Genomic DNA, 123501 nt, shown 5'->3' with positions numbered 1-123501 from the left:
ACCACAGTAAAATGCATTTGAAAATAGTTCTAGCAGTGGTCTAAATTATACCTCTTTTGGTTGGCATCTATGGGAAAAAAATAGATATTTTCTGACAATTTTGTTTAAAAAATGATTGTCTAGTTACTTAACAAAGTAACACCATTGGGTGGGGACACAGATTTCAAGATAAAACATTTACAGAGTTTCCCCTATAATAACTCTTTAGTGCCAGGTATTTTGGTGCAAACATTGCCAGCAATGAACCTGCACCAGTAGTCTTAACTCAAGCACAGACAGAGAACATTCAAGCAATGTCACCCTTCAAGTGATGTCACAGTTTGTTTGCCTAGAAAATTCAAAATTATGTTTAACACATATTCAACTTAAACCCATCAAGGCAGACGGTTTTTTACATTACCAAAAGTTAGTGTGCCTTATTTTGACATCCAGAACTCGGGAGATTGCTCTGATATGTCTAAACTATAATCCTACAACCACCTGAAACATCCTCCCTACCCAACGACTTCAATTGTCCAAATATCTCTTCATCAGACCATGCTAAGGAGACAAAATAATGGGAGATTAGGTGTGTGGTGTTAAGGAGGATTGACCAACAATAACATATAAAGGCATTTGATGATTTTATTATGCAGAAGAGATTGCACCACTTCTACTGTGCCTCATGGGATAAAGTAGTGGTAACATAACCATTAAAAGATACTAGTCATTTGCACAAGAGTTCAAAAAGTAGACAGACTAGTGGGCAAAACATGCCATAGGTTCTGTGCACCCTTAGGCTGCACTAGGGAAGGAATTTCAAATAAAGTGCCTTTTCTACCTTTACAAAAAACTAAAACCTTGAACAAGTAAACCTACAGAATAGAAAAGGCAACAAGTGAGATAAGGAGTTACCTTTATTCTGATTTTTTAAAACCAGTTAAGAGCAGTAGGGCAATGAGATATTTTTGCTATGTTTTAGATGAAGGATTATAGTTCCTTCACGGATGACCTACATTAGGACAGCCACAGATGCCCGTGAAAGTGATAAATAGCAGGGGCCCAAAATGAAAGGTTTCTTTATGCCAATCCAAAAGCAAACAAAACATGATACAGAAATCACCTTAGTAGGAAATCTAACACTCAGATTTATTTTAAAATAAATACTTTTAGTTTTCTAATAAGTCACATAAGTGCTTTCATCAAAACAGTTATTCCTTTAAAAACCATTTTCTAAATTATTTATAAATACTATTTTGATTGTCTCAGTGCAGCACCTCTCAGTGTTTGCTGGTGGGTAAGGGTTTCTTAAGTAATATTTTCTTTACAGATAATATTTTATTTCACTAAGGAACATCAGACTGGGGAAACCCAGGCAATTAACAAAGCATAAAGCACTGAAAACATTACAGAACCTTTAAATTACTATTTTATTTAAGAAAAATAAGGAATGTAGTGTTAAGTTAGGACATGAAAAAACTTCCAAAATTCTTATGCACAAGTTTTAAATTTTTTTTAATGTCCAAGTTTGTTTGATTCATTTCTTCTGAATTAGTCAACATTCAGTTTCTAACATCTTGCATTAATAACCATGTCAATACATTTCAGTTGTCTCCATTTTTCCAAAGGAGACAATTCATGTAAGATTAAATGACAGATTTTTCTCAATCTTGTCCAAAGCAGCCATTTCCCCAGGTGTTCTAGTACAGAATTGTTTTAAGAACAGTTTAAATGAGACACAAAAATGGCCTGCCAACACTGTAGGACACAATATTTAAAACATTCAGAACAATTTGGTTTGCTTCTTAAAACTTATATTCTAGGATTTGCTACTACCAATTCATTGAACATTAGGTCTATACCCCTACTCAGAAGGAAATTTTTCTAGACCTCTGAAAACTAAACAGGCTCATTGGTCTTTTTTTTTTTTTGGTGGCCACACAAAAGGCAAGACAGGTTTAAGAAAATCTCTAAATTGAACTATTCACCTACAAACAATTCCTTCAACATTTAAAAAACAAAAACAGAGCAAGTGGTTTTTGACACTTTAAAATCACTCCCATAAAACCCAAGGTTTACGGGGTCTAAATGCTTAGACCAGAAATGTTTCACTTTATTATTCAAACGGTGATTTGGGGGCCCTTTGGGAATAATATCTGTAAATGATAAACTGTCAAAATGAATAATTGCAATAAAGTGCTCATGATATATCCAGATGATGTTTTTAGACGGTACTAGACTTGAGTTTTTAAAGGGTTTGTTATTATTCCACATGTAAAAGGATCCCCAGGCATGAGAAATTGGTTCTCACCTGTCCCAAAAAGCAGCAATACTATCTTTTGGTAAGCTGACAGTAGGCACATTACCTATTACAGATGGGGAAACACTAAGCGCTATGGCAAAAGTAAACTAGATTAAAGTGGAAGGCATGTGAAGGGCTCCTACTTAACTTTTACAGTTATATACAAATATATATATTAAATATGCTATAAAAATATTTATATTTCTTTTCTTTTGCAATGACTTTAGGAGCTCAGTTCAGAAAGTTCTTACCCAATTCAAACAAACCAAAAAAAAAACCGCACATCTTCATCTAATCTTCCTTAAAATGGATAAGTGCCTTTGTGCAATTTCTTTTCCACAATTCTAGCTTCCTTGTCAGACTCACTTCAGCAATGTTAATATCCAGTGTTTGTACCTTCCAACATTATTACTCCCATGGGACTGATAAACAGGGTCATAGACATTGGAGAGGCTATATATTTGAATGAGTTTGACACAAGCAAAATATGCTTACCCATACATTCAAAGTCACTAATGAAAGTGTAGGACAAAAAAAAAGTAGGTAGAAAACGGGTTTCAGGTAGAATGCTATATGCCTTCTATTCTTTAAAAAAAAGTTTGCCTAGATATGGCAGAAGTGTTTTAAATGTCTTGAATAATTTTCCAGTTACATGGAACCTTTCTCCGTAAGTAATTAGCAGGGGAAGCAATCCCACTTTAAGTGTTCTTCCCTAAGGCTTTTTGTTTAAGACCTCCCTGAATCACAGAGCCCTTATATATAGCTAATTCAGTAGCTCATAGGACAACAGATTCCTTTTAAGGCAATGCCTACAATACCATACAAGAGATCCAAATATCATTTTTAATACATTCTGCTCCAACTTTCTATATCTAAAACCAGTAGATTGCCTTGGTTTCCTATCCTTACCAGTACTTTCTTGTACATAGCAGGTTTACACAAGAATTATCTTCATCAAATAAAGTGGTAAAGAGTATCAATCCTGAATCATCTTGCTTATGACTATATAATCTCATTTTTCCCTTCAGATTTTTGGCTCTGAAACAGAAGAATGGGCCTCAGGGTTCCAATGGGCCACCACTTTCCACAATGTTGATTAGTCTCTGAAATTCTCTCCCCATGTGCTAATGCACAAAAAAGCTAGAGCTTCTAACATTTTCCTTTCATCCTCTCTTTGAAAGTGCCGCTTAGTGTCCAAAGCTTCTTACAGATATGTTTATGAGGGAGGACTTAGTGGAAGAAAGGATTTTCTAAATTCTAAAAGGTAGCGTTTTAATTTGTGATCTTTCCTTTTAAGGGACAGATTGAGTTTAAGAACTAGGCAGCTGCTACCATAGCTCCCCCTGACACCTTCAGCCTCCATGAAATTGAAAGTACTTTGAGAACTTGTCTACCTACCAGGGGTGAGAAACCTGCGGACTCAAGGCCGCACGTGGCTCTCTAGGTCCTTGGGGTTGAATCCAAACTTCACAGAATATATCCCCTTATTAAAGGGATTTGATTCTGTGAAGTTTGGATTCATTCAAAGGACTACACTTGAGGACCTAGGGGGCCATGTGTGGCCTCGAGGCCACAGGTTCCCCACCCCATCCTAGACCAAGGGAGATAGGTGGGAGAGAGAGTGACAGGCATAAATAAGGGGACGGGTGAAGAGTAAGTGGAAGCTGGATGGAGACTAGCTTTCTTACACCACCCTGGTCAATGGAAAGTGGCCAGGTATTTCATTTCAGTGGCTGCTATTTCAAAGCAAGAGAGTTTGGAGCAGGGGAGTGGGAATTATGCATTGAAATAATTTCTCTTGATTTTCTATTCAAAATATGTATTGGGTAGGAGCTATTTAAGGCAGGGTAACAGGGAGAACATGAGTAAATACTTAGATTTACTAACTCCTTGGCTAAGAGTGGAACCTCCTGCTTCACTTTGGTTGTATCAACCTGAGTGCAGGACTTGGAGGTCACCCTGTTTTTCCTTTAATGTGAGTTACCAGGTGTGCCTTAAATAGGTCTATGTATTTGTCTCATCTTTATCAGCACACACCTCTAACAGATAAAGCCTGATTTCAGATAAACGTATGTGGAATGGCATAACAATTTTAACAAGGCAATCTTAGGTGAGGGAGAAATAATATTTCATTTTGAACATTCTAAACCACCAGTTTGCTTTTGTGTGTGTGTGTGTGTGTGTGTGTGTGTGTGTGTGTGTGTGTGTGTGTCTGTGTGTATAAGAGGGGGGAAGGGAGAGAGAGAGAGAGAGAGAGAGAGAGAGAGTGTTATATTCAGATACAGACACCAGGGTGAAAACTGGTTTTCTTTCATTCACAGGAATGACAAATCTCTTCTGAAAGATTACACAGCTTGAAAAGGGATTCTTGATATGTTAAATACTGGTATCTGATCCTGCTCCTTTTTACAGAGGCAGGTCCTACCTTTCTTTGGTTCTTTGTTTTTCATTTCTATTTTCTGTTTCCATTGTGGTTTTTAAGTACCAGTTGCTTGTTGGATGCAAGTCAATGAAAAGCTAAAGTATAACCCTTAAGAACAATAACAATGTTTCAGCCACAGTGTATCTTAAAAAGCCTTAGGGTTCAATTTGAATCTTAGTTATCTAGCATTCTATGTTCAGTTATTTTCATGAAAAAATAAAACTGTTTACCAGTAACTGCTGTGTTAAACATTCTTTGGGGGGGGGCAATTTCAAATATCCTAGTAAGATTTCCTTTACATTATTTTTTTTTCTCTGTAGACGTGGACTTAATTACAAGTACCATAAAAAATCTCTTCTATAGAGCATTTTTTAAAGTACATCTTTTCTGTTGGAATTTTTTTATTATCTTTGTAACATGAAGTTTGTTGCCTTCTTAAGTCTTAGTTCATGTTAGAAACCATGCTGAACACATTATTTTAATTTCTGAGTATCCAACTAATCCAAATCTTGCCTCCTAATTTTTTCTATTAATCTATATGAATATCAAGTCAATTTACAACTCAATTCTTAAGTAAATATTTTGGTCTGAATGCAGCTAAGCCTACATTTAAGAAAACTCTGAATTCCTGGATAATATTAATGACTGAAAACAAAGAGATGGCACTTTTTTTCAAATTATGCATGATCTCCAGTTGAAATAAAGTAGTCTTCCCTGGGAGAAAAATAACAATATTAGTCAACATTCTAATTTTGTTAAAACTGTACTAAGACTTCAAAACTGTAATATTGCTACAGAATCAAGACGACAAAGTTCAAACAATGGTCAGCATTATCACCTGAATCAAAATCAAGGCACTATGGGGCTTTTTTTTTTTAAACAACCCTGAATCATTTCTGACTAAAAGAAACACTGAAGTTGTAAAAGACAATAAAAAGATTTCCAACACATTTTAACAAGTTACAGTTCCCACCACAGAGAAAGTTAAAAAGTGCCTAAAATGTAAATATATTTTGTGCAAATTACTCCTATAGCTGAAATATTTTTGAAATTATTTTTTAAAACTTTTACATAAATATTTCCAACTATGAACTATATCAAAAGATGTGATCACTCCAGGGAGTAAAATTCCCAACCATCTACATACATAAAACAGTGCAAATCCTATTTTCAAACATAATTGAATAATTATGAAACAAGGGATATTTCTGAACATCCTGAAAACCCTGTTGCACGATCATCAGTTCCGACAATTGCATCAATAATTTAACCTGAAAAAAATCCACTCCCAGCAGCACATCATACCTCATTGAACAAACTGTGACATCACAGATAAAATACAAATAGACTTGTGCCCCAGAAAAGAGTGAAAAGAACGATGTATCGTGTTGTAAACAAAAGGGAAAAAAAGGGATGTATTAGTCTGAATGTGGTGCAAGAATTTAAGGAAATGTATTCAAACCTACAAAGAAGAGAGTATGCTTCCATGCAGCATATAAAATATTTTGCGCGCTCTCTTTTTATCCAGACATATACACAATATTTTACAGCATCTGTACAACAGAAAATTTGATTCCACACAACATTCTGAAAATATTTACTGTCCCATAATCACCTGACAAAGGACAAAGTCTTCTGGACTGTCTTCATGGCATTTTTTTTTTAAGCAAAATTCAAACCACTTGTGTGGCAACAGTATGTCCACTGTAACAAATGCACAGAATTACTAGAAATGAAGCCCTTCTGGTTCACTTTAGATTGGGCTCCACTGGGCAAATTAACATTTGGCATGATGCTCTTTTCTTATTTAAAAAAAAAAAAGTCTGGGCAACTAAAACACTGTCAGAATTGGCCACATCCCTATGATCATCTTCCTGCTGGCTAGTACTTAACATGTACTTCCAGATAGCACTCCCGACAGACTTCCAATACTGCATCTTATATAGTCTAAATTTTTCCTACCATCATTGGGTCATCAGTGCAACTCTTTATGAAATAGCCACTCTCTCCCCTTCAATGTCAGAAAAGGGGCAAATGCGCTACTGTGGTTGAACTTTGGAAGGATCGGTCAAACCATCAGTTCTATGCCGGGTAAGTTGCTGTTGCTGTTGCTGCTGGTGATGGGCCTGAGTCAAAGCGCCCTGTTGTAGTGGAAAAGCAGCAGAGAGGATAAGCTGAGTTGAAGGATTTCCATGAAGCAGCCTGGAAGTCTAAAAACAAATGATATAAAATTATTTAGCCCCTGCTCCTTTATCCAGGGAACAGAGATTTGCTCAAGTGCACCTATTTTTTTCTTCCTTAAAGACTGAGTTTTCCCTATCTTACCCAGACAGGAGGTGCAGCAGCTACCACTAGACTGCTCCCAGCACTTGTCAGCCTGGAAGCTCTTAGCTGCCACTTTGCCTTTTCTGAGACAACCTGGTGGCCTCCTGCTCCCACAGTGGTGTGGGATTTAGTGTGGACACCTGAATGGCATTGGCTCGATTTCAGTTATGAACATCCATGGTCAAGCAATTCCCCCAAACGCAGGAAGTACAGGCAGCATGGCCACAGCTGGCTAGCAGGATGGAAGAGGTTTTTAGCAAGGTAGCACTGAAGAAGAGACAGCATTGGCATATTTTTCCAACCATCGCACCTGGCTCAAGTTCACTTTCTATAAGGGCCATAAAATGTAAAGTTGGAAAAGACCTTAGAGAAATCTGGCTCAACCCCATGATTTTATGGATCATCAAACAGGTTCAGATAGGAGAAAGGAGTAGCCTCAGGTCACCACTGCTAAGTGGGAAAACTGTTCTGTGAACCCATTTTCTGTCTCCAAAGCCTGTCTTTTTCCTACTATTTTAGACTTGTTCAGATCTGTATCATCTTTGCTAATTTTTAAGCCATATATATGCTGAGAAAAAAATAAGGCCTGTTCCCCCATCAAATACAACATGAGATTCAGCTCTTCAACAATCTGAAAGTTAAAATTTTGGAGACATTTCCTGATATTTCTGGTATCAGGCTGAAAACATAAAAATCCCTTTTCCTTGAGTCTAACCACAAACTGCTCTATTTTATGAGAAATAAGCACACTATGAACACACTTTAAAAATAAAATTTAGGTGTTATTGTAATGGTTGAACTTGGAACACTTCCTTGTGGCAGAGGGGCTTGCACAGCTTAATGAAACTATGATCTATGCTGTGTAGGGTTACCCAAGGTGGACAGGTCATAGTGGAGAATTCTGACAAAAAGTGATGCCCTGGAGAAGGAAATGGCAAACCACTCCAGTATCTTTGCCAAGAAAACCCCATGAACAGCATTAAAATGATAATAGATTTGACACCAGAAGATGAGCCCCTCAAATCAGAAGGCATTTAATACATTCCTGGAGAAGAGCAGAGGACAAGTAGCTCCAGAAAGAATGAAGCGGCTGGCCAAAGCTGAAAGGAAGCTCAGCTGTGAATCTGTCTAATGATGAGAAGAAAGCCCAGTGCTGTAAAGATCAACATTGCATAGGAACCTGAAGTATAAGAGCTATGAACCAAGGCAAGCTAGATGTGGTCACAGAGGAAACAGGAAGATTAAACAATCAATATCTTAGGTGTCAGTGAACTCAAATAGATGGAAATGGGTGAATTTGATTTGGGTGATCGTTACATATACTACTGTGAACAAGAATCCCTTAGAAGAAATGGAGTAGCCCTGATAGTCAACAAAAGGATGAGAAAAGCAGTACTGGGTATAATGTCAAAGATGAAAGAATATCTTTTCAAATCCAAGGCAAGCTGTTCGATGTCACAGTAATACAAGTCTATGCACCAACCACTGATGCCCAAGAGCCCAAAGTTGTGCAGTTCTATGAAGACCTACAACATATTCTAGAAATAATACAAAAAGGGGCAGCTAGGTGGCAGAGTGAGTAGAGCACCAGCCCTGGAGTCAGGAGGACCTGAGTTCAAATCTGGCCTCAGACACTAGACACATGTATTAGCTGTGTGACCTTGGGCAAATCATTTAACCCCAACTGCCCTGCCAAAAAGCCAAAAAAAAAAAAACCAAAAAATTGATGTTACATTCATCACAGAGGATTCAAATGTTAAAGTAGGAAATCAAAAGATAAGTGGAATAACAGGCAAGTTTGGCTTTGGAGTACAAAATGAAGCAGGGCAGAGGCTAATACAGTTCTGTCAAGATAACTTGCACGTCACAGCAAATACTCTTTTTCAACAACCCAAAAGGCAACATGTGGATATCACCAGATGGTCAACACAGAAATTAGACTGATTACATACTTTGCAACCCAAGATGGAGACGCTCTATACAGTCAGTTAAAAGAAGACCTGGAGTTGACTGTGGCTGAGAACATCAGCTTGTTGCAAAATTCATACTTAAACTGAAGAAAGTAGCGAAAATCATCAGATCATATTTAAATAACATCCCTTATGAATATGAAATGATGAATGATTTAAGGGATTAGATTTGGTAGAATGCCTGAAGAACTATGGGCACAGGTTCAAAATACTGTACAGGAGGCAGCAGCAAAAAACATTCCAAAGAAAAAGAAGAGCAAGAATGCAAAATGATTTTCTGATGAGGCTTGGCAAACAGCTGAGGAAAGAAGGAATGCAAAAGGGAAATGAGAAAGGGAAAGATATACTCAACTGAATACAGAATTGCAGAGAATAGCAAGGAGAGATAAGAAGGTTTTCATTTAAATGAGTAATGCAAAGTAAAAAGAACAGGAAAGAAAAAAGATCTCTTCAACAAAATTAGAGATCAAGGGATTGTTTCAGGCAAAAATTGGCATGATGAAAGACAAAAATGGTAGGGATTTAAGAGAAGCAGAAGAAATGGCAAGAATATACAGAAGAACTATACAACAAAGATCTTAACATCACTGTTAACCACGATGGTTTAGAGACAGACATCCTGGAGAATAAAGTGGGCCTTAGGAAGCACTGCTAACAATGAGGCTAAGCTATTTAAAATCCTTCTGTTGAAGTGCCCACTCACTATGCCAGCAGATTTGGAAAACTCAACAGTGGCCACTAGATTAGAAGAGATTACAGATTATAGAAAAGATGCCAATCCTAAAGAGCAATGCCAAAGAATATTCAAATTACTAAACATTTGTGTTCATTTCACATGCCAGCAAAGTTATGCTTAAGATTCTACAAGATAGACTTCGACAATATGTGAACCAAGAATAACCAGAATAGGAGGCTGGTTATTTGCGGGATTATGGAGAAAGCAAGGGAGTCCCAGAAAAATATCTACATCTGTTTCAATGACTACATTAAAGCTTTTCACTGTATGAATCAGAACAAAATGTGGCCAGTCCTCAAAGAGATGGGAGTACCAGATCATCTTACTTGGCTCCTGAGGAACTTGTTATGCAGATCAAGAAGCAACAGTTAGAACTGAACAACTTTTTAGTTTAAGACTGGGAAACGAGTATGACAAAGCTGCATATTGTCACCTTGTTTATTTACTTATATGCAGAGTACCCCATGCAAAATACTAGACTGTATGAATCAAAAGCTGGAATTAAGGCTGCCAGGAGAAATATCAACAATCTCAGTTATGCAGATGAAAGCACTCTGATGGCAGAAAGTGAAGAAGAATTAAGAAGCCTCTTGATGACAATGAAAGAGGAAAGTGTAAAAGCTAAACTAAGATTTAAAAAAATAACAACCACCTAGTATCTTGACAACTGGTCCCATCATTTCCCGGCAAATAGGGGAAGAAGAAATGGAAACAGTGTCAGATTTTATATTCTTGGGCTCAATGCAGACAGCAACTGCAGCCATGAAATTAAAAGACATTTGTTGGGGCGGAGCCAAGATGGCAGCTGGAAAGCAGGGACTTGCTTAAGCTCTCCCCCAAATCCCTTCAAACACCTGTAAAAAATGGCTCTGAACAAATTCTAGAGCTGCAGAAGCCACGATATAGTAGAGGGAAACAGGTCTCCGGCCCAGGAGAGGCTGGATGGTCGCCAGGAAGGGTCTATTGCATGGAGCTGGGAGGGGAGCGAGGACAGACCAGATCCGGAGTCAGCCAGCCAGAACAGGTCTTGGGGCCATGAATCAGTGAGCTGTGGCAGTAACCAGACTTCTCAATCCACAAATGCCAAATAGCAGGTAAGAGTGAAACTGTGGAATCGAGTTCAGAGTGCTCTGGCCATCAGACCTGGGGGTGGAGGAGGTCGTGCAGTGGTGGTGGTGACAGCAGCAGGAAACACTTGAGGCTGCTTCCAGAGCTACAGCATCAGCTGCTTCCTGAGTCCCTGGCTCACACGGTGGGAGGAATCTAGCAGCGGATCAGAGTGGGAGTGCAAGGAGCGCTTTGTGGGCACCAAGGCAGATTCTCTTGCTGTGCCCTGCTTGGATCTGTATTGCAGTCCTGGTTGGCAGTTCTTGGGGGAGGAGGAGCAATGCAGTGACAGAGTGGATGATGGTGGAGCAGAAGTAGCTCTGAAAACAGCAGTGCTTGGACCCTAAAGCTTGGCACAAAGTACTCTGTGCTCTATAAGCAGTCGTAAACTGACAAAAAGCTCGAAGGTCAAGTAGTTGGCTGGGAAAATGAACAGGCATCAAAAACGAACTTAGACTCAAATGCAGACTCAAACTCAAATGCTAGATTACTTTTTTGGTGACAAAGCAGATCTAAACATACAGCCAGAAGAAGTCAACAAAGTCAAAGAGCCTCAAAAGAAAAGCCTCCAAGAAAAATATGAATTGGTCTCAGGCCACGGAAGAACTCAAAAAGGATTTGGAAAAGCAAGTAAGAGACGCAGAGGAAAAATTGGGAAGAGAAATGAAAGTGATGTAAGAAAACCATTTGACTATTGTGGAAACACAATCAGGATAACACAAGATCTAGCAGCTTCTACATTAAGGGATCGAAGGGCTTGGAATATGATATTCTGGAGGCCAATGGAGCTAGGATTAAAACCAAGAATCACTTACCCAGCAAAACTGAGTATGATGTGCCAAGGCAAAATATGGATTTTCAATAAAATAGAGGACTTTCAAGCACTCTGAATGAAAAGACCAGAGCTGAACAGAAAATCTGACTTTCAAATGCCAGAATCAAGAGAAGTATGAAAAGGTAAACAAGAAAGAGAAAGCATAAGGGACTTACTGAAGTTAAACTGTCTTGTTTACATTCCTACATGGAAAGATGATATGTGTAATTCATGAGACCTTTCTCAGTATTTTTTTGAGGTTAAAGGACTTTTTTCTTTTTTTACTCATTCATTCATTCACTTATTTAATATTTTTAGTTTTAGTTTTCAGCAAGATAGATTTCTATGCCCTATTGCCTGTATGTCTTATTTCCTAGTTACATGCAAAAACTTTTTTCTGAACATCTGCCTTTAAAACTTTGAGTTCCAAATTCTCCCCCCACTTTCCTCCCCACTCACCTTTCCACAATACTCATGTTGTAAAAGACTAACTATATTTTCCTCCTTCCTATCCTAATCCCCTTTGTTCAATTTTCTCCCTTGAACCTGTCCCTTTTCAAAAGTGTTTGCTTTTGATTACCTCCTCCCCCTATCTGTCCTCGCTTCTATCATCCCCCCTTTTTTATCTCCTTCCTCCCTCTTTCCTGTGGGGTAAGATACCCAATTGAGGGTGTATGGTATTCCCTCCTCAGGTCAAATCTGATGAAAGCAAGATTCGCTCATTCCCCCTCAACTGGCCCCTCTTCCCTTCCTACAGAATCGCTTTTTCTTATCACTTTTATGCAAGACAATTTACCCCATTCTATCTCTCCCTTTCTCCCTCTCTTAATGTATTCCTCTCTCATCCCTTAATTTGATTTTATTTTTTTAGATATCATCCCTTCAACTCACCCTGTGCCCTCTGTGTGTGTGTGTGTGTGTGTGTGTGTGTATGTGTATATTCCTTTCAGCTACCCTAATACTGAGAAAGGTCTCATGAAGTATACACATCATCTTTTCATGTAGGAATGTAAACATAACAGTGCAACTTAGGAAGTCCCTTACGCATTTTCTTTTTTGTTTACCTTTTCATGCTTCTCTTGATTCTTGTGTTTGAAAGTCAAATTTCCTATTCATCTCTGGTCTTTTCACTGAGGTAGCTTGAAAGTCCTCCATTTTATTGAAAATCCGTATTTTTCCTTGGAGCATCATACTCAGTTCTTCTGGGTAGGTGATTCTTGGTTTTAATCCTAGCTTCTTGGACCTGCAGAATATCATATTCCAAGCCCTTCAATCCCTTAATGTAGAAGCTGCTAGGTCTTGCTTGTGTTTCCACAATACTCAAATTGCTTCTTTCTGACTGCTTGCAGTATTTTCTCCTTGATCTGTGAAGCTCTGGAATTTGGCGACAATATTCCTAGGAGTTTTCTTTTTGGGATCTTTTTCAGGAGGCAATCGGTGGATTCTTTCAATTTCTATTTTACCCTCTGGCTCTAGAATATCAGGGCAGTTTTCCTTGATAATTTCTTGAAAGATGATACCTAAGTTCTTTTTTTGATCATGGCTTTCAGGTAGTCCAATAATTTTTAAATTCTCTCTCCTGGATCTATTTTCCAGGTCAGTAGTTTTTCCAATGAGATAGTTCACACTGTCTTCCATTTTTCGCATTCCTTTAGTTCTGTTTTATATTATCTTGATTTCTCATAAAGTTACTAGCTTCCACTTGCTCCAATCTCATTTTTAAGGTAGTATTTTCTTCAGTGGTCTTTCAGACCTTCTTTCTCATTTGGCTAATTTTGCCTTTCAAGGCATTCTTCTCCTCATTGGCTTTTTGGAGCTCTTTTGACATTTGAGTTAGTCTATTTTTTAAGGTGTTATTTTCTTCAGTATTTTTTTGGGTCTCCTTTAGCAAGTTGTTGACTTGTTTTTCATGGTTTCTTGCATCACTCTCATTTCTCTTCCCAATTTTTCCTCTACTTCTCTAACTTGCTTTTCCAAATCTTTTTTGAGCTCTTCCATGGTCTCAGACCAGTTCATGTTTTTCTTGGAGGCTTCTGATGTGGGCTCTTTGACTTTGTTCACTTCTTCTGGTTGTATGTTTTGGTCTTTTTTGTCACTAAAGAAAGATTCCAAAGTCTGAGTCTGAATCTGAGTCCGTTTTTGCTGCCTGGCCATGTTCCCAGCCAACTACTTGACCCTTGAGTTTTTCGTTGGGGTATGAGTGCTTGTAGAGTAGAGAATACTTTGTTCCAAGCTTGAGAGGCTGCACTGTTGTTTTCAGAGCTATTTCTACACAGTAAGCTCTGCCACACCAGCGCTCCTCCTCCCCGAAGAACCGCCAACCCGGACCAAGACTCAGATCTGAGCAGGCTCTGCACTCCCGTTTGGATCCACCACTTATTTCCTCCCACCAGGTGGGCCTGGGGTCAGAAACAACTTCAGCTGTAGTTCTGCAGTTGTACCACCTCCACTGCCCCCAGGGCTAGGGCCGACTGCATACTCCTTTCACTCTGTCCCCACAGTTTTTTCCCACTAACCTTCTCTGTTGTCTTTGGTGTTTGTGGGTTAAGAAGTCTGGTAACTGCCACAGCTCACTGATTCAGGGCTCTAAGGCCTGTTCCACCCAGCTCCCAATCTGGTTTGTCCACATGGCCCACACTGGGCTCTGCTCTGCTCCACTCCCAGCTCCGTGTGATAGACCTTACCCAGCGACCATTGAGGCTGTCCTGGGCTGGAGCCCTGCTTCCCTCTGCTATTTTGTGGGTTCTGCAGTTCTAGAATTTGTTCAGAGCCATTTTTTATAGGTGTATGGAGGGTCCTGGTGGAGAGCTTTAGGCACATCCCTGCTTTCCAGCTGCCATCTTGGCTCCACCCCCCCAACCTTTCTCAGTATTAGGGGAGTTGAAGGGAATATAGACAGAGAGCACAGGATGAGCTGAATATGAAGGGATGATATCTAAAAATATGAAATAAATTTAAGGGGTGAGAGAGGAATATATTGAGAGAAGGAGAAAGGGAGAGATAGAATGGGGTAAATTATCTCACATAAAAGTGGCAAGAAAAAGCAGTTCTGTTGGAAGGGATGAGGGGGCAGATGAAGGGGAATGAGTGAATCTTACTCTCATCGGATTCAACTTGAGGAGGGAATAACATACACACTCAACTTCGTATCTTATCCCATGGGAAAGTAGGGGGAAGGGGATAAAAAAAGGGGGGATGATAGAAGTGAGGGTAGATGGGGGAGGAGGTAATCAAAAGCAAACACTTTTGAAAAGGGACAGAATCAAGGGAGAAATCTGAATAAAGGGGGACAGGATAGGATGGAGGGAAATAGTTAATCTCTCACACCATGAGTATTGTGGAAGTGTTTTACATGGAACATGTATGATCTATGTTGAAGTGCTTGCCTTCCTAGGAAGGGTGGGTGGGAAGATAAGAGAGAATTTGGAATTCAAAGTTTTAAAAGCAGATGCTTAAAAAAAAAGTTGTTTTTTGCACACAGCTGGGAAACAAGATATACAGGGAATGGGGCATAGAAATCTACCCTGCCCTACAAGAAAGTAAGGGGAAAGGGGATGGGGGGGGAGTGGGGTGAAAAAAAAGGAGGGCTGACTGGGGAACAAGGCAATCAGAATATATGCCATCTTGGAATGGGAGGGAGGGTAGAAATGGGGAAAAAATTCATAACTCAAAATCTTGTGGAAATCAATGTTGAAAACTACAATATTAAATAAAAATGATAAGATAAAAAAACAGCCTTTAATTAAATATAAAAAAAAGACATTTGTTCCTTGAAAGGAAAGCTATGGCAAATCTGGACAGCACACTAAAGAGCAGAGAACATCACCTTGCTGACTAAGGTCCATATGGTTAAAGCTATGGCTTTTCCAATACCAATGTATGGCTGTGAGAGTTGGATTATAAGGAAAGCTGAGCACTGTAGAAATGATGCTTTGAATTGTGGTGCTAGAGAAGATTCTTTAGAGTCCCTTAAACAAAAAATTAACTCAGGCGATTCGGTAGATGGTCAAATATGGAAGCTGAAGCTGAATATTCTGGCCACATAATGAGAGACAGGAATCATTGGAAAAGACCCTGATGTTGGGCAAGATTGAAGGAAAATGGAACAGCAAGGGATAAAATGGATAGAGCATCAGCTTGGAGAGACTTTGAAAGACAGTAGAGGATAGAAGGGCCTGATATGCTGTTGTCCTTGGGGCCAGGAAGAGTTGGACATGACAGAATCAATCAACAACAACAAATGGATGTTCCACCTTATATAGCTACATCTGCTTGTCTTAGTTGAAAGTACCATGCTAATGCTGCCAGTGCTGTGATTTTTATTTCTGAATATGCCAGTTGGCTTTGTTCATTCCAAGAGCACAGACTCTGGTCAACCATCTTACCAATCAGGGAGTCCTTGCTCAAAAGGAAAATTAGAGTTAGAATGGGATACACATAAAACTACCACTATTACTAGAAAAACTCAAAGGATTCTTTGAGTGTGTCAGTAGCATTATCTGTACATATGAAGAATAGCAAAAAATTATGAACACAAGAAGAGTAGGTTTATATGGTTAAAGGTCATCAAATAGTATGAAAGACCCCAAGGCACTGTGTGTGTGTGGGTGTACACACACACACACACACACACACACACACCCCACACTCAATATGTACCCATCTTTGTATATCTATTTATCTTTGACTAAAGATATAAGGGCTGTCCCAAAAGTCTCAGTACCATTTGAGCTACTGAACTAAGATTTGGGTCACCCTGTATTTAACTATTTTGCAATTAGCAAGAGTCATTTAATAGGGGGAAAAGGGTCACTATGACAAATAGTACAGTCTAACCATGCCTTAAGGCAAACTAGAGCTGAGACTTTTTAGGGAAAATAAAAAAGTTACATACTGAATCCCTTTTGAAGTCCAGCTTATTTATTTGAAAAAAAAAAAAGTTAATTCTGTTTACCAATAATAATCTATTACCTAAAATTAAATGAGTATTGGGGAAAATTCTACATAGAAGGAATGACCTGTAAGAACTGTTGTGATGGCTGAGTCAGAGGAGCCTGAGATGATTGCTGAATGGTTGTTAGCTGCTGTTCCTGCTGGCTCTGTTGCTGCTGCTGCTGCTGCTGCTGCTGCTGTTGTGTTATTGATAATGTCTGTGGCTGTTGCTGTTGTGCAGCAAAAGTGGGATAGGCTGTTACCACCTGACCCATAAACATAGTACTAGGTACCATAACTGCTCCACAGGCTACTGGAGCAGTAACTAATTTGGTCACCAGTTGTTGACCTTGAGAAAATCTGCAAAAGGAAAGAAAAAGCCCTAGGGTCAAACATATAAAGTACATACTATAAATAAATAAGTTTATTGAACAGAGATATTTATTTAGTTAATAGTGATAATTTAGCAAAATAAAAAAACTGTGACTCCTCGTGGATGCACTTATTTTCCATTTTGGACACAAAATTCCAACTTTGAAAACTTCAGACTAAAATTAACATACACTAAAAACATCAAGGACCTATGCTTTTCTTGGTGCAGCCTAGCCAGTAACTCATCTCTAACACAATAAAAAAGTCTTAGTGAATTGGATGAGGTTCGAGGACGTTATGTGACTTGTCTATGGTCACATATCAGAGGCAGGGATTTGAACTCAGGTTTTCCTCACTCCAATTCAGCACTTTGTCCACTATGCCTCACTGTCTCTCACAACAAAAATATATACAAATAAAGAACAAAAAATACAAATAAGCTTTCCTTTTGGTACCCTGAGTTCAGATTTTTTTTATAGCATCTGGTTCATGGTCAACCATGAAGAAGCTGGATTTTATCAGAGTAAAGGAAAGAAAAGATCTCCATGTTTACAAAGGTATTCCATCTTAATGCTAAGGTTTTAGAAACATAACAATTTAATAATAATAACTGATATTTATGTAGTGCTTTAAGGTTTTTAGAGAACTCTAAGAGGCAGGTACTGTGGATATTATTATCCTCATTTTATGATTAGGAAACAGTGGCCTAGACAAGTGGAGTGACTTATCCAGGTCACAGCTGGTATCATAAGCAATACTTATACCCAAGTCTCTCTCAACTCCAAGCCCTGCCCTCCTGCCACTGTACAGTGCTGCCAATTCTATCAACACAATCTTGATTTATATTTTTGTCTACTCAGCATAATTCTGATTATAATTCAATTTCTTTTTTAAATTATGTTTTTCCTTTTGGGAAAAAGATTCCCATTTGCCTTCTTTGAAAGAAAATTACTTTTCAACAAGACTATATAAAGACTATATTAAATTATAATATTTGAAACTTACTTAAAAATCATGTGCATAACATACTATAATTAAACATTACATTTTTGTTATTGTTTTGAATATATATGTGTGTGTATATACAATATACTGGGTGTCCCTAAAGTTGGGACACATAGGCAAAAAACATGTATTTTGAAATATCTGGAATATTAACAGACCTTAGCCCCCTTGACTTCTTTTTCTGGGGCATGCAACACACTTGGTTGAATGCATAAAGAGTGAATGTGCTAAAATTGACGGCAATGTGAAGTTATTGCATCAAGTTCATGTGACTATTGCAAAGTGCATCAACCTTTGTATCACAAATGACAAAAATCATATTGAAGATGTTATCTGTTAATATTCCAATTAAATAAAGTTTTGAAAATTTCATTCATTTCATTTCTGGAAAATATGCATTTTTGCCTATGTGTCCAGACTTTAGGAACACCCTGCATATACACATAAATAAACAGGCAAATAAATAAATAAACAGAAGCATAAATGTGGGTTGTTGAATTGTTTCAGCCCAGTTCAATTCTTCATGACCCCATTTGGGTTTTTTACTTTTGCAAAGATACTGGAGTGGTTTGCCATTTTCTTCTCCAGCTCATTTCATAGATGAGGAAACTGAGGAAATAGAGTTAAGTGACTTGCCCAGGGTCACACTGCTAGTAAGTGTCTGAGGCCAGATTTAAACTCAGGAAGAGGAATCATCCTATCTCCAGCCCTGGCACTAACTAGCTGCCCAAAATGTTGGTTACTTTTTTACAATTTGCCTATTTCATATTTTAAAACAAATGTATTTTACTTGAAACCCACAAAATCTTGAGTCTTTTACCATTCAGAGTAAAAAGATTATAAAAAACACAAAGAAAGCAGTCATGGTAAAGAAATAGCTTATTCAACAGCAAGACAAAAAAACAGGACAAGAAAATACGTCATTTCTCAAGGAATTAATACAAGAAAATAATGTAAGTGCAGGTATAGATTGCCTTGCTATAGTTTATGATAAACATCATCTTAATCCTCAAAATTAAATTCTTCAATTTATTTTTGTTTGTTGCTCTGTAGGACAAAGATTATTTTCAGATTATTTACTACGTAGTATTGAATCTGTCCAAATTTAAGTCCAACTTTTAAAACTATATTTTTTCTTAGCTTTTAAAACAGACCCTTTCGCCTGTTCTTGGGAACCCATCATCACTGCTGCTTGGCTGTTAGTTAGCTGCAAGAGTTGGAAAGAAACCTAATATACTTTGTAGAAAACAATAGAATATTCAACTACAATGTGAACAAGACACTGTACTAAAGTATAAGCATTATACTCAAATATCATTATGATGCCAATGCGAGTATACAGTATAGTAGTATTACAGTACTATATAGACTACTAATATTATATGAAGTATATAGTTCTGCCATAATATTAGCATTCTACTTAGCATTATATTCGACTGTTACTTCAAATGTATATGATCTCATCATGGTGAGTGCTCCCTTCATTGAAGTTGACCACAACCCTTCCACCAAGTCAGTTAATTACCCTGCAGGCAGCCAGAGGATATTCCTCTCTGACCTTAGCTAGGTTAGTCCTTGGACAATAAAGAGCATCATTTGGCACATATTCAAAGCTTTTTGGGCTTGGGAGGATCTGCCAAAACCTGAGCTCCTCTGGCACAGCCTTCAAGAATCCTGGGTCTTCTATGTCCCGGCAAGACATTATTAATATAGACTTTAGTGAAGTGTACATACATTTTTAAAAGACTTAAAAAAAAAAAGACAGTGTGGTTTTGTAGCTTAAAATAGGTAATTCCAAACTTATGAACAGGCTGTGTTTATAAGCTTATTTGTAATCATTTGCAATTCAAAATATATCTTCTAAAAGAAACAATGTTATAGTATGACAAGGTAATCTCGTAAATATCAGTTGGGTTCCAAGGACAGTCCTTAAAAACTCGTCTAATCGAAAATGTTACTGAATTATAGTGGTAGTTGTAACTAACTACTGCTTGTAAAACATTTTATGTAAAAATTCCGGCACTCCAAGGCACCAAGGAGGGGATAAATTTTTAGTGTTATAATTACTCAATACCTGATGAAAGTGCAAATTTAAAACTGGGATAACAATGCACTGCTGTTTAGGGCCAATATTTGGCAATACAATTATTATTCCTCCAAATTCATTCCCAGCTTTAAACTAAATAACTCTTACTATGGCACCATAGTTATTATTTTTCATTAAGTAAGCTACACTTTGATTTGGTGATGAGCTAAACTCTATGAATGGAATTATAAAATTAATTACATATAATAGTTACCTTATCTGTCTGTCCTGGGTGAAAGTGGTTACTGCAGCATTCTGATTATTGTTTTGTGGCATGCTAGATGGAATCTGGACCACATTTCCTGTTGTTGGCTGAGAAATCACCATAGTGTTGTACAGTGGAGCAGGCAGCGTGCTTTGAGTCTGATTGGAAAGAGAGGTTTGTTGATTGTGCCCACTGAGAATGTTTGGTTGAGTTTGCTAGGAAAGATAATATTTTACAGACTACTTAAAATAAATTAAATGTATTCCAAGGATACTACCATTTAGTTGTTTTGGCCAGTGGGAGTTTCTTACTAAAACTTAAGAGTGACGGGAAGAAATGACTATAAATGTACTTTTGAGGAATGATAGATACAGCAAAGAATAATGGCAGTTAAAGATAGTGTATTTACCTTCTAAATTCACCAGTTACCCTTAACTAAGGGGGACAAAAATGTTAATTCTGGCAGATGAAGGGGACACAGAAAATAGATACTTGTTTGAGAAAGGGCTCAGGGGTAATATTTTGCATATCACCGATTGGGCTTTGAATATATCTAATAAATTTCAAGACATGTCCCAGCACCTAAAACAGTATTTGCTACCAAAATAGTTTTGCATAAAATTATTTCAAAATCACTGGTCTACATTATCCACTGGACTTAATTTCATGAGAATATAAAATATACTTTTTAAAAACAAGTTTTTATTTTATTTCAGAAATTTTACAAGTTCTATCATTCAATGATCATCACAGCTTGAAAGCGCTTTATAGTTTACCTGAGTTGCTGGATTTTGTAACGGCTGTTGTTGCATCATGTGCTGAGAGGAACCAATATGTCCAGTATTTATTCCCCCTTGAATCTGATTAGTCTGAACAACTTGACTTTGCATGTTTATAGGTGTAAGTTGATGCATATTTGACGAATTTCCAGATGAAAGTTGAACAGAACCAAAATTCAATCCAGAGGATGACTGCTGTAAAAACATCTTTAAAAATATTCTAAAATAAGTTGGACTTTAAAAAAATCTAAACAATAACTCAAACTAATTCAATGATGAGAACAGTTTTGGATATTCAAAATGTTATACCTAAATTTTGTTTCATAAAGTGACTTTTCAAATTTTATCAGGTTATTTTAGAATACCCCAGTGTTTTCAAATACTAAAAAAGTATCCCCACAGGACATCAGAAAAGCTAGAAAACAATTTCAATTCATATATACACATATAAATGAATTAAGAAATAAAGATATACATAAAACATAACATTTAAGAATGGGAGAGAATGGAGGGAAGAATGTTACAAAAAAATTCAACAATAGCATGTCACAGTTCCAAAAAGGCTAAGTATCATTTCAGGAATCTCATTTCCACTGTCTACTAAAGCCTAACTCTTAAACTGGATTTTTTTTTTAAGTAAAACTAATTTTATAGTCTCGGGAGAAGACTATAAAACTCTTAAATTGGATTTCTTTAAACAAAACTAATTTTATAGTCTTGGGAGAAGAAAAAAAATTGCCATCATTTATGTTTCAATGTTATTACTTAATTATAGGCTTAAGGGGTATGTTCAAATGCTACTTTCTAAACCAGTTGTTTGAAACTTTGAAATGAATCCAAAATGTATCTGAAGGAGAGTAGAGGTAGGCAGCCAAAATGTAGGAGGAAAAGTTGTGAACTTGTATTTAGATCTGGGGTTGGATTCTAATTAGGAAACTTTCTGTAAGTCATATGTACAAGGGCATGTGACAACTTCTTTGAGCCTCAGTTGCTTCATCTTAGAAGATGGAGAGCGATGAGCGGCTCAGACAGGTCAATCTAAAATTTGGCTGAATGGATGAACAGACCCCAAAGAATGACAATTAATGGACTGATTCATATCAACTCTTAACCTGGCATCCACAGACCTCCCTAACAGATCTACGGGTAGATTTCAAGGAGTTCATAGACTTACATGGGAAATAAATTATATCTTTATTTTCACTAACTTTAGATTTCCTCTGTAAATTTATGTATTTGATTTTTATGCATTTAAAAACATTCTGAGAATGGATCCACAGACTTCACCAGACTGCCCAAGAGATCCATGACACAAAAAACATTAAGAAGATCTGACCTAGAGGGAGGTCTTCCCAATAGAAAGTCCCACGGATTTGCCTATAGTTCTGATTTGTTAAAATGTTTTCAACATTGACTTAAATTTAGAAGGCCAAAATGGCAGATTCTTTGGGTTAATATATAACATGAATCTGGGACAAGGCTAACATAATGAACTCTAGAAACAATGGACCTTTTATGATAGCCCCAACCATTAGTGTTCTACCTCACTGTTTATCTGGTATTTATTCTTAGGCAGCTAGGAGGCACAGTGGATAGAGTGCCCAACTAGAGTCAGGAAGACTCATCTTCAAGGAGTTCAAATCCCGCCTCAGACAGTTACTAGATGTGTGATCTTGGGCAAATCACTTAACCCTGTTTGACTCAGTTTTTCACGTGTAAAATGAGCTAGAAATGGGTAACCACTCCAGTATCCTTGTCAAGAAAACCCCAAATGCAGTCATGAAGAGTCAGACACAACTGAAATGACCAAACAACAAAAACTTATTCTTAGATATATATGTTGTCTCCTCTGATAGAAGATAAGTTCCCGAAGAGTAAAACTGTTCATTTTTTGTCTTTATATCTCCAGTGCCTAGCACAGAGTAGGCTCTTAATAACCGCTCGTTGCATGACTGATTATTGAATTCACTTTAGAAAATGAAGTATTTTACTTGCACCTTATGGTCAATAAGTCTATTTATGCCAAGAGTGTATCTTTTTCTTACACACACACACACACACACACACACACACACACACACACACACACACACAAACACACACACACTCTGTCTCTCTCTCTCTGGCATGTGAATGAAAAGATTCATAAATGCTGGAAGTCAAACTTAACTGTAACTTACTTGTAGCCCTTGACCATGAACCATTTGCAGCTGTTCTTGGATTTTTCTGAGTTCTTCTTGTTGTCGGTGAATATTTGCCTCTATCATCCGGGTCCGTTGCTCCAGCTGATCTTTTAGGTGCTGCATGGCTCCCAACTGAGCTGAAAACTGAAACATGGGCTGAAGTACCATAAAGAAATCAGATATTTCAGAACTACTTAATCCCTACGATTATAGAATAAGTAAATTGTCCCTACCAGTTATGTATGCCAGTGAAAACCAGCTGTTAACTGAAAGCATAACTACTCTTGTCACATAAAATGCTTTAAAAAAGTCCCTATTTAGTTGCTAAAATATTATAATACTAACTCATATTTCTATAGTACTTGAAGGTTTGCAAATGTTTTACATAATTCTTTCATTTCTTTTTGGCGTAAACAAAGCATATGCACCATTTAGAGTCGTGGTAGCAGAGGAATCAAAGCTTAATTTGATAAACTGCTATATTGGGCTGAGTCACTGTTACCAAGACTTTGCTCTCAGATAAGTAATGTTAATAAGAACCAAATGAGGAACTGTAAAACCTTCCAATCATAATAAAAATATAATCAAAGATACATTTCTTCTGACATAACATTATGGAGGGAGGCAGTTCCCATTTGTTGCCATTTCTGATTTTGCTGTTTTGCTTGTTTAATGTTGCCTAAAGGAAAGGTTACTTTATTTCCTCCCACCTTTACCAGCTTCTTCATTGCCTTCTTGCTAAGAGCCAAACAGATGAAGGCAACAGCATCCATAAAGTCAAGAAACATTACACACATGCATTTTAAGATTTTGTCCCAAGGAACACATTGTGCCAAAAAGTGGGGACTACCTTATACAACACTAGAGGTGCAAAAAACCTTAATAGAAACAGAAGGGACTACATCTTCTTTGTAAAAAAAATTACCTTTTTAAAGGAATATTTAGAGAAGCAATGGGATGTATGTTATCTGATGGATAAATATTTTTATAAAAGAATAAAGTAGACTGCCTATTTTTTAAAATTCTGCTTTTATAACTTAGGGGATTTCAATTAAATATTAATAAAAAATGGTAACATCAAGAAGTAAAAGAAAAAAAGAGCCAAAATGGCACATTTTAATCATTGCTTACAGGTAAGGTTTTAGACAAATCATGTAACTTTTGTTTCTACATACAACAGAAATGAGAAGCACCATGAGACAGAGATAGAGAACTGGCCTCCAAGTCACAAAAACCTGAGTGAGACTTCTCAAGTAGGTCACCTCTGACCCATAGTGGCCATGTGACCCTGGGCAAGTCACTTAACGCTTCAGTGCTCTAAGTATAGGAGTTATAGAGAAAGAGGGTATTTGTAGAGGGAGTTTCCTCAGCAGGAGCTCCCTACATCAATAACTTCAAACTCAAAGAGACACAGAACCCTGTAGACTGAATACTGACTTAGAAAAACCACAAATTAGAATTATCTATGTTGTACTGTATGTTTATTTTTTTTTTAAATATCTACCAATTTCATATTAATCTGAGTCATCTCACTTGGGACTTTTTAGGATCTCCTGCACTCACCACCCTTCTCCCCACAACTCCCTCAGCAGCAGGTCATCTTAGCACATGTCCAGTCCCAATCCCTATTCCTATGGTAGAAATAATAGGACATTTTACACCCAAGTAACCTTTTGTTAACAGTTTTAAAAGAGTTAATCAATACATATTAAGCATTCTAAAACTGCACTGAAAAAATATGACTAAATGCTTAAAGAAATCTGTAAAAATTATGTTAAACCCTCAGAATGAGTACTTTATGGACCTGATGCTAATAAAAATTGTAACTAAATTTTTTTAATGACAATATTATTCAAAAATTTATAGTATAATCAATGTATTCATTGGATATTTTAGCTCATGCTAATGAATTATGTGCATTTTATGCTCGTATATGTAATATTAATATAACGAAGCAATGATAAATTTGAAAAGAAACAAAAATCACATTTTGACTATCAAGCAAAACTTCCAAATTGGAGTATATCTGACAGAGTTACAATAAAGAGAGCCAGAAAACTTTCCAGGACTCTGATAATACTCAATAATGTTTTGGACCCAGTTTTGGAGAGTTTTTTGGTGGTAGTTGTTGTTTTAAGAATTATGAGATCCTCTAAGAAGCTTAAAGTGTAAGTCAAATAACATGTCCCTCCTGGGAGTCAGCAATGCCGAGAAGAGGACTGCCAAACAGCTAAATGCTATGTGAAGGGAAAGAGAATGTAGTCACGGAAAGGTGTTCTAGGGCTCACTAGCAGCACAGAGCTCTCTACTAGTGGTGGGATCATAAATCTAGAGGGACCACAGACCCACACAGCACAGCTTCTTCATTTTACAGATGATGAGTCTGAGGCTCAAGGAGTCACACTGGCACTGAGAGCGGGAAAGGTAAGATCTGAACTGAGGATCTCTGACTCCAGAACCCATGCTTTTTTCACATACCACATAAATTAGATAAAAATCTACTTGCAGAATTTTTTAAAATGCCCAGAAGCAGGGGCTGGAAGAGCCACAGGACAAAGCAGCAGGTCTTTACTCAAGAGTTGAATTATAGCCATAAAGAAAAAACACTCTAAGCAAACTTGGCCCAGAATGCTCTCCAGTTCTCAGAAGTGAGCTGAAGTAAGAAAGACTTAATGGTTACTTGACAGTCAGGATGCACAAATCTGTTATTTATTTAAATTTTGCTCTAAAGTATATTCTCTTAATTATTAAATATAACATCAATCAGTAAGGATTCTGTTATTTTTGTGCCAATATAATTCTGATAGCTCTAAAATTCAAATGATTTGCTTAGAAAAAGTGACTAGGCCTAAAAATTATGCTATCTAAGGCAATATTGACTCTTGGAATCAGCTTTCTAGTTAAAGGCCTAAGGCCCCACAATGAAATCACAGAATCAGATGAAAGCTCAGGGGCAAGGTGCAGTGAGTGAGAAACAACTCCTACAACATCCCCATCACATTCAGTTCCCCCATAACCAACTGCCCTCAAGTGTAGGATGAAGCTAGAACTTTCGTGCTTTTTTAATCTAGGGAAAAATAAGGAGCTATGTGGGCTTAGTAGATCTATAACCAGTGACCCTGGCTCCATTAACACTATATTCTAAATATTAAAGATCACTGGTTCAACTGCCCATCAAAATAATGAAGCTTGAATGTCAGGTATCTTTCCTTCTGGGGTTAACACCACTCAGTGGAAATGTGACAGATCAAAAGTAGATGCAGAAGTAGCAAGGGACTATATAATCCAATAACTACTCGATTACAACTAGGCACTTAATAATAATAACTAGCATTTTTAACTAGCTTTATAACTAGCTTTTAACTAGCTTTTTAAAGTTTGCAAAAACACTTGACAACTATTATTTCATTTTATCCTCACAACTCTAGGAGGCAGGTGCTATTACCTCCATTTTACAGATGAGTAAATTAAGGTAGGCAGAAATTAAATGACTTGCCCATAGTTAAACAGTTAGTGTCTGAGACCACATGTATTTGAACTCAGGTCTTCCCAACTCCAAACCCAGCCCTCTATCCACTGAGAAATTAAAGGTGAACTATAACTAGTTCTGTTAACAACTCCAGTATGTACTTCTCTCTCTCCCTGCCAAAAATGTGAATGCAAATTATCATTTCTTTTACATGTTCAGCAGATTGCCTATTGATTATTCATGGTTTGTCACAGAGAAATGGATGTAAAAAACAACTGGAGTTTTGTCTTTCAAATCTTCAGAATGTCTTGAAAATTCAAGCTATTTCAGAGACAGTAAATATAAAATTGGAAATGAGGATCATTTATTCAGTTACATAATGAACATTTACGATGTGTAAGGCAACACGTAGTATTTTTTAACTATTTCACTAGTCTCAGTATCTTTTCAAACTAAACAGCTATTCAACTGCCTTTTCTAAGCTGGAAGAAGAAAAAACAACTATATTTTTTCCACCTCAACTATGCTTATAAATAAACTAGTTACAAAAACTTTAAATTCCAAAAGTATAATTATTAGCCTGAATACAATTCATTTAAAATAATCAAAGAAAACCAAAAATCATTTTCATACCTGTGACATTCCTTGTTGAATTTGTAAAGTTGTACCTGGAGACATCATTGGCTGTGCTAAAGACTGACCAACAGACTGAGAATTTAGGGACTAGGGAAAAAACAACAACAACGAAAACATTGATTTGGGTTTTTTTTTCACGTCAACACTTCCACCTGAAATAAACATTCCTTTAAAATGAAAGCTACCTAAACTCAGATTTTAAGAACCCTCAGCTTTAAACTGTTTTCTCACAATAAGATAACCTATATTTTTTTACTTAAAATAATTTTAATATTTTTCATGGAAAATATTTCACAAAACATTTGGTCTCCAAGTAAATGAGATGTTAGTAGCTCTATCTTTATGTCTTTTGAAAGAATAGTGAACGAGTACCATGGATCTTCTTGATATTTATCTGTGTGAATGTTTATAAGAAAATTATTCACTAAAAACTTTACCTGACTACTAAATGATGACCTCCTTTGAGTTATTTTTTCATGTCCAGGTAAATGCTGTCGGGGAGGAGTGCTGTTATCCGTTGGAATCTTTGTTGGTGTTGCTGGTATTAAAAAGCAAAAGAATAACATTTCACTAGAATTTACTTTGTAAAAATTTTCAAACATTCATTTCAAAATATCTTTCAGTGAAAAAAGTTTTAATACAAATTAATTTTTGGATACTTAAATTTAAGCATAATAATTATGGAATGCTTTTTTCCCTATCATTTCTATTCTTTTTAAGCAACATATGAAATATTCTAAGAAGAAAAAAAACTTCATTATGAAAACATGTTTGCAGATTCTATGAAACCTATACAGTTGTCTTCTTGTGGTCAATACATTCTAAATGGTATATAAAATTTCTAAGGCTACTGGAGATAAGTTGTAAAAAATAAACATCTAACATTTGTTGTCCCTACCTGTAAGGGAAGCAAACATTTTCTTTTTGGAATGGGTAATGGGAAAAATCAATACTTTAAAAGTATTTAACTGGTGACCTAAGAGATTATTCTTTAAAAAACTGAGAAATTTTCTTCCTATTTAATAGTAAGGTTTATCTATCTATCTATCTATCTATCTATATGAGAAATATAAACATTTGTGATTTTAATTAGGGCAGCTAGGTGGCACAATGGATAGAGGCACTGGGCCTCAAGTCAGGAAGACCAGAGTTCAAATGCAGCTTCAGACACTTGCTAGTTGTGTGAACCTGGACAAGTCACTTAACCCTGTTTGCCACAGTTTCCTCATCTGTAAAGGAAGGAAATGGCAAACCACTTCAGTATCTGTGCCAAGATAATCCCGAATGGGGTCACAAAGAACTGGACACGAATGAACAACATGATTTTATTTATTAGAGACATTTGATTAAAAAACAAATTTAAGTTCTACCTAACTCTTCAAATCCATACATTATCTTCACACAACAATCTTTTAAAATAAAGATAGCTTTACAAATATACCATTGTGAAAAATGAGGTGAGAAGAAAAAATATGTTAATATTCTTTGAAGAAGGGACCTGCTTTTATTTTGCAATACTTACAGGAAGGATCTGACACTGCAGTATGAGATGACTTCCTTGAACTCCTGGATGAAGCAGAAGGAGTTGGGCTGTGATCAAATCTTTCTAACGCTTCTTTGAGACTAACAGTGTTAATACGATTATCAGATCCAGAGTCTTGGCTCTAAAGAGACATACAAAAATTTTCAGAATAAGCACCCTATTGTGATTTGTTTCAAAGGCAAACACAATTCATTCTGAAAAATATATTTTAAAAATTCTGCTACTTTTTCACTCATTAGCAAAGCAGACCTTTCTCCAAAGAATTCAAAACATTAGCTCTCACATATAAAGCAGGGGACAAACATCATTATTACCATTTTATACATCACAGAGAGATTAGTTTAAAAGTCTAAAAGTTTGACAGAGGATAATATCATGGGTGTGAAATGAATCTCATAACTGCTTTCATTTGCACTCTTATAATCAGCAATATTCTGGAGCACTTTTCATATGGCTATGGGCAGTCTGGGTTTCTTGCCTTGAAAACTAATAGTTCACATCCTTAGACCATTTGTCAACTAAATTTGATCAGTTCCTTTTATATCTTGGAAATGTGACCGTTATCAGGGACATTTCACAGTTCACTGCCTCCCTTTTACTCTTAGCTGTACTGGGTTTGTTTCTATAGCAACTTTTTAATCTTCTGGAATCAAAATCATCTATTTTATCTTCTGAGATCTTATCTGTCTCTTGTTTGGTAATGGATTTTTATTTTATCCATCAATCTGAGAGATAATTTTTTTCCACATTTCTCTAATATAGGTCACCAATCCAACTGAAGCTTTTCACGGCATAAAATGTGAAGTCGTGTTGGTCTAAATTTAAGCCTTTCCATATTGCTGTCCAATTTTCCTAGAGGTCTGTGTCAAGTTATTCACTTTCCCAGCAGCCACTGTCTTTGTGTTTAGAAATACTATGGTAGTGGATATATACATACCTAATCTGTTCCACTGATTAGTCTTTATTTTTTAACCAATACAAATTTGTTTTGAAAATCCTATTTTATACAGGGTGTTCACACATAGGCAGTTGGCAGCAATGTGAAGTTACTGCATTGAGATCACATGAATCTGGCAAAGCACTTCAACCCTTTGCATCAGAAATGTTGGAAATCATATTGTAGATGTTATTTGTTAATATTCCAATTAAATGAAATGCTGTTGAAAATTTCATTCATTTCATTTCTTGAAAATATGCATTTTTGCCTATGTGTCCAGACTTTAGATTGACATTTGGTACTGGTAGGCCCTCTTCACTCTCAATTTTTTGATTATTTCTCTGAGATTCTTTTTTGCCACCACACAAATTTCATTAATTTTAAATCTTAATTCTATATTTATTTTTATTTTATTTAGTTCTTTGGTAGCTTGATTGGTATAATACTGAATAAGTAAATGAATTTATGTAGTATTGTCATTTTTACTATTCTGGCTCATCTTATCCATAAACAATTAATATTTCTCCCAATTATTTAGGTCTGTCTTTATTTTTATAATCTATGCTTTGCAGTTATATTTACATAGTTTTCATGTTATCCTGATAGGTAGACCCCTAAATATTTAATACATTCTGTAATTATTCTATTTTCTTTTACTTCTACAATTATTTTAAGTGGAATTTCTGTCTCTTCCTGCTAAGTTTTATTGGCACCATACAGACATGCTGATTATTTGTGTGGACTTATTTTATATCCTGAAAAATCTGCTTAAGTCGCTTATTGCTTCAGTTAATTTTTAGTTGACAATTATGGGGTTCTTTAAGTCATCATCCTATTACCTAAAAAAAGTGAAAATTTTGCTTCTTCTTTACCTATACTTTTCTAAGTACTATGTCAAACAGAAGGGGTAACAATGGACATTTTTGTTCATTCATGATTTTATTGGAAAGTATTCTAGTTTATTTCTGTTATGTATAATGGTAACTCTTGATTTTAGATATATGCTATTTATTATCTTAAGGAATGGTTCATATATTCTTATGTTTCCCTAGTGTTTTAACAGAAATGAGCTTTGTATTTTGTCAAAAGCTTTTTCTGCATCTATTGATATAATAATAAATTCTTAAGTGATTTTGTTATTAATATGGTTAATTAAAATTATAATTTCCTATTATTAAACTAACTCCACATTCCTGTTACAAATCCAAACTGGTCACAGTATATAATCATTCAGATATGTTGCTTTAGCTCCTTTGCCAATATTGTATTTAAAAATTTTCCATCAATATTCATTAGCGATATTAGTCTATAGTTCTCTTTTTCTCTTTTAACAAAGAAGACAAAAAAGGAAGATGGTAAATGTTGGAGGGCTGCAAGTAAACAGGTACAATGATGCACTGCTGGTGGACCTATGACTGGTACGAAAATTCTGAAAAGCAATTTGGAATTAGAAACAAAAAGTTACTAAACAGTGTGTCCTCTTTGGTTCAGTTAGGCCTCTACACAAAAAAAGATTTGTTTTTAAAAAAAGAGGGAAAGGTCCTACACATACAGCATTTTTTACGGTGGCAAAAAACTGGGAACTAAAGAGATCAGTTGAAAAATGGCTGATTAAGTTGTGGTTATGAATGTAATGGAATACTGCTGTGCTGTAAGAAATCAGGAAATAGACCATTTCAAAGATGAAAAACAAAAATGAATTTATACCATGCAGTAAGCAAAACTAGAAGAACAATTTATACTGTAACGTCAATATTACAAAAATGAACAATTCTGAAGTCTTTTATAAGCTGATGATTGAAATAATGAACTAATTAAGGAAAACCAATTTATACAGTAACAATACTGTAAAGACAAACAACTTTGAAAGCTGTAAGAACCATGATCAATACTATATCAGTCAATAATGTCTTAACTATCTGAGTTTCCAGAGGACATAATAAAACATACTAACTACCACCTGACCAAGATGAAACAGATTTAAGGTGCAGAACGAGACATTTATACTTTTGCATACAACCAATGAGAAAATCTACTTTGCATTTTTGTTATTAGGAATTTGTTTTTCTTTTCTCTAAAAAGAGAAAATAGATATCTTGCTGCCTTCAAACATTTGTGGAAATCAAAGATCACTTAGTAGATCCTGAGCAAGTCACTTAACCTCACTAGGCCTCAGTTTTCTCCTTTATATGTGTGGGGAGGGGAGGAGAGGTGATCAGGACACAGCCTATCGATTGCTTTTATTTTTTTTGTAGTATATCTTTTTGAGGGGGGAAGGCAGGGCAGTTGGGGTTAAGTGACTTGCCCAAAGCCACACAGCTAGTGTGTCAAGTGTCTGAGGCTGCATTTGAACTCAGGTCCTCCTGACTCCAGGGCCGGTGCTCTACTCACTGCACCACCTAGCTGCGCCATCAATTGCTTTTCTGACAGTCCAGTTGATATAATCATAGGGCATATTGGGAAGATAACAGAAAATGAAGTGTTCAGTCTTAAATGAAGTGAAAATAAGTGTTTATACTTCATAACTCCTTTCCAAGGTATGAAGATATTCAGTAAAGCTTTAGAAGGAAGCTATCCATTGGCTGGGCAAACAGTTGGCTCACATGCTTGGTAGTCCCTCTCAAAAGCAAAACATATATTCTAAATGAAGAGTCCAGGAAGGAGACAGCCTTGAGAAGTGTAATTCATGACAGCAGAGAGACCATTATAGATTGAAGAAAGAATTAGCTGTGGAAGTCAGAAAGCAAACTCTGGACCAGGGCAGGTGTAGGTCCAGCTGATGACTTCCCCAACAGAGATAATGGGAACAGAACAGACACCAGGAGTAAGGAAAGGACATCAAGGGGCTTACAGTGCCAGAGATATGAGTTACGTGGACATGAACGTTCCCCACATCTGTGCTTCTCTACTAGTGTCATCTAACATATGTTTGCTCTCTGCCTACCGATAATCATGAGAGGTTATCATGTGCATAATCATGTGCATAATCATGAGAGGTTATCTCCAGATTTATGAAGGGAATGTTCTGTCACTGTTGTTTGTACAACCCCATCTCAGCAAAATGCCTATTAAAGGTAAGTATGCTGGCTGATGCTTTTAAGCTATGGCTTTAGGAGTGCAGAACCACAGTGTCTTGAGCTTGAGTTGAGAGGTTGCTCTTGAAACAGAAGATAACATCAAATGAGGGGGCTAGATTAGGTTCCTTTCAGCTCCAAACCTATGATCCTATTACCTGAAAAATTGTTAGGAATTTATCTCATTTGTGATGTTACCAAATTCTTTCCCTTATCCCATTAGTGTTTGTAAACATAATTAACAGTGATGAAGATGATAAAAATCACCCTCCCCTACACACACAAAAAGGCTGACGTTTCCAAGGAGTAACAACACAAAGGGATAAGTAGCATCCAAGGGGAATACAGAAAGCATGAAAAATGAAGTTGGAGAAAGGGAAGTCAAATGGAGGCAATCCTTCTCAGGTATCATAGATATCCCTCACATCCGGAGAAACTTCCATGTCAAGTCTTCTTCTTCTCTGGAAAGATGCATGGACATTTCTAATTGAAAGGACCTTCTTTTTAGCTAATTTTTCCTCTAAGACATGAATGTTTTTATCAAACATTTCAGATGCCCTGCCTTTAAGGAAGGGAAGCAGTGAAAGTGAAGGGAACTACATGAAAGGCTCTGTGCTAAGCACTTTTTAAAGATATCTCACTGGATCCTTTTCCAGGTAGGTGCTGTTATCATCTCCATTTTACAGGTGAGGAAAGTGTGGCAAACAGAGGTTAAGTGACTTGACCAGGGTTACACAGTAGTAAGTGTAGAAGATAATTTAATTAATAATAGTATCTTCTTACACTCCTGACTCCTATCACATTTCACCAAATCTCAACAGGTGGCAGATAACAATAGCCCCACCCTCCCTCAATTCAAGTACTGAATCTCTTCCTAATGAGTTATGATCTAATCATCATTTCCAGCTTTTTGCACTGAGCCATTTTCATTTTATAAACAGGAAAACTGAGGAACATAAAAGTAAAATAATTTTAATATTTCATAATGATTATAATGAGTGAAAAGGCACTGATTTGTTACAAATGTTAAGGAACATACTTTATCAGCTGATATCTCAGGAAGAGACTCCTTAATACCAAGTTCTCGTCGTCTTTCAGCCCTAACTTCTGCATAACTAAAAAGGGAGACAAAAATGTAAGGACATATTATACTGTAGTTCTGATCATTTAAAACATTTACTTTTGGTCTTTGCTTGGTCGCCAGTGAACTATTTCTATGATCTTTTCTTTACAAAATATAACATCAAAACCACATCTATAGTTTTTACTCCCCTTTCAAAAACAGTACTTTTCTTAGATAACCCAAAGTTTACATATTGCTGAAAACTATTACTAATTAAACAGTAGGTAAATGAAGAGAAAGTTATTACTGAAAATTTCCCCAGTTTTAATTCTAAAAGTACATCTAGTTGATTTCTGCATACACATGTTGTACTTTCTGCCATTAGTTGCAAAATGTAATTACAATGACTATACTTTTAAGATATTTTTCATTACTTCTGTAAGTTTGCCAAAACTGGTGATTTTTAAAAATTGGTGATTTAAAAACCATAAAACACATTTTATTTCATTTTAATTAACAGTGTTACTAAAATTATTATTAACTATTATATAGGACTTTCAAAAAGAACTATTACCTCACTACAGTATGCGTACAGACAATAAACTCTGGCCTTGAATTCCACTGATGATAGGTAATATAGTAATGAGTTTGAAGCCAAATCCACTGTTGCCCTTTTGTGAGGAACCTATAATAACAGGACTTGCCTTTCCCATATTGCATTACTAGAGGAGACAAAAAAACACAATTCAATTATTAGGAATAGTTTTTACCCAAAAGCTTATACTTTCTGAAAAGATCTATGCAGAATCAACTTCCACCAACTCTGCCACCTAGAGTGATTCAGTCAAAAACAAACCACTCCCCTGAGGTAATTTAGTGATTCAAGCAATTAACGTACCTTCCAAAGCACTTAACCTATTAATTACCTCAAAATTATATATACATAAAACACATACACATGTGCATACATACACACAGTCAAGAGAGGTCCAGTCTTGTGTGTTTTTTAATAAACAATTGACTTCAAATCAAACAAGCATGCACACTGTGGATTTATGCTAATCAAACTGAACTGGGAAGTTAGACCCATATAGGTTCTCTCCTGCAGGCAGTTCCCTGGCCTAAACTAAACATTCAATAGTAAATAATATTTTCTTTACACCTGAAAGTGCACCACTCAAAATTTTCTATGAGGTCTGGGATAGCAGATGCTATTTAACCTGTTTCATTTAGAGAACTCTATTTAGTCAGGGCAAAGAAATAAAGACTTAAACATCAAATTTAGCTTTTAAAATTAAATATGACATCTCAGTAGATTATATTTTAAAATAAAACAATATTAACACACTATTTTTAAAAATCAGAAGCAAAGAAAATACGTATATTGGTGGATTCTCTCAGTGAATCTTCTATGCCTTCACAAACCGAAATTTCATGACATGGTATTTTACTCAGTGGTACTAATCAGCCTAAAAAGCCATTTCAACTTTCAAAAGAATTTTCTTAACCTCATCCTAAAGGTATAATTTACAAATTATTAGAAAGGTTCTTGTTCATTATATAATATGCATGATATGCTATTCAACATTACAATAACAGAAAATGAACATTATCATTTATGATGGCCCTTATCTACTAACCTCAATGCAAATATAAATATGCAGCAAAATTCTCCATTCCTTTTTATTCAGATATTAAAAACTGTTACATTATAGTAACTTCCTCTTACCCTTTATTATTAAAGCAGGATTTCAACAGTTGAGAAAACAGTTATGAATACAGGAAAATATTAACATCTACTTACAATGTTCATGACATTTTGCCAAATTTTCTAGGTCATCCACATGATAGTAATCATACCCTGATGTCCCCAGAACTTCAAATGGCAAATATCCTATTATGGGAGGTGCCCTAGATTGTACATGTTAAAAAAAAAAAGCAATATTACCTTATTTTGATAAAATCACATAGCTAGTAAAATCTTTTAGCAGATAATTTTTGGAAAATGGGTAAAAATTCCAAAGTCAATTCTGATTAGCTTCAAAAAACATAAATCTGTTGCCCTAAATTCTTTCATAGGCCCTACCTGTGATCTAGGAAGAGAAATTTCCACTCTAAACTATGTCTAGATGTGAACTCTTCATTGGGTTCTTCAACAGTGCACATTTCCTATAAATAAGCAAAAAAAAGTCATAAAATGCATCGTAATTTAGAAATGTTTTTCTGAATAATTCAGGATAATCTTAACTGTGTATATTCTTATAAAAACACACCTGGCATTGTGTGAAAAATGAACATTTCAAAAAATTTTAGGGCAAGGTAAGCCTGGCAGACTGGCGGGAAGAGGGTGGGGTTACAGCACATTTCTAATGCTTATTTGGTTATGAGATATGGATTAAAAGACCTCAGCAAAGGCACGTATTGAGAATAAGAGATAGCAGATGAAATGGTCCGGTGTTATCTCTTAGAGATTAAAGGAATCAGATGAAAGTGAGCACTTGGTGGAATTTCTATGGAGGATTACATTATGATGTAGGAAAGTACATGTTTAGAGGGCAGTACAATTTTGTAGTACATGGAGAAGCAGCACAGTTAGGTTATGAGGCCTAAGTAGGAAAGGCTATCAAATATCACTACCATTAAGCACTAAAGTCCTTTATTCATATATAGGGTTTAGGTTAGGAAAGAGAGTAAGGACAAAACCCAAAAGCCCATGGCCATGGGAAAAGAAAATGAATGGAGGGTTCTTCTGGCAGCAGAACTGCCACCAAACTGCTTTTGGGGGAATGATGGCAAGGTTAGTTATGACTGATGGATACTGATCAACTACTATCCCAATATTTGGGAGAATACAGAGTAAGACGAGGGCTAGATTTAAAACGTTAAGATACCCATTGTAAGAATGAGAGGTAGAAGGAGATAAAAAGTCCTTTTATTGGCAGATTAAGCTATTAGTTTCTGAAGGAAACACTTGTACTCATTAACTGTTCAGTGAGCCGTTAACAAATCACAGGTAGAACAAACTCGATAATCACCATTTAGATATTCTATTGTGAATTATCTCAGACAAACAAGAACTATAATTTTAGGGCTGGAAGGATCTTAAAAGTCATCTAGTCCAATCCCCTCATTTTATACATGAGAAAAATAAGGTCTGAAAAATTATGATTTGACTTGTCCCCAGTCACACAGATACTACATTCCTAAATCTTAAATCTGGAGGCTGGTCCTTCACCTTTCTTCTAGTATATGTCTAGTTCATCTTATTCTCACCTCTAGTTGCTCTATTTCCTATAAGTGCAAGCTCAATTTATTAATAAAATATGAAATAATTCACTAATAAAATGAGAAGGTAAATTTATAGCAAATAAGTTATTGATGGCATTTCAAAGTACGATTAATATTTTAAAAAATCATCTGTTCAAGATTATCTAGACTATGGCTCTGCCTCACTAGGGCTAAGAGCAAACTATACTGTTACAAAAGTATGACGGTATTCAAAAAATGCAGAAACTAATAAACAAATAGCGATATGCAACTAAAGTATACATACAGCTTACCACAATGAATCTAAAGCAACACCTGTGGTACAGTAAAAGGAGGACTAGAGATGGAATTTCACCCAGTAAAGTGTCAGCCCCAGTACCCTTGGACCCAAGCGCAAATCATTTAACCTCTGGGCCTGAGCCTCCTCAGTTGTGAAATGGGATAGTATTTGTACTAACTACCTCACAAGACTGTTGCAAAGATAAAACTTTATAATCATTAAAATACCACATAAATACAAATTAATATAACTTGAAAAATTTTATAATTGGATTATAATGATAGGGTTTAAACAACTAACTGTCTGAGAAATGCTATGATTGTGCATACTCAAAAATTCATGATTTCCACAGATTTCAATGGACTTCTGTCAGTTTTTATTGTTCTAGAAATAGGAAATAATGCAGACAGTTCAAATGATAAGCTGAAATTATATCCTATGTGGGAAGCAAAATTCTAAACATACCTTAATGAACTGAGGTGTAGCTAACCTAACAGTAGCTACAAAACAAATTCTGTCTTCATATGAAGGCCTATGGGATCGTTGTATGGTTCCTTCAAAACCATTATGTGATGAACTGGATACTGAATGAATGACAAAGAAAAAAATATAAGCAGTTATTTCAACTATTTTAAAATTTTTATTCTCTTTGTCAATGCCATTCAATTAAATGTTTATTAGCCACCTGCTGCAAGATGAGTACAGTGGTGGGTGCTAAAGGAAGTAAGAAGTTTATATGCCCTGGCTCCACCTTATTTACAGGAATAATTGATATACAGATAACTATAAACCAAAATAACAACATCAGAATGGCATAAAATATCTCTCTAACACAGAGGTCTGAGGAGGAAAAGGTCATTACCAGATAGGATCAGGGAAGGCTTTATGGAGGAAAAAGTAATTTGAATTGAATTTTAAAAGGCAGGATTTCACCAGGGGAAGGAGAAGGGAAAAATATTCCAGGTGCATGGTTTAGCCTAAACAAAACAATAGAGATGGAGGAATGTGGGGTGGGACACATTAGTCCAATTTACCCGGACATTATTTGGAGGTGAGCACTATAAGGTAAGGATGGAAAGGTAGAGTGACACCTACTTGTGGTGGGCCCTGAATGGTTGGCAAAAGAGGCTAAATTTCATTTCGTAAGCAAAAGGGAAACACCAAAAATTTCTGAGCAAGAATGCTATAACTGTCTAAGAAAGATAAGTCAGGAAGTTATATGAAGAATAGGTTGAAATAGAGAGCATACTAGTGGGGGGAAAATCTAGCAGGAGACAATTCCAATAGCTGAGACAGACAATAACATAGACCTATATATACTAGGGCACTCTGAAACACAAAGGTCTCAAAAACTAGAGTTTGGTGTCACTGTTAAGAAATATATGCATAAGGAGAAGTAGGTTGAGGGGTAAGAGAAATAGTAACTTGATTGATTATAGTACTACTGGTACAATGTAACAGATGCATGCTGTAAGCAGACAGAGATGTAAGTCATGGGGGAAAAGACTGGGGAGTCTTTTAAAAGTGGCTAATAGCTAAAGCCATAAGAATCTAGAAGACTGCCAAGCAAATATGCCAGAGACTGTCAGAAAGAAGAAACAGAGAGGGTAGGGAGAAAAGCCTCGGAGAATATGCTGTATCTGAATCGTGGGAGAAGAGAACATGTACAAGAAAGTAATCGTGAACAATATGAAATGCTGCAGAGGTGAGGAGTGATGAGGAAGGGAAAGAGGCTATTAGACTGGCCAACCAAAAGGTCATTGGTGACCTATGAGAAAGCAATTTGAATAGAATATTTAGGGTGAGGCAAAGATCCAGTTTGGAAGCCAGAATGTAAGAAGCTGAGGATCACAGGACCATACAATTAAAGCTAACAGGAAATTAAAGCTAACTGGGACTTTAGAAGTCACGTCATTTTTCAGATGAGAAGCCCAGAGAAGTTAAATAATTTATGCAAAGCCACAGACTGGGTGAGAAGTGAGGTATAGATAAAATTTTTTTGAAGTTTGGTAGTAGAGAGGAAAAAGATAGGATTTTAGCTGGATGGTATATAAAGGTTAAGAGGACCTGGAGAGTTTACAGAAACCTGAACATACTTGTAGGGAAAGAAAAAGATACCTAAAATGAAGGGAACAATTCCTAGAACAAGGTGGTCCTGGAAGAGGTATATGAAGAAAATAGGACTAAGGTACCAGAATAGCAGTAAGCTTTAATGTGGAATATGTATACCTCTTCCCTCTATCAGAAAGAAATGAAGGGTTGCAGAAGATACTGTGATTTATAGGAAACTGAGAAAAGTCATGTCAGGTAGAATTCTGTATCATCTCTAAGTGTAGCGCTGGGAGTATGGAGAGGAGAGAGGAAAAGATTGAGAACATTCATTGTGGGAAATGAGAATGGCAAGGAAACAAGGGAGTAAAGATTGATGAACAGGCTTAGGCTGAGGTTAGCCACTATAAATTTATGATATATAAGTCTTTTAACTTCAAATTAAATATTCCCATATAAGAAGAATCCTCTAAGAACTTACCACTGTTCAAAGATTTGAAATTTCCTATAAACTTCACAAATTCGTAGGTAGATGGTTCTTTTGGATCTATTGTTCCTCGGAGCATATGGCAACAGAATTCAAGCTGATTTTTTGCTGAAAAGCAGAAAAGATATTACTAATTAAAATATTTTTAAACTTTTCACTTGGCCCTCCTACTCCTTTCTAGCTACCATGCAAGCTTTCCTCCATTTTGATGCCAAATCCCTTGAATGTATCCCTTCCAGTTGCCTTTGCTTCTTTAAAATGTTTTATTTTTTTTTCAATTATATGAAAAGACAATTTTTAACATCCATTCAACTTTATTACAAGTTTAAAAGGAATAGCAAGTTGTATATAATAGATTTGCAATTTTGAGTACAATCATTTTTTTTATCATACTATGTTATGTAAATGCTTGTTTTATTCCATAAATTAAAATAAATAAAAACTATAAATATATAAATTTATAACTAATAATTTATAAATTAATAATAATTTATAATATAAAATAATTTATAATAATTTATAAATTTATAAATAATAAATTTCAAGATAATTGGCTTTCTTTATAACACAATGTAACTAATTTCATGAATTTAACCATATTATTCTGAGGAATCAACAGACTTCCTCACACAGGGAAAAGGGCCCATGGCACAAAATAGATTTAAGAACGCCTGCCTATGAGAAATGTCCCAAAGTTATTAAAAAACTTCAAAGAATCAGGGGTCTTTCTGTTCATCACATTCTTAGACCCTCCAACCTTCTGACACACGTCAGCATTCTCCTCTACCTATATGGATTTTTCAATTCTGGGTTCTCTCATTGGTAGGCAAGGTACATAGTTGGTAAAAAGCTACCCTCAAAGACTTGGTTTTACCATTCATTTTTTACAAAATTCTGAGTTCCAAATTTTTCTCTTCCTCCCTTTCCTCCCCTCTTCCTAAAATAGTAAGCAATTTGATATAGAGTATATTTGTGCAATTATGTAAAACAGATTTCCATATCAGTCACAGTTGTAAAAGAAGAAACAGACTAAAAGGAAAAAAACACAAAAAATATAAAGTGAAAACAGTATGCCTTGATCTGCATTCAGGGTCCATCATTTCTTCTCTGGATGTGGATAGTATTTTCCATCATGAGTACTTTATAATTGTCTTGGATCATTACATTGCTGAGAAGAGCTAAGTCATTCATAGTTGATCAACGTTGCTACTACAGCGTATAATATTCTCCTAGTTCTGCTCATTTCATTCAGCATCAGTTCATGTTGTCTTTCCAGGTTTTTTTAAAATCTGCCTGCTTGTCATTTCTTATTGCACAGTAGTATTCAATCACATTCATATAGCACAGGTTATTCAGTCACTCCCCAACTGACGGGCATCCCCTCAATTTCCAATGTTTTGCTGCTATAAATATTTTTGTGCACATAGGTCCTTTTTCCTTTCTTATGATCTTTTTGAGATACAGCCCTACTAGTTGTTGCTTTCACTCCTTACCCTTCATTCTTCCCTTTACCCTACGTAATTCGATTTCCACACTCACCACGCTACCAAACTGCTCTCCTTAAATGTTCCAGTGACTTCCTTTTTGTCACTTTATATTGTAAATTAGAAAGAAGACAATGTTTCAATAATATTTAAGAAATATAAAATTATCCATATTACAAAAGTGAGAAAATACAAATGTCTATTATACAAATATTATATTTATCTTATTTATCAAGTTAAAAAACCAATTACTATCTATTACATTACCCACTACTTACATTTTAGATACTCTGGTGTTAATGAATCACTTTCCAGCAGATGAGTTGACAATATTTTATAAACTTCTGAATGTTCCCCTTCTGGGATAAAATTAAATATACTTTGATCCACAAGATCAGACTAAAAAAGGGGAATTTAAAACAATTATAATGCATCCAAGTATATTTTTAAAATATCACATAATTTACTAAATAACAAAGAAAAACACATAATTAATTTTTATCTATATAATTTCTGAGTTTCCACCCAACTTGACTACCTGACACCTAGTAATAAGCATTTAATAAATGTTTACTGACTAACTGAAAAGAGGCAGGTTCCCCCACACCTATTCTTTCAAAAGCCTGAAATCCACATCAGACAAAATGATCAAGAAATCCATAAGGATTATATGAATACCTAGAAATAATGAAGGGATTAAAAACAAAATATATATTTTGGAAGAAAGGACTGGAAGGAGAATAAATAGCTTAGAAGAAAAGGCTGTAAACCTCACCCACGAAACAGACTATTTGAAAATTACAGCAGACTAAACAGAAATTGATGATTCCAATAGATACCAAGAAATATAAGAATAAAATCAAAGATTGAAAAACTAAGAAGAAAATTAAGACAGCTGATAAAAAAGACATCGGACTTGGAAAACTGATCATTAAAAAAAAAAAATCACTGGACTTCCTCAAAACTGGGATTAAAAAAAAAAGCCTAAACACTACGTTTCAAAAAATCACAAATGAAACTGAGTATCTAAATCTATTAGAATCAACAGACAAAGAAACATAGAGTCTACCTGTCATTTCCTGAAAGAAAACCCAAAAGGATAAGTCCCAGGAATGTCATAGCCAAAATCTAGAGATTCCAAATCAAAGAAAAAAAGTACTGCAAGTATCCACAAAGAAGTAGTTCAAGTGTTAAGGAACCAGAGCCAGGATTACCCGAAACCTGAAAGTTTTTACTATGAAGAGGAGATCTTAGAATATGATATTCCAAAAGTGAAGAGATAGCCTTACATAACAAAAAATACCTTACAAAGGTGAATATAATCCTGGGGGGAGGTAGAAAAGGGGGAACAGATAATGGATAAAGAACGTTTAAGTATTTCTGATGGAAAGACCAGAGGTGAGCAGGACCTCTGAAATTCAAGCAAAAGAATCCAAAAAAACCTAGAAAGGCCAAGTTATATGAGAATTGCAACTATCCAATAATGCAGTGTTAACATTTTAATAGGAGGAGAAGGAACAAGTCTCCTTTCAGAAACTTACTGCCTTTGAAGGGTACTGAGGGAGTAAAATTAGAAAAACAGAGGATCTGGGGGCATTCTGGTTCTGTTCTGAGGGTTTTAAAAAGATAAAGAGAAAGGACAGTAAAAGAATACATTTAAGTAGAGGGAGGAAGAATGGAATAGTACTTGCTATTCCTCATAATTAAGGTATATGAGAAGATAAAAGGAGAGGCAGGAAAATTTATCAGATGAATCTCATTCTTATCTGAAACAGACAAAAGAGGAATGAACACACACACACACACACACAGCTTCCTTCACGTCATAGCTAAAATCCCACTTTTTTTTTTCCACAAATCTATTTTTTGACTCCTAAGCTCTCTCCTGACCTCTAGTCTCAGATCTCCAAATGCCTATTCAACATCTTGAACTGGATATTTCAGACATCTTAATCTCAACATATCTAAAATTAAACTACCTTCCTGCTAAAATGCTCCCTTCTTCCTTTTCTTTTTAGGTGCTATTATTATCCCCATTTTATTGTTTTTTTTAAAATTAATTCATTTATTTTTAGTTTACCACATTCAGTTCCACAACGTTTTGAGTTCTAAAATTTCTCCTCCTCCTTCACCTCCCCCCGCGCCCCGCCCCCCCGGCCAAGATGGCATGCAATCTGATACAGGCTTTACATATACACTCATATTAAACATTTTCACATTAGTCATGGTGTAAAGAAGAATTATAACCAATGGAATGAACCACGAGAAAGAAGAAACAAAACAAAACAAAGAAGAGAGCAAATAGTATGCTTTGATCTACATTCAGACTCCGTAATTCTTTCTCAGGATGTGGATAGCATTTTCCATCGTGAGCCTTTTGGAGTTGTCTTAGAACCTCGCATTGCTGAGAAGAGCCAAGTCTATCAGAGTTAGTCATCACAGATACAGTGTGTAACTGTGTACAATGTTCTCCTGGTTTTGCTCCCTTCACTCAGCATCAGTTCATAAAAGTCTTTCCAGGTTTTTTTGGAATTCATCTGCTCCTCATTTCTTATAGCACAAGAGTATTCCATTACATTCATATACCAGAACTTGTTTAGCCATACCCCAATTGATGGGCATCCCCTCAATTTTCATTTCTTGGCCACCACAAAAAGAGTTGCTATAAATATTTTTGTATATACTGGTCCATTTCCCACTTGTGTGATCTCTTTGGGATACAGCCCAATAAGTGGTATTGCTGGGTCAAAGGTTATGCACATTTTTATAGCCCTTTGGGCATAGTTCTAAATTGCTCTCTAAAATGGTTGGATAAGTTTACAACTCCACAAACAATGGATCAGCATTCCAATTTTCCCACATCTTCTCCAGAATTTATAATTTTCCTGTTTTGTCATGTTAGCAAATCTGACAGGTGTAATATGGTACCTAAGTGTTGTTTTGATTTGCATTTATCTAGTCAATAAGTGATTTAGAGCATTTTTTCACATGACTATAGCTTTAATTTCTTCCTCTGAGAACTGCCTGCTCATATCGTTTGACCATTTATCAAATGGGGAATGACTAGCAGTCTTATAAATTTGAGCAGTTCTCTATGTATTTTTGGAAATGAGGCCTTTATCAGAGACACTGGTTGTAAAAATTTTTTCCCAATTTTCTGTTTCCCTCTTAATCTTGGTTGTATTGCCTTTGTTTGTACAAAATCTTTTCATTTTAATGTAATCGAAATTATCCATTTTGCATTTCATAATGTTTTCTATCTCTTGTTTGGTCATAAATTCTTCTGTTCTCCATAAATCTGACAGGTAAACTATTCCTTGCTCTCCCAGTTTGCTTATAGTATCAGCCTTTATATCTAAATCACGTGCCCATTTGGACTTTATTTAAGTGTATGGTGTAAGAAATTGGTCTATGCCCAGTTTCTGCCATACTGTTTTCCAGTTTTCCCGGCAGTTTTTGTCAAATAGTGAGTTCTTATCCCAGAAGCTGGACTCTTTGGCTTTATCAAACAGTAGATTACTACAATCATTGACTACTGTATCCTGTATACCTAACCCATTCCACTGATCCACCACTCTATTTCTTGGCCAGTACCAAGTAATTTTGATAACTGCTGCTTTATAATACAATTTAACATATGGTATGTAGCATTTCTTTTCATTAATTCCCTTGATATTCTGAACCTTTTGTTCTTCCAGATGAATTTTGTTATTATAAAATCTTACCTTTTAAAGGAGCTTTTCCCAATCCCCTTTAATACTAGTGCCTTCCTTCAAATGATTATCCTGTATGTATTTTATTCTACCTAGTTTGTTGCGTGTTATCTCCCCCATTAGAATGGGAGCTCCTTAAGAATGGAGACTAATTTTTTTTTTGCCTTTTTTGTAAGCTCAGCACTTAGCACAGTGTCTGATATATAGTAGATGCTTAATGTTGCTGACTGAATGAATGAGTCTGGTATAGAAATATATTAAACTCAACAGGGAATCAAGTGAAGAAGTCGGGAGTTGGGGATAAAACTAAGGAGAGAATAGTCACAAATTTCCTGTACTAAAAGGAAGATTAAAAAGAAAATGAAAGAAAAGAAAAAAAAACCTGGAATTTAATCATCATCAACCATCAAATGGGAAAAGCTGAACAAATTGTGATATCGAGTATAATGGAATATTATTCTACCACAAGAAATGATAAAAGGGATGATTTCAGAGAATCTTGGGAAGTATGAACTATTTCAAAGTCAAATGATTAGAACCAGGAAAACAATTTATACAAAGACAACAACATTGCAAAGAAAACCTTACAACTCTGATCGATGCACAGACCAATCATGTTTCCAGAGGCCTTAGAATGAAACACGTTATCCCCCACCTCATACACAGGTGATCTACTCCAGGTGTAGAAAGAAACATGGGGTTTAAGACAAGACTACCAGGTGGATTTTTTTTTTCTTAACTATCCTTATTTTTTTTTTAATGTGGGCGGAGGGAAGATAAGAATGTGGAAGAGGGGAGATTACCAATATTAATGTAAAAAAAATAAAGGGCAGTTTTACGTGCAATCCATCTTTTTTACTGTCCTATGTTATGGAAATGCTTTTTTGTTCCATAAATCTTAAAAATAATTAATTTAAAAAAAGAAAGAAATGTGTAGACTTTGTTATATACTTGAAACAAGTGATATGAAAGGCAGACTCATGGCTTAATATACAAAATTCTGTTATGGAAATGCTCTTTCTTGATGCCTAAATTTAAAATAATTTTTTAAAAGATTATCTCTATCAACACTGATAACAGGATTCTACTGATAATCAATTCAACTTAGTGAGTGTCCTTTACATCAGAACACAGTTCACAAGAATTTTAATTTTCCTTCCCCAAACCTAAAAATTGTTCCCAAACTGCTTTTCATTTGGAGTCATTTTTGATGTAAAAGCAAATTTTTAAAAATCTGTTGCTAATTTAAGATATAAGTACATAATTCTGTTTACAGGCAAATATATCTACTCCGTATGTGTATGCGTGTACACATGCATGTATGTATATATAATAGTTTAATTCCTACATAACACCTTCTATCTAAACCCAAAGGACTAAAATAATACTAAACGCCTTCAAGAAATAACTATTAAAACCGACACAACCACATCTAGAATAATCTTTGAGAGAAATTTTGAATGAAACTTCAATTAATAACGATGCCTTCAGCTGGTATATTTACAAGACTGTAATATTACAAGAGATCTAGGACTTACATACACTCCCAATCCCACCTCTAACCTCACACAAAAAAAGGAAAAAACATAAAACTTATAATTAAGATCTTTAATAAAAATGTTGAAAAGTATCCAACATGCTTCCCCTCTTGGGGAATGTAGGTATTTATGTGTGTGTCTTGTAGGTATCTATTTATGCATTTGTCTTTCTCATTATAATAGAAGCTCCATGGGAACAGGACCTGATTTTGCCTTTCTTTGTATCCCCAGTACTTAGCACAGTACCTGGTATATTGTAAGCACTTAACAAATGCTTACTGATTGACTGATATATTTTAAATTATGCTAAAGCTGGGTTGATTAGCTAAATCTGTAACCAAGGGCTCTATGTCCACCATGTACCAAAACTTCTAAAGAAGAAAAAATTCATGGCAACATAGACTACTACTAGGGCCACGCTCGGGGAAAATGACTTGTTTTAGGCATCGCCTGTCCTGCCGTTTAGTTGGCAGATATCTCACATCTCAATTTCACTAATATTCAGCCTGTCTCATTCCCACAGGAGCTTGCTTTTAGCTATTAAGAATGGAGAATGGTATGATAAATCACTGCTCAGAGACTATTTTTGTTATGTCATTCCCCAGTCAACAACTTCTGTCCATTTACTACAAAATGTTTCAGTCAGTAAATGTTCTGTGCCCCTCACTTGGTACTTATCATTATCTACCTTGTGTTCTCTCTATGTATCTGTATCTCTATATGGAGGGAGGGAGGGAGGGAAGGAGGGAGGGAGGGAGGGAGGGAGGGAGAGAGAGAGAGAGAGAGAGAGAGAGAGAGAGAGAGAGAGAGAGAGAGAGAGAGATCATTCATAAAACACACACACACAATTTATCTACATTTGACCTAAGAATAAATTAAATGGAAGTAGAGACTATATCTAAAATGATTTCTTGACCATAACAGACACACAACAGATGTTTGCTGAGTACAACATTAAGGCATAAGCAATTAAGGCAGCATTTCCCAAACCACTCTATGCAATGTGAATGGATTTCTTAGCAAGAGAAATTTGATATTGGTAGTACTTTTCTCTCTAAAATATTAAATTAGAAGTAAAGCCAAAACTTGTGATTTCATTGGTATAAGAAACTTCCAGGTGAGGAAATTCCCCCTATCAATGCAGCCTGTCATTGTCTCTGCACTTTATTCAAACTGCTTAGATCAGTGAGAGGCTGTGACTTCCCCAGAGTCACACAACCAGTATGTGTCAGAGGTAGAACTGACATTTCTGCCTTGCTTCCAAGCTAGCTCTCTAGCCATCCACCATGACACATTGCTGATATATAAAAAATACTAGGTGGCAAATTTTCAAAGTAAAAGGAGGAAGAAAAGTAAAAAATAAAGGACAAATTTTCCCTATTGCTTCTACAAATCCCAGTGGGTAACTTTTATGGGTTTGCCAATGTTATATAATAAAAATATACCATGGCCAAATTAGTTTAGGACTTGTTGAGTTGGGTGTTATCTCTCCCAAAGCTACATGAATGTCTAATAAAGGGCTCCTGACTTGAGGACTGATAAGCCTACGAGACACAGAGATTACTTTATGATACTGGAATTTCAGTTACCTTAACAAACCAATACAACATTCATTTACTCATAAGACTGGCCCTAAATATAGGACACAGGACAGTAGCCCAGTAAGGCAGAAATGACGGAGATATGTGGGAGGCAATAATGGAAGCGCTAGACTTACAGTCGGAGATTCTGGGTTAGAATCTTGGCTTTATTACTTAGTTGCCTGTTTACTGAGACAAGTTACTTAATCTCTCAACCTAAATTTCCTAATCTGAAAATGAGGGGGTTTAACTAAATAACTCTCCAAACAAGTTTAAAATCCCATAGGAACAGAGCCTACAAAATAACACTGTCACTGAAATGCTTTGAACTAAACAAGCATTTCCCCTTCGCTCTCAGCAGGACCTTTGTGTCTGTACTTTGAATGGTCACCATAAGATGGCAGAATTCTCCTGTGTGGCTAAAACCTACATTCTCTTCAAAAGCATAAACTGAAGCTCTAGGGATTTACTTTTTCTAGTCAAAATAAACTAGTTAAAAATACCAGCACTGATTCTGACTTACTAGATACCAGTAAAAAGATATATTTAATAAGTACTAATAAAAACAAACCAAAAAAAGCAGGCCTTTTTGAGATAACATTAACTAGTTTTCACTTTTTTTCCTTTCTTTTATCGATGACTGTTATTATTGGTCTCAATCTAGGGGTTACAGCTTAGTCTTACCTTTCCAGACATAGTTATAGCCTCTTGGAGCTGATCATGGCCTAGCCTTACATTCTCTTTGCTTTCATGCAGCTGAGCTACTCTTTTTTTTTTTTAAATTAAGATTTTTATTTTTAGTTTAAATCACTAAGTTCTGCATGATTTTGAGTTCCAGATTTTCTTCCTCCCCTTCCTCTCTCCTCCTCCAGACAGCATGGAATCCAATATATCTTCTACATATAACTTCGCAATAAACTTATTTACACAATAGTCAAGTTGTGAAGAAGAATTATGACCAATGAAATGAATGAGAAAGAAGAAACAAAAACTAAAAAAACAAAAACAAAAGAGGAAAAAAAGGAAAAAAAAGGAGAGCAAACAGTGTGCCTCAATCTGCATTTAGACTCCATAGTTCTTTCTCTGGATGTAGATAGCTCTCTCCATCATGAGCCCTTTGGAGCTGTCTTTGAACCTTGTGTTGCTGAGAAGAGCCAAATCTATCAAGGTTAGTCATCACAGAATCAACATATCTGTGGTTGGGTATAATGTTCTATTTCTGCTCCACTCACTCAGCATTATATCGTGTAGGTTTTTCCAGGCTGTTATGAAGTCCATCTGCTCTTCATTTCTTACAGCACAATAGTATTCCATTACATTCATATACCACAACTTGTTCAGCCATTCCCCAATTGACGGGCATCCCCTTGATTTCCAATTCTTTGCTACTACAAAAAAGAGCCGCTATAAAGATTTTTGTACATACGGGTCCTTTTTCTACTTGTGTGATCTCTCTGGGATACAGCCCTAGAAGTGGTATTGCTGGGTCAAAGGTATGCACATTTTTATAGCCCTTTGGGCATAGTTCCAAATTGCTCTCCAGAATGGCTGGATCAGTTCACAACTCCACCAGCAATGTAACGGTGTTCCAATTTTCCCACATCCTTTCCAGCATTTATCATATTCCTGTTTTATCATTTTAGCCAATCTGACAGGTAAGATGTGGTACCTAAGAGTTGTTTTGATTTGCATTTCCCTAATCAGTAGTGATTTAGAGCATTTTTTCATATGCCTATAGATAGCTTTAATTTCTTCCTCTGAAAACTGCCTGTTCATATCCTTTGACCATTTCTCAATTGGGGAATGACTTGTATTCCTATAAATTTGGCTCAATTTTCTGTATATTTTAGAGATGAGGCCTTTATCAGAGATACTAGTTGTAAAGATTTTCTCCCAATTTTCTGCTTCCCTCCTAATCTTTGTTGCATTGGCTTTTTTATACAAAAACTTATCAATTTAACATAATCAAAATTATCCATTTTGCATTTTGTAATGCTCTCTATCTCTTGTTGTATCATAAATTCTTTCCTTTCCCATAAATCTGATAGATAAACTATTCCTTGCTCTCCCAAACGGCTTATAGTATCAGCCTTTATTCCTACGTCATAAACTTACATTTTGGCTTTGTTTTGGTATACGGTGTAAGATACTGGTCTATGCCCAGTTTCTGCCCTACCATTTTCCAATTTTCCCAGCAGTTTTTGTGAAACAGTGAATTCTTAGCCCAGAAGCTGGATTCTTTGGGTTTATCAAAGAGTAGATTGCTGTAGTCATTGCCTACTGCATCTTGTGTACCTAACCTATTCCACTGATCTACCACTCTGTTTTGATGACTGCTGCTTTATAGTACAGTTTAATATCTGGTATGGCTAGGCCACTATCCGTAGCATTTCTTTTCATTAATTCCATAGATATTCTAGACCTCTTGTTTTTCCAGATGAATTTTGTTATTATTTTACCCAGCTCTGTAAAATAATTTTTTGGTAGTTCGATTGGTATGGCACTGAATAAATAAATTTAGGTAAAATTGTCATTTTTATTATATTAGCTCAGCCTATGAGCAACTGATATTTTTCCATTTATTTAGATCTGACTTTATTTGTGTGAAAAGTGTTTCGTAATTATGTTCATATAGGCCCTGGGTTTGTCTTGGCAGGTAGACTCTGAAATATTTTATAATGTCTACAGTAACTTTAAATGGAATTTCTCTTTCTATCTCTTGCTGTTGGGCTTTGTTAGTAAAGCTGAGTTACTCTTACCACTTAGAGAGGTAACCATGAAATTAGTTAGATATCAACTTTTCAATTAACTTAACTTAAACTTAAGTTAGTTTTTTTAATAAGGCTCATCACACTAAAGAGAGATTTTATTGCCAAACTAGAGATTGCACTTTTCCACTTAGCTTCTGCTTAATATCTAATTCTAACTCAAATACACTAAATTCAGAAAGAAATGAGACAATCCAGGTTTTCTTCTGCCTACTCCAATCCAAAACATTGTCTGCCCAAAGAGTTTAAAGAGTAAACATAAATGACAACATAAAACAACAACATCAAAAAACCCCAGTCATTTTCATGTAACTGTCATAGCATATAACTCTATCCCTTATTAACAGAGTTTTATGGGACTGAAATTTGGTAAGCTAAGATACGACTAGCACTTTTTTTTTAAAAGTCCTCTGTTCAAAGTTCTGCAACCCCTTTTAACAAACTGACAAATACATTAAAATATACCTTTTAGCATTTAAACAACCACTGTTCAAATTTTTCCCTCTCAGAGTAATGGAAGAACTAGGAATCAGGAAAACAGATTTCTGATCTAAAGTCCTACAATGAATCACTGTAACTTTTGACAAAACACAATCTCCTTGAGGCTTTCTTCATCTGTAAACTCAAGGCATTGAACTCAGTGGTCTCTAAGTCACCTTCTAGTTCTAAATTCTGTGACACAAATGAAGTATTAATGAAGTAAATTAATTCAATCATTTCTATTCTCTTTTCTTCTTAAAGACAACAAGCACACTTTCTTCCTTGCCTCTTTCACTCCACACCTTGTATTACAATTTTTTGTGTGTCTCTGCTTTCCTCTCTCCAGTAGAATTTAATATGGTGGGGCAGAGTACTGTTTCATTTTTGTCTTTGTATCTGCAGAGCTTTGTGAAATACCTAACACTTAGCAGTTATTGAATAAATGTTCAGTTAACTGATTTTTCCAAAGTAAATTTAGGTAAAAAGCTTCTATTTTGATTGCATATGAAAATGTATTTGAATTTATTTCACAAACCTAGACTTAATACAAAATCATGTGACTGATTATGGACATTAATAAACTACAATCTCAATTCTTTATTAACTTGCTTCATTTAAATTGCAGAAGTCAAGTATTTCATGCATCATCATCATAATCATCATCAATAAGCATTTATTAATCACTTATTATGTACCAGGCACTGTGTTAAGCTGAGGAAACAAAGAAAGGGGAAAATATGGTACCTGCTCTCACAGACCTCACACTCTAATACTTCTTATCAGGATAGTAGATTTTAATTTTTTTTAAACTGTCATGAAAACAAGCATGCTTCAGAGACATGCTACTTATTCTTCTTGTGTTGTATTACTATATTACCTAGACTAATACCATTAGGGAAAATATACAGGTGAATTAATTTCACAATGGGAAAAAAGGTTAAATTAACATTCTGTAAACTGAAGATGCTGACTAATTATTATCTCTTTAAAAAAAACACATACAAAGAGACCAGTTGAGATGGCAGCATGGCAGGAAGAATCCCTGCCAAGATCTCTCCCACAACTTGTCTGAAAATATATATAAAAAACACACCATATCCAGCTGCAATCATTTACAGAGAAAGTGCCTATAAGCATCCCCTAAGGCTTTCACTATTCACTTCTTTCTCTATTTCTTTATATCTAGTTTTATATCTAGTTTGGCTATTAAGTTTGTAGAAGCTTTCTGATAAAATAGACATCACAACGTTTCTGATGTAAACAATGACACCAAAATCAAAACTGTCTCTGAAATATACAGTTGGAATGCTGGAGAGAGAGTAACACAGTAAGCAATTCTGCTACAGAAGGGGATATGATTAGCAAGGAGCTTCATAAATCAAAAGGCATAGTACTCTCCTATGGTGAAAAATAGCATTTTTTAAAGTCAAGAACCTACTAGCAAAGAAACAGAATTTGGCTGTTGTTACATAATGTCATTTGCAACTGGACTCATCACATGTTTATTAAAGGACTAATTATACAAAAAAAAATAAAAATAAAAATAAAAAACACACCAGCCAAGTCCTGATCAGGAAATTCAAGACAAAGTCACGAGCCATTTTTCCAGCCAAGGTCAGCATAAGGAGACAGAGAAGTCTGGGGACAGAGGCAATAGTGTCTGTCTAGCCAGGAACGTGGGGGCATTCTAATGCAGGGACTAAAAGAGGGTTGAGGCTGTGCACCAGGCATGAAAGAAGTCCCAGACCTACACAGAGGGACCCAAACTTGTTCAGGGAATAGGAACAGGTGCCAGCTGGAAGCTCTGCCATTTACTAATCAGTTCTGGGACACAGATCCAATACATGATTGAGGATGGGACCTGAGCTTAGGGGTGGTGATCCAAAGCAAGGAGCAGTCACTTGCAGACCCTAGGCCATGTACTGAGCTAGGATCAAATTCAGAAGCATGTAGCAGCTAGTTGTGTGCCTGACCATCAGAGCAGAGCTGAGCAGAGCCTCAGTCCTAGCCTCCACACCAGGCTGAAGTCTGTAAGGGAAAAAGCAGGGCAAAAATTCTAGACCAAACTGGAGCACGCAGTTCTGTCACCTTTGAATCTACAGAGCTTGTCAGATAGCTGAAAGTGGTCGAGTCTAGTAGTAGTCCACTGGAACTCCAACCAGGGACAAGTCCAGGAATGTCTTGCTCAGACTCAAACTTAGGTCAAGAATTTGCAGAGTTAAGACCAGAAAGGCAACAATTAAGACTGCCCTGTATCAGATTGCTTTTCAGAGGCAGCTGGTAGTGCAGTGAATACAGCACTAAATTTGGAGTCAGAAAGTCTTGAGTTCTAATGTAGCATCACATACTTACTATGACTCCAGGAAAATCACTTAATCACTGTGCCTCAGTTTCCTCAACTGTAAAATGTGGATAACAGCAATTACCTCATAGGGTTGTTGAAGACTCAAATGAGATAATATTTGTAAACAGAACTTAGCACAATACCTTTAGTAGTCACTATATAAATGCTTATTTCACCTCCTCTCCACCTCCTGTATTGGGAATCAAGATGGGCTCTTAGCACTTATTCAAACAAGTGCCCTTGAAGAGTTTGGCCTTTGTTTCCTTGATTAAATCAGGAGTCTTTGGTGACCTCCTTGCCTCAAGGGAAAGCCTAGTTTACATGGGTTCAAGTGACATGTTTGTGACATTAGAGGCTTTTAGGCCACATGGGTTTAAGTTGCATTTTTGTGACGATTTTAGGTCACGTGGGTGAGTGGCATGTGTGACTCACCTTTGACCCTGAACAAGATACATAAAACCAGGGGCTGGCTTTCCTTTTTTGGAGCTCTGAGCTGCAGCAGTAGTGACGTGTGACTCTGAGCCAGCCTTGTCGAGCTCCCAGCTGAACTCAGATGTTGGTAACTATGAATTGTATTTGGTCTATTTACAAATGTATGTTTGTAATTTGTTTGTATTTGCTCTGAAGTTCAGAGTACTGGCTTTTCCCCCTGAACTAAGTGAATGATATTTGTATGCTGGATTAAAGTAAGACTGTTAACCCCTTAACTTTGCTTTCCTTAGTAAAGCAGATCAAAAGAACCCGGGCTTGCAGCATTCTGTGAGCTGGCTGTTGTCGGTTTTACACCCCCACAGCAGCTGCTAGCTGAATTGTTGAAACACTTCCATAAACACACAACTTGGGATCACTGAAAACATGGGCTGCTGCTGAGATTCTGTAATTATATTCAACATCCCAAGAAAGCAATAGCAAGACCCAAAAAGATAAAAGCTCAGCCCAGAAATTCTCTCTGGAAGTGCCAGTCGGGCCCTAACATAAAATATGAAGTGAGGAAGTAGGGTTAAAAGAAGGAGCAAACAAAAAAAGACTCTCATCACAAAGAGCTATTATGATAAAAGGAAAGCTAAGGACACAATTCCAGAAGGAGAAAATGATGCCAAAATATCTACAAGCAAAGCCACAAAAAAAGACAGCTTGGACACAAGTTCAACTAGAATTCCTGGAAGATATGAAGTAAGAATTTAAGCCGATTTCCTAAGTAAAATTAAAGTGATCGAAGGAAAAAGACAGAAAATAAATGAAAGTTATGAGAGAAAGAATTGGAAAGAAAACTAACACAATACAACACAGCAGGCACAAAACTTTACCTAAAAACTATGCACAAACATATGTTCTATAGGCTGAGTTTTACAAATTAATTTATTCTGGGCAGGAAATACATTGATTTTTTTTCTAAAACAAAGTTCATTTTAGAAATATACTGTTTTGCCAACCTTTCACATGAAGAAAAGACAGGAAAGATACAGTCATATTGCCAGCTAACCAATTGGGTAATGATATAATATGATCAATTTGAATAGTAACCAAAAAAGCTGCATGACAGCAGAAAACAGGTTTTAATAAAATACTATTATAATAACACTTCAGTCAAGCCATATAATGAAATGAGGCAGCCCCACCTTAGGCACAACTGTAACCATCCCCAGAACAGATTGCCTGAAGGATTTTCTATCGGAATTTCTCCTCCCATGCAATCCATCAATAAACAGCAGCTACATGGTCAAAACAGCTAAAGTCTGTTGAGCAGGTCACTAAGTTGGGTAGTGTTCCCATGGGCCTAGCCTCTTGAAAATCCATTTTCTATTACATCTTTCTGACCCTCACTCTTAGGACTTTTCAATGTGCTATTTGCCCCAGCCCTGCTATTCTTGGTCAAGGGAGGCTGATTTTTTTCCCATCTTTTTCTCTAACCTTTTTTTTTTTCTTGGAAAGTTTTAGTTTTTTACCATCTAGGAGACAGTATCAATCCCCTTGGGTTCCATTTATTTTTTCTTTGTCTGTTTCTAGGGAAATACATATGATCGTGTAAAAAGTTATCACCATCTGGTACTATACATATAGCTTTGTGTTATAAAAACCATATTTCAATACTGAATCCTGTCTACAGTATCCCCCTTGAGGGGAGGGATCATGTCTTATTCATCTTTGGATTTCCACCCCACCATAGTGTTTACAAAACTCCTCTTATCAAGCAAGTCTTAAACCTTTGTTAGGATCAATCAACAAGCACATGAATTGGGACGGTCTCAGATTCTGTGGTTTGTTTATTAAACACTATGTGCTAAGTGCTAGGATACAAATAAAAATAAAAACCAGTCCTTGCCCTGAAAGAGATCACATACTAATGGAGAGAGAAAAAAATACATAAATAGACACATAAAAGATACATGAAAACTAGACAGAAAATCACCTTAGAGGGAAGGCATTGGCATCTGGAGGGACTAGGTGAGCCCTCCCACAGAATGGGGCTTTCGATTTCAATCTTAAAGGAAGCCAGAAATTTTAAAAGGGGAAGGTGATGAGGGAGATGATTCCAAGCAAAGTGAACAGACAGTAATTAAAATATTCTATTCTTTGCAGCATACTAACATGTTATGGTATTACTAAAGATGGAAACAAGGAAAAGTAATGGAATATGAACACAAGAGTCCTAGAAGACTACCATCATTCAATTCAATAAACATTACTAAGCACTGTGCAAAACACAATGATAAGCATGGAAAGAAATTAAATGGATATGATACATGCACTAATTGATTTTTTAAAAGCAGAATTCTAACCCCTTTGTGAAACCTAAGTTTATAGTTTGATTCATTAATAACCACTTTTATACTTACTGGTAAATGTTCAAGTAATGGAGTTACACTTTCAGATACATATATTATGCTTCCATCTGTCATGATTGCTAAAAAAAAACCATCAAGAGCCTGAAATTAAACATAATGGTCAGTTAAATGACAAGAAAAAAGTTCATATGATAAATAAAAATATCATTTCGTAGAATGAAAGAAAAGGTATTTATATATAACTGATCTAGATTTAAGAGGGCACTACCAAAGTACTGTGATTATTTCCCCTTCAATTTCTTTGTACAAGTGTGTGAGAAGTTTAGCCTCTTTCCAGGTATCTAGATTAAAAAACAAAAACAAAAAACCCTTCACTCTTTTTTTTTCTGATTATCTATTAGATTGTACACTACCAACGGGCAATGTTATATACAGTGTTCAGTTACACTACAGTGTTCTGTACATATAGGTGTTATAGCTCATTAGAAGGTGTTAAAGTATATAAAATTATCAGGTACCAAAAAGCCCAATTCATATTTGTGATGTGCCAATCCTTTACTATGGATAAAGTCTCTCAGCATTTTTCATAATAAAACTACTACTGAAATGAGAATAGAATATATAAACATGCATGTAATAAAACATTAGCCTATTGCTGCTTATCCCCAATAAAGGCAGTTAATAAATCAGTAAGTGCCACTACCATGTGCAGTACATGAAACGCGACTATTAAATTGAGAAAACAACCAAGCATCAGAAACAGTAGGAAAATATGTAAAATGTTTATCTTGTATAGCTAAAAGATATATGTATATTCTTATACACGTGTATATGTCAAACATTTTAAAAAGGAAAATGAAAATAGATTTCCTTCTTTCTAAAGACTCTTTAAAAAATTAAATTCTTACTCCATTATCTTCATAGCATTTACAAGACCAGCCTCGACTGAATCCAAACTTCACAGAACAAACTCCCTCACTCCTGTTTATATCAAAATCTAGATCCAAGAATAACATACACACACACATACACACACACACACACACACACACACACTCACATACTAACAGAGACTTTATAAATTCAAACAAATTTATTTTGTAGTAATTGCAAATACTTACTAACTGCCAAAAATATGCTTCACACAATAAATATGAAACATGACTACAGAAAATTTCAGGAGTGGAATTCTAAATACTATAAGAATAAGTGGGATTTAATAATTATATTTTTAAAATAATTTCTGAAAAACAAAAATTATTTCACCCACATCACTAACATTTATATTATAGCTAAATTAGTAATACTAAATAATAAGCTAATTTCTGGTAGAAAAAGGAATTAGCAAAATTATAAATTACACTTCAGTTTACTCAACAATCATAAAAAATGTTAACTGCATGTTTGTTTGGGTGAGACATTGAGTTTTGATTATGGATATATATATATATATATGGGCATCAAAAACAGATTCTATTTAGACTTCATGAATATGACTGAATTTTACAAATTTTCTCTTGAAATCACAACTCATGTTCATCAATATTTTCAAATGTTAACAACTCAGCACCAAGATTTATTTAACCTAACAATTAGTTTTTACAAATGACGTCAACAAAAGAGTTCATGAATCTGCTTCTTTTTTTTCCCCTTGCTACAATTTGGTCTTTTGTAATATGGAAATATAAACATATACCGTATAATAAATAGATGGATATGACTTTTTGCTTATGGCCTAAAAATTCTTTTTATTAAATAAATGTTTATTATTAAATACAAAAGAAAATTAAGCAGCAGGTGAGGAAAGGGTTTAATAACTTATCTCTGTGCTTCTCTATGCTGATTGCTTCCTTTACCTTTCTCTCTTATTCATGCATTTTCTCACCTTCCTATTCTTCCTCCTCCACCAAAGCCTGTGTACTTCAAAAACATTCTCTTCCCTCCCATAGTTCTTCTGTTAGGTTTCATACAAATATTTTTAATCTTTAAATGTGCTTGGATGTATGGGGATAGCAGTTATGTTATACTGCCACACCTCATAAGAAGTGAAAATGCATGATTAGCTTTGGTGACTGAGCATCTCAGCATTTATATAGCATTTATAATTGGTTCATCAGCTAAAGTACCACTCCAAAGTCTCATCAAGGTACAAAGGTAATTTAGACTTCTCCAAGGAACGAGAAATCTTAGAAAGACCTGAAATCTGACAGGCAGAACAAGAAGCTAGAAACATGCAGAGTTTCAGGCTTAATGTCAAACTGTCTGCTAACAGAGTTAGACTAAATTTCATCACCAAAAGGTAAGTGATAGAATTTTTTTTCTTAAGCTACAGCAATTCCAGAAGACCACTGACTGAGGTACAGAAGGGTTTCAATCTGTTGGTGGAAGGAGTACCCACAGAGATCAAAGAAATCATGGATCCCAGAAGTATTATTTGGTTTTCTGAGCAGATTTGACAATTTTGATATAAATTCATCACTACTAGCACTCAAATTAATTGGATTTTGAAAATTTTCTTACCATAAAATACATGCTAATTTCTTATAAAGAATTTCTAACAAGTTAAGAATGAATTCCTTTTTCCTGTAATACTAAAACCTAGAGCAATATTTTAATATTATCTTCTAGCAATACATTAAAAAAATTTTTTAAGAAAAGCCTTGCATCAGTCAATGTATGACAGAAGATATCTAATGTCATTTAAAGCAAAATAAGTAATGAATATTTTGCTTATTCCTAGAGAAGCCTCAAAATAAGACCAATCAAAAGTATAACTTTCTCTTATTAGGACTGTAAAAAACTCAAATAATATAAAATCTAGGAAAATTTAGCCTTGGTTTACCCAAAGTTGTAGTATAAAAACCAAATAGTTACTGTTCAATGAAGGCACAGCTTGTTGAATTAAATTAAATCAAATCATACTGTATTTATCAAATCACTAAGAATCTTTTAAAGTTAAAATTCTTAAGAAGATGAATTTGGATATACCTCTAACATTAGCTGTGTAAACTCTTCATTACTAAGGAATGTAGGTTTCCAGTCCTGTCGAATTTCACTGGCATCTGACTGTGCAGTGATTTCTATAAAAGATTAATAAAAAGATTATATTTCACACACTGTTCTTCTATAATAACTGCTAATTAAGAGCAATTGCTTTTCACTTCTAGGTTACTTATTAGAACATAAAATATCTCTTTTTAAAGTTACAAAAAAGCATTAAAATTTGAAGTTTTCCCCACACCCAAATAGGACAACCAGGAAAAATTAAAATTATTGAGTTCTATCAATGGATTTTCATTTGTAAATTATACCTTGCTTTTAAACAAATAAAACTAACATTGGATTCAGCATGCACCACTTAATACATCTATTGAGTTGAAAGCTTAAAATACCTTTGTGCTTCCGTAAAAAATCAATGCTTTTCTGTAGTACAGTGGATTTGTCCATCTTCCGTGCATTACCAGGAAGCATAGATCCCAACTCTTTGATGAGAACATTAAACTGATCTCTGCGCTTCTTCTCAGATTTGTTTCTAGATACTCTGAGGAAAGATGAGCAATCATTCAATGTAGAGTTGGAATCGTTATCCAATTTAGTCCAGTGGTCACATATTTAGGGGCAAAACATTTACAAGAAAACCAATATTTCTTTACTCAGAATCCAATACCCTTGATATTAAAGATTTAAAAAAAATGTTTTAAATAACAATTATACAAATGAATGTGCCAGTCATTTTGGAAGCTAACAAAAGACATCATTTATTTATTCTGCATAACCAGCAAATATTTACAAAAAAGGTTATCATTCACATAAAATCAAATTGGACAATGTTCTCAACTCATTTGAACAATGTTTTTGATTCGTTTCATGAATCTTTATACTCTAAACATCAAAGTATGGATGTCTTCCTATAATGAAGGAAAAAACACTATATTGAATTTATAGTCAAATATACTATACACTATGTTTTTACGTGTCTTACTAACGGAAACAAAGTTAAACATAACTCATATTAACAAAATTCTGTTATTTATGAAGAACAGTGGCTATATTATTTACTTACAAAAGATTTTTGATATGAAATTAAGTTCATTTACAGGTCAAATAAACCAAGCACTTTAAGCATTAATCAAATTCATTATTAAGTATTCCAGTGAGTGGAGATGAAAGAAAGTCAGTTCCCCAGCACTGTGGCATCATACAATCTCATGTTCATTTATTTTAATGTCTTACTATTTCAATTTAAGCAAGGGCAAATTAAAATTAAAATTAAAGTACTATTTTCAAGAAATTCCAACTTCTATAGAGCCTTTATGATCAAGTAAGCTATATAGCTGTAGATACAAATATTTATATATCAATGTCTGAATGTTCACTGATTTAACCACATCTCCTATTGAGTTCCCCATAATTCCAGACATTCCTTATCTGTATTTATTTAAGCAATCCACTGCCAATCTAAAATCAATCAGCCTAAGCTTTAAGTTTTGGGGGGTATTTATTCATGTCTCTCTGTTAGGAAATGATATAACAACATTTAAGCATACCAAGGGCCTTTACAAGGAATTGTTTTAATAAATTTATCTCTTTGTAACAATATTATCATGTTCATATTCATTTGCTTGGTGAGGTTAGTTGTCTTTTCCAACATAAATTTTTTAAAAGGAAAATACACTAAAAAATTCAAGATAAGTTATGCTATAGAAGCATACTAATAGTAAAGGATTTTTCACTTTAGTAATACATTTGAATTTTTAAGAAAGCCAATTTAATCATTTATTTGTAAGCACATATCTCAGATAACTACCTTTTTGCTTTATCCTTGTCATCTTCTTCCACCAGCCCATCAAAAATACTACCGTCATCTCTGAAGGAGACATTGAAACATTAAAAGAGATTTATGGCATACTCACTATGAAATAAGAAAAAAAATCATATTATTTGACTTGACCCATGTATTGTAAAATCATCTTAATTAAGTAGGCTTTATGATTATTTTACAAAACCAATTAATCATATAAATGAGAACTTTTCAATAATTAATTTTATGCAGCATATTAAAGACTTACAAATTGTACAATTATTTAACTAACATTTAAATATATATACACATATGTAGAAACATATATACATGCATTGATGAACCATAAAGGAAAACTAAAACTTGAGCAGATATGAAAGTTTAGTTCAATTCAACAAGTACCTATTTAAGATATTACTACCTACCACTATGGTAGGCAATTCTTTTTTTGCGGGGGGGGGGGAGAGGGGAACGAAGGGCAATTGGGGTTAAGTGATTTGCCCAAGGTCACACAGTAAGTATGTCAAGTGTCTGAGGCCAGATCTGAACTCAGGTCTTCCTGACTCCAGGGCCGATGCTCTACTCACCGAACCACCGAGCTGCCCCTAAGGTAGGCAATTCTGATAAGAAGTTAAATATAAAGTGTAACACCATTAGGCAAAAATAAAAGCTTGTGGGAAGCCACTTCTTTTATGACTGAATGCAATAATTAATACTGTGAATTTTAATATGTATTTTTCATTTTTGTACATTTGCACTGAGGTAAGGCAGTTTACAAATCCATTAGTTTTTCCCCCCAATTTTAAAAGATTTATATTTGCAAATTTTAAAAATCATCTCTATTAGCAGTGATCCTGACATTCATACTCAACAATATAAAAGTTTCAAGTGGTTTAGGAATTCATCACTAGTTCCTGTGGTCAAATCTTTTTCATCTAAAAAGATATGCTTACCAGTAAGAACTTCTTTTACATATCCTCTTTATGGAAGAAACCAGACTACAATCTTCCCTACTTACCTTGTTGCCACCTCTAAACTATAGTATTGTACCTTACCTAACATTAAAAAAAGACAGTTTAACCCAAAGATGGGACTTAATTATGTTTAAGTATAAGAGCCTTTCTACATGTGTTTAATATAAATTATTAATTTGTTGTTGAAAAATTAATTTAACATAAGATAGCATGTAATAACATACCTGTCTGCAATTGAGCTCATTTTATGACAGCTTATGGTAAAGTACATAACATAGTGCGCTTTCGTCTTGGGGTAGACATTTGTACATCTACCTGAGTAAGAAGAGAAATAAGAGGGTATTAACTTCCTAGTAAACTAAGTAGGCTTGTCAAAGCTATACATATTCACAGATAAAAAATGCTTTTTAAACTTATTGAAGTTTATTAAAAAATTTAATTCAATTGTAGCTCATGTGAATATGTACACATACTTTTTTTGAAAAATAAAAAACGACTCTAGAAGAATGCAAAATCTCAGTCTGTACTATTAACTGTTTCCATTATAAAATTTTAAAAATGCAAAGTTATTGGTATTATGAAAAAAAATCCTAATAGGTAAGTGGCAAAAAAGACCCCAAACATGGACTCACTTATCTTCTTTCTCCATATAACACTATCTCTTAGTGATTTCATCAGCTTTCTTCAGTTCTGTTATATACTTTCTAAAGTGAATATTAAACCTAACTTGGTAGTTAACAAAACTGCCCTGCTCGTGGGAAATATAAAATGTTTATATGGGCAGTGTTCTCTTCCAAAGTCCCTTTTGCTCTCTTCCAAGTATTTTTAAGTGTTTTATTGAAACTCCTTTCACTCACATATACATAAATAACAAACAAGTATGGTCAATAAAACAAATCATCGTGTTAACTATATCTGAAAATGTCTCATTCTGTACCTCTTGCACATAATTTCTTTTCGAAAAGGTGGTAGGCATCATAAATCTTCTGAAATCATAATTGGTCACTATACTAATCACAGTTTGTAAGACTTTTCAGTTGTTTCCTTTATTCTACTGTAGTCACTGAATAAACTTATATCCTGGTTCAGTTCACTTCATTATGAATCAGCTCTGTTTCACTGACTCATTCATAATAATATTCCATTAAATTAATATATTATTTGTTCAACCACTCCTAAATTTATAGGCATCCATTTTGTTTTTAGTTCTTTGCTATAATAAACATCCTGATATATAGCTATATTTGTAAATACATAATATAATGTATTTATTATCATATTGATTTATTAATATTTTATTTAATATCATCATCATTATTATTACATAATACATATGTGTGTATATGTGTGTGGTATACACACACAGTCCTCCCCTGATATTCGGGGATTTAGGAGTACCAGACATTTACAAAATGTAAAAAAACACGAATAACTTTAGGACCCACCCCAAAACCTCTATTTTTAATAATTCTGATCATATTTAACCCATAAAACAAGTAAAACACCACACTGCACCCACAAAAAGTTGCTACTTCTATGAGAGATTAGTATCTCAAACATTTTGCTGAGCTTCGCAGCCACCAGTATAGCTGTAAGCTCCTGCTTCACAGATTTCCTTCTCCCACAAAAGATGTAAGATACAAAGATTACTGTGGTAGAAAAATCACAGGACTATGGCAGGCTGATAGACACAGAGGAGGTGCTCCCAAAGAGAGGTGCAGCCCTTTGTTCTTTAACACACTGAAACTGTGAACAAAATTTAACTGTTTATAATAAATTTAAATATGCATACTTATGGTAATAAATGATAAAAAGATTAATACTCAGTATTTCTACATTTATGATTTACTAAAAAAAATTTCAGTTTTCTTCACATACTTGTGTTGTCTGCCTGTGATTTTCTGTACACCGCAAATTCTCATTTAATTTTTAACGGCCAACCCTTGAATAACCAAAACTCAGAATGTGAAATCCAGAAATGTGCAAGTGATTTGTGTGTGTGTATACATACATCATACATGTCTATATTATATACACACATTATATAATATTGATAACATATACATGCACATGTGTGTATGTACCTGTCCATATATATATATGTATATGCATATGCATACATACATGTAACCATACTGTGAAGGGCTTTAAAAGCCAAACTGAGGAGTTAGTATGTTATAACAGAGTCAACAGGGGACCAATGAAAGTTCTTGAGTGCATGATGGGGTGGGGCTGGGCATATCAGAAAAAAAAGAAGTTGCTTAGAAAGCTACTTCTCACAGCTACGTGTAGAACAGGTTGAAGCAGAAGAGAATGGAAGCAAGGAGACAAATTAGAATTTGGCTTCATAATAGTCCAGGTTGAAAAAAAAAAGTGTCATTAAATGTGTATACCCTTTGACCCAGCAATAACATTACTAAATGTACATGACAAAGAGGTCAAAGACAGAGGGAAAGAACCCATATATACACAACTAATACCAATACACACACACACACACACACATACACACACTCACAAGAACCTTCAGTGGTCCCCTACTGACTGTAATATACAAATTCCTCAGTCTGGCTTTTAAATCTCTTGGAAAGATAGTTTCAGCATACCTTTCCAAGCTTATCTCACATTATTCTCCACCATACGTTCTCTGTTCTAGTCAAATTGGCGTGTTTGGTCTTCCCTAGCCTCAGCATTCTCTCTCCTGCCTCCCTCTGCCTGGAATCCATTTCCTCTTCAGCTCCCCCTCTTGGAAGCTGCAGTCTCCTTCAAGATTCTGGTCATATGTTAACTCTTCTAGAAAGTCTTTCCTGGTTGCCATCAGCACTCTCTCCCAAGCCATCCTAACTCTGAGGCTGGCTTCCTATTCACTGTGCCACGCTGCTTCTTAATTCTTACTTTTCATATAATAGTTTTTAATAAATATTTGTTGGACTGAAACTGGTATCTGTATGACTTTTTAAGTTTGCTCATTTCTTTATATACATCATCTCACAATAAACTTACAAGGAAGGCACTACAGATACTATCATCCTCATTTTACAGATTAAGAAACTCCAACTTGGAAAGTGGCTTGCTCTAGTCACAGAACTAGTGTCAAACTCTATCCATTATACAGGCTGTATCAACTATCCCAAACAACATACAATCTAAATGGATTTGCTGTTGTGATTGATTATAAAAATCAAAACACAGCCCTGAACTCTATCTTTTAATACTACAGGCAGGCTTTCTGAAAGAATAAGGCAGGTTTTCTATGATTATAAAAGTGTTAACTGTCTAGAAAGCACTAGAAATAACTCATGCTGCAGTACTTCAATAACTAAGTCTTCTTTCTTTAGAAGGCGCTATACAGCAGAGCTGTCAAAATGACAGTCACATGCCGCCTGAAACACTCATGAGTATGGCTTGATTAAAGTGGAACTGGGAAATGTTTAACCAAATAAATAAAAATGCAATAAACAGATAATGTTAATTTGTGGTATTCTGAGTCAATATGCAGCTGGCAGAGATCCATTTCTATTTGGGTTTGATACCACTGCTATAAAGAAATAAAAATAAAACTGACTAGTATAGTGCCTTACATACAGCAGATATTAATGTCTGTTGAATCAAAATATCTTGGTTTTTCAAATAAATAGCAGGAAGGTATGGAATTATTTCATATTTATGGTCATAAAAATAATTTTAGAATCTATAAAAAACTGTAAATATTCATGAAGATTAGAATCAAGCATTCCTGTACATCAAGCACTAAATAACAAAGCGAGCCATAAATGACCTAGAAAAGAATTAGATAATGCTAACCTCAAAGCAAAACTTTCAACTTGTAACACACAGAATAAATAGAATATAATTTCAATCCATGAAAGGACCTTAGACAGCAACTAGTTCAACACTTTCATTCTAGAGCTACTGATTCTTATTCTGGTGCTCTTGTTTACTGTCTCAATTAAAAGGTTAATAACAATAGTTTACTTGTAAAATTAGCTTTAAAATTAGTTTTGAGGAAATGAAAATATTTTAAAATCTAAAATCTGTTCAGCAAATATAAAAGTAAGAATTATTATAATTTTAAACAAAACAAGCAGTACCATTAAATGTTTAAGGTATTTTCTCAGGCAAAGCAGCAAAAGAACAATACAGAAATATAATAAAGTTCTTCTGCCGTGTTCAGTACTCCATGTCTTCTCCTGAAATATAAAGTGTATCTATAATGTAATCTAATTACTTTATAGTTATTCAATATATAGATCACAAATATCAAGAAACATCAATTCTTTTAACACTGCTATAATTTCCCAAAACTCTTTCCCTCTATACTTCGTTGCAATAAAGAAGCACAGTTAACTCAAAGAAACTAACACAATAACCATTTCTGATAAAGCAGGCCTATTTTGCATCCATAGTCCACCATTATCTTTGCAGAAACAAGGGAAGTTTGTTCTATCACTAGTCTTCAAAATTAGTCATTTCAGTGACCTGAATTCTGATGTCTTTTAGTGCTGTTTTCCTTTGCATCACACATTTCTTTAAATAAACAAAGACTGACATTGGCTACTAAGCAAAGATAGTATATAGAACTAAGGACATCTCAAAATAAAATCTGTAATAACATTAATACCATAAATAATACATTTATATTGCATTTATGCAGATTACTTCCTTTGAGAACTACTATTTTAGACATATGATACTCTTAAAACTTGCAAGTAAAGGTAATAGCTAGGTGGCACAGTGGATAGAGTACTGGGCCTGGAATCAGGAGGACTTGAGTTCAAATCTGGCCTCAGACATGCATTAGCTATGTGACCCTGGGCGAGTCACACAACCCTGTTTGCCTCTTGTCTCAGTTTCCTCACCCGTAAAATGAGCTAGAGAAGGAAATGGCAAACAACTCCAAGAAAACCATGCCAAGACAATGCCAATTGGGATCACAAAGAGTTGGACACGACTGAAAAGCAACTGAATAACAAAAAGTACTAGCTCATTTTACATGGGGGAAAACTAAAGTCACATAAAGTTGGCTCATACCCCACACCTGAGATTAAAATGTAGGTTCCTGTCCTGCAGTACTAGACTCCACTTGCTCATAATTACTGCTAAGGTACAAGAGAGCGCTTGATGGCTTCTGAAGGCCCTTTCAACCTGGCCAAATGTCCTCTTGATTGCATCCTTTCTTGTTTTGCCTAGCAAAGTCTTTCCATGAGTTAAAAATATTTTCACTAGATCCTGTTGTTCATACTAGTTATCACTCAATATCTCAATTAAATTCCTTGAAAAAGCCATCTATACTCATTGCTACTACTTCCTCTCCTCTCATTATCTTCTAAACCCTGTGCAGTCTGTCTTCTTAAGTCATCACTCAAATTAAACTGCGCTTTTCAAAGTTACCAATGGTTTCTTAATTGACAAACCAAACAGCATTTTCTCAGTTGTCATCCTTCTTGACCTCACTAGCATTTGACACTATAGACCATTCTCTTCTACTCTTTTCTGGGTTTTCACAGCCCTGCTTTCTCCTGGTTCGCTACCTTTCTGACCTCTCCTTAATAGTTCACTGGATGTCATGTCCTGTAACTGTGGGTATACCCCAATGCTTTGTCCTGAGACCTCTTTTCTCTTTCAGTTCATTAGCTCCTGTGGACTCAACTATCATCTCTATGTAGGTCACATGATGCACAGAACTATATTTCCAACTCTAGTTTGTCTCCCATCATAAACCACATATTAAGACATTTCTAGCTGGATATGTGGTAGGTGTCTCAAGCTCAACATGTCCAAAATAGAATTCATTATCTTCTCCCCCATAATTTCCTTATGACTCCCAAGGGCACTACCATCCTGTTAGTCACGTGGGTTCTCAATCTCAGTATCATACTTGACTCCTCACTCCCCTCATCTACGTTATGCTATCAGTTGCCAAATCTTGCACCAAAATCTTGCTGTGTCTTCCTACTTCCACAATGTCTCTTGCCTACCTCTTTCTTTCCATTTACACAGCCACCACTCTTGTTCAAACCCTCATCACTTCCTGCCTGGCCTACTGTAAAGGTCCCATTTCCTTATCTCCTCATTCCGTCCTGTCGCCACTGAGCTGTCAAATTGATCTTCCTAATGTGCCTGTCTGACCCGTGTCATCCTCAACTTCAGTGGCCCCTAAAACCTCCAGAATCAAATACCATCCACTCCACAGCCCAATGAAAACTTTGCAATTTGGCTTCTTTCTACTTTTCTAGGCTTTTTGCCTATCACTCCCCTCCATGCACTCAGTCACTGTTACCCAGATTTCTGCTCTCCCTCTTCACCTCTACCTTTGCGAATCCCTGGTTTTCCTCAAAACTCAGATCAAGCATCACCTTCAGCAGGAGGCCTTTCTGGAGCCCACTAATTGTTAGTTAACATGTTCCCTTCTAAGGTTACTTTTTATCCACTTTTATTTCTCTTGAATACAGCTTCAGATATGTATGTTGTCTTCCTTCTTAGAATATAACTTCCCTGACGGAAGAGACTGTTTGGTTGTTATAATTGTATCTCCAACACTTGGCACCATGCTTGACACATAATAAGAGCTTAATAAATGCTTGCTGATTTAATGCAGGCCTGCATAACATACAGCCCTCCAGGGACTATAGATAGACGATGGTTGGTTACCATGGGTGACGTGACAGCCGCCCAAAATGCTCTGGAGGGCTTCCAGTGGCCTGTGGGCTGTATGTTGTGGGCCTGATTTAAAGGGGCCTACCCAGGCTCACGCAGTAGTAAATGACAAAATTTAAACCCAGGTCCTCTAATTTCCAAATCAGTGCTCTATCTACTACATAACTTTTATCCAGAGATTCTAACACTGTAGTGGTTTTCTTTACATTTTGAACTAGTTGTCTATGTGTGCAAGGCAAGAGAAAACAGGGTAAGTGAAAGGGCCCAGCTGTCAGTCTCAATAAAAAGGATTACCCTATATTCCCCAAGATAGTATCAACTGAAAGTTAACTAAGCAAAGTGGTGAAAGGAATGTGTTAAAGGAACTTTCTTTTGGGATGCTATCCAGGAACACATTTCACAAGAAAGTACAGTAGTAATCACATCAGACACACAATTACAGACGTAACAATGTGTTGATCTATTTTATTTTGCTATTCTTATAGGTTACAAGGGAAGGCTTTGGTGGGGGGAGGGGTGAAGGGGGAGATTTAGTGAGTAGCAAGAGTGATGCAAAAAAAAAAGAAATGAAGAAAAGAGCATCAATTAAACATTAGAAAAATACAGGAAAAAGCATATGGAAGCTCAGAAGTTAAAAGACAGGAAAAACAGTTTTGTTACTATCATGTTAAAATTAATAAATGCTTAAAAACCAAATATTAACAGTTAAAAGTTAATGTGAACAATTTCACATATAACCCTTTTATCTGTTCCTTATCTACTGAAATACCCACATTTATTTAGGTTTGTTAAATTCATAAGAAAGTTTTTTAAAAGAATTTTCTTAAAGAATCACTCTGATACTGCCATGTATATCAAGAAAGAATTTACATCTCCATAGTCTATCCATGCCCTTGCATGTAACATTAACAAATTTTAAGTAATATACAACTAACATAATATATAACTAACATAAATCAAGTTATATTTTTAGGTTTTTATTTGCTTAACAAAAACAAAACCTTGATCTTAAGTAAGGCCTGATAAAATAACATTCTTTTTAAAATTGAGGGTGGGTAAAAATTATTTCCAGTTACTAGGATCTAAAATTTACTAATCATAAAAGATGAAGTTACTTCCTGGAATTAAAAACTTTGTATGTAAGGAACTTGAACTCACCAGCTGAGTAAGCACAACATTACTGTATTATGACAACAGAAGACCTTAATGGCATGGGCCTTATATAAATCTCAACAAAAACTTATCTTTCTAAATACTCATGGAAAGGTGATATTAGTGCCAAACAATTTACAGAAGATGTTACTAAATCAGAAGCTGTTACTAAAAAAATCAAATGCAGAAATAAGCCTATTTTGTTTGCTTACTACACATATAAAAGTAAGTATATTTTTAAGAATTACATACAATATTATTTTTAAAAGATAAGCCCAGCACCTGACTCTCCATGTATGGAAGAGTATTAGTCTCTATTCTCTCCACTTGTTAACTTTAGCAGCTTTCATAGACTCAATTATCATCTCTATGCACAATGCTTCCACCTTCAGTTGCTGGATTGGGACTTTTTGCCATTTCTACACTCTGCTTGAATTTTTGGATGGGGTGGATAGGCCCTGGTTATTTACCCACTGAAGCCTAAATTCTGGAGTCATTGCAATTCAGAATAGGGTGACTGGGTCCTGATCCTCCTCTTTGCCCCATTACGAAGCCTTGGCCTAGGATGGGAATCTGAGCCCCAGGCCTGGGATCAGGCTCTGTCTTCTGCCTCATTCTCAGATTCTGCTTCAGTCCCCTGGTGGCTCAAAATACTTGCTGGCCTCTGCCCCATCTCTTTCTCCTATCAGAATTTGGCTTTGACTCCTAGGACATCCCCAACGGGACATGACCAGGTATCAGAGATCAGATCATCCTGGCTTCAGGCCTCCTGGAGGGCCCACAGGTTAATGCTGCCAGGGTACCTCATCCCCCTGTCTTTTTGCAGTCACCTACCAGGAACTAGTTTTGTCCCCTGAGACAAGCCTGGGTGTGAGCCTCTGAGCTGGCTTTTTCCCCTCCCGTGGTTCCAACAAGCTTTAGTACCTGTTTACTTGAGATCTTCCTGACTTTGGGACATCCCCACCACCACCCAAAGACCCTCTAACTAGAATACCCACAAGCTTCCAGACATGTGTAGTCCTAGACTAGATGTAGGTGCTTATTAGTTTGGCTCTTTGGTTTTACTGAATCACTGATTCATTTGGCACCCCTTTTCACCTCTGCTGGAATATTTAAACCATCCTTCTTCCCTTCTCATCACACATTTCTCAGTTATCTTCCCCCACTACCTTCTCCTTCATCCCATCTCTTTATGAAGATGGGGCCTTTCTCTTTGTCAAAGCAAATCTATCTATATGCATTCTTGATTCCATCCCTTCCCTATCCTTTCCTGCAGCCTGCCCCCTCTTATCATCTCCAATCTCCTTCTAATCTTCAATCTCTCCCTATTTACTGGCTCCTTCTGAAAATGTCAATTTCTCTTCCATCCTTAAAAAAAAGTACAACAAAAAAAGTGTTACTTGTCCCTATAATTCCGTCATCTTATATCTATCTTCCCCTCTTCAGCTAGGTGGTTGTTTGTTGCAACAATCTGCCAGCAGTTGCTGAAGGGGTGTAAGACCCACCAGCAACCAGCACACAGAAAGCTGCCAACACAAGTTCTTTGATCTGCTTTTCTAAGGAAAGTACCGTTAAAGGATTAACAATCTCAGTTTAATCGAACATACAAATATCATTCACTTAGTTCAGGGAAAAAAGCCAACACCCTGAACTTCAGAACAAATACAAACAAATTACAAACATGAATAGACTGACCCTGTCTGATTCAAATCTCAATGCATAGTTACCAGGGTTTAACAAAGTCCCAACATCCAGGTTTACAACAAAACACCTCCAAGAGTGACAGCCCCAAGCAAATAGCTCTGTTCTCTCTTTTTATATATTATTTAGCCGTCATCATACGCCATCTGAGCAACCAGAACTCAGGCTCCTACTATTGGCTCTGGTCTTAGCAACTCCCCTTAGGATCCTGAGAACTTCATGCCCACATAGGCTTAGCACCTAGTAGGTAGGGGTTTGGGCCTGAGGCCTTGCGCCTAGTAAGGCTCAATCAAAGACACTTAATCTATCATTCTAAAACAGTAAAAAAGTCCCAACTTAATTGATATTATATTGTTGTCTTTCATTCTCAAAGAGGATCAGAATGACATCACTATGCTAGAGTTAAGTTTCAATGTGTCCAACTGTGGCTGACCAGAGCAATATGAGCTTGGAATGCTCTACCACAGGTCGGGCACAAATAGTCCGTGGGAACATTTGGGGAGGATATTCTAAATTTGCACATCCTGTGTCTCCTTTGAGCTGTTTCAATTCTGCTTTGCTCATAGAGCACAGCACCTTTTCTGATGTGGGCATGCCATGCTGAGTGGTCCTATGCCAGTGTCTCCCATGTCACACAATCAATTCCAAAGTTCTTAAGAGAGACCTTGAGAGTGTCCTTGTATTGCTTCCTCTGACCACCATGTGAATGCTTGCCTGGTGTGAGTTCTCTATAAAATAGTCTTTTTGGCAAGCATACGCTTTCTGTTTGTGGATAACTGTGTGCTCAATTCAGCCTCTGAAGATGAGATGCAACCAAGTATGGATCAATTCTCTGCTGCTTGTGCTAATTTTGGCCTAACAATTAACACCAAAAAAACATAGGTGGGGGCAGCTAGGTGGCACAGTGAGTAGAGCACTGGCCCTGGAGTCAGGAGGACCTGAGTTCAAATTCGGCCTCGGACACTTGACACATGTACTAGCTGTGTGACCTTGGGCAAGTCACTTAACCCCAATTGCCCTGCCAAAAAACAAAAACAAACAAAAAAACACAGGCGCTCTACCAGCCAGCGCCACACCATCCATACGTGGAACCATTGGGTACAGCAAATGGAGAAGTTTTAAATGCTGTAGATAAGTTCATTTACCTTGGTAGTATACTTTCCAGGGATGTACACATTGATAATGAGGTTGACACAAGCATTGCAAAAACTAGCTCAGTGTCTGGATGGCTCCAACGGAAAGTATGGGAGAAAAGAGGTATTAGACTGACTACCTCTTCAGCTAAGCTCCTTTAGAAAGTCATCTACAATTAGTGACTCCACTTCCACTATTCTTAGTCCATTTTAAAGCTTCTTCAATCTGACTTTCAAACCCATCATTTGAGAAAAATTTGCTCTTTGCAAAGTCACAAGCGATCTCTTAATTGGCAAATCTAATGGCCTTTTCTCAAGTCCCATCCTTCCTGACCTCTCTACAGCCACTGACACTGTTAATCACCTTCTCCTGGATATTCTCTCCCCTCTGGATTTTTAGAACACTGTTTTCTCTTGGTTCTCTTTCTGTTTGCTCCTTTTTAAACTCATTTGCTGGATTTCCACCCAGGTCAAATCCATTAACCACAGATATATCTCAAAGGTCTGTCCTGGGGCCCTCTTCTCTTCTCCCTCTAATCTATCATGCTTGGTGATCTTGTCAGTTCCTACTGATTCAATTACTATCTTTATACAGGTAATTCTCAGATGTATTTACTTAGCCCTCTCTCCTGATCTTTAATCTGACATCACTAATTGACTCTTAGACATCTCGAACTAGATGTCCCAGGAGATATCTCAAACTCAAACATGTCCAAACCAGAATTCATTATCTTTCCCCCTTCAAACTTTCCTTCTCCCCAACTGCTTGATTACTGTTGAAGGCAATACCATCCTCCTAGTCACTCAGGCTCCTAAACTCAGTGTCGTCCTAAATTCTTCACTCATACTCAACCCAAATATCCAATTTGTTGTCAAATCTTGTCATTCTACCTTCACAAAATCTCTCATCCATATCCTGCTTTCTCTTCTGACATAGCCACCACAATGGGGCAGGCCCTCATCACCTCAAATCTGGAATGTCATAACCACCTTCTGTTTGGTTTCTCTCCACTCGATTCTAAATATCCTGTACTTGGCTGCCAAAGTGACCACATGATTTCCTTACTCAATAAACTCCAATGGCTCTCTGTAACTTTGAGGATCAAATATAAAATGTCTGTGTGGTATTTAAAGACTTTTACAACCTGGACTCTTCTTACCTTTCCAGTCTTCTTAAATTTGTTTTCCTCCATGTATTCTACAATGCTTCTTGCTGGCCTTCACTTATCACACTCCCATCTCCTGACTCTGTACCTTTTCAAAATCTCTCATGTCTTGAAGACTCTCCCTCATCACCTATTTCTATTGGCTGCCTTGTCTTTCTTCAAGACTCAGTTCAAATCCCAGCTTCTACAGGAGTTCTTTCCTGGTCTCCCCACAACACTCCCCTAACCCTACTCCTTGACAGTGCCTTCCCTCTACAATTAACTCCAGTTTGTCCAAAATAAATTTTATATGTACATAGGTTTTTGCATGTCATCTCTTTGAAGGCAGGGGCCATATTCCCCTCCCACCTTTTTTTGTATTCCCAGTGTTCAGCACAGTCCCTGGCACATAATAAACACTTCTAATAAATGCTTGTCAAATAAGTTTCTCAGAGGAACTGGGTCTGGTTGGAACCTTTCATCAGACCATCATTACTAGACATTACGTTTTCACACACTCTTAGCAGCCAAAGGGTCCTAATTGCTGTTCTTCACATTACATCTCCTATCTCCATTCCTTTGCACAGGCTATACTTAGAATATACTCCCTCTTCCTCACCTCTGCCTCTTAGAATCCCACCAGTTCCTACTTGAAGCCCTTGATAATTAATTCCTCCAGATGCCACTATCTCCCTCCTGCCATAATTTACCTTGTATTTACTTTGTTTATAGTTTGTATTTAATTTCCTGCATATGCTGTATTCCCTCATTTCCCCATTCCCACTTTCCACAGAATGTTAAGTTCCTTGAGGGGCAAGAATTTCCCTAGCATATAGCACAATGCCTAGAATATTTGAGGTGTTTAATAAATGCTTTCAAATGATACTGAGAATAGTTAATACATGTCTCTTTAACTGTTCAGAAGAGATGTTAATCAATATAACTTTCCTAGAACACTGTAGCTCATTGTGCCAGCCTTTTCTTTACCTCTTGTACTTCTGAGACCTTTTAAATTAATTCTTCAGGAAAATGTACGCTCAAGGTGTTCTCTGAAGCATATCATCAAATCTCCAAATGCTGTTTAAATAAAAAAAAAGGATATGAGAATGATTTAACTTAAAAAAAACTGTCATGAAACCAAATAAAAACAGCCACTTTTCTGATGCCCAGAATGTGAATCTACCTGAATGTTCCACAAGCATAGATTTGCATGCACTGACAAAAGTCAATTTATAACACAGGGTATTTTATGTACCATTATTTAAAATTTGATAATTTTTCCGTACAAAAAATAAAACCACCCAAATAAAAGAAGATATAACCCAAATAATTATACATAAGTAAAAAATTTAGGGTTACTGTAGATCTACTCAAAAGAACTTATTAAAAGAAATCCACAACTTTTTTTAATCACATTTATCTCTAATACCAAGAAACAGTTAAGCAGACTATAGTTTTAGGTAATCTTGTGATTTAATTCTACATTCTTTTTTTTTAAAGGTAAGAAAATCTGGCTCAAACTATATGCTACCAATTTACCAATTTATCTCAAGTTAAGAAATATCCAAGTACCTATTATCTCCACAGCTTTGTCAGGCAATAGAGAGAAAACAAGAAGTTGACAAAGCAGGAACTGCCATTATAGGGTTTGGTTACTGATATCATCTTCCAAATTTATATAAGCAGATGAACCTAGCACACAGATTAATGATACCAAATGGTTATCAAGTATAAGAATAAGTAACTGATATAAAAATAACAACAGGCTCATCCAATCCAACCTGTGGGGAGATCTTTAGATGTGAACTAATCAGAACTTTTAGCTCCTGGAGGACAGAAACCATGTTTTTATATACATGTATGCCTACACACACACACACACACACACACAAAAGCATATGTCTGTCTATGTACATACACATATGAAGTTAAGTGTATATAACTATGGAATGTTACATGGCTTTAAAAAAAGTAAAAGGATTCTATTTTCATAATATCAATGCAAGACAGAAAACTAACTCAGGAATGAGTTGTTTGTTTTGGGGTTTTTTTTTTGGCCTAACAACCTAGTGGCCCACTGACCTACTTTGATGGTTACACAGTTACATGCTAATGTACTGTTTAGTACATTCTGATTAGTATATTAAGCAAAATGCTAAAATCTGATTGAAACAATAAGACGCGCAATCATTACTGAGGTTCTGACACAACTATGATGAAAATTTGTAATCTTTCTATGCAGATTACGGAATAGGTGAATATTATAGTTGAAAAGAAAAGATACTACATGCTCACATGACAGTGATTTAATTAATGATTTAAAATGGCTCATCATAGTTTATCTAAGAAAGTAAACTGAAGAAATAAGCAATAACTAAAAATGAAAACCGGGATAACTAAATCACAAGGGGAAAAATGAAACATCTCTTTTGCAAATAAATTCTTTACAAGATGAGACAATTCTGAAATATACTATTAGGTCATGCTGTTAAAACAAACTCAGGTGACAATATTTTAGTAGTTGAAATTTGTAAAAGCAGAGTGAATTAAAAGAACAGCTGTGGGAAAAAGAAACCACACATCTGTACTCAGAAAGTTTGGGCCTAGACAGAGTAGAGACACAGAAATCAAAAGTAGAAACCTTCCAAACTTTGCTGTAGCTACTTAAAGTGCCAAGAAACAGCAATTTTGTTGATTTTTTTTTTTTGTCAAGCATATCTGTACAACCATAGACCTAGAAATGGTTGACTGATGTTTTTCAAGCCAATGGGATCCAATACAATAATTTCACTAATAAACTAGACTAGTTAAAGCATTCATGTCCTAATACTGGAATGTTATTATACTATTTCCAGTGTCTTTTTATGGTAGCCTTCTTAAAAAATATAATTTCAAACTCATGTTTCCATAAGTGTTCTTAATATTTCAATTTGAAAAAGTTTGGGGGTTCCACTGAAATTTCTTTAATTAATTTTTGGCTCTTTTCAAAGAATTCAAAGAAGGAAAATATCACAATTAACAAAAAGCCACAAGTAATCTACACAGTTTTCAGTATTATGACATTGTTCCAAAGACTAAGTGAGAACTTGCAAGAAACAAATATAAGTTATCCATTTGTTCTGGTCCTTTTAGCAACTCAAATATACAAAGGAGCACTTATGAGCAATCTTTTCAAAAACAGATGGTTAACACTGTATTTGCATAGAAGTGTATGTGTTTTCCTTTTCAATTTAGTTTTTCTCAATAAGTTATCCGGATTTTCTATCAAAACAATGTATCTATGACTGCTATATATTTAGATGTTAATATAGTTACAAACTGAATAATTCAAACAAGAGAAAAAATAAAGGAAAACCTAAATGCATTTTGTCTTTTCATTTTTGTACTGAAAGGATAAAAGAGTGCTCTGGAAAAATTGACTGGATTGACTAGTGACCAATTCTTTGGTACACAGTTGCATTATAATTCTTTCAATTCTGTCAAGAATAATGTAGTTTAGGAGTACAAATCATTATAAATAGAAATGACCCATATTTTGACTGCTGCTTTAACCAAAATAGGGCCATTATTTCATCTGATGCTATTATTTACTTATCAAAAGACTGCCAACAGATGACAATTATGTTTATTCTATTTTATATTTATCAGTTTCAGTTAAGGAAAGTCATAAGCATTATCATAGCCTATGTCATGACTACATATAGTAGATTTGAATATAAACATTTATTTTGGTATTTTTGTTTAGTATTATATTCTCACTCTCTTCCATATTTGTACATCTGTTATGAACCTGTACATTCTAGTTCTATTTCATATGTATATGTCTATACTGGTGTTATCTGTTGGTTTAGAAATAATCTACTATTCATAAGAATGTATTGTATTTTCATGTCAGTTCAAATAAAGTATTAGCATATTTTCCCTTTCTGACAATTCTCTTCACATCACATCATTTTCCTATATTACAACTATAAGAATGGCATTTTCTATAATATCAAACAGATGAATAACAACTGAATTATATTCTGGCCTAGGAGATGATATTAATAAACCTTTAGCTATTTAGGCTCATTAGATGGATTTCCAGAAGACAATATAGGCAGAATTACATTTGTGCTACAAAACCCAAAGGATTTGTTTTGAAATTTGATTATTCAGCAGTGTATGAAAATACTGACAGATGGTGGCTTAGAGCTGGCTCATGAGATATACAATGACTTGTAACTAATATGGATAAATAAATCTAGAACTATGCTATGACACACATACTGCATCAATGAGGCCACTGGAGCTAGTTAAAATGTCACTAAAAATATGTTAGGTAAGCCAAGGCCACAAGTAAACATCTAACGTTTTGCAGTGCTACTGCTTTATAAAAAGGATCAGTTGTTTTGACCTATTAAAACTTGGGTCAACTGCCAAGCTGCTTTTGCAGCCAAGTAGGCCAAGCAAGTTCACATCCATCTAAAAACTAGTTCAATCAAGTTAAAAGCGAATTTCAGAAATCTGTCTGGAGCAAGAAATTAAAATAGTAACTTATGAAAATCTAAGTTCCTCTTAAATAAGAGGGTAAGGACAGGACCTATGATTTCATTAGTAGAGGGAACCCCCAGGTAAGGAAACAATGTTTCAATACAGACTGGGACATTCTTTGCAATTTCTCATCTAAAACAGTTTCCTACGTCAATGAGAGATTAAGTGACTTGCCTAGGCTCACACACATAGTATGTCAGTGTCAGGACTTAAGTTCTGGTCTTCCTGGCTCTGAGGCAGATTCTCTATTTCCTAAGGCCACACTGTCTCTACAAATAGCTGGACGAAAATAGCAAATCTTACATATATAGCACATACCGACCTATTAAGAGTTTCTTTCTCCTAGAAATTACAGTCTTATTTTTATTATAGCTATTACATTGGAAGAACTCGATGCAACAGGATAAAAAAAATTTACTTTTCCCTCTATTCCCACAGAAGTCACCAAGTATTACAATATATGTTGACTTCATTTTGAGGATATCAAAAACTCTGCTACTTCGGGGGCAGCTAGGTGGCCCACTGAGTAGAGCACTGGCCCTGGAGTCAGGAGGACCTGGGTTCAAATCCAATCTCAGACACTTGACACATGTACTACCTGTATGACCTTGGGCAAGTCACTTAACCCCAATTGCCCTGCCAAAAAACAAAAACAAATTTCCCTACTTCTTCATACTCTGTAACTGATGTCACCATTTAAGCTGCAATTATAATTATCTTCATGATAGTCTTTTTATTTATGTCCATCATGATACCATAATACAACATAAGAATGACCATACGTGTAATGATATGATGTTTCTAATTGCCTCTGGGCACACACTGAAGCCAACTCTGTAAACTCATTTATTTGTTTCCTTAAGAAGAAACTTATTTTGGTCATACCCCCATGATTTGATGGCTTTCCCTATTTCTTCAATTTAAGTCTGAATTTTGCAATAAGATCTCAGACACAGTCAGCTCCAAGTCTTGTTTTAACCAACTATAATCTATCAATCTGATTTCTACATTGACCACCTATATTGATCTGGTGAATTCCAAGTGTATTGCTTATTCCACTTATCTTTTGATTTCCTACTTTAGCATTCCAACCCCCTATCATGAATGTAGTATCATTTTTCATGTTATTTCTAAAAGATGTTGTAAATCTCATAGAATTGCACGACTTTGGGCTCTTGGGCATCAGTGATTGGAGCACAGACTTGTATTACTGTGATGTTGAATGGGTCGCCTTGGATTTGAAAAGGTATCATTCTGTAATCTTTGAGACTATACTGCAGTACTGCTTTTCTCATCCTTTTATTGACTATGAGGGCTACTCCAATTCTTCTAAGGGATTCTTGTCCATAGCAGTACATATAATGATCACCTGAATTAAATTTACCGACAACCAAAATGTGAAGAAAGTACAGAAAACCATCAGATTGTACAAGTAGGACCTAAATGACATCTCCTACGAATATGAAGTGGACATGATGAACAGATTTAAGGGATGAGATCTGGCAGAAAGAATGCCTGAAGAACTATGGACAGAGGTTCAAAATACTGTGCAGAAGGTAGCAACAAAAAACATCCCAAAGCAATAGTAGAGCAAGAGAGCAAAATGGTTATCTGATAAGATTTTACAAATAACTGAGGAAAGAAGGAAAGGGAAAGGAAGGGAAAGATATACTCAACTGAATACAGAATTCCAGGGAATAGCAAGGAGAGCTTAAATGAGCAATGCAAAGAAATAAAAGGAACCAATAAAATGAGAAATACAAAAGATCCCTTCAAGAAAATTAGAGATATCAAGGGAAAGTTACATGTAAAAATGGATGTGATAAAAGACAAAAATGGTAGGGACTTAACAGAAGTAGAAGAGATTAAGAAGAGAAAGCAAGAATATGCAGAAGAATTATGCAAGAGCGAGCTTAACATCACAGATAATCACAATGCTGTGATTACTGACCTAGAGCCAGACATCTTAAAGAATGAAGTCAAATGGGTGTTAGGAAGCATTGCTAACAATGAGGCTAGTGGAGGTGACAGAATTCCAGCTAAAGCCATTAAAATTCTAAAAGATGATGCTGTTAAAGTGCTGCCCCCAATATGCAACAGATTGGAAAACTCCACAGTGGCCACTAGATTAGAAAAGATTGCTTTACATCCCAATCCTAAAGTAGAGTAATGCCAAAGAATGTTCAAGTTACGAAACATCTCTGCTCCTTTCACATGCCAGCAAGGTTATGCTTAAGATTCTACAAGCTAGACTTCAGCAATATGTGAACCAAGAATTACCAGAAAAGCCGGCTGGTTTTCAAAGTGGCAGAGGAACTAGAGATCGAGTTGCCAACATTTGTTGGATTTGGGAGAAAGCAAGGGAATTCCAGAAAAACATCTTCTGCTTCACTTACTACATTAAAGCTTTTGACTGTACGTATCAGAACAAAATGTGGCAAGTCCTCAAAGAGATGAAAGTACCAGATCATCTTACTTGGCTCCTCAGGAACTTGTACACAGGTCAAGAAGCAACAGAACTGAACACTGAACAAGTGATTGATTTAAGATTAGGAAAGGAGTATGATAAAGCTGTATATTGTCAGCTAATTTATTTACTTATATGCAGAGTACATGATGCGAAACGTCTGGCTGTTTGAATCAAAAACTGAAATTAAGGTTGCCAGGAGAAATTTCAACAATCTCAGATATGCAGATGATACCACTCTGATGGCAGAAAGTGAAGAACCTCTTGAGGAGGATGAAAAGAGGAGAGTATAAGCTTGAAGCTCAACATTAAAAAAACGAAGGCCGTGGCAATTGGTCCCATCACTTCCTGGCAAAGAGATGGAGAAGAAATGGAAACAGTGTCAGATTTTATATTCTTGGGCTCAAAGATCACTGCAGATAGCAACTGCAGCCATGAAATTAAAAGACATTTGTTCCATGGAAGGAAAGCTACAGCAAATCTGGACAGCATACTAAAAAGCAGAGGCATCATGTTGCTGACAAAGGTCCACATAGTCATAGCTACAGTTTTTCCAATAGCAATGTATGGCTGTGAGAGCTGGATTATAAGGAAAGCTGAGCAATGTAGAACCATCACTTTCAAATTAGGGTACTGGAGAAACCTTCTGAGTCTCTTGGATAGCAAGGAAATCAAATCAGTCACTACTTAAAGAAATTAATTTGGACCACTCATCAGAAGGACAAATACCGAAGCTGAAGCTTAAACACTTTGGCCACATAATGAGAAGCGAGGGCTTACTGGAAAAGACTCTGACATTGGGAAAGATGGAAGGCAAAAGGAGAAGGGAATAGCAGAAGATGAGATGGACAGAGAGAGTCATGGTAGCAACAGACTTTGGGAGATAGTGGAGGACAGAAGGGCCTGGCGTACTATGGTCCACAGGGTCCCAGAGTTGGACATTACTAAACAAAAGAACAAGAAGAAGAAACTGTAAATTGTCTTTCATTTATTTGCAACTTTCTTATCTCTTCTAATTTCATTTATAATGTCAATAATGACATGCTTCATTTCCTCTAGTAGCTTATTAAAATTTCTGGTCACTGAACAAAGATTTCATATTTTGGGTGCCAACAGAAGCCAGTGTTTGCAAACTATCTAAAAAGTGTGTGAATCTTCAAATAAGGGATAGAGGGTATTATGAAATGCAAAATGGATAATTTTGATTACATTAAACTGAAAAGTTTTTGTACAAAGCCAATGCAACCAAGATTAGGAGGGAAGCAGAAAATTGGGAAAGAATTTTTACAACCAGTGTCTCTGATAAAGGCCTCAATTCTAAAATACACAGGGAACTGAGTTAAATTTATAGGAATACAAGTCATTCCCCAATTGATAAATGGTCAAAGGATATGAACAGGCAGTTTTCAGAGGAAGAAATTAAAGCTATCTATAGTCATATGAAAAAATGCTCTAAATCACTACCAATTAGAGAAATGCAAATCAAAACAACTCTTAGGTACCACATCTTACCTGTCAGATTGGTTAACATGACAAAACAGGAAAATTATAAAGACTGGAGAAGATGTGGGAAAATTGAAACACTAATGCATTGTTAGTGGAGTTGTGAACTGATCCAACCATTCTGGAGAGCAATTTGGAACTATGCCCAAAGGGCTACAAAAATGTGCACACCCTTTGACCCAGCAATACCACTTCTAGGGCTGTATCCCAAAGAGATCACACCAGTGGAAAAAGGACCCATATGTACAAAAATATTTATAGCAGCTCTTTTTTTGTGGTGGTAAAGAATTGGAAATCAAGGGGATGCCCATCAATTGGTGAATGGCTGAACAAGTTGTGGTATATGAATGTAATGGAATAGTACTGTGCTGTAAGAAATGAAGAGCAGATGGACTTCATAATTACCTGAAAAGACTTATATGAACTGATGCTGAGTGAGGGGAGCAAAACCAGGAGAACATTGTACATAATTACAAACACACTGTATCTGTGATGACTAACTCTGATAGACTTAGCTCTTCTCAGCAATGCAAGGTTCCAACACAACTCCAAAAGACTCACGATAGAAAAAGCTATCCACATCCAGAGAAAGAATTACAGTCTGAATGCAGATTGAAGCAAACTATTTGCTCTTTTTGTTTTGTTTCTTCTTTTTCGTGGTTCATTCCATTGATCATGATTCTTTTTCACAACTTGACTATTGCGAAAATGTGAAGATATATGTGAAAGCATATTAATGTGAAGGTATATGTAGAACCTATATCGGATTACATTCTGTCTTGGTTGGGAAGGAGAGGAAGAGGGTGAAAATTTGGAACTCAAAAACTTGTGGAACTGAATGTTTTAAACTAAAAAACCATAAATTTAAAAGAAAAAAAGTGTATGAGTCTTAATATCCTCTGCCTCTTTTTATACTATTCTGTCACTATTAATGTTAAGCAAAGGGCCATTTTGTAATTTTCTATTTTCTTGGGTTGCCACAGTCAAAACACTAACCACTTAGTGCCCAGCTTATGTGTGATCAGCCTCATTGTACTTGGCCAGGCAAATCTTTCTACAGGAGAGTGTCAGCAGGCCCACAAAGCCTTTCTAGATTTGTAGAACCTCCCAGAACATATGCTATTCTAGCATAACTTCTAAGAATCCAGGGTCACCAACATGCTACAATAGAGAATCCCAGCTGGACTTTGTTAAGGCTTTATCATTATCTATCTTTTTATGTGCATAGCCTTATCTTCTCAACTGAATTATAAAGTACTTTAAAGAAAACTGCGTACGTTATCTCTTTAGCACAGTCTTTTACATAGTAGGCACACATATGTTTGCTGAGACATGTTAAATGTTAAGTGAGAAGACAGGAAAAAGCCAAAATCAAAGCCAAGCCCAGATATGTAGACAGTAGACAACAATGGGACATTATTAGAGCTAGAGAAAATCATGGAATCCAGTTGACTGGATCCGCTACAAATTTATTTTACATAATCTCAGAATAAAACAACTCATCCTTTTTACACAGTCTTCTCTGACTGAAAATCAAGAACTTAAAAGGCAAATTTCGGTATTTTAGATGGGTTCTCACTGCTGTTTCACATTCCCCAAACAACTGTCCTACATTTTTTCCTCTCTCCTCAAACCTGACACTCCAACCCTGTAATCTATACTGAACAGTATATAATTACTTTATTGTAAGTTTAAGTCAATTCCCTCACATCCCCATCCTTTAACCCTTTCAAATCCTTAAATTCTTCCATGTCTTCCTATATTCTGTTCTCTCCCATCTCAGGGGAAGAGCTGTCCCAATTCCTTGTTAAAGCTATATTTCTGATATCAATTCAGTTAACAAGTCTTACGTTGATACTATAGTAATTATTTTACTACCTTCTTAAAATGATCTTTGAAAGATAAACCTCAGAACAGTAAGGAATATGCCAAATTTACAGTAAATAAAATTTCAGCATGAAGAAACACTATCACAAAATGCAATGCCTTCTGAAATAACAACAGGTCAAGCAACCTGAAGCTCCCGGTCACCCTTTATAAGCCTGTAAGCAACCTGACAAGACTGCTTTTTCACTTACGATCATTTCTATCATCTATTCTCATGGCAGTGATTTAGTCTGAGCCAATAATCCATGGAGTAAAACATGTATTCTCTCATAAGTGAATCAATGTTTTTGTGTGGAGGAGGGAATAACACTAAGGAAAGTCACTCAAGTGAAGAGAGAGGAGACTAGAGATAGAAAAGAGCTAAAAATGCACTAGCCAAAAAAAAAAATGCACTGGCCTGGGTACAAGAAGAAGACACGAACATATTTTTGTTCTCTTGACATTTACTGAGGTTAAAGGAGAGCAGGATTAAGAGCAATGGAAAAGAAGGTCCAGGGAGAGAGAAAAGGCAAGCTGATATAACCCTATATGGGGTACAATGGTTAGAGATTTAAGTGTGTTCCCGGAAGAAAAGGAAAGAGAGCAACAGGAATCTATTAACAGGGTGTGTGTGTGTGTGTGTGTGTGTGTGTGTGTGTGTGTGTGTGTGTGTTTGCTCCCTCACAAAGCAAACAAAATAAAATAAAACAGAGATGATTGGGTAAGATCTGTAAATGCATTGATAGGAAAATGGAATGGAGAAGAAAGTGAAATTTTTTGTCTGCCAGCACCCCTTTCTTATATAAGGTGCATAGAGAAAATAAAGAATGTGTCACTGTACAACCCACAAATAGGAAACTATAATTCAAAATTGCCTAGATTGGGAAAGAAGTAGAGGTGGGAGTGAAGGTGTGGCAAAGAAGAACACTATAAATTAACACTTCCTGGGAAAGGGCCCCAAAGAGCCTTCTAAGCAAATACGGTAACATGAAAGGTTCTAGCCAAACCCAGATATATCTTACATATAATAGAACAAATGATCCACAAACAAAAGACATGAAGGAAAATAAACCACAGCAGGGATTCTTAACCTTTTTTTTTTTTTTGGTGCCACTGATTCCTTTGGAAGTATGGTAAAGCCCAAGGACCCCTCCTGAGGATAATGTTTTAAAATATGAATGGGAAAAATCTTCATATTTATTTGCACTAACCTTTGGTTTCCCATTCAAATTCACAGACCCCTTGAAATGTATTCATGGACCTCTTTGAGGTTTGTGGTCTCAGGACCCCTAAATTAAGAACCCTTAATCTACAGTAAATTAATTGCTACAGGTAAAGAAGAAAAATACAAAACAAAGGGCCACAATACTGGCCCCATATAACCATATAATCACAATCTGAGTCAATGCCAAAGTAGAAAGGTCCAGGGCTGTCTGCCACTTAACAAACACAATCATCTTAGCTACTAACTTTCTACCTCCAAAAGTATGCCCCTCGATGGGCATGATAAACTCTCTTTAACATCCACCCAATGAGGGACTATGTCCCAGCAGCCACTGTCATCTGGCTTAGCATCTATCCCATTCAGCATCTGACAGAAAGGGAAGGACTTGGAAGTTTATCAATTGCCAAATACCCTAGTAACTGTCTAGATGATGAGTTCTTCATAACTTCTATCAGCCCTCTACTTGCACCTTGGGCCCTGAACTGAAAGACAGGCAAGACAGTAATTCCAGCTGTGTGGAATGAGTGAAGACCTCTCATAAAAGGGAAAAAAATTAGATAAATAGAAATAAGTGGGATAGTGAGTCCCATTTCTCTACTTAGATATTTTCCTTTCTGTAAAGCCACTTCTCTACTTAGATGTTTTCCCCTCCATAGGCCAAGCTAGTGACTGTAAGGCCCCCAAGCTTAAGAATAGGACATAGGATGCTCACATCCTGTGTATTTACCTAATGGCGAGAGGCCTGAAAGAAAGAAGCGTTGAGGTGAGTAAGTTAGCAACCATAAAATCCTCTGAAAGTAAGGACAGGACACAGGATGCTCACCTCCTGTGCACTGACCCCAGGATAAGGGAACCCCGGCTTGGGGGAAGAATGGATGAAAAACCGGAAAGCCAGGTGCAATGTAGACGTGCAAGACCAGTTAGGTATAAGAATGATGGGAGACAAGGTGTAAGGGTGCTGGGGATAGCTGTCACAGATGTAAGGGCGATGGGAGGCATCCTTTGCAGAAGCAAGAATGGTGGGAAAGGCTAGTCTGCCACAGATGTAAAGATGAGGTAACCAACAACTGGCTTCTGCCTGTCACAGATAACCAAACCATTTGTTCATTGTCATTGTCATTAAAATAGATTTATCACTTCAGATTGATTGGAGAATGGGGTAAGAATGGTGGGAAGGTTATATCCATCACCTGCTTGTCAAAAATAACCATACTATTTGTTCTTTGCCATTGTCACAGGGCAGATTTATCACGTCCAGATTGTACCCTCAAAGCTTACGTCTGCAAGCTGAGAGGAAGGAGGTTGGGAGGGGGAATTGCGGTTAGGGACCTATATAAACACCCCAATTCTCTGTGTCTAGCGTGCTCTGACACTGAGAGGTGCCTGGAGTTGCCCTCTCCCGCGGGATCATAATAAATTTTCCTTTCTACTTTCACCTTGGGATGTCTCTGTTTTAATTCTTTGATTTGTAAATCCGTACCACACACAGCAATTACAGAAGCAACTGAATTCCATAAGAAATACTGGGTGGAGAAGGATAAAGAGAAGCATACCTTTACCAGATATCACAGTAGTGGAAAGACTAAAAAACTGAACAAACATTAGAAAACTCCTAAAACCACTGGCTAAGCGAACCCCAGAATAAAACTCCATAACAGAGAATAGCTCAGCAATAATTACAAACAGAACAATGGGGAAAGAACATATTAGCCACAAGGACTCTGAGAGTTAAAGGCCTCCTAAAAGAAAGGAAGAGATGAAGGAAGAGATAAGCCACAGTACAGCTTTTGCAGAAAAGTTTGCAAAGATAATAAACAGCTTAAAAAAGAGACAGAACTTTAAGAAATTAAGATACCCCAAAAAGTAGAATAGAGGAAATAAAACTAAAAAATTCAAATACAACAAGAAACAGCAAAGCACAATCAAAATAAATGAATAAACAGTTATTAACAATTTACTATGCACTAGGCACTGTGCCAGGAATACAGAGAAAAAAGTGAGACCATTCCTGTCCTCAAAGAACTTACATTCTACTGAAGACATGTGAGAGATATACTACCAAAAATAACTGACCTGGAAAATAGGTTGGTTACAGAAAACATGATGGATATTTTAAGAAGCACTGGCCTTTTCTTCAAAACATGATGAAACAAACAAAAACTGTGGATGCTATATTTCAATGTGGTAGCCATGGCCTAGTTGATAGAGCTTGCCTCAGAGCTAGGAATATCTTTTTCAAATCCAAATCCTGACACAAATGACTGTGTGACCTTAAGCAAGTCACTTGCTCTTTCTCTACTCTAGGCAACTTTCTAAGACCATAAATTGTGGTGAAGGTGCAGAATTGCATTGTAGAGGAAGTTTCCTCATCTGGAGGAATTCCCTGGCATCTGGCACAGGATCCTTGTGCCAATAAAATTCCAGGTCCAATTCCTTATCCCTGTTGTCCCACTGCTTTCTCTATACATACATTTTGAGACACACACACACACACACACACACACACACACACACACACACTTTGTGTGAGACAACAGTTTCCTAAATTTTCCCCATTATTTTTTCTCGCTTTGAAGTGGCAATTGCTACAGATGTTTTCTCATTGTAATGTAAGTCTTTCTTGCCTAGACAGACAAAAAATTAAATTAAAAACAGAGACACCTGCATCTCACTAAGACTGAAGAAGGGGAAAAGCACTATTTCTCAATATACTCCTTCTCCTTAGCATACTCTCACCTTGCTGGACTGGACACACAGACCTGGTCTGTCTACCAATCAATTTCCCAACCTTTGGCACTACTGAGCTGTGGATGCATGATCTGCTCATTCACCAAGAACCCAAAATACTTACGCTTCAAACTTGCAACTAGCCAGGAAATAAAATGCTAAAATTCAACATCTTTCATTAAATTGACAATTATCTTCCTTTCTTTCAGAAACACACATAGGTTAAAGGAAAGGGCCAGACCCAAATGTTGACACAATTCCATAACTTTATACATTCTGTCAATTTTATGGTTAAAAACTTATGGTTAAAATATCAATGGAAATTATCAAAATAAAGCCAACATTCTCTACAGCTCATAATGAAGAGTAAAATATATTCAAGGAACTAATCAAACTCTGAGATTTCATTTTAGAATATTTCAGTGATTTTCCAAAGCTGTGTTATAAAGTAAAAAAGGATACCACTTAATTTCTCAATTTCAGTAACTGTAAAGAAAAAATGAAAAGTATCCTTGATATCATGATAGATTTAAAACTAGAAAGGATGTTAAAAATCATCTAGTTCACTCTTTTTATGTATAAGGAAACTGAGGCCCAGAGAGGTTATAAGTTGCCCAAGGTCACATAAGTAGAAAATGGCAGAGCTAGGCTTAGCAATCTGTTCACTAGGCTACCATGGAGAAGAAGAAAAGAAAAAGCCAATGGCAGGATGTAGAGGGCTAACCTTCAAATACAATGGAAAGGACAATCAAATAACATAAAGAATATTCTGCAACCACTAGAAAATGTAGGAGGAAATGGAAGTGTGTTCCCAAGAGCAATGAAACTTAGAACGCAGCCCAAGGTGAGCTACTCTGCAATCTTTAGCTTAACCATGCATGAACAAAGGATGTATACTGAATCTTAAAAAGGTATTTGAAACATTTTTTTTTAGAAAGAAAATTAGAACTGAAGAGATTATTTTCTTCCTGAACACCCCAGACAAGAGAAAGACAGGAAGAGTGAATAAATACAGCAGGTAAGAACAGCAACAGAGTAACAACTGAGGGACCTTCTTTCTAAGAGTCTTCTTTCTAAATATGCATAAGGAGACAGGGTAAAGGAGGAAATCTGATGGAGTGTAAAGTGAAGAGGCAAATACAGGGCTTTATGTCAGACAGAACCCAGCAACATCCTAACTGTAGGTGAAACCAACAGGTTTTCATTTGTGGGGCTATATTACAAAATAGGAGGGTACATGAAAAGGGAGGTGGGTAGCAGGAGGATAGAGAGGAGTGTGTAATATGCTAGGCTCAAATCACGGGTTAATCAATTAATTAATTAATGGGGAAAAAATTACCTCTGTGGTTTCAGGAAGGGAAGAGCCTACCGGGGAATGGGTGGGTGGGTGGGTGGGGGTGGGAAGGGAAGAAGACCTTACCTGGGTGGTGGGAGAGGGTTCTACTGACTACATCAGTGGATAAAGAGTGTGGATAAAGGGGTCTGTGAAGGGAGACGAGGTCTTTACACTTGGTGTACCATAAGGATCTGACTGGGAGTGGGGAGAGAGTTGAAAACCTCTGGGTCAAAGAAAACCAGAGAGAGTGGGAAAGCATTAACCTAGGAATGAGATTTTGAGGCAAATGTGCAAAAAAAAAAAAAAAAAGAAAGGTAACCAGGGAGGGTATAAATTAGAGGGGGGCTACGTAATCGGAGATATGGTAAGGGAGGGGCCTTGTCATGGGGCAGTGTCCTCTCTAACAGTTATTGCAATAAATGGTATTGTTCTGGGAGTGAAGCACAGTGGAAAAAGGTTATCCATGGGGCAAGTCCTACAAGGAAGTGGCAAAAACCACCTAGAGGAGAGAACCTAGAGTGGATACCTTGGAATATTTGACTGCATAAGAAACAGAGAAAAGAGACAGTGGATAATTATAAGGGTCATGAATCAGAGAACAGAGTCTAGAGTACATAGAAAGAGAGGCTGAATAAGGAAGAGAAGTCCTTTTTTGAAATGGGTGTAAAAAAAGAAATTAATGAACAAGTATAGTTGGGAGGGTGGCAGGAAGAGGGAATCTACTTGACTGAGATGAGAAAAAATGGCAGGGTAGAGAATAGAGAATTATAAAACCAGATGAAAACAAGAGACAAAGGAATTACTAAACAAAACCTCAAAGGGGAAGGGGTAACAAATAAGAGGAAAGAATCAGGGGTAAGGAGAAGAAAGCCAACAAAAACAGGACCACCTTTTAAAAAAAAGATTAAAGTAACTATAGAAACATAATACTGTTTTTGCAGCAGAACAAGGAAAAAAAATCATGACCTGAAAAAAAACAATATTAGAGACAGATATTGGAAAAATATCAACCTAACTCTTATAACTTTAAATGTGAATGGATTGAACAATCTAAAAAAACCCCCAAGAAGTGATATATTAAATAAGAAAACAAAACTCTACAATCTGTTGCTTACAAGAAACACATTTAAAAAACAAAGACATATACAAAATAAAGCTGAGTATAGAAAAAGTTTTTACTACACATCAAGTGAATGCTATCAGACAAAGCAAAAACACTCAAAAATTAAAAGGAATAAACATGCGAATTCTATTATGCTGAAAGGAATCATAGACAACAAACCAATATCAATAGTAAACTTATACCCTCCAAATACCTTAGCGTCAAAATTCATAAACGAAAACATTATCTGAGCTACAAGAAGACACAGACAGTAACACAATAGCGACAAGAGACTTCAATATCGCTCTATCCTCGGTTAAGTCTAACACAAAAATAAACAGAAAGGAAAATGGAACTGAACAAATTGCTAGAGAAACTAGAATTAAAAGACTCATGGTGCCTTCTAAATGGGACAACAAAAGAATATATATACATGTGTGTATACATGTGTATGTACGTACATGTACAATCTACTTCTCAGCACCACAAGGAACTTTTACAAAAATTGACCATGTACTTAGGGCACAGAGTTTCTGCAAACAAGTGTAAAAAAGCAAGGAAAATAGTTACCATATACCTTACAATTCTTAATAAAATAAAAAAAAAGAAACTGGTTCAGGGACCGCAAACAAAAGATACAGATCAAAATAGAGACTTAATCATGAAATTTTAAATTAAGAATGGATCAAAGAATAAATAATTAATAATTGGAAAAGAAAATTATGATGATAGAATAATACACCAAAAGCTCTGGGACACAGCAAAATAAATCCTTAGGGGTAAAATAATATCCTCACAAACATACATTAACAAAATCTTAAATGAGAGGATCAATAAACTAAATATGCATTTTCTAAAATTATAAAATTAACTAATAAATCTAAAATAAGCACAGAAGAGGAAATACTAAAAGCTAAAAGAGAAACAGATAAATTAGACCAAAAAATCTACAGAAATAAATGATAAATAAAACTAAAAGCCAGTTCTTTGCAAAGACTAAAAGAAAATTGATAAACACTTAGCTAATCTGATTAAAAAGAGAACAGAAAATTCAATAAAATAGCAAATTAGCAAGGTAAAAATCACATAAAAACCAGAAAAAGACTATTCAGAACATATTCAACACAACTATAAAATAACTAAACTGGGAACACAAAATAAAATTAAGGAATACCTTCAAAGTACCCAAAACTATCTGAAGACTAGAGAAAGATCTTAAATAATCCAGTCTTAGAAAGGGAAACAGATCTAGTTGTAAGGGAACTACCAAAGAAAAAACTCCTGGTCCTGATGGATTCACAGGAGAATTCTATCCATCTTTTAAGGTACAGTTAGAACTCATACTTCATAAATAATTCTCAAAAATTGAGAAAGTACCTTAACAGAATCCTTTCATGAGACAAATACAGTCATCACACTTAAACCAGAGGAAGATAAAACACAAAGAAAACTGTAGGCCAATATCATTAATGAACATTGACTCAAAATTTTAAATGAAATCCTATGAAACAAACAATAGATAATTTATCCAAGAAACCATTCATTATGATCAAGAGGAATCTATAGCAGGGATGCAAGGATGGTTACACTCGTCAAAATCCAAAACATCTAAAACTACATGATTAACTCAATATATGCAGTAAAAGCCTTTGCCAAGGTACAAGCCTCTTTTGTGTTAAAAACAAACCAAAAAAACAACAAAACTACAAGATACAAGCCCAGTAAGACTTCTGTAATGTTACAAAAAGCATCTAACTAAAACCGAAAGCAAGGCTCATATGCAATGAAGAGACACTAAAAGCTTTTCCAATAAATACAGACGAGAAGCAAGGCTGCCCACTCTACCCATTATTATTTGATATAATTCTGAAAATGCTAGCAATAGAAATAAGACAAGAGAAAGAAATTAATGGAATAAATTAGATAAAGAAGAAACAAAACTATCCCTGTTTGCTGACAATATGATTGTTTACTTGGAAAATTCTAGGGAATCAGCAAAGATACTAACTTCGAAAAAGTTGTAGGCTACAAAAACAGAAATAATAAAGAAATTCCACTCCAGAACAACTACAAAATACATAAAATATCTGGGGATCAACTTCCCAAAGCACACAAAAGACGTGTATAGATTCAATTAAAAGTACTCCTTAAAGACATAAAGAACAACTTAGATAGCTTGAGAAATGTTCAGTGCTCATACCTAGGCTATGCCAATATAATAAAAATGACAATGTTATGAAAATTAACCTATACTTTTAATGCTATACCAATAAATTACCAAGGGGATATTTTATAGAACCCGATAAATGTGAAAGAATGCTCCAAATCACTGAATAAGGGAATTACAAATTCTTGAGGTTTTCCTGACACCTTCAAATTGGCAAAAATGATCAAAAAATAACAACGGTGTTGAAGGAATTTCGAAAGAATAGGCACATTAATTCATTGTTAGTGATGGAGCTGTGAAATGGTACTATCATTCTGGAAAGCAATTTGGAATTATGCAAATAAAGCATACTCTTTGAAACAGAAACTCTATTACTGGGCTTATATCCCAAGAAAGCCATCACTTACAAAGTCCCTATATCCTTCAAAATATTTACAGAAGCACTTTTTGTGATAGGTAAGAATTGGAAGCAAAGTAAATGACCATTATTTGGGGAGCAGTTAAACAATTTATGGTGCATGAATGAATAGAATATTACTAAGGTGTAAGAAATAATGTGTGTGATTAAAACAGAAAAGCATAGAGCTATATGAACTGATGCAGAGTGAAGGAAGCAGAGACAAGAAAACAACATACACACTAACAATAATGTAAAAATAACAAATAACAACATCCCTCCCATGAAATCAAAAGTAAATGTAACAAAATTATAAAAACCAAGCCAGACTCAAATTAAGAGATACCAAGCGGGGAGGTCCACAAGTATTAAACATTACACATTTTCAGACTTTTTCTTGTATCAATAAGTGTGTGGATTCTTTTTTCTTCTCTTAAAAAATACTACTTGTCATATAGGATAACTCTCTGAGTGGGGGAGTGGGAGGGATGCTTGGGATAAGCATGGTGATGTAAGAAATAGGAAATATCAATAAAACCTTATTTTAAAATAATAAAATAACAATGGAATGTATAAATTACTTAAATTACTTACTCTCCCTACCAAGATACACACAAGAACTATATGAATACAACTAACAAAACAATCTTTAAAGTAATAGATACCTAAATAATTGGAGAAATATTCATTGTTCATGGGGAGGCTAAGCAAACAAAATAAAAATTATAAGACTATGTAAATTAACTGACTTATTCAATGCCATACCATTCAGGCTCCCAAAAGATTACTTTATGGAGTTAGAAAAAAATTCAAAATTCATTTTAAACAATAAAAGGTAAAAAAAATCTCAATATATAGAAATAATGAAAAAAGTAGGAAAGGAAAGGGCCTGCCACTGTAATCATAAAAAGTTTGGTATTAGTTAAAAAATTGAGCAACTAGGTGGCACAGCGGAGAGGGTGCCGGTTCTAGAGTCAGGAAGACTAACTTCCTGAGTTCAAATCTAGCCTCAGACACGTACTTAGACGCATGATACTGGGCAAGTCACTTAAGCCTGTTTGTCTCAGTTTCCTCATCTGTAAAATGAGCTGGAGAAAGAAACATCAAACCACTCCAGTATCTTTGCCAAGAAAACCCCAAATGGGGTCACCAAGAGTTAGACACAACTGAAACTACACAACAACAACAACAAAAAATAGGGAGACCGATGAGTGGAATGGATTAGGTACACAACAATGAATATAGCAAACAAACCTAACACCCTAGACAAACTCAAAGACTCTAGCTACTAAAGAAGTGCTCATTTTTTTTAACTGCTAAGAAAACTGTAGTTTGAGTAGTCTGGCAGAAATTAGGTTTAGATCAACTCCTCACCATATAGCAAAATAAACTAAACTGGACACATAACATAGATATAAAAGGCCACACACATTACAAACAAATTAGAGAAACAAGACAGACACTACCTTATGGATTTATGAATAGGGAAAGGTTCATAACCAAACAAGCACCAGAAAAGATCATGGAAGATAAAATGTAATGCAATTTCGATTATGTATAACTAAATGTTTTTATATGAATGAGTACAATGCAATTAAAGTTAAAAGCGAAACAGTTAACTAGCAAAAATTTTTATAGTAAGTTTCTGTATCAAGTTTCTTGACATTTTCAAGACATACAGAACCTGATTCAAAGTTACAAGAATAAAAACCATTCCCCAATTGATAAATAATCAAAGAATATGTACAGGAAGTTCTCAAGGGAAATCAGAGCCGTCTATAGCCATCTGGCAAAAATATCCCAAATCACGATATTCTAAATCACTAAAAGAGAAATGAAAGTTAAAGCACCTCAGACCTATCAAATTACCACAGCTGACAGAAAAAAGAATGGCAAAAGCTGGAGGGACTGTGGGAAAACTGGTATACTGATTATACCATTGTTGGAACTGTGAATTAATTTAGTTATCTGAAACAATACCTCAAAACTTACTAGGCTATCTTTACCTTTTAACCCACTAATAGCACTACTAGGCCCATATCCCCAAAGATATCTAACAAACAGGAAGATGTTTTACGTGTACAAAAATATTTATAGCTTCTCTTTTCTGCGTTTGTGTGTGTGAGACAGAGAGAGAGAAAAAAAGAGATAGAGACAGAGACAAAGGTTTGAGAACCAGTGGTCTATGGGATAGTGATGTGGAGATGCCCAGTAGGCAGTAGAAGATGGCTCAGGAAAGAGGTAAGGACCAGGTATGTAGATCTGTAAATAATCTGCATGGAAATGATGGTTGGACCCATTGAAGCTGATGAGATCAACAAAACGTACAGAGGGGGAAAAAAAAAGAGAGGAGAGCGGTGGGGGAGGGGAGAAGACGAAAGGGTCCAGGATGGAGCGCTGGGCTACTTTTCAGGGATAATAATAGGCCGGATTCATGCTCTGGGTTAAGGCTGAACAAATTAACAACCTAAGACTCCTTCCAAGTATGAGATTCTATGAATTCTTCTACCCTCCTACACAGAAGAACTAAAAAGCATGTAAATAGCTCTGTGAGCAGTGATAAGGTCTTAAGGGACAAGAGCAAACACTCCCAAACTTAGGCCTCTCAGTGATCACTAAGGTTTTACTTAGCTGAATCATTACATGAGTATCCATGATATTACATACCATCCTTCTGTTTTATATCAAGCCTTCTCCAAAAAAATATAAAAGCTGTACTGCTCCTTGGAAAACTTTTCATAGAATGTTAAGGATGGGTAAAATCACCAAAGGTAACCTTCTCATTTTACAAATGAGGAAACGGAGACTAAGAAATGCTGAGATTTGTCCACAGTAATGAAACTTTTCTACAGCAATGGCTTGAAATGTATATTATGAATAGATCTTTTGACCTGCCAAATTAGGTTTCATGAGGGCATAATGGTGCCTGCCTTTCACTCTGAAGCCAAAGAACTAGCTACCTACCTCTTCAGGAACATCCAAACACTCAGGCCAACTTTCCCATTTCCAGATGTAGGGAACAGAAGATTAACAGGGAGTGAAGAAAAGGAGATCTTTTTCTTTACTTTACCAAGATCCTAAAGATACTTCTACAGTGATAAAAACAATTACATTAGTATTGTAGATCACTTGTCTGATCTCTCCCCATCTCCATGCCCTTCAGTTATTCACAAAGTTATTATTAAAACGACAACATATCTGGCTCTGGTTTTGTGAGATTTAGTAAAACAATATTTTTTTTTAAATTAGAGGCAGCATGGCACAGCAAAACATGGAATAATTATGTGACACCATGGACAAGTCTCTTAACATTTTACTGCCCCCCCCAGCAACTCAGTAAGATTACAAGTTACAGACCAGCTGCCAATCTGCATTGGTGGCAGGAGTTTTCATACTAGGAGTTCCTCATGCTGATGGAATCCTGGCTCTCTTCTTTACCAGCCAAATAAAAAAAATAATAGCTAGCATTTATATAATCCTTTAAGATTTTCAAAACTTTATAAATATCACCTCATTTTATCCTCGCACCAACCATGGAAGTATCCCCATTTTACAGATGAGAAACTGAGACAGAATTTAAGTAACTTGTCCAGGGTTAAACAGCTGCTAAGTGTCTGAGACCAAATATGAATGTATGTCTTCCAGACTCTAAGTCCAGTGCTCTATCCCCTGTACCACCTAGCTATATCTTCAGAGAAAAAGGAGGGAAGGAAAGGAAAGGGAATGTGCACTGTACTAAGCACTTTTTACAAATATTATCACATTGATCCTCCCAACATCCCTGTGATGTATGTGCTATTGTTATTCCAGTTTATAACTAAGGAAATCACAAATATATCCAGTCCTCTCCAGATTTTTGACTTCCATTTAATTAGGTTTCAGTAATTTTTAAAAAATTTCTTATAGTGATAATATATTTATGCTATTGATAGTACTTGAGTTTTCATATAAGAGATGATTTGATCATTGTCCATCCATCCCAACATTAATTATATTTTATTTCAGAGGATCACGTTTCTAGATACAGCAGCCATATATAACTTAGGCAGCACATGGACAGTTTAGAAATAAAAATAAGACCTTCTCCGGTATGATTAGGTATAGTCTTCGCCAGTATCATATATTAAAATAAAAGATGCTACACTGCCTCTACAAGTATGGTACACCAAATCATAAATTCACCTAAATACTTTTCTAAAGAATGTTTTAGAGATACCAAAAACAGAAGTATAACATAAGCATTTCTAACAAAATCATATTCCTAAAGATCCTCTAAAGGGATCTAGAATTTAGAGTATACTGGTTATTGGTTAATGAATGTATTCATTTTAGCAAGAAGCCACATTTTTATAGCACAACAATATTTACTTAACTCTACTGGAGTCACCTGTTTCTAAAAGAGACTATAGTCTCTCTTTGTACCATAAGAGAGGAAGCACAGATGAGAGGAAGGGCAAAGGGGGGGGAAATAGGCTTTGCCCTATAATATTAGACATTACTTGGAAGCAGACTACCATATAATCTGATCTGCTCAGTAGATTCAAGTTTTTTTCTGACTTCCTGAATAGACTGGTCAATCCAGTTTTAATACTCTTAATACCCACTTAATCTGCCCATCCATTTGATATGTACCAACTATCTCAATAATAAAACTAAGAGATTTATTTTTTTGTGGAAACTCCCCCCACAGCAGCTCATCAGCAACTCATCTATCACTTAGGAGAATTACTATTATAATAATGCAAACAAAAAAACTATTAAAAGGCTATCAAACTCTAGTTAATTATCCTATTCTTGATCCAAGAACATTAAAAACAAAACATCTCACTAAGAGGAGGGGCACAATGATGTTTCTGTTATTTTTGCTCAAATGTTTCTGTTATGAGAAGAGTTCAGAGGGTGGAAGAAAAGGATGATTATAGTACAAAAAAAAAAAGCAAAACTTTTTAAAAATTCAAAGTCCATTTCAGGATAGAATCTAAATATCTTACTGATATGAAGAACTAAATTACATGGCAAATGTTTCATCAAAAAACACCTACAGTACCAGCAATACCACTTCTAGGGTTGTATCCCAAAGAGATCACACAAGTGAGAAAAGGACCCACATGTACAAAAATATATATAATGGCTCTTTTGTGGTAGCTAAGAATTGGAAATCAAAGTGATGCCCATCAATTGGGGAATGGCTGAACAAGCTGTGGTATATGAAGGTGATGGAATACTATTGTGCTATGAAAAATGGGGATGATACGGACTTCATAACAACCAGGAAAAACCTACACGACATAATGCTGAGTTAGCAGAGCAGAGCCAGGCGAACATTATACACAACCACAGATATATGGATTCTGTGAGGACTAACCCTGACAGACTTTGCTCTTCTCAGCAACACAATGTGCAAAGACAACTCCAAAGGACTCACGATGGAGAATGCTATCTACATCCAGAGAAAGAACTATGAAGTATGAATGCAGCTGAGGCACATTACATGCCCGCCTTTTTCTCCCCCTTTTTTTTCTCTCTTTTGTATTTGTTTTTGGGTTGTGTTTTTTTTTTTGGTTCTGTTTTTTCTTTCTCATGATTCATTCCATTGGTCATAATTCTTCTCCACAACTTGACTAGTGTGTAAATTAATTCAATGCGAAGTTATATATGGAAGTTATATGGGATTCCATGCTGTCTTGGGGAGGGAGGGGGGGACGGAGGGAAGAAAATCTGGAACTCAAAATTATGTAGAACCGTGTGTTGCAAACTAAAAATAAAAATAAAAAATAAAAAGGAAAAAAAAAGAAAAAAAAATAACTACAGTAAACCCTCAATTAAAAGGAATGCACAGGGAACACTATCATTGTTTGGGCCCAGACTTCTGATTCCAATGTTTAGATAACACCTAGTATGAAAACTTCTTCCATCAATGAAAACTGGCAACAACCTCCATGTAACTTATAGTCTTAACAAGCTGCCCAGGGACAATGAGAATTTAGTGAGCAGCCAGGAAGACTGGGAGGTCTTAGTGCTTTCCCATGGTATATATCAGGTAGGGCTTCAACGGAGGTCTTCCATACTCCAAGGCTGGGCCTTATATGCACTGTACCATTCTACCTCACTGTTCTTATTAGCTAGATTTTCCAAGTACCCAAGCACTGACCTCCAAGCCTTTCCATCCTCAACTCTTGTTATTAAAATCCTTTAAAAATACATTAAACTTTGTCACACAAATAGTCATTTTAAAAAATCACTAAGTATTATGCAGTACCATCTAAGCAGGGGGCATAAGAGGTTGGGCTAAATATTTATTCCAGGACATATTCTGAAAACTTTTTTTAAATTAAATTCCTGATGCTTATCGTCTCTCTCTTTATTGTATCTCTATTTGTCTCTTTCTTCTCACTCTCCCTCATCTCACATATCCATTCAGATTGAAGTCTTGTCAATTCTACTTCTATGACATCTCTCCTATCCATTACCTTTTCTCCAATCATTCTCCCATCATGCAGCAAATTCAAGCCCTCAACCTCTTGAGCCTGGATTATTGCAAAAGCCTTCCAATTAGTTTCTTTGCTCCAAATCTCTTCCTTTTCTCCCATTCATACTCCACAGGGCTTTCAAACAAAATATTCCTAAAGTACAGGTCTAACCATGTCATTTCCCAGCTCAAGAAATTCCAGTGGCTTTCTACTGCTTTTAGGATCAAATGCAAACTCCTCTATTTGGCATGTAAAACTTTCTACAACCTAACTCCAGCCTACCTTTCCAGGCTTATTACATATTATTCCCCTTAACAAATTGGACTTCTTGAGGTTCATTACATACTACATTCCATCTCCATTATCCATGCCATCACATAGGTTGTACCTTATTCTTGGAATGAACTCCCTCCTTGACTCTTCAATTTCCAGCTTTCTTCAAAGTTCAGCCATAAAGCCTTTCGCAGTTTCCCCCAGCTTCTAGTGCCTTCACCTCATCCCAAAATTACCTTATATTTACTCTTAATATATGTTGCATATATAGGTTCCAAAAATCTTAGCACAGTTTAAAATTTAATAGCTTTAAATAACCTTTAATAGACTGCACTAAGACTTTTAGGGCATGCTGTATACTTATATTTATACATGTTGTCCCCCACTCGCAAAAGAATATAAGCTCCTTGAGAAAAGCAACTGTTTAATTTTTGTCTTTGTATGGCCAGCACCTAGGGCAGCACTTGACACATAGCAGGCATTAAATAAATATTTGTTAACTGAATGATTCTCCTAAAAACAGGACTATATTTTACCTCCCTTTGTATCTCTAGTGCTTAGTATAGTGCCTAGCACACAGCAGTCACTTAATAAATGCTAATTAACTGTTAGTTGAATATTCTAGATAGTTGTGTTTTAATTAATCTAGGTTTTATTGTATTGTATTTTATACTTACTAGTTCAAGAAAAATTCCTTTAACAATTACATACTGGGTAGGGTACCTAGTTTCAAATCCCACATCAGACACTGGCTATGTTACCTTGGTCAAATCACTTAACTCCTCTACGTCTTAGTTTCTTCATCTGTAAAAACTGAAGGAGTTAAACCTGATAGCATCTAATATCCCTTCACTCTAAATCTACAATCCTATAATTAGGTGTTTAAAGGAAGCTATAAAACGAATCCAATTCAACTCTGATATCATGAAGGCACAAGTAATATGCTGTCTCAAGAACAGAGAGGCAAGACACTTCTCTCTGACACTAACCTCAATTGTTTTTCTTCCCTATATGCTACTATGCAATTCAAGAGGAGAAAAATCTTCCAGGAACTCTACTTTTTTATGACATTTCAGAAAGGGAACACAACAGTTAACATAGGGGGAGTGCAGTATAAGTATGTGACAGGACAATCACAGAAACCTGACATCATTTCAATGCCATGTTGCTCAGATATAAAAGGTGAACAATTCAGTGGTTCACACTCTAATATAAAATTTACTTGCTGGGCCATCTCCAGCCATCCTGATCTATATCTGGCTATTGGACCCAAATGGCTCTACATAAGAGAGTGAGGCTGGCGGCACAGTACTCCTTCACTTAAATCCAATTCAACTGCAAGTCATGGCATCACCTTCCTGATGTTATGGTCCTCTTCGAGACAAACTAAGAACACACACACACACACACACACATAAGCACACGCACACCCCACACACCAAATACGGATGGCAAAGGAGATTATTCAACTTTTTTTAGAGGCTCCTTTCTACTCTCCAACCTTCTGATTAAAAGCTTCATATTCAAGTTGTAAAAGTAGCTTAAGTAAACTTCACTACAGCACCACAAAATGGAGATAAAACATGAATAATTTCATGCTAGGTTTTTTGATGAAGAACCTTCTGATGCTGTAAGAAATGATGAGCAGGTTGATTTTAGAAAATCATGGAAAGACTTGAATGAAATAACGAAGAATGAAATAAGCAGAACCAAGAGAATATTGTATACAGTAACATCAATACTGTTCAAAGAATAACTGAAAAACTAAGTTATTCTGAGTATTATAAATGCTCAAATTAACTACAAAGGACCTATAAAAAAGATACCATCCATCTGAATTATCACACAAGCTGAGTTAAAATAACCTTACAAATACTGAATCTCCAATAATGAGTCAATGTTAAGAGATAGAAAAATTATTCATCTTTAAGTAAGTAAAGTAATAACTACTGCCTCAGTTAGTTAACACCTGAAACACATGGAATATGGTTAAGTGAAGAATAGTCCTGCCTTGGAATAGGTTAAGACAAGACGATTACTTCTACTTACAGGAAAAGTTCTAGGGATCATAATACTTTTTATGACTCTCACAGGGACTTCAAGCTGTTATCTAGGTTGGTGGTTTTCAAACTTTGGGATTTATGCCCACACACCCTCACTTGTCATAGCAACCAAACCCTCCAATCCCCGGAAAAAAAACACACCCCAAAACTCCAACAGAATAAATCAGAACTGCAGCATAACATTTTTAAGACCATAGGATCACAGATTTGGAGTCAGAAGAGATCTTTAAAGTTTTCTACCTTAACCCCCTTATTTCACAGATGAGGAAACAGATTTATCCAATGTCATAGAGTTAATAAATGGTGGAGATGTAACTAACTCGAGCGACCGGACTCCAAATCCAGAATGCTTTCCACTATACCATATGACTAAAAAAATTTTTAAATTTGTTCCTTTATTAAACAAATATTTATTGCATAGTTACTATTGAAAGGCATTTTACTAAAGGATCTTGGGCAAGTGGATTAAGCTTAGATAGGCATTTCTCATCTGTAAAAAGGAGGGGAAAGCATTGGATTAGATGACCCAGAAATTCCCTTTTATATCTAAATCTATAATCTTATGATCTGAATTATTTTTCTTATGAAATGTCATAGATAAATTATTTATACCAGATACAAGTCTAAATATTGTCATTTAAAATATTAATACTATAGCAAGTGAACCCATGGACCATTAATGAGCCTCAAAAAACCACTGTTATCCTTAGAGTCACATTTTGAGAACTACAGATTAAGTCCATCCTTCTATATATAGGAAGGAAGTTGCTAAAAGGTTGTTTATCATTTTTTTTTAAATCTCCAGTGAAAGAAGTTCCAGAACTTGCAATCAAAATCTAAATTGCAATTCCCCTCTGTAACTATGATGAGGGCACAGTCTCTGGGAAGCCCCTTGAACCTGGAGTACAGTCTCTGGGAGCCCCCTTGAACTCTCCTTGAGTCTTCCAGTCTCTGCCTAGCCTAGCCCTCTATTGTCCAGCTGTTTCCCCACACTTAATCCTGATCAAAATATCTACACCCTAGCTCTGTTACCCTAGCCCTCTATTGTCTGTATGTCTCCATGTAGCCTTCAGCTATTTCCCATCGTGGAGTCTGACCTCATCTCAGTGCCATCAAGCTCCTCCTTGGACTCCTCCTCAAGTCCCTCCCTAAACCCCTCCTCTAGTCACCCCACACCACCCCTCAATCCCTCCCACAATCTTTGTGTATATAATCTCCATCTTGCCTCCATGAAGGCACTCAGATTCAATCTGCCTCAGTGGATTGAATCTGGCCCGCTTGTGAAAACAGGCGTCACAAAGGATGGGATTTCTTAAGACAACCCATTATGGCAAACCGTTAATAAACTTTGTCTCTTCCCTTGGCTGAGAAGGCTTGAGTCGAATTCTTTCGGCAGAACCCGGCCTGTCGGTACTTTGGGGTGTCGAGCACCCCTCAACCCCAAACCTCTTCAGTTGGTTCCCTGATCGGGAATACTGCTAATCTCAAGTTCTTCTCCAGCCAAGAGTGAAGGTATGTGGGCCTCCCCCTCTCCCAATCCGCTTCTCGCTCTCCAAGAATTTTGGAGGTGCTTTTCGGGCCTGACCTCAGCAGGTCCCAGTAGGTCAGACAGCTAGGAGGCTGTCTTGTACTCAGCCTGACGCTCTCAGGTGGTTCTCGGTCCAGTGGCTACATTGGAGGCCATGGACCTAGGCACGGCTTCTGAAGCCTGGAGGACATGGACAGATGCCCCATCCAGAAGCATATGCCAGAATATTTCAATTTTCTTCGCAGTAGGGAATGGGGAAACTCCAGCAGGTATGCTCTTGTGGGTTTTTTTGTCTTGTTTTATTTTGTTTTTCTCTCTACACTTACTCCTAACTTCTCCTTTACTATGGAGGAAGAGACTTCCAGCCCAAACACCTGAAATGGCTCAATCCTTTTTAATTCCCAAAAGTTCACCTTTAAAAGGTTGTAAGATGTTTGTAGCTAGAGCTGCCCCACAAAGGGGCAATGGGGGTGAACAGGACATTTTAGATGACCCCCTTCTTACGGCCCCCAGGGCTTCGGCCTCTCCCCCCTTGGCGACCCCTGCTCAGGTCCCAGCCAAGGGTCTTGTTGAGATGCCTCCCTCTGTGGCCCCTTTCCCCGAAGGGACCCCTACTCAAGTTCTGGCCTCATGGCCTGCCTCTACTGAAGGCCCTGCAATGGGCCCTACCCCCATGGCAATATCTCCTCCCCTAGCCCCTCTCTTTGAGGTGGTACCCACTTGGGTCTCTGGGGTATCTTCCCCTCTGACTTCTACCCCTCCTTAGGTATCAACTGATTTTCTCCCTTGTCAGCCTGATCCCCTGGCCTTGCAGTCTAATCTAGTCCAGCCAGCACTGCCCAGCCCTGGCCTCACAAGAAATGGGACTTCCTATATCCCTCCCCAAGCCTCAGTCTCCACAGCTCCTTCAAGGCTTTTTCCCCTGAGGGAAGTGCCTGCCTCCTCTACGGACAATCAGACTGCATGTTCCATTCTCCATTTCAGATCTCATTAGGGTTAAAGAGAAAGTGGGGAGATACTCAGAAGACCCCACTAAGTTTACTGAGGGTTTTAGGGATCTGTCCCTACAATTTGACCTTTCTTGGGGTGAACTGCACATCCTCTTCTCTATCTGTTGCACCACTGAGGAGAAGAGGAAGATCTGGGAGCAAGCCCAAAAATTTGGAGATCATTTGGCTAGCGATAATCCCATAAAATACCCCCCAGGAACAGCTGTTGTTCCCACTAGTGACCCAGGATGGAATTATTAAAAGAGTGAGGATAGAGAAAAGAGAGACCATATGGTAATTTGCCTGTTAGAAGGCCTAAGAACAGCATTTCAAAAGCAGATAAATTTTCAAAAAATTAGGGAAATTACTCAGGGAGAAAAGGAAAACCCTGCCCTTTTCCAAAACCGGCTAGTAGAAGCTATTAAGTAGTATACAAATTTAGATCCTGATTCTGTTGAAGGGGCAGCAATCCTTAGCATGTATTTCATTAATCAGTCTGCCCCAGATATTAGGAGGAAACTGCATAAATTGGCAATGGGACCCCAAACACCTCAGGCCCAATTACTGGACTTGGCCTTTGGAATGTATAACAATAGAGACCTGGTTGCAGCAGAGGAAAGAAAACACAGGGAAAGGGCTAGAGACAGAGAACATGCCCTATTCTTGGCTTCTGCCATGGCCAGGAAAAGACCCAAGGAATGCCCTTCCAGGGGGCCCCCTTGAAGGAAGCCTCCAGCATCCACACCTCCAGGACCGTGCCCAGCATGTAACCAGGAGGGACATTGGAGGAAGGATTATCCCCGAGGTTGGAAAAGTGGTAGAGCCTCCTCCCAGTACTCTGCCCTCCAGTCTTCTCAAGACTTGGAAGGAAGGGAAAACCTGGGGCTTGGCAGTGCTCCCACTTTGTCCACCTCTCTTGCGGAGTCCTGGGCGAAATCGAGGCTGAAGGTAAGGTTACCAACTTTATCACGGCTACGTTCTCTTGTTTTAACTAATTGCTCTGGCCCTACACACCCCTCGACCCACTGGGTCATAGGCATCAAGGATCTGTTGTTTGAACACTCCTTCCTTACACTATCCTCTGGCCCTCCCCCCTTGTTGGGAAGGGACCTGATGGTGAAATTGGGGAGCCAATTTTCTCTAGTTAAACCTCGCAGTCCCCTTTTCCCTCTGCTCACCAGACCTCTGCCAGAAGTGTGGGAGACAGTCAAGCCAGTTGTTTGGGATTAGGGAATTCTTGGGAAAGCTACTCATGCCACCCCAGCCCTTAGTCACCTCAGAAAGTCTAATGTGTTCCCCAATCCCTGTCAATATCCAATTAAGCCTCAGGCTTGGGAAGGACTGCAACCATTAATTGAAAGATTCTTTAAGCATAAAATTCTTGTCTCTTGTCTATCTCCTTGCAACATTCCAATCCTTCCCATAAGGAAGCCTAATGGAGAACACCGAATGGTTGTAGATTTCAGGGCTGTTAATGAAGCTGTTATTCCTTTGCATTGCCACAACCCACATTGGGGTACCCAATGGTTTTCCACCCTGGACCTCAAAGATGCCTTTTTTTGTATACCTCTGCACACAGACTTTATTTTTGTCTTTGAATGGATACTTCTAGGGGAATCAAGTTCATGTCAGCTAATATGTACAGTTTTGCCCCAAGGGTTTATTTGGCCAGGCTCTGGGAAAAGATTTAAGGGATCTGAAATTAGCTGACAGTAGCTTAATTCAGTATGTGGATGATATTCTTATTTGTAGCCCCACCTAGAAGGCTTCTTTGGCTGTGGCCCCAGAAACCCTGAACTTCTTGGGTACTCGAGGCTATAGGGCCTCCTTGAACAAAGTCCAGATAGCATGCCAATCTGTAAAGTATCTGGGTCATGAACTAATGCCTACCTCTCAATCCTTAACCTCGGAGAAGAAGAGGACAACACTGCCCATTCCTATTCCAGCCACTAAGAAACAACTCCAAACTTTTCTAGGCACGGCTAGATTTTGTAGATTCTGGATCCCTAATTTTGGTCCCATTGTTAAACCTCTTTATGACTCCACTCAAGGCCCTGATTCACTCCCTCTAGAGTGGGACTGGACCAGGCTAAAGCTTTTGAGATTTTGAAAACTAAAGTGACCACCACTCCAGCATTAGCTTTACCTAATTTAGAAAAACCTTTCACTCAGTGTGTTGATGAAAGGAGAAGACAGGCTTTGGGAATCCTAATCCAGTCCTTAGGACCTGACCCCAAGCCACTTGCCTGTTTTCCAAAACAATTAGATTCTCTGGCTGCTACAGCCATTCCAATTGAGGAAGCTTCTAAACCTTTAGCAGACCAGCCCCTAGAAGCTCTGACTCCCCAGATCATGCTAGAAGCAGATGGCCACCAGTGGCTAGCTAACCACAGGCTCACCAAATATCAAACCTTGCTCTTAGATACCCCCAACCTAATTTGGATGTGCTTACATACTCCTGAACCCCGAAGCAGTGTGGTACACAGAACAAGTGATTAGGGAGCTAGGTACGAAATAGTCATCTTTAATAACCTCCAGGGAAATTGTCCTCTCTCTATACTCCTATACTGTCTGTTTGGTTGTTTGTTTGACCTCTTTGCCAGATTTGTCTCCTGCAGGCTCCAAGCCATCAACTTCCAGACGACTGCTCAGACTATGTACCCCTTGAACTGGACCCATCCAGGCAGGGACAGCTCTACACCCCTTCCCAACAGGAAGCAATCTGAGAAACTGAGACCTTCGTCCCTGACCCCAAAAGAATTAGGGTCCCATTTGTTTGAGGGGGGAATGATGGTGTTTAGACTGTAGGAATCCCCTTGGACCCCAAAAGAATTTGGGTCCTATTTGTTTGAGGGGGGAATGATGAGGGCACAGTCTCTGGGAAGCCCCTTGAACCTGGAGTACAGTCTCTGGGAGCCCCCTTGAACTCTCCTTCAGTCTTCCAACTAGATCTGGCCTTCCCCTAAGGCCACGGGCCTTGCATTATCATTGGGCCCAAGTCTCGGCCTAGCCTAGCCCTCTATTGTCCAGCTGTTTCCCCACACTTAATCCTGATCAAAATATCTACACCCTAGCTCTGTTACCCCAGCCCTCTATTGTCTGTATGTCTCCATGTAGCCTTCAGCTATTTCCCATCGTGGAGTCTGACCTCATCTCAGTGCCATCAAGCTCCTCCTTGGACTCCTCCTCAAGTCCTTCCCTAAACCCCTCCTCTAGTCACCCCACACCACCCCTCAATCCCTCCCACAATCTTTGTGTATATAATCTCCATTTTGCCTCCATGAAGGCACTCAGATTCAATCTGGCTCAGTGGATTGAATCTGGCCCACTTGTGAAAACAGGCGTCACAAAGGGTGGGATTTCTTAAGACAACCCATTATGGCAAACTGTTAATAAACTCTGTCTCTTCCCTTGGCTGAGAAGGCTTGAGTCGAATTCTTTCGGCAGGATCCGGCATATCGGCACTTTGGGGTGTTGAGCACCCCTCAACCCGAAACCTTGTCTTCCTATATGGAACGTAAGTAAGCTCCTTGAAGTCAAGGCCTCTTTCGTTGTCGTTCAGTCATTTCAATTATGTCCAACTCTTCGTGACCCCATTTGCGGTTTTCTTGGCAAAGACAAAGGAGAGGTTTGCCATTTCCTTCTCCAGCTCACTATTTTACAGATGAAGAAACTGAGGCAAACAGGGTTGAGTGACTTGCCTAGGGTCACACAGCCAGGAGGCACCTGAAGCCAGATCTGAACTCAGGAAAAGTGTTCCTGACTCTAGGCCCAGCATTCTATCTACTGCGCCACCTAGCTTTAGTTGTTGTTTTTGCACCCCCAGAACTGTGCACCATAAAGCCTGGCACAGAAAGCCTTAAAATATGATTGATCATTGATTGATTCTGCAGATCTCAATCTACTCTAATCCTAATAGGATCTGAAAAGGAGTTAATTTTCACCAACACTGAATCAACTCATGACTTAAATTCACCGACTAGAGACTTTAGAGATCTGGTTTTGAGAACCCTTCAAACAAAGAAATATGAGGTATTTGAGACCCAAAATATTTCAAAATCCTGATTTTCCCCCAAATTTCTCCCTTTTTACATATAGTTTCAGTTCTTCTGTTTACACCACTGAGTAAGATTCATTTAGGTATTAATATGTTCTTGGATCCTCTTGAACATTTTCTAATCTTTTAGCAAAAAGGGCTAGGCAGGCATTAGAAAACAAGACGCAAAAGGAACCCTAGCAAAGGCACCTAAAATTAAAAACAAAGAGCCTTGAATCACCAAATCTGGAGAACTTTCTGTTCTTAATTAATAATTTTTATCTGGTTAGCTATTAGGCGATTCACTTACAAAGTACTCTGAGGAGTGTTATGGTAAGGTGGCTACTTCTATTTACAAAGGCTATGCCAGCCCAGCACAAGCTCTGGCAGGTTTTACTAAGCTGGCAAACTGTTTACAACTATTGTCTGAGAACAACCTAAAATCAGAGAGATTCACCACCAGTTTGGCTGCAGGATGATGAATTTTTTCAGCCACAGAAAACTCTCAAAGGAGTAGTATCAGCAAAGTTGTGATTTGTGTAGATGGAGTATACCCACGGAACTTTGAACTATTTGTAAATATGGCCACACTAATTTTTTTTTTCCTAGTCAGAACTAGAAAAGGGACTGTGAAAATACTCTGTATGTGAATTTTGTAGACTTGAAGTCTTTTCCTTTGTAGCTAAGTTCTCCTAGGATTCTGCAGTGACCCAATAAGAGGAGTATGCTCGCAATTTCTCTGCTTTTCTATCCTAAAACTATTTCATCGAATCTCCTGCCAACAGTTCTTCAGGACTTCAAAACACACACAACACACACAGACACATATACACACACAAACTATCCAAGGCAAACGTCAACTTAACCTTTAATAACTTACTTCTTTTACTTTGACCCATTTCACATTTTAAATTTTAGTAACCATCAAGAAAGAGTTAATACCATCCAACTGACAAATTTACAAACCTATGGAAAAATTTAAATAAGACCAGAAAGTAACTGAAAAGAGAGTGGAACACTCACTACAGCAGGCTACACAACAGGTTTATTTCACATACTCATAAGAAACTAATATAACCTTTAAGCCATAAAAACAAACACTTTTACCTACATTTCTGATAGGAACAAAAGACTTAAGCAAATAGAAGCTAACATGTTCCAATGAATAATTTCTTTATCTTACTGTTTCTAAAAGAGCTTTGCGAATTTTACTGAACCATAGTGAAAGTTTAAAAATACAATTTATAGTAGTCATCACGGTGGCAATATTTTAATTTCTCGTGTAAACATTGTTAGCTTTTCAAAGAAATCTTTTATGCCAGTACTACTACTACTAAAATACAATTTTGCAACATGAATGGAAAGCAGTATTAAACTTAATTTAACCAATACTGTTAAATGTCTCCAAAAGTTTGCTGTCCAAAGAGAAGAGAGAATGAGAATGTATTCTGAATTTCATGACCATCAGTTATCAAGTTGTCAATTCTATCTCTACAATCTCTTTCACATTCAACCTCCCCTCTCTATTCTCACTGCCACCATCCTATCTTTTTAGCACCCTTTTTCAATTATTACAAATATCTAAAAGACCTTTCTACATCCATTTCCTCTCTGGTTTCTCAAATTAATCCTTCAAATTTCAATCAAACTAATGTTTCTTACACATAATAATAAACCAATAACTAACAACATTATGGAGTTGTGAGGTTTGTAAAGCACTTCATAACAATCTCGTAAGATAATAGCTACAGGTACTATTTCCATTTTACAGGCTCAGACTGTAAGTAAGGACTTATTCAGCATCATAGTCACATAACCATTCAGTGTCCAAGACAAGATTTTTAACTGAAGTCTTCCTGACTCCAAGTTCAGTACTTTACCCACAATGCTGTGCTGTTTCACAATGTTATGTCACTCTATTACTCAAAAATAACTAGTCCCTGACTATTACTAAAGTTCAAACTCCTTTTCTTGGTGTTTCAGATCACCCAAAAATACTGTACCATCCAACCTTCTCAGTATTACTTTACACTACTCCCCTCTTCTGGCTTCTAACCAAACTAAATTAGTCACTAATCTCTACACAAGCCCTATACTTCCCACTTTTAATCTCAATGTTCCCTAATTTGTCTGTACCATCTTCTATCCCAGTCTTGGTCTGTTGAATTCTGTCACAGACTTTAAGGCCTGACTCAAATGGCAGTTCTTCATGAGACTTTTTCTGATCTCCACAGGAAATTAGGCCATCCTCACCCACTGGAATTTACAGGGTACTTAATACATAGCTCTCTAAAATACTGTAGTTGCTCTCTATCACCCCCCACCTCTCATAAACTTTATGCTTCACAAGAACTTAAACTCTCTCTCTACATAGTAGGTACTTGATAATTTTGTTGTATTTAACTGAATCTTGGAGATGATCTAACAATTTTAAAACTAAATCACAACGAAAAGGAAATCAATTCAGAATGGTGCCCCTCAAATCTTTTTAAAATAAGAAGCTGTAAACAAAATATTTGAAGTTTCAAGAACAGGTAAATCCTACATAGTTTTCAAAGAGAACACAGGGAAACAGCACAGGGAAAGTGGCATGTGCTATGAAAGTAATGAACTTAAAAAGTAAAAGGTGGCCCAAATGAAGCTCTGATTCAGATGTAAAAATATTAATTAGTAACAATTAACCATAAGAAGACTAATGGTAGGGTCTTATTGGTACAGTGTCTTGATCTTGTAAAATTCCAAAAGCTTATATGTGCTAAATAAACAAAGCTTCGATTCAAAAGCAGAATGCCTCTACATTATTGCTAATCTGATCTTACTAAGTAAAAATATAAAGACAAGAAAATTGTAAGTGAGTAGGAAGAATTCCAGAAGTTATATTCCAAAAAAACAGGAAAAAAAAAGTAACAGTAAAGAATAGAGGGCAATCACTGTTAAAATGGATAACAAAAAGACTATTTTCTTTTCTCTGGGTGGCCCCCATGTTGGAATGCTCTCTCTCCTCAAATTCACCTATTGAGTTCCTTAAAATCTCAACTAAAATCTCATCTTTTACAGGATGCCCTTCCCAACCCCTCTTAATTCTAGTACCTTTCCTCTATTAATTACTTCCTATTTATGATATATATATATTATTTGTTTGCATGTTGTCTCCCCCATTAGACTGTAAGCTCCCTGAGAGCAAGGACTTTCTTTTGCCTCCCTTTCCCCACCACTCCTCCCCCACTTCCACACCTACCCCCAGAGCCTAGCACAGTGCTTGGAACATAGAAGACACTTAATATTTACTGACTGACTATGAAAACTCATCATTTAAAAATGAATTCTAATTGATGTTATATTTCAATTGATAATAAAAGGAAAATCTTAAAATAGTTTAAATGTATCATCTCCCTGCCCCCAACTTATAACTGTGCTGCAGAAATACATTTTTGTGTTAGGTTAAAATTACAAAATAGAATTAAGACTCACTCCTTAAAAGAAACAGCTCTAGAAAGGTGACTATTTTAATCCTACACAATCTTTCCCCCAACTACTGCCTAAACTTTGTCACTTCCCCCTGCTGCCCTCTAAATGCTGAAGAATGGTAAATCAATGGTAACATTAATCTAAACAAAGTATAGTGAGGAACGTAAACTTAGCTGTTACTACCAACCAGCCACTGGTCTTCTCAGAACTACATGTGCAAAGGATATTTTTAACGTGAAATCACAAAAATAATTTTATCTGGATGTCAGTTTAAAAGTAAGTAGAATTTTACCTGGAATTCTAATCCTCCTGAAGAACATTCTATTGAAACTTTTCAAGAGATAAATTTCATCTGATATATAACTGTCATACTGCTAGATATGAAGGTAGCAAGGAACTTTAATACAAATGAAAAACTATTGGCTGGACATACGAGTTAACATGGATGGCTAGTCTTTATAGGTCGAAGAATAGGAACTGATGTTTATTTTCATTTCTATTTTTTTTCATTTCTATTATTTTTAAAAGAATTAGCAAGAAGCAAGAAGGCAGATATAAAACAAAAACTGGTGTGCATCTTTAAAGAATTAAGTGATACATAATAAAATGCACACTAATTATGTCTAACGCAATAAAATATGAATCATATTCCAAACACTATAAAAACACCCAACCCTTTGAATCAGAAGTAACATTCATGTAAAACACATTCATTGTATAAACTACTTTTCCCTATTAGCTTAAAGCAATTAAAAAAGGATATTGTCATACTATTACATTTCGATGAGATATTCAGCAAAAAAAAAAAAAAAATTTCAGGAGTCTGAATCAGAATCACTTCAGTACTACCATAAGGGCTGAGATTATTTTCATAGGGTAAATTTAGACAGCTCAATCTTCGAATAATCTGTAGAATTAGGAAATAAGGATTCTTCTCAAGCCACTTTGCTCACCCCAGTTCCTTACCAAATAGTGGCTGTAAAAACAGGATAATTAACAAGTGGTTATATAAAGTATTTTGAAAAAGTCAAGTGTTAGTGTAATAATTATAGCAAATTAATAACTAAGCCAAAAAAAAACACCTTTGATATTTATAATTCCTCCTCTCTAGGAACAAGCTAGACTATTGCTGGTATAAACAATATAACTAATTTTTTCAAAATAGCATTGTAAGATTTTCAAACTGCTTTACATATATTATTTCATTTGAAATTAACTATTGTTTTGCTTTCAGGAAAACAACAGCAACCCTGTTAGATGGTTTGTTTGTTTTTCCCCAAGACTGGGGTGACTGAAAGGATTGGAAACCATATGTAAGATTAGCAACTGAAGCAAACGAGAATGTTTATGATGGGGCAGAGAAGATTCAAGGAGCAGATGATAACCATCTTCAAGAATTTTAAGAGTTGTCATTGGGAAGAATTAAATTTGTTCTTGGATTTAGAAGGAAGATCTGGGAAGAATGGATGGAAGTTATAGAGACCAGCTTCTGCTGAGTGTAAAGAAAAACTTCTTACTTCCTAACAATCAGAACTGTCCAAAAGTGAAATGTTTCAGGAAATAGTGGATATTTACTAGTGGAGGCTGGATAACAATTTATAGATTCTGTAGATGAAATTCCTACATAATTATTCAGGACCAAACGACCTCTGAGGTCTTTTAAAATTCTGAAATTATAAGAAACCATACACCCTTTAGTTTTATCTTACTTTGGCATTTTTAAAGGCTAGTATAAAGTCACCTGGTGAGTGCATTTAAGGAGGAATAACAAATGAAATAATAAATTTTAATTTGAAATCATTAAATGATATGGATATTTACTTCCCAACTTAGAATGTTTAACAATATTAAAGATGTATATTCTAATATGATCATCAAACTGATCATTGTCTACAAGTAAATAAGGAAGGAAAAAAATAGTACTAAAACCACTGTCAAGTGTCATGTCAAATTGCTTATTCAGAGGCTGTGCTCATGGAGTCTAAATATTTATTCTCTTCTTTCATTTTTATGGTGATGTGTGTGTATATATAAGTACATATGTATATGCATATATGTACATATATATATATTTAGTATAATAGGACAGAATCTTTGATGGAGTCACTACATAGAAGTGAGCAAAATATAGGTCCTTTAGTGATTTTTTTTCAACAAGATACCCGTGTGTCCAATTTAGTAAGTGGGTAAACCACTGCCACAATGACAAGAGAAAGAACACAAACTGTTTTACCATATTATACAACTACTACTGCCAGACCCCAAAAATCAGAGATAAAGAGAAACAGAATCAAAGATGTCACTTTTCTTCCTCTGCAAAAATATTTTGCTACATCTGTGGTCTTCTCAATGTAGGTATTCCCTACAAGGATGAGGGGTGCAACTCAACTGTGGCACCCTCTTCTTTTGCTATGTTAGTCCATGTCTTCCCATCGGTTCTCCACAGGAGACCAGAGGGCCTTCTAGCTCTCTTGCTATCATGTAGATACTAACTGTATACACCCAGGCACTTATCTATCGCTCTCTCCATATGACCTCTTTTCCAGCCAAACATCTCTCTGATGACACCCTTTACAATGCTCTTAGGCAATGTTTGCTTGGCAATAAAATGCAGCCTACTCACACCCACCATTATTCCTCTTCATCGCCCTTTTAGTGACCCTCTTAATTCTTTAGGAACTATGGCATTCTATGACTTGAATCAATAGAGCATCACCAGAAGAAAACTCTTTAAAAATGTAGGTTTTCAAAAAATATATTCATGTATGAATATACAAACACATAAGCATACATACAGGCTACTCTCATGCATTTCTCAAAACAACAGCTACAGGAATAGTATCCCGACATATTTCAGAGCTGCTTAGCATCTAGCAATGGATGATAGTGATTTAGCCCTTTTTACCTATGTACTTCATGAGGAATGCAATAACTTACTGAAAAGTCATCTTTCCCTGTATCTAGGAATTTAGTTTTGTCTGTCAGTTCTTGTGTGTGTATGACAGAAGGATTAGAAGGGGTAAGAGAAAAATTTAACAACTGAAAAGAACTGAAAATGACACAATAGCTTGACAAAAATTATTCAGGTGAAACTATCTGAATGGTAGTCACTGAGCCTGGAGATAGCTCATGCTTCTGTGCTGGTGGCTAAACATATGCCAAGTAAAAGGTCATCCCCACCTTTTCTTCTACTTTCTATTAGCCATTAGTTCTGAATGAACTAGTGTTGGTTCATGAAGGTCTGTACTGAAGTCCATTTCAGAAAACTGCCCAGAGCTTAATATGGTTCTGGGGCGCACAAGTTTGTTAAAAGAGTGTGCAGAAAGGTGGGTGGGGCCAGGATGGCAGAGAAAAGACAGTGACTGACCTGAACTCTCCCCAAAACCCCACCAAACACCTTTAAATAATGCCACAAAACAATTCCTGGAGCAGCAGAACCCACAAAAGGGCAGGGTGAAATAATTTTCCAGGCAATGAAAACTTAGGTCTGCAGGAAAGGTCTGTAGCACTGGGTGAGGGGGAGTGCAGTTCAGTGCAGGCCACACCAGCACAGATAGGCCCCAGAAAACCAGGAGCAGTCCTTGGGAGTCATTGAATCAAGCAGCAGCAGCAGCAGCTGCTCGAGAGCTCTCAGCCTACAGATGGTAAGGAGATCAAACAACTGATCAGAAGGAGATTACAGGAATCTCTTTGCAGCTGCAGTGGAGGGTACCCTTGTCACAGTCCCAAGGACAAAAAAGAACACTTGTGGTCACTCACAGACCAGAGCACAGGCCAGGAGAATAGTAAACACACCTCTCCTTAGATAATACCACCTTGGAAGAAATGAAAACTTACAGGTCCCTAGAAGTATCTCTGAAAACAGCCACACAAATCCCCTAAAGCTTGGCAGTGCACTCTCCACCCTGGAAGGAGAGCTCCACTTTAGCAAAGAGTTAAAAATAAAAAAAGATGGGAAAAATGAGCAAAGAACAGGAAAAAAAATCTGACCATAGAAAGTTACTAGAAGAAGATAACAAAGTCAAAGCTCCAACATCCAAAGCCTCTAAGAAAAATATGAATTGGTCTCAGGCCATGGAAGAGCTCAAAAAGGATTTGGAAAATCAAGTAAGAGAAGTAGAAAAAAAATTGGGAACAGGAATGAGAGTGATGCAAGAAAATTATGAATAAAGACTCAACAGCTTAGTAAAGGAGACACAAAAAAATGCTGAAGAAAATAACACCTTAAAAAACAGAACAGGCCAAATGGTAAAAGAGGTACAAAAAGCCAATGAGGAGAAGAATGCCTTGAAAAGCCCAACTGGACAAAAGGAAAAAGAGGCACAAAAATTCACTGAAGAAAAAAACGCCTTAAAAAGTAGAATTGGCCAAATGGGAAAGGAGGTATAAAAGCTCACTGAAGAAAGTAATTCCTTTAAAAATTAGAACTGAGCAAATGGAAGCTAATGATTTTATGAGAAATCAGGAAACAATAAAACAAAATCAAAAGAATGAAAAAATAGAAGTCAATGTGCAATATCTCACTGGAAAAACAACTGACCTGGAAAACAGATCAAGGAGAGATAATTTAAAAATTATTGGACTACCTGAAAGCCATGATCACAAAAAAGAGCCTAGATTTCATCTTTCAAGAAATCATCATGGAAAACTGCCCTGATATTCTAAAAGCAGAGGCTAAAACAGAAATTGAAAGAATCCACTGATCACCTCCTGAAGGAGATCCCAAAATGAAAACTCCCAAGAATATTATAGCCAAATTCCAGAGCTCCCAAGTCAAGGAGCAGATTGCAAGCAGCCAGAAAGAAACAATTCAAGTATCATGGAGCTAGTCAGGCTAAGATTTGGATTTAGCAGCTTCTACATTAAAGGACTGGATTTGGAAGACAATATTCTAGAGGGTAAAGGAACTAGCTGCTAGGATTACAACCAAGAATCACCTACCCAGCAAAACTGGTATAATCCAGCAGGGGAAAAATAGACATTCAATGAAACAGAGGATTTGCAAGCATTCTTGATGAAAAGACCAGAGCTGAATAGAAAATTTGACTTTCAAATACAAGATTCAAGAAGCATAAAACAGGTAAACAGGAAGAGAAAATCATAAGGGACTTAATAAGATTAAACTGTTTACATTCCTACATGGGAAAATGATACTTGTACCTCATAAAAACTTTCTCATTATTAAGGCAGTTAGAAGTAGTTTATATAGATAGAGGCACAAGTGTGAGTTGAATATGAAGAGATAATATCTAAAAAAATAAAATTGAGGTGTGTGAAAGAGGAATGCACTGGGAGAAAGGGAAATGGAGAGGTAGAATTATCTCTACAGTGGAGGGGAAGACGGGGAGGTGGGAGGGGGAGTGAACCTTACTCTTCTCAGAACTGGGTCAAAGAGGGAATAACATGCACACTCAATTGGGTACAGAAATCTCTTACTCTACAAGAAAGTAGGAGGGAAAGGGGGTAAGAAAAGGGGTGGGGGTGACAGAAGGGAAGGCAGATTGGGGGCAGTGGTAGCCAGAAGCAAAACACTTTTGAGGAGGAATAGGGTGAAAGGAAAGAGAATGAATGGGGAGGTGGGGGGGAATAGAATGGAGAGAAATACATTTAGCAACTGCAACTGTGAAAAAAAATTTTGAAGCAAGTTTCTCTGATAAAAGCCTTATTTCTCAAATATATAGAGAACAACTCAGTAAAATTTATAAAAATAAAAGCCATTCCCCTACTGATAAATGATCAAAAGACATGAAGTTTTCAGATGAAGTAATCAAAGCTATCTAGCACCATATGAAGAAATGTTCTAAATCATTACTGATTGGAGAAATGCAAATTAAAATAATTCTGAGGTACTACTCACACCTATTAGATTGGCTAATAGGACAGAAAAGGAAAATGACAAATGTTGGAAGAGATATGAGAAAAATGAAACATTAATGCACTTTTGGTGGAGTTGTGAATTGTTTCAATCATTCTTTACAGCAATTTGGAACTATGCCCCAAGGGCTACAAAACCATGTATAACTTTTGACCTAGCAACATCACTACTAAGGTCTGTATCTGTATCGAATAGACAAAAAAAAAAAAAAAAGGAAAGGGACCTATATATACAAAAATATTTATAGCAGTATTTTTCTTGTGGCAAAGAATTGGACATTGAGGGGATGCCCATCAACTAGGGAATGGCTGAACAAACTGTGCTATGTAATTGTTATGGAATACTACTGTGCTATAAGAAATGATGAGGAGGATGCTCTCAGAAAAATCTGGAAAGACTTACATGAGCTGATGCAAAGTGAAATGTATTGTGTACAAAGTAATAGCAATATAGTAAGATGATCAGCTGTGAATGACTTAGCTATTCTCCACAATACAATGATTCAAGATAATTCTGAAGAACTTAAGATAAAAAATGTTATCCGTCCCCAAAGAAAGAACTGATGGGGCCTGAACACAGACTGAAGCATACTTTTTTTACTCTATTCTTCTTGAGGGGTTTGTTTTGTCTATGTTTTCTTTCACTACATGATTGATATGGAAATATTTTACATGACTATACAAGTGTACAACCAAATTGCTTGCCTTCTCAATGAGGGGGATGATCGCGAGGGAGGAAGGGAAAGAATCTGGAATTCAGAGTTTTAAAAATGAATGTTGAAAATTGTTTTTGCATGTAACTGGGGAAAAATAAAATACTAAATAATATTTTAAAGTGTGCAGAAGTAGAGGACTTAGCCCAGGGACTGTACAGACTGAGACACACTCAAGTCCAGACCTGCTGAAATCAAGGATATTTAACACCCATAGTCCATACCAGTATGAGCATACCTAGGGCAACACAAAATGCTCACAAACTAAGCTGCCCTTTCAAATTTGAAGACATAGATATTTCTAAGACTTATAGCTGCCTTTTTGTATGGCAAACTAAATTTTATGATGTATTACAAAATCATTCATTTGTTCATAGATTGCAACGCTCAAGACTGAACAGAACCCCTAATGTAAAGCAAATTGGAAATAACTGCCCATCTTTCAGAACCAAAGGATGAAATTATATGTAAGAAGAAATCAAATACAAAAATCATATGGCCTACAGTACAAAGATACACAAATATAATACAAAATTTACTAAAAAAAAGTAAGTCTAGTAAGTTACTTTTTAAAAAATCTTCAATAACAGAATAACAATAATTTTCCTCATATTTTTGTCCCACTCCTTGCTAAAGTAATTTCAACAGGATACACCCTATTAGCCACTAGAGGGAGTTTGAAATTTTAAAAAATGTATTTTAGCTTCCTTTTAGTCCCCATACCCTTTCTTGCATTAAGATTAGGACAACGGTAATTTTAAAAGTATATAAAACAAGACATATATTAAAATTAAACTTTAAAAATTATTTTAGTATGAGTTTCATCATGAAAATCTCTTAAACAGTTAATATATTTATTTACAAGAGAATTCCCTTATTTCCTAAAATGAATTTTATATATAGTACTTGCTGAGATCCTTAAATTCTATAACCTGAAATGCAGACTATTAGACAAACCAAATCATTATTGGAGTATTCACTTTTCCTAAGTGATTGACAGGAAAACAAACTGAAGTACATAGTAGTGATTAATGATGTAGAAATGAAGCTAAACTCTGAAAATATGAGCATGACAACCACTATGTCAAATCCAAAGAGCACCATGACAATCTGTATCTAAACCAAAGTGAAATACAGAAATGCAAATTATTCTGGATTCAATTGAAGTTTAAAATCTCTGTTCATGGTCAAAATTAAAGTCCACAAATCAGAGTATTCCATTAGTTTTTGTTTTCTTGAATTAAAAAATAAGTTATTTCAAAAAGGCCATCGAATATATTAGTGTGCAAAGAAATATAACTAATTTCAAACTTTATTCTATTCGTGCTTAACTTTAGAAACAATCTTTTTTTTTTCAGTCAAGTGTTTTAACATTTGAATCTAGATTACTTTTCTTCCCTAACAAGTTTTAAAGCAAGATAAGATTATAGGCATCTCAAAGGACTTAGTTCAGTAAAAGGAATGCACTTTCTAAAATGCATCTTGGATTAGGATGTTTCCATGTTAATCTTTAAATATTTATAGCAAATACATTCAACAATGCAGTCTCTTTTCCTTCTATTCCTTTTCCACACCTTCACCCCGACAAAAAAAAGAAAAAACCCTCACTGAGATATTGAAATGCAATCCTGAATGGAACCGTATTACTCTGATTTTAGGGATCATAAAAATAAACAAATAATGTGGGCTGAACAAATTTCCCTTTTTCTTTTCATTTTCATCTTTGGTTTTTTTTTTTTTTGCGGGGGGTGCCTGTTTAGACATGTGTACATGTCTTGTGTATATGTGTATATATGATATGCACACATACAGGTGTATATGCACTCACTGATGTGCACACACGTACACATATACACAAATGTGCATACGTATAGGTACGCACACATGCATATACAAATGTACACACATATACAGATACACGAATACACATTATCAGACATACATAACTGCTTGTAGGCACACACATATACGCACACATATATACATTTCCACTTAGTCACACACGTATGGGCTAGCCTATCAGCAGGCACACACACATAAATATACAGATATACACGTACACATGCTGGCAAGAAGGGGCACACACGTACATACATATGAAGAAACATATACACCTATTTCCACACACACAGAGGCACACAAGTACCTATATATACACACACATATACATGCGCTGGGACACAATCTATATATACACATGCATGTATTGATACACACACATGTATTAGCACGCACAGAACACGCACATACATAGACACACGCTGGCATGCCTGCAGGGATACACACACATGTATGTTGTATATATACACGTATGTATGTCTGTGAATACTATTATACATATATAATATATACCCGCACATACACAGACATGCGCCGGCACGAACGCACGCAGACACGCACACACACACTCCAATGCCTGAAAGTTTTCCCAGTGCCTATCAGTCCCAATTGCAGGAAACAACAAACTAATGACATCCTGCATCCGCCAGGTCCCAGCCTCTTTCATCGCCCGATTCTGCTTCGCTGAACGAGGCGCTTCCATACGGGGGTAAAACCGCTCCTCACCCAAATGGGAAACCCTAGGCTTTACCCACCACGTCTCGGCCCAGGCACCCCGGGAGGCGGCGCGGGACCGGGCGCAAGGGGCAAGAGCGGCTGTCAGAAGAGCCCCGAGGTCAAAAGAAGCCAAGGGGCCCCCAGCCACCTCTACCTCACTTTCGGCTCCGCGTCCTAAGCAGCACATGCGTGGGGGGCGGTCCGAACTCGGACTCCCGCCTGGGGCTGGCCCGGCCCGGCGCGGCTCTCCGCGGGCCGGATGCGGCGGGGGCGGCCGCTCAGTTCCCAGCTCCGCTCCCCGCCGCGCCGGGCACGACGCTCCGGAGCCCAGTGGGTACTGGCAGCGGGGGAGGAGGGATGCTCACTGGGCCGCGCGAGAGCCGGCGGCGGGGCGAGGGTGACCGAGAGCCCAGGGCCACTCGGGCGCCCAATCGGGCTGCGCTCCAAACGTGCTCGAGTAGTGACAGAAATAAAGTGGGTCACAAGGCCTAGCGGGTCCCTGAGGAAACACCCTCGGTGCCCCGGCTCTCCGCTCCGCCCCCAGCCTCCGCCCCCCCCCCTCCCCGCCCGCCAGGTAGCCCCGGCTCGCCCCAGGGGGGAGGGGTGTCCCCTCCTCGGGCGGGCCCCGGAGCCAACTCCTGTAAAGAGACTCCCCCGCGCGGCTGTCAAACTTTGAGGTGCACCCCCGCCTCCGCGCCGGCCGGCCCCCTGCCCTCTCCAGCGCCCTCAGTCCCTACCGTGCGAATGGCTGGCGGCTCCGGCGGCTTCTTCCCTCTCCCCCCTCCCCCCACCCCGCAGTGTGGCTGCGGCAGCTGCTGCCTCTTCCAAAGAGCCCCCGACACACCACAAGCTTCCACCGCCAGCAGCAGCAGCACCCGAGGCCTGCGAGTAGTACCCGCAGTCACCGCCGCCGCGGTTGCTGCTGCTGCTGCCGCCGCTGCGGCCAACCCACTCCTCTTTCTCCTTCTCCTCCTCTTTTCTTCCCCTCCCCTCATCCGCCGGCACTGCTAGCACGCATGCGCCGCCAAGTTAAGCCTACCGGCAACGGACAGGCCCCGGGCCCAGCCGCCCTGGCTATGCTTTCCCGCAGCGCGCACGCGTAGGGAGCAGGCCTTTTTTTTTTCCCCCCCTAATTTTTTTTTTTTAATCGGCAAGCTGCAAATCAAATCTGTGATTGAGCGTCTCACCCGGCGCATGCGCCGAATGCAGTCCTCGCCAACAGTGGAGGCTCAGCCCGCCCTCGCCCGGTTCTCTCAGCCATGCCTCCAAGGCTCCTCGAGCCTTTTGGTGCGCATGCGGATTCCTGGATGTGGGCCCTCGAGGCCGAAGGGGTGAGGGAATTCCTGTTTGCCCAGCTTTTGCGTTGGCCATGCGCCTGCGCGGGCTCTAGCGGTTTCCCCTCTCCCGCCCCCTGCCCCTATCCCCGCCTCCCACCCGGCTCAATCTCTGCCCCTTTTCTCCCAGACTGGCCGGGACACAGAGGAAGCTGGGGTTTTCCCGTAGGTCTCTCTCCTGCCTTCCTTCCCAGCATTTGGCAGGAACGGATCCCGTTACTGGAAAGCCGGGAGGTGGGGTTGGAGTGGCTTTCCCGAGGACAGAAGCCCTGCCTCTTAAAGTCTTGGACCAAACGAAGGCGGAGAAGGAAAACTGGGGCTCCCACCGCCGAGCCCCGGCCCTTCCTACCCCGCGCTCTGCTCCTCGAGGCTGCGTGGGCGGCAGGAAAGAAGGAAGACAACCCCCTCGTGCGTGTGGCCCGAACTGAGGATGGCAACTCCTCCTTCTCCCTCCCCTCCCCTCCCCCTCTCTCCAGGATCTTGTGGGTCCAGAGCAAATTAACCCCGCCTCTGCATTTTCTTCCGGGTGGTCTGCGGGCCAAAGATAGGCGCCCCCAGGTTTGATGCCTGGAGGGGGTGAGGAGGGAGGTTTGATG

At 36.8% G+C, this 123501-nt stretch overlaps 1 protein-coding gene across 7 annotated transcripts; it reads right to left on the bottom strand.

Annotated features, from left to right (window-relative positions):
* Window positions 1-6204: 6204 nt before the first annotated feature.
* Window positions 6205-122568, bottom strand: CLOCK (clock circadian regulator). 7 transcript variants are annotated; one of them, XM_036763264.1, is made up of 22 exons: window positions 122309-122568; window positions 75266-75355; window positions 62715-62805; window positions 61523-61582; window positions 60108-60256; window positions 59704-59795; window positions 56767-56856; window positions 41785-41905; window positions 40017-40130; window positions 37952-38070; window positions 36026-36108; window positions 35744-35850; window positions 34514-34661; window positions 33916-33991; window positions 28845-28986; window positions 27760-27860; window positions 27320-27409; window positions 23215-23373; window positions 21032-21241; window positions 20265-20470; window positions 16674-16947; window positions 6205-6913 (listed from the first exon to the last, which is right to left on the bottom strand). In XM_036763264.1, the coding sequence occupies exons 3-22, from the start codon at window positions 62759-62761 to the stop codon at window positions 6743-6745; spliced, it is 2559 nt and encodes an 852-aa protein (XP_036619159.1). In that variant the 5' UTR covers window positions 62762-62805; window positions 75266-75355; window positions 122309-122568; the 3' UTR covers window positions 6205-6742. The 7 variants fall into 7 exon arrangements, with proteins under 7 accessions (XP_036619159.1, XP_036619160.1, XP_036619158.1 ...); XM_036763265.1 differs by having other exon boundaries at window positions 20265-20413; window positions 122309-122347; XM_036763263.1 differs by having other exon boundaries at window positions 23215-23361; window positions 122309-122347.
* Between the last annotated feature and the right edge of the window lie 933 nt (window positions 122569-123501).

Source organism: Trichosurus vulpecula, chromosome 6 (assembly GCF_011100635.1).
Source record: "Trichosurus vulpecula isolate mTriVul1 chromosome 6, mTriVul1.pri, whole genome shotgun sequence".
Lineage (NCBI taxonomy): Eukaryota > Metazoa > Chordata > Mammalia > Diprotodontia > Phalangeridae > Trichosurus > Trichosurus vulpecula.
The sequence above is the reverse complement of the archived record's forward strand: the minus strand, read 5'-3'. Positions and strand labels throughout refer to the sequence as shown.

What these genes read in the sequence shown, in the direction of transcription:
- CLOCK (XM_036763264.1), bottom strand. Translation starts at nt 62,761, where the DNA reads ATGTACTTTACCATAAGCTGTCATAAAATGAGCTCAATTGCAGACAG. An exon ending in TTTCAAATCTTTGAACAGTG is followed by an intron (nt 38,071 to 40,016) that starts GTAAGTTCTTAG and finishes TCATTCATTCAG; the next exon opens with TATCCAGTTCATCACATAAT. An exon ending in GGCAAAATGTCATGAACATT is followed by an intron (nt 34,662 to 35,743) that starts GTAAGTAGATGT and finishes TGTCTCCTCTAG; the next exon opens with TAATGCAATATGGGAAAGGC.